The sequence below is a fragment of the Numenius arquata genome, chromosome 7 (assembly GCF_964106895.1).
Source record: "Numenius arquata chromosome 7, bNumArq3.hap1.1, whole genome shotgun sequence".
NCBI classification, from domain to species: domain Eukaryota; kingdom Metazoa; phylum Chordata; class Aves; order Charadriiformes; family Scolopacidae; genus Numenius; species Numenius arquata.
In genome coordinates, this window is record NC_133582.1 from 62,388,952 (window position 1) to 62,532,441 (window position 143,490).

Sequence of the window (143,490 nt, forward strand, 5' to 3'; positions counted from 1 at the left end):
ATTTACGTACATTCTCATCATAAAAGAACTTGCCTAACAACTGCACACACTGTTCTGCTTGTGTCTTGCCCGGTTAATTCTTTGTGTGACAACCCAGATGGCACCGAGCAGCTGCTGTGACCAGCCCCTTCAGCCACTCAAAGTCTCAGGGAAGGTGGGGTTCCACACGGCATTTTCCCATGATGGGGCTATTTGGAGAACAGCACCAGGAAGAACAGGCTGACAACAGCCTAGGCCTGGTGTTCTGTCAGCTTTCAGGGAGGCCACTCCTGAGAGATCTGACTGAGTTTGGCGGAAATGGAGCACTTTGAGGGCTCTGATTTGCTAAACAGCATCAGAATAAACCAGGGTATTGAGTGACAAGGACACTGATGAAAGATGCTGAGATTACTCTTTTCTGAAGATACCAAATCCTAATTAAAAATATTCTGTGATCTAGCTCCGCTTCTATGTGGTTAATGTATTACTTTTATTTAGAAATGTCTCATCAGCTCTTACTTAATTGCACAATGAATCAAGATTTAACCAGAAAATATTTTTTTTTAAATAATTGAAGCTTACTGCTTAACAAAACAGTGATTGAAGTATTTGAAACTCATGTAATACCATGCAATATCAGCTTTTCAACTCCCTAATGACGCCTGTGACTTGTTAGGCTGTTTTCACAGCCTGTAATTGTTGAAAGCAGCAAGTGAACCATGACGACTGTGAAAACCTGTTTATCAAACTTGTAAGAACGCTGACATTCTGGTTACCTATGTAATGATTCAATGATAATCATGTCACTATTATTAGCATGTTAATAAGATTCCTGGGATTTCAGTTGTGTATGGGAAGTTTGATCATACAGGATCTTTTCAGACAGCTTCCCTGGGCTTGTTATTGCTTTTGTGATGGAGCCATGGAGTAACCTACTGAGAAAATAGATGGGCTCTTTGCTACGTAAACGTATTCAGATCATTTAATTGGAGACAGTAAAGAGAAGCAAAAAATGGTGCAGTGGTTGGACAATTGGTAGGACATGTGGGACACCCCTTTTATAAAAGATCTCTTTGAAAAAAAAAAAAGGAACAAGTGTTCATTAATATTATGTAATATTAATATTATTGCTGACTACTCCTTGAGGCTTCCAGGCAGGAAAAAAGGCAAATGCCCAGGAAGAGCTGGAGCCAAACCTGGCGACCAGGCTCACAATGCCAGGCAGCCCAGGGCACGGGAGAGCCCCAGGGACCCGGCCAGAGAGCCAACGAGAGGACAATTAATCACATCAACAGAAAAACTGCATTAATTTCACAGATTCAGCCTGTGAATTGATAAATACGAGTAAAAACAATCAATGGACATATAACATAAACACAGTGAACGCTAGCGATACCCAGGTGCCCTCTGTGCCCAGCCTCTGCTGTGAGACGGAACCCCCATGTCGTTAGTGGAACGTCAGGAGAACTATAAAATTAAATTTTCTATGGGGCACTTTCAGTGGATGAAAAAAATATAAATTTAAAAAGGATTTGAAACATTAATCACGTCAGTATCATTTCCACACTTCGCTGTAAGAAACTGAAGAATTAAACATGTTCTTTATAAATTGCGTGTAGAATCAATGTTATTTCAAAACATCCTAAGCAGACTATGGACATAAACACTACGAGTTGTGAACGCCTCACCTGTGGCTAACTGGGATTTTATTTTTCAAAAATATTAAGTAAAAATGAAAAATGAGACCCTTAACAATGAATTATAACTGCAGTCCTAATGGGGAGATGTACTTTTTTTACCTAGTTATGACTAAATCCATATTTATTAAAAAATGGAACAAGAGTCACGGGGAGGGGAAAAGAAGGATGACAGGATATGCAAATATTGTAAAGAAAAATCTTTTCATATAGCAATGCCACCAAATGTAATCATTTTCCTGGATGATGTATGAAAATAAATGTAAATAAAATTATACATGAAAATGAGAGACTCGGCCCAGCTGTTACTGAAAGACATTTTTCTACTGCCTCAGTTTTTCTCTCTGGTTATTCAGTTACTGCACAGGCTGTCGGCCTGACCCGCCTTCAGAAATTGTGTTCGATGAGGGTATGACTCCTAACTGAGCCCTAGTTCCAATCTATAACACTCATGAAGAAGGTTCTCTCAGAATCTGTTCATCTTCTGTAAATTTTACACCACCTAAAATTTGCTGTTTTAAGCATATAATCCTTGAAGAGACGGCTTTGTCCCGGCCAGGTAAGGAATGGGCCTGTCTGCGGACTTCAGGTGGTTTTAGCACAAGGAGCACCTTTACTCTGGTGACAGTCCTTCTCCCTTCTTTGAGACTACTGACGGGTTTCCCTGGACTGCTGTAAATCGAGTCTCGAGTCACCAGCGATGGCAGCTTGCAAACTCCTGCAAGAATCCCCAAGTTCCCAACAAAATCCCCTGGAGGTGAGGTTCACGCCGCGCAGGACGGTGTCAGCGCTGCAACTCCTTTCCTCTCCTTGGCCTCCTCTTCTGCTTCGTATGTACAACTAATGCCTTGGTTGAAATTCTGGATAAACTGCTTCAATTATCAAATACTCCAAATCATAGAATGGTCTGGGTTGGAAGGGACCTTTCAGATCATCGAGTCCAACCATCAACCTAACTCTGATAAGAACCCATCACTAAACCGTGTCTCTAAGCACTATGTCAACCCGGCTGTTAAATCTCTCCAGGGATGGTGCCTCAACCACTGCCCTGGGCAGCCCATTCCAAGGTTTAATAACCCTTTCAGGGTAAAATGTTTGCTAATCTCCAATCTGAACCTCCCCTGGGGCAACTTGAGGCCGTTTCCTCTTGTCCCATCGCCTGTTCCTTGGGAGAAGAAACCGACCCGAGCAGTTTCTACATTATACTCATTTCAGGCCTGGTAATGTTGTTTGAGATCATAGAATCATAGAATGGTTAGAGTTGGAAGGGACCTTAAAGATCATCTAGTTCCAACCTCCCTGCCCTGGGCAGTGACACCTCCACTAGAGCGGGTTGCTCAAAGCCCCATCCAGCCTGGCCTTGAAACCCTCCAGGGATGGGGCAGGTATGTAGGTATCCAGATGGGACCGAGAAGGAAATACATCAACAGCTTTTCAACGTCTGTCCTAAATTTGGGCTGATGTGAGACTAATGTCTCCACTGAACTCTGACAAGTGGAGAGAAAAGGAAAGCTCCCATTATTTGTGGGTTTATGCCCCGCAAAAAGACCCATGGGCTGTCCTACAGCAATTACACGGGATGTCAGCAGGAGGCACAGGCCTTCTTACTGACAGAAGAGTTATTTTATTCTTCCTTCTACAACTTCACCTGCCTTGATGAAGACTCGTGAGACCGCAAGCTCACTGAAGAAGGAGCTGTGGTCTGCGTTTGTATGGCTTGTACAACAGCAGTGAGTCCTGGGCCAATACTGGGCGTCTTAGTTCCTCCTCCCACAACACAAATACCCAAGCAACTAATGATATGGCAGCGTGTTGGAATCGGAAAAGCCGATGCAGCTTCTTTTGTCCAGTGGAGGCCACACCTGAAATAGCAAACTCTGAATGGACTTTGTGGTTTTCTTTGCTTTACGCCACAGTACTGACTCTGGTATCATCCTGGGAAATAAATTCAACCCACTGGTGTACAGAGTGAGTCCCATCTTTAATAAAAGCCGGTAAAACGCATTTCTGGTAAAGCGTTGTATGGGGTTAAAGAATGAAGGGGAAACTACCTTTGCAAATGAAATTTAAATCATTCGGAGAACTGCAAATTCAGTAATAATGAAATCTGCAGGTTTCCGTTGGAGCTGCCGTGTGCTCAGTACCGCGCCTGCTACTTCTGAGTGAATGGGGGGAAGGTGGTAACGCTCCGCTCAGCACTGAATTTTAATTTTTTGACTGCCTGCTACAAGACACCCACCGAGAATCTTCCCTTTCCAAACAATAAAATGATAGTGTACGGATGGCCTCCTGATACGAAGGCTGAGATTTTTTTTTTTTTCCTTTCAGGATCAATTCTTAAAAAAGTCTAACGCAAGCTGAAACGGGCACTGGATTGACTAAATTCACGACGGGTCACACTTCATGGAGTTGCTCTCCCGAGGCCGTGGGGAGGTGGATGCACGGGGATGAAGCTGCTCCACCAGCACCCGCTCCAGCTGGTGGCCGGGCCCCCACCTCCTGCTGCTCCCCGAAACCACGGCCTCAGGGGCCAGCAGCAGGAAATGTGCATTTTGGGGTAAATCACGGCGGTTTTGGAGCCTGCTGGGCCCAGGGACAGCGCGTGGGCCGCATGCTCTGCCACCCTGTCCCCTGAGAAACGCCACGCTAGTTCAGTGCCCTGGGCTGCTGAGGGAGGCCCTGCAGGCACCGTGCTCCAGCTCGGGATGAACCGTGTCCCCCGGGGCTGGAGGCGGCCTCTGTCCGGGACCGTCCGGGACCCAGCCGCCGGGGCCGGGCCTCCCCTCAGCGCCGCCGGAGCGGCGCGGAACTACAGCTCCCATCAGCCCCCGCGGCCCGGCCCCGGCGCCGCCGTACCCAGCGTGCCGCGCGGCACGGAGCGCTGTCGTGGCGCTCGGCGGGTGAATGAGCCGGGCGGCCGAGCTGCAGCTGGGCCGCGGCCGCCCCGCACAGCCCCGCTTCCCTCAGGCGCTGCGGGTGCGGGGGTCGCTCACATCCTCCTCCTAATCCTCCTCCGTCTCCTCCCTCGGCAGCTCCGGGCACGGCCATGAGGCGCGCGGGGCTGGGTAAGCGCGGCGGCCCTCGGCGGCGGGGCCTGCAGCCGCCTCTGTCACCCGTCCGGCCTGGTCGGGCCCTCGGCTGGTGCTGGAGGGTTGAAGGGAGAGGGAGAGAAACGCTTCTTCGTCCGGGCCGGAGCAGGCCGTGCTCCCGTGTGGGAGCCGCTGCCGGGGGCGGCTGGGCAGGGCCCGGCCCCGGGTGGGGGCTCCGGGGGAGTCTCTGGGGGCGAGGGGCTGTGCCGGTGGGTGCCGGCCTGCCGCAGAGCTCGGGGGTTGGGCGGGAAAGGTATTGTGTCCGTTCCCCCTGCTTCTCTCGTCTCTCTCCAGCTCAGCTGGGCTTAGGGAGCAGCACTGGCATTTGTATTTAATTGTGTTTGTGAATGGTTCAAACACAGTGTTAATTTGAGCTGTGTTTCCATGGATGGACAGATTTGTCACTCTTCAGTCAAGTTCTTTCCAAATTCTCAGTTGTTTTTTAAATTTTAGTACTTCTGTGTGTTTTCCTGCTATGTTTGGTGAAAAAAAACCCACCCAGCTGTTGTCAGTTTATTACAATTATAATCTGATACAAAGGCAGAAATCTCTGCAGTTCCTGCGGAGTGTTCTGAGAAGCTCAGGCCCTGTTTGCCAACCAGCAGCCACCTTGGTGACTATGAACTTTGAACTCCCGTGTCATGTCCTAGAACTATGTGGGTGCTGTGACCTCACTGTAAAGCTTTGGTAATGTTTATACCTCGGAAATTTATGACTGAGTTCTGGTACTTCTTCCTAAACAGCGAATCAATGGGGCTGATCAATGCCATGTGGCTAATCCAGGTGTGTCTCTAACACCACCCTACATTTACTTCTACACTTTCCGTTTGTGCTGTGTAACAGTATTTTCACAAGATAAAACAAGTCTTGGATACACTTCTTACTAGATCAAGAGATGTGCTGGGATGTGTATCATACAAAGATGGGCATTTGATAACGCTTAGGTCTTCAGTCCTTTTCTTTGTTAGACTGAAGTCTTGCTCCGGGGTATGAACTAGAGGGGTTAGACCGAAGGCCACCCAGCTCAGTGTGCTGTTTCTGAAAAAGAGGGTGATGGATGTTTATGGAAGGAGTGCAGGGGAAAGAGCACACCTTCTCTTAGTATGTTGTTGGCAAACGTCCTGAAACGACTTCTTAAACAATCTGCTGGGAGGTCGAGCAGAAGACTTAAATGTCTGTTATGACTATTACCAGCTGCAGTAGTTTGCTGCTTTCCCTTGACATTTCATCTGTCAGTCTAGAATTCCTTTTATTTAGTAGGCTGGAGAAAGAAAGCACCAGTGCTTCTGCGGTGGGCACCAGCTACCTGGGAGCTCTTTTTTAGCCTGTGATGATGTGATGGCCGTGTCCACGTTACACGTGCTGTCAACGGACAGTGTTGCAGGAGAGCCCACAGAACTGCTGTGCTGAAGTTCCTGTCCTTCCTGTAAACAGCAGGAGCCGGGCTTCTCCCTAGTGCTTTCTGTTAAGTGCATAGAAGTGGCTCTGCCTGTTTAGAAGCATCCCCATCTGGTATGGATGACACAGCCTGTGTAATAATCAGAGTTATGGTATTTTGGCCTGAAGCTATATGGTATATTAACTTATAAACATACTCAAAACTGTGCGTCACTTTGTAGGAAGTACTGTACTGAGATGCGTTTGTAAAAATCCAAGGGAACAATCCTGACTCTCTAAATGATGTCATTTTAGCCACCTTTCTACACTTGGCATTGCTACTTTTGATTGGGGGGATAGTAGCTTATTGACTCTCGCTGTGATGAAATGGAAATACACATTTCACCCAGTCTCAATGAGAATTTGTTGTTATCTTAATTCCTAGAATAACATTTAAACAGTTTACAAGAACAAACTAAAAAATTCTCATTACTTACACTTAAAGAATAGCTTTATGGGTTAATATAAAATTACATCTGTTATGAGAGTAGCATCATAATTCCCTCTTTTAAAATCTTAATATTATGTGTGCCAAGCACACTGTGAAACTGTTCGAGACGGAGCTTTATCTGTGAATGCTGTTGGTGTCTCTCATCTCTCCATTTTTCCTCGGGGGGCGGGGGGGGGGGAAGGGTACCCAAGCACAAAAATCTTAAAATTGCATTGAAGAGGAATCAACCAAAGGCATTTAGACAATTTTAGTGTGGCATTCTGACTAGCTCTATAAATATTGATTAATGTAATAGGTGGATTGATAGTTGAATTAATCTAGTAGGATCTTTATCGTAAAGCTTATAATAGTTCCTTTCTGTTTGCTTTTCTCAGTCTTGGTCTCTCTTCTTTGGTTTCAAATCCTTGATTTGAGACCTAAGACTGAATTTTTGTCTAGACAGGACCTGGCTTTAATTCTCCTTTGCCCGGTCTGCTGTCCAGCTGTTGTCTATAAAGGCCTTTATTAGAGGTTGGAGCGAATATGTGGAGCTGAGGAGCTTTCATTCCCTTCTGCTCCGCTTCCTCTGCAGTCCTGAAGCTCCAGCACCTGAAAAGCAAAGGCAGGAGTGGGGATAGAACCGTGGAATGGTGACAGAAACGGGGCCTGGCTTCTCCTCTGAGGCTTGTTTGTAGAGAAATACACGTAAGGATCAGAGTATCCTCTCCCCTTCAAATGCGGGTGTGATCAAGTGTCTGTCTGTCTTAGAGAACCATCTCAACTTTCCTGCCTTGAGTTAGCTTTTACTGCTGGATGTGGTGGCCTCAGTGCTCCTGTCACATCTCCATGGGATGCCTGGGCTGATTTCTATAGAAGTCATCTGAAAACAGTGTGGGGCCAAATTTTATAGTATTTACTTAAAACCATTCCTTGGTTTTCTGCCTTTGATTTGCATATTGAAAGATAACTTACACATTTGAAAAAGGGTGAATTTCTGTCTCAGGAACAAGCGGTGCCTCTTCCTGACTGCTGAGGGTACTGTTAAGGAAATGCAACTTTAATGGAAAGTGTGTTTTTCCACGCATGAGAAGCACTTGGTCCAGTGGTGTTTTCTTTCTGGTTCCTGTGTTTATAGGCGATGGAGCATCTGCTGGCAACTATGGCTATACCAACAGCGGGTACAGTGTTTATGAAGAAGAAAATGAAAGGTTAACAGAAAGTCTGCGTACAAAAGTCAGCGCCATCAAATCAGTAAGTATTTCATTAGAGTGAAATGTATTGAATTAAATTATATGGACCAGTCAAGCAGTAGACTTGAGCTGACCCTCACTTGCCTACTTGATCTCCTTCCTTGTTCCGCTGTGCCCTCGCTGTCCCATGGCACAGAGCAGGGAAGGAAGAGACAGGTACACAAAAGCAATTCCCATTTTCATTGTAGCAGGAACTTGTCAGAAGAGATTTGTTACAGGTTATGGGGTCAGCTCTGCAGCACTGCGTTAGGAAGGGTGCTCGGGGGGCTCTGTGCTCGTAATTTGAACAGTTGTCCCAGGAAATGGATAACTGCTACTTACACTTGACAAGATCTTGAATTTTTGAAAGTCTATGGAATAATTCTAATAAGGAATTCCCTGTTGAAGGAGAAAAGGGGAGGAGGAGCATCGAGTACCTTCTGTGACTCTCCAGACTCATCTGGTCAAATGACAAATATTTACTTTCCTGATGGCTATTGACGGAATAATGTGCATGTTATTTTCGTGTTTGAAAACACCAGGTACGGTTCTCACGCTTTACCTGGGGAAAAGCTAGTCAAGTCATGGATTTTAGACTGATTTCTCTCATCTTTGTGATTGCTCACATTTAATACTTTTGGGTTTGTTTTTTTTTTTTATAGCTCTCCATTGAAATTGGAACAGAAGTTAAAAACCAAAATAAGATGTTATCAGAAATGGTAAGTGTTTAGTCACTAACTTTCTTTAAATACGGGGCAGGATTAGGAAGTCAGTAATGGAAAGCACAGGAACATTGCTATTAAAATGTTGACTCTAAAATGGGACTAATTCAGCAGCAATATTTCTGTTCAAAAACAGAAATACTGTCAAACGCATTACTTCTAAGGCACAACCAAGGTCTTTCTACTGCAGATATTACCGCTTGTTTCCAATTAGCAAAAGTATAGTAGTATTAAAAAGGCAGTTCTATATTTAAATGTATTTAAGAATAGAAGAGGGAAGCAAAAACCAAGGAAGTCAGAAATGTCTTCTTCACTTGCATTCACCTGGACAAACGGGTGAAAGTTCCTCCTGGTTAATTGTCAGAAGCTGCCTCTGACATAACTTTAGTTTTGGAAAAACAGGGAAAACTAAACTTGGCAAGCTTTAGGGGTGAACTTTTTTCCCTTAGGGTAATGTGGTTTTTTGTTGGTTTATTTCTCTGCTTGTCTTTAAACGTAGGATAACGACTTTGACTCTGCGGGTGGACTGCTGGGTGCGACCATGGGCAGACTGAGGACGCTGTCCCGGGGCAGCCAGACAAAGCTGCTCTGCTACATGATGCTCTTTGCATTGTTTGTTTTCTTTGTAATATACTGGATTATTAAACTGAGGTGATGCATGTTACCGGCAGTTTAAATTGTGTAATTTCAACTATAAAGCAGTCTTAATTAATGAAGACACTGATCTAAAGTGGCACATTCTGTTGATAAAACCCAGTGAAATTATTGTGAATTGCATTAACTATTAATGCAATGTTATATATAGTTTTCTTAATGTAGCAGAATTTTTTCCCATCATCCCCTGTTTTGGGGGGATTATTCGTAAATATGCAGGAACTGCTAGCATAGTAGGGTATTTTTTTTTTAGGGGAGAATAGTTTTTACAATTGATTTAAAAAAATGCAGAAAGCAGTGGTTGTTTGGATATGAAGTAATTGCAGAATTACAAGACTTTCTCTTTCATTCTGCTTTTCACTCCAGGCCATGCTCTAAATTAGAGCTCCAGTTTCAGGCATACAGTAATTCCAAGGTTGCAAAAGAACAAGGAATACTTGGATCTTTCTAAATTGGTTTTATCTGTGGGTTTTTAAAAGGCTGGCCTGAAGCTAACAAATGTGATAGTGGTACCCCCAAGAGTTATTTTTGTGGCTAGGTCTGATAGTGTACGTGTTTAAGTAGCTTAAACTGTAGCTTAAACTTAGGAGAAGTTACTTAAAAATGGATTTTATTTTTTTTTAAATGTGACAAATCATGCTTATGCATCTACTGTTTTAAGCAACTGCCTTTGATCATTGGGATCAACCAATATGGACCCAGTACAAATGTTTTCTTTATATTTAAAGTATCTAAAACTTAATGATTCCATTGAATCACTAGAACTTCTACCATTATTATGTTTACTTTTCAGTCTGTGATGATCCGTAGATGTACACCGCGTGATGTCTGAAATACGAGGTTAGGTATTTTGAATTTTATATTAAAGTATATTATGATGCACCTTTTGGGGGTGCTGTCATATTAAGGATTTTTATTTTGAAGACTTAGCTTTGCCTCACTGAATAGTTTCTACTAGTTGAAGCTATTACACTGCTGAGTTTAACCTTCAAAAATTTAAGCTTCCTGGATATTGAAATTGTATCTACAATTTTTGAAAAACTTTTCTAGAAATACTGTATAACGTTGCCATTAACAACTAATTACAAAGTGACAAATAAAGCGTCCTGTAGTATTCTAACTAGTGTTGTTTATCTACATTCTTTTCTACTGTAGAATACCAGTGTATCTTTTTGGAAATAGTGCAGCATTTAAGTAGAAAAAGGGGTGATGCAGCTGGTGATGTGGCCGGTAGGTTTCCTGTCTGTTTTGGGAAACATTTGGGGTGGTCCTTAGGTCTCAACAGAGCACACATTGGTCAGTGAGTTCTCCTAGTCCTTCAGAGCATGCATAAAACCAACAGGATTTTCTTCTTAAATGTCAAACCAGATGAAAAGGTAATTAATGCAGAACTGGGACTAGGTCTTCTCCCCCATTTTTTGTGTAACCAATCACAGCAATTTTGAAAGGACTTAATACACACTTTGACTTTGAGGTGATTGTGGCACAAAACATAAATTGCACCATCTCATTTAAGTAATAACACACAATTTTTATATTAGTATGGGGATGTTTTAATATTTTTCTTTAATAATTGCACATAAAACATGATACCTTGCTGCTGAACTTCAGGCCTCCAGAAGCTTCAGGTACAATTAAACAGTTATTTGTAGAATTGTACAAATAAAAACCAGCCCCGCACCCACCACTGAGCTTAGTACGAGTCCATGTGAACCTGGCAAAGGTGACAGAGCTCATTTTAATGATTACTTGCTAAAATTCAAGGATAGGGAAGGTACCTGTAATCAAGAGCCAAGTCACTGTTCCAGTCTTTGAACAGGGCAGGGAATAATCTGTGCCATAAGGACGGATCATGAAAGCAGTTACCCTGGAATTAGCTCAGGCTCCTGGTGAAATCACAGCTCTGTCCACATGGAAATTGTGTTTTGTAACTGGTGGCTTAGATGCTTTAAAATGTAGATACACCATGATTAAAGAAAACAATTTTTCTGGGTGCTTAGTGTGGATCACTAGACCCCCCCCAAAAACATAATCCACCAGGGAAAAAAGGAGAAAAAAAATCCTGCAGGAGGCCACAGGCATTCAGACTGTTCCATACCAACAGCATCAAAGACCCCGAGGAGCAGTTCATTGGCAGAATTGCTGTTACTTTTTCTGCTTATTTGCCCCATGAGCCAGGCGCTGGCTGTTCCCGTCCCTGTGCGGCACCAGCCGGGCTCGCACTTCGTTTCCGAGGAGGAGTGGAGAGGGGTCACTTGCTGGGAAGGATTTCCATGTACTTGCAAATGATGGACAGCATGGTTTCGTCCGTGCCACCTCCTATCGACATCAGCCTCAAGTCTCTGCAGAAACATAAAGAGTGGCTGTAAACATCTGGGTGCTACAACGGCTGGAACAAGTACAGGGCTGCGCGTACCCCCTTGTCCTGTGCATATTATTATTTATTCCCCTGACCCCCCCCATGTTTACAGAAGTACATACAGGGTGTGGACAAATGTGCTGTCGGTGCTGTAAATACCCTTTTGTGCACAGAGATGCTGCTTATTCAAAAATCAAAAGGCTTAAGGTATAATTTGACACATCCATCTTTCAGATTTTTTTTTCCAAAAAGTAACTTTAAACTTGGCATAGCTTTTCATCTTGAAACATCTTCTGTTCAGGTGTTACCACTTTGGGCTGGCATGTAAAGCGTCACAGGCTCTTCCCAGAGCCTGCTCAAATTACCTACATATACTAATGCCTACATAAACTAATTAAGAGTTAATGCCAGTTGCCTGCAGAACACCTCACCCACTGCCTCCTCCTGGTGAGAGGGTCTGATCCTGCCCCCAGCACCTGCCCTGGTCCTTCATCAGAGCTGGAGGTGCCTAAACCTGCAGCTGAATTTGAGGAGGGGAGGGAGCTTTTGGAGGGCCAGCAGCAAAAAAAGTGCTGCAGCACTTAAACTTTGCTTAACTGTGTGGTAAAAAGAATATTAGTGGGTCAGGACAGGAGCTGTTGGAGAACTGTTTGGAGAAGGTACAATTTTCATTCATGTTTTTTTAACTGACAAGCATCTTCCTGGTCTCCCCAATGGCTACGTGAGGTCAGGCACAATCCATATGGGTGTTATATAGTATTATAGTACAGTATTGTATAGTACTATATAGTATATACAGCCTCTCTGCTTTAAAAAGGAATGGCTGCCCCAAGCTTGCTTACTTTCATGATGCAGCAGGTAAAGAAACGACACTCCACAAGAGTAAAACTTGTGAGACCCGGCAGCAGTCAGACACAGTGTGTAGTACTTGGAAACAAGCTTAATTTAAAAAAAAAAACCAACCACCCCCAACTTTTTTAAGGCAGCAAGACCAGCTCTTCTTGTAAGAACTGAAGTGTACACCATTACTATCAAGATACATAGACCTGAAAATTTACCTGAAATTTTTTAAAACTCCTGTTACGAAGTCTGAAAAACTGCAATAAACTTGCTACATGAAGTTTTTCTCCCCCTGGTCTCTCACAACCTGGGGTTTTCATAAAGGCTGTGGATTTGTTCAGTAATTGATTTTTCTGAAGTCATGATTTCTTCAAGGCATTTCATCCAGGGGAGAGAAAACCAAACAAACCCGACTCCCGTCTGGCGCTCTCCTTCCCTGGAACCCTGCTACTAGGGGAAAGTCTGGAAAATCTTATTGTTTTTTTATATTGGCTTCTAGTTTTCTATTAAACCCTTTGATATCTTGGCTCAAAGCGGTTTTTTTCAAACCCCGTGTCCTTCTCAGAATCTCTGCAACTGAAAAGGAGACATTTAGGTGTATGGAGCCAGCCCACTACAGGCACCCGCATGGAGAAACAGGTCCTTTACGCCTCCCAGAGAGTACTGTGCTTCAGAGAAGTCTTATAAAGTTTAAAAGATGATTAAAACGACAGCTGTGAACAAAGCCACTTGGCAGATGGGGGTTTTTGGCCTCGTCTGTTTATTCTCTCCCAGCCACCACTAATAACTACAATTCAAGGGCTGCGTGCACTAATCACGCCTGACGCTGTGTGCTCTTTGAGGAGTTCCAGCCTGACGGGTATCAAAGACTGACATTTCCTTGGGAACTTGGTAAGGATTATGCTCCAGAGATCTCTGTCCGCAATGACGGGGTGTCACGCTGTGCAGTTCCGCTGCCTGCAAACACCACCCAGTGACGCCAGCGCTTACTCAGACTCTGGGACAAAAAATAATGGCTTTAGGAAAGTCGCTGCTTTGCTTATCGTTACAGATTAACGAGATTCTGACTTGAACCTGTAGTTGTTTATTTAGGTAATGCTCTACTTCTCCCTTCCTGGAGCTTACGGTTACTCAATAGTGGAATTTTACTGATTCACAGAAAATTTTAGGGCATAGATATCGCACCACCTCTAGCCTCATCTATAACAGTGTGCGTTTTAGAGGCAGAAAGGTTTCTTTAGCCAGCTGGCAGAGCTCACACCAATGGGAAATACTCTGGATTTCTTCTCAGGAAAAATGTGACTGTGCTGGTGTACTCGGAAACCGCTCTGGAATTCACACAGCAAAGCCTTGCCCAGAGTTAGCAGCGTTATACCGGGCTAGGAAATCTAAAGGCAAATCAGAGCTCTGTGAAAGCACACACACTCTGATCCGTACACATCCCTACACCGACACAAAGCGCCTCTCGCCACAGATTCATTTTGTTCAGTGTGCCCGCTGCAGTAGCGTTTAACACCTGTATCACCAGGGACCATTGGCTGCTAATACAGAGGCTGTGAAAAAAATAACTGATAAACCCCATGGTATGGTCAGCTGGCTGAAACCCACCGCACACCACAGCCTGCCCCTCTCCACAAAACTTTGGGAACCCACAAGTCAAAAAAGGTTGAGGATCTCTCTGACTTGCCACATTCTTATTCATACAGTGCTATTAGAACTAGAAAAAGTAACTGAACCTAGTGAAAAGAAATACACTTTTTACAGATTTTTTTTTTAAAGTGTTCTGCTCTCACTTTAGACAGATACATTTACCAAAACTTTCAACTAATTGACCCACTAACTAATTTTGCTAACTTTTGATTAGGTACCATATATATAAGGGCTGAACTGAAATCACAGACTCATATGGTTTCAGTTGGAAGGGACCTTAAAGCCCCCCCAGTGCCACCCCCTGCCCTGGGCAGGGACACCTCCCACCAGCCCAGGTTGCTCCAAGCCCCCTCCAACCTGGCCTTGAACCCCTCCAGGGATGGGGCAGCCACAGCTTCTCTGGGCAACCTGGGCCAGGCTCTCACCACCCTCAGTGTAAAAAACGTCTTCCTTAAACCTGGTCTAAATCCACCCTTATAGCTTAAAGCCATTAGCCCTTGTCCTGTCACAACAGGCCCTGCTAAAAAGTTTGTCCCCATCCCTCCTGTAGCCCCCTTTAAGTACTGGAAAGCCGCAATAAGGTCTCCCCGGAGCCTTCTCTTCTCCAGGCTGGAACCTGTTCCTGCAAGAAAACGCAAGTTCCACGTTGCTCCTTCTACAGAATACAAGACACCGGGGCCAGAATTTTCCTAACAGCTGCCAAGAAAACTGTTCGCTTAGAGAGAATTTTGCTCTCAGTAGATACAGGGTAAAATCTGAAGGGACTTTGAATTAGTTTGCAAAAAGGCCTCTGTGCTGTGTTAGCGCTGAACCAGCTTGCTGTGTGAGCCTCCACCTCCCGTGTGTCTCACACGGTGTCTGCCGTCACTAATCCCGGGGGGACTGCTATCGGAAAAGACCACTTCTGTTTCACACGTATCTTTGGGGGGAAAGATAAAGCTGATTTTCATTGGTTTGGGAAAAAAGCTTCTGTTTCATTTTAGTTCTGTTCTTGTAATCAAGACAACAAGCAAACAAAGAGCAAAGACCAAAAAACAAAATCACTTGTTGGTAGGCTTCCCCTTCGTCCCCTTGTGCTCCTGCCCGGCAGGTACCAGAGGGCCATGAGGGAAAACACGGAGTTCGCTTCTTTCACCTGCCATTCAGGGTGACCTGGGGGCGGTTCCAGCTACACGGCTGTAATGCAACACCAAGATTTGGCAAAGGAATAGGCAAATCACTCACCCGTCACCCCCACGTCGATGGGCCTGGGGATGCCGCTGCGTCCACAAGGTACACCAGGGACATTCCATTCAGTGGAGCAACACCATCCGCAGCGGCTCAGCGCCGGGCCCTTTTCCAGGGGGTGATCATTCAGTGGGGCATCTCAGAGGCCAAATTTCAGTACAGCCATTTCCTATTTTCACCGCTCGCTTGCTTACCTGTAAAACCTGCTCACCAGAACCTCGCTGGTGAAGCCCATTCCTCCCCAAAACTGGAGGCAGCTATCGGTCACTTCGCGGGCCAGCCGGCCGGCCTTTAGCTTAGCCATGGAGGCAAACTTTGTCACATCGTTGCCTCCCACATAGAGAGCTAAGGAAAAAGAATTAAAAAAAAAAGGAATTAAAAAAAGTAGTTATGCAGACAGAGTCACCGATCCCAGCCCGCCTCCCTGGCCATCACCCCGCCGTGTCCTGCAGCCGGACAATGTCCTTCGCAGGAGGAGAAGCTCACCCACGGTGCGGTAGAGCAGGGAGCGAAGGAGCTCCACTTCGGTGGCCAGCTCGGCCAGGCGGAAATGCACGGTTTGGTTGTGCAGGACGGACTGGTCAAACACTTTCCGCTGGCGGGTGTAGTCGATCGTTTCCCGAATTATCGTTTCCAGAGGGGTCAGGACTTGGAAGAAGCAAAGCACAAGAGAAGACGTCGTTTAGCCAGATCTGTTCTTTTTTTCTTCTTGTTGAAAAAGATCCTTTTTTTTTTCCACACTGCACAAACAAGACATTAAGTTTTCTAAAGTAAATTATTCCACAGGCTCGGTCTGGGGTGCAGTTTCAATTCTGAAGAAAAGTCTGGTATTTCCTTGTATCTTGAAAACCTCTTTATCCCTATTTCACCTGAGCCCCCAAACTGCCAAAACTGGGAGGAGAGTGAAGGGGATGGAGAAGAGGGAAGGAAAGTCACAGAGACCAATATGTAATAACAAGTGTGTAAAATTTATCCTTAATGCCTTAATCTGGGGCCCCAGCAAAAGCTTGTGGCAACTCCTGCTTTCCATAGTACCCGTGTCCTGGAGGTCTGTTACAGTCCCAGGAGAAAATGTCTCCCCGGGCGGCGCTGCAGAAATGGAAACGCAAGGAAGCTTCAGGGGAGAGAAGGCAGAAACCTGCTCAGAGATCAAGGATCACCACCGACTGCTTCCTACGTCTGCGTTCCGTGATCCGATCCCAGGACAGAAAGGAAGGGAAAAACATCGAGATCCACAGCAGGTTTTAGTAAATGCTGAACGGCGCTTCTGACAGAGAGGGAATCCAATCAGGAGGCTGCGGGAAGGCAGGAGGGAGACGGCACACATGGCTTTAGTGCAAGAGAACTAGTTCACTGCTACTTTTTGAGGAAACTCAGAGATACCCTGTTTGAAGCAAGAATAAAAGGGAAACCAGCCTTGAAGCGAAGGGCTACCGGTCTCTTGCAGCCTAACAGGACAATAATAATAATAAAGACAGCAGGTGCTGAATATGGGGAGAATTTTGTTTGGCAAATGTGAGACAGAGCTGGGGCTGTCCAGCCTGGGGAGGAGAAGGCTCCGGGCAGACCCTGTTGCAGCGTTTCAGTACCTAAAGGGGGTTATTAGAAACGGAGAGAGACTTTTTACCAGAACCTGCTGCGACAGGAAAAGGGCCACCAGTTTTAAAGTGAAAGAGGTGAGATTGAGACTGAGCACAAGGAAGAATGTTTTGGGGTTGGAACCAGATGATCCCTAAGGTACCTTCCAACCCAAGCCATTCTATGATTCTAAGAAATTCTTTGCTGTGAGGGTGGTGAGAGCCTGGCCCAGGTTGCCCAGAGAAGCTGTGGCTGCCCCATCCCTGGAGGGGTTCAAGGCCAGGTTGGAGGGGGCTTGGAGCAACCTGCTCTGGTGGGAGGTGTCCCTGCCCAGGGCAGGGGTGGCACTGGGGGGGCTTTAAAGGTCCCTTCCAACCTGAACCATTCTGTGATGGCATTTAGAGCTTAGCTCTAACATGGCAAAGCTTCCCTGTGCAGCAAACGGCAAGGAAAGGCAGCGTGTTGTGAATATCCTGACTGCCCACAGCCCCGTAACAGCACACAACGCCTTGCCAGCCATAGAAGTACAGAGAGTGCCGTTCCTAACAGAGAAACTCATTTTCTCTCGGCACTCTTTTTTTTTTTTTTTTCCCCTGCATATTTGTTTCCCCTTTTGTCATACGATGTTCTCCACATCCTCAGACAAGCTTGGTTCCAAGTGACAGCACACGCAGGCGAGGTGGCTGCGGGGCAGCCTGAGGGACACGGGCTCTGCCGCACAGCCCCCAGTTGTGAAAGTGCTGGGAGCTGCCAGATGCAGAACAATCTTTTCCTCCTACCTCCATCCAACTTAACATTTTTCCACTTGAAACTTCTGCCCACTGTAAACACATTTTGCCTTGCTACGTCCCCTCTCAAAACAAAAGGAAATCGATATGTTTTTTGTAGGCTGGGGCTGGTCGCTCTCCAGCGAGATGTGCAGGGAGGTCCAAGCTGAGCAATCTGTCCCTTACGGACGTGCGTTGCCCACACCAAGGGCTCTGTCATCCTCCTGGCCGTGACTCAGGGGTGCTCATAAAACAGAGACTACGGGAGCAGAGAGAAGTCATTAGAAAAGCGCCGTTCTGCCCCCTCACTCACACCGAACTCCCCCTTTGCCTCCCAGTTAAGCAATTCACAAAAAAACCTGTTTGCGTTCCTGCCACGGCAACGTCCTCTTCCTGTGCTCAGTGCAACAGGTCCACAAAGGGACAGGGCTCACCGAGTGTCACAACGAGTTTACGAGTGCCTTTTTCAGTGAGGCAAGAAACAGCCACTTCTACCAGTGTCTTTGGTAACGTGTCACTCGGAATGAAAGACCACACCTGTGACCAAATTTTGCAATTCCAGGAAATTAGTTTTCTGTTTATATTTTAAATCTCTTTGACTGAAAATTCATTTTAAAAGGGGGGAAAAAAAAAAAGGTGAAGAAGGAAGGAAATTCCCCACATGTTCTGAAATCTGGCCAAAAAGAAGATAATTAATAGAGAAAGCTGGAACGCATGATACTTGATGCTAAAAATACGTAAAAACCAACAAAACCCCCAAACACAGCAAAACAAAACAATGCCTGAAAAGGAAAGAAAGAAAAGAATGGCAGTCAACTGCTTCTGCCAAGTCTTAGGAAGCGGTGAAAGCGAGGATGCCAGGACCTGTCCCTGAAGTGTTTGAAAGCAGACTGATGATTTTCAATGTCACAGGAATAGTCATAGAATCATAGAATTGTCCAGGTTGGAGTCCAACCATCAACCCAACACTGACAAAAACCATCACTAAACCATGTCTCTAAGCTCTATGTCAACACATCTTTTAAATACCTCCAGGGATGGTGACTCCACCACTTCCCTGGGCAGCCCATTCCAATCCTTAATAACCCTTTCAGTGTGAAAATTTTTCCTAATATCCTTCCTAAATCTCCCCCGGCACAGCTTGAAGCCATCCTTCTGAGGACCAGAGGTGAGGACTAGGATCAGACATGCAGACCTCATCACAGAACTGCTGACGGTGTGTACAGAGCTCTGCACATCCGAGCCTTCAGCAAAACACTCGTGGTTGAACGTACGTAAAACCCTGCGCAGGACTGGGAGTTAACAGCCAGACGTGGCGGTGTAACAAACCCCATCCATCAAGCACCTGGATCCCTTCTGAACATCGGTTTCACAGAATCACAGAATGATATGGTGTTGGAAGGGACCTCTGGAGATCATCCAGTCCAACCCCCTGCCAGAGCAGGGTCACCCAGAGCAGGTCCCACAGGAACGTGTCCAGGGCGGGTCTGAATGTCTCCAGAGAAGGAGACTCCACCACCTCTCTGGGCAGCCTCTTCCAGGGCTCTGCCACCCTCACAGCAAAGAAGTTCCTCCTCATGTTCAGATGGAACTTCCCATGTTCCAGTTTGTGCCCGTTCCCTCTTGTCCTGTCACTGGGCACCACTGAAAAAAGACTGGCCCCATCCTCCTGACACCCACCCTTGAAGTATTTATAGGCCTTGATCAGATCCCCCCTCAGCCTTCTCTTCTCCAGACAAAAAAGACCCAAGTCCCTCAGCCTTTCCTCATCACAGAGATGCTCCGGTCCCCTCATCATCTCCGTAGCCCTCTGCTGTACCCTCTCCAGCAGTTCCCTGTCCTTCTTGAAATGGGGAGCTCAGAACTGGTCCCAGCACTCCAGATGCAGTCCCTCAAGCCTAAAATGACCCCAAGTCCTCATGCCCTTCCTGGACTGCTCATCCAGGGCAAGGGCTCCTGGCTCCCAGGGGTTGTTCTGGGCAAAAAGAAGAATTGAAACCTGGTGTCCCGTTTCCTGGCAGGGCAGAGTGACTGTGGGATGCTTGTGCAAGGCTGGAGAGTACCGAGCTGCCAGTGGTTTTACTGGGAGTGACCAAACCTGCCAGGCTTGATGCTTGGATGCTGTCAGCGCGCGTCACTTTTGCCTGGGGGCATGACTAATACCCTGGGCTGCTCTGCTGCCTGGGGAGCATTGCTGTGACCTGGCATTTTCTGACTTTTTTAAAGTTTTGACTTTTTTCTGACTTTTTTTAAAGTTTTGTTTAGCTTCGACTTCAAACTGAACACAAAAACACATGTCCTTGCCATCTGCCTACGCCTCGACTGAAGCAGGACCAGCAGCAGGACCACATCTCCTTGCTCGGCTCTGCAGTGGCATCACTTGCCTGTCCAGCCTCCCGTTCTTTGCTAAAACTACTCACACTGTTACTGTTTATCTCAGGCTGAACTAAGAATTTTAGCCAAAACCGAAGATTTTTTTTTTAAAGCATCTGAACTCTGAAATACTTGGTCTGGGATCAACCCACAACTGGGAGTGATTTTTTTCATTTGTTCATTGAATCAGAAAATCACTTCTGAGAGCTCCCCACTCCCCAGCCCCAGGCAGACAGCGACAGACGGGGTGTGCACAGGAGCACCAACGGGGTGACATAGTTTATACAACCCCATGATTTAGAGAGTACCAATCTCCTTTCAGTGAATCACATTATATTTAGGCTGAAAACGGACAATCCAGACTTGGATGTGGTTACCTGGAATATCCAGAATCCATAATATGCAGATAATATCCATAATATCCTGAACTCAAATATGCATATGCGAGCACAGCCCAAGTTCATAGGAACAGGAACTCCGTGACAAAATCATTTCAGGGACAGGGATTTGGTGCTGTACCACGTATGCCCAAAGGGCACAGAGGTAAAACATCAGCAAAACAGAGCTCTCACATCCTGTAAGAGCCACTTCCTTACACAGCCACTAAGTTAATTTGCTAAAATCCAGGATAAACATCAGAGGTGACTAAAGGAAAAGTCACTGTCCTTCTGTTTCTTGCCAGTATTTTGACAGCCTTTGTACCGCATTTGTAGCAGACATAACACAATGCCATATTTCCTTATCAGCAGAAAAGCACCAAGAAAAAGAAACAAGGCAAAACCAGCAGCCTCTGTGATGCCTCAACAAAATATTTTTCTATTTCAAGTTTTCCTGCAGAAAGGGAAGGTTGTCTGTACCCAGGTTACGACAGAAGGAGGTCATTGCAACTGACAACAAAAGGGAAGTGCTGTTAGTCCTGCCAGGGGTGACCCTGTGTCCCAGCCCCAGCGATGACTTACCAGTGGCTACTCCCCACAGCCGCTCTTCTTGGAACTGCAACATCTGGTAGGTAAAACCCTTCCCTTCCTCACCGATGAGGTTTTTCGTGGGCACCCGGACGTCTTCAAAGAAGATCTGAGCCGTGTCCGATGACCTCATGCCCAGTTTGTCTATCTTTTTAGCAACGTGGATGCCTGAAGAAAAAGGGGTATTAGAAAGCCACAAGAAACAGAAGTGCTACGTACAAGTACAGCGTTTTAAGAAAGCAAAGTTTGCAGATGTGACAAGACTACAGTGAAACCTACCTTTAGGAAAAACCTAACAGTATCCTGGAATTTAAGAGTAAAATGGCTCACATCCTATTTTTAAGAGTTTTTTCCATTGTATTTAATTAGCAAAGCAGGAACCGTAATTGTGAAGGTCCCCATTTTCATTATGTCCCCAAATAATAATTGTTTACTAGCAGTAATAGTCTAACTTCACGTCTTGAAACAATGCAATGTTTATTTGCTTATGTTTGATTTCTTGCACACTGTAGTAAAATTCTGGAATTGAGTTTAGGGGTATTTGCTGAGTGCCTGCACTGCTGTGAAACAGCAGAGAAATATTTAATAATGACAAAACCAGAGCTATGTTTTAAGCTGCAACTAGAGAATTTCTCCTCCTTGGAAATCCTCTTCCTTTCCTCTCTTCCACGTTTACCCTCCCCTTTCTAGCCTGTCCCGCAGAAGAGAGGGATTATAATCACACCACATTGCTGCAAACACACTGATTACACCAAGTCAATATATATAGAAAAACAGTCCTCTAAATCAGCATATATGTCTTTGCAGAAAACCAAACATTTTACTACCCACATACATGGTATTCCAACCAGTTTTGTGATGAGGAGGTATTCTGGTAATATTTTCCTCTTTATTCTACTTTTTTTCCCCAATCCTCTACTGCTCTCTAAGATGCCTGGGTAGGAGTTGGTCACCGCACAGATTGTTGTGGTCCCTCTCTGTACTTGTCTGTACCTTGCTGTCCTGCTCGGCTTTCGGTGAACATCTCCTTCTGAACTAATACCGACATCTCAGCTTCTACTGACAGGAGGCCATGTGAAAATTCCTTTGGTTTTGCAGGCAGAAGATGTTGGCATCCATCCCCTTCAAATTCACTCTCTGCATTGATCAAGGCTATGGAAAGTTTAATCTCTCCGCAGAGATGAAATACTGACACTATTTCCAAACGCCAAGACTGCTCTCAGAATAAGGTCCACATAGATTTCCACATCCTCCACTAACAAATTTTTCTCCACCAGCCAATCTATGAACAGATTATGTGGAAGGAATACTTGCTTTGGCGTGTGTTCAACGCAGGAAGAAAATCAGGACAGCTGGATAAAAATTTTTGATTCTTGGATTGAAAATCGTCCAGCAATTTGCACCCAGGCATTCCAAAAAAGCATTTGTGGTTTGTTGCTGTATTGAAATCAGAGCTAAACAAACACACACTGAACAATTTCCAGGCCCAAATGATTTCTGGAATACCTTTTTGCTGTTGGAATATTACCGCTTGGTTTCTTTGAGAGTCTCAGAGATCATGTCTTGGGTCTCCTTCCAGCTGGTTTTATGCAATCACTGCTCCTCACCCATGTGAGGATGCTTACTGCTCTTATGGACTCTGCTGGAAAAAGTATAACTCCTGCCAGTTCTTCATTATTGCTAAATCAGTCGTATCGGGTACTTCCACAGATGCACACACAACAACAACTATTCAAGAAAGCTCTCCCAGGTTTGGTTAGAGGAGCTGAATGTCTTAATGATTTCTATCTGTACTTCTTCCTTCTAGACGGGGCTGTGTGTTCAAGTTTCCCGAATCCAGCAGCGTCCCCTCTCTGTTGTGCCTTCCCAGTGTCACCTCCTCTCAGATTCTCACACTGAAGGAGGCCAAACTGCATAAGTCTCGTGCTGTTCCCCCCGTTGCTAGCACACACTTTACGTTTTCTGTTCTTTGAAGACAATGATATGTAATCATCTCATTGGCTACAATATGGGCATCAAAATCTTCCCTTACTTAAATTATCTTCATTCTCTTTGTAAGGGGTACTGTATACTAAAAATCACCAGCAGCAGTAGAAATCATCTGCCCAGGTAACTCCCGGAGTTTGTCTGTATTAAGTAAATCACAAGGCATCCCATAAAACACAAATCTCAATCTAGTAAGGCCAAGTGCCTCATTTACTAAAATCACTTTGACAGAGCCACCTGTGCTGCTCCACCGGTATCACCAAGATGGATTGCTCCATCTCTTCCTGGGCAGCTCTTCCCAGGCCTCTCTGAGTTTTCATTTTCTCCCTCTCCTCCAGCCTTCTGACAACCTCTTTTATTTCCTATATTCTGTCTTGAGAGAAAGGAAGGCAGCCGCTCCCTCCTGACACCACTTAGTGCCATTACAAATGGAAAGAGGCACATTTTAAATTGCAACCTGAGAAACACGCTCTTTCCCCTTTCCTGGATGCTCTTCTCCTGATCATCTCCTCCTTGCATCTTCCCTAGTGCTGCCCGAGGGCTCAGGAGACAAACCAGCACACAAACAGTTACCAGATCAGGGCTGCAAGCCATTTGTCTGTATGCCTTACACACAGACATTTCATGGCTTGTTAGATTCTCTTTAGTCATATGAGAAATTCAGCTTTTTTTGTTTTAAGACATCGTTAGTATGAGGAGTATTCTAGTCCAGCTATGGACTGTGAATCCACACTGCTGTTATCCAAAATCCCGTTATGAGAAACGCATTCAGCAGCGTTTGTCAAATCCAGACCATGATTTGCTTCACCCCAGAACAGACCCTCACACCTAAAATCAGAAGCAGCGAATCCTGCTTCACGTCTCAAATAAATCACCAGTTGTTGAAGTCAGCAATTTGCTTTCAGACTTGGAACCTTGTTTGGTTTTTATCTTATCACCAAGTTATATAAGTATGAAACAATTAGGATTCTTCTGAAAAAGGCTGGACTAGTCCCCATGTCCTTCCAGCTGCCAGCAACGGAGGAGTTGCTGTACCACAGATCCCCTCCTGACCCCACCATCCAGGCTGGTGGCCCCAGCACTCATCAGCCCTAACACACTCCTTCTCCAGCTCTGACACACACACATCCACAGGCGCTCGATGGTGGTGTCCTCCAGAAGCTTCCCATGCAGCCGCGACCTGCTGCCCTCCAAGGAGCATGGTCTTGGGCAGACAGATATCCTTCGGACGGACCAAAACAGATGGAGCTTCTTCCTCACATCTGTGTCAAATGGCAGCCTTTCTCATATTTTTCTTCTTTGTTATCTTGGAAAAAAAAAAATCTCATTTCTGGGATGACCCACCCACTAAGCACAATGAACCATCTTAATACTTCATTTCAGAAGGTCACCAATCTGGTACCGTGACCCTTCTGGAGGCCAATGGCTGTATCACACAGAAGAATGAAAGCATATACACTCTGAGGAGTGCAGGTTTTGTTTCTAGGAAGACTTCTGCGCTTCTGCAGATCAGCTTCAGGTGACTCAGGCAATTTTTCTACTCAAAATCTATTTACTGCAGGTATTTCCCATGCATTTCCCAAGTTTAAAATCTCTAAACTGTTTTATTTTTTATGTTTGGGAATCATTTTCAATATTTTCTGAAGAAATAGACAGCAAGCTTAAAAATACTCCTCCATTCATTGAAAAAAGAATATATATATATTCTCACCAGTCCTCATACAAAACAGAAAGGGGTTAAATGCTATTTTGGAAAGATAATTTAACAACATCTTACATATAGTTCATATGCAGCAAAGATCTGGGTAAATAGTGTAATACATTATTTATTTTGAGGACTGTTTGCATCTCACGCCTTTTGGGCACTGAACACCAAGATAAAAGTTTTGTGGAACTTCTCCAAAACTAAAAGGCACTGGATGTTATAACATTCCAAAAAAAAAAAAAGTTGGCTCTATTTTTAATGATTTCTTTGAGGCATTCATTTTGTCCTTGGCACTGACTTGTCTATTTGTTTTCACAGAGGGTTATGAAATATTCCCATGCCAATGTATTCTGAACAATTTTTCGAAATTTGTTTTTGGTGGAAAGGACTCTCTATATAAAATTGTTCGGGAGCCATAGGCTGAAGGCTGCACAATATTTAACTTCCTTCTCCCTTCCTCTTGACCCTTACTTTTTTTGTGGAAGTGTGCACATGCATTTCAGAACCAACTCTGTGCGATGGTGAAACCCCTGACTTAGAAGAGCATTCACGGTGCAGTGCTTTCTGTCAAACGCCCTTCCTTCTTGCATGAGGCATACACAAAAAGCCACAGCTAAAATCCAACGAGAAGAGGAAGAGTTCTGTGCTGTTACCGGGCAGATTCATCGGCAGACAGATGAGAGACTTGTTTCGGTGGGGAGGTCCCTCGCTGGTGTTGGCCAACAGGCACATCCAGTCCGCCTGGCACCCCGACGTCGTCCACATCTTACCCCCATTTATGACGTATTCGTCGCCTTTTTTCACAGCTGTCGTCTTGATATCTGTTCCAAAACATAGGAAACGAGGGGTCATTCTTGTTTTAAAGAGGGATAAGCTGGTCCCTGCGCGGCTGGCAGAGTCGCTCTCTTGCTCTCGGCCAGACAACTAATACTTGGTTCTCCCTTCATACGCCCCAGCTCCTCCAACAAGGCAGACCAGGGACAACCCTTGGGAGGTGACCCGGGGACACAGACCACTTCCCTCACCCTCCTTTAGGTGGAGTCTCCATCCCAGCGGATGAAAGCAGAAACCTTTCCCTGGGTAAATTTGGTGGTCAGAGGCTGAAACATTCCAGCCCGTGGAATGGTGACCCGTGAGGCGCTGCTGTTACGGGGCCCGTCGGCCACCGAGGAGGCTGCTGGTCTCAGAGCCCCGACCTAAACGAACACAAAGCTCGGTGTCCGTGTGTGCGCACAGATACACGCCTGTGTACACACGGATACACAACCACCCGCCGCCTGCCTCTCCTCGCTCAGCACGGCCTAGCAAATTCAGAGCTGGTAAACTTGCAAAAGGCCAACTCTAAACGCTCAGAATGTCTGTACGTGAAGGAGTTCTAAACACCTGCTATTTATACCCCCCTGGCAAAAAAACAATCTTATTTTCGACTGTGAGTGCTCCCATTACATCCCAGCAGAATTTCCAAAGGGCTGGCTTCCCTCCCCTGCAAGGGAACTTCTTCACCCAAAACCCCAGCTGAGGAAGACTCTTCAGCTACCTGTAAGTAGGTGATGGTATAGGAGAACCCCACCACTCCCCTAATAGCTCCTGTAAACCTAACGAGACTATAAAGTCCATAAGAGCCCACCTATGAGGGGGGCAGCAGAGTCAGACACCGAGCGGAGTGGGCAGGCAGGCTTCGGCCAGCTGGTTAGACCTTCATACGCACCCTCCCCACACGTGAACCTTCCTCCCACAGGCTCTAAACGCAAAACAACGCAAACCCAAGCATCGGATCTTCATTTGCAAGGTAAGCTGGGACTGAGGTCAGCACGGCTGCAAAGAGGTCTTGATAATGAAGAAACTGGGGGGGGAATGACGGGAGAGAATTGGGTAAAGTATAAGAGAAGGGAAAATCAGATACAGCTGTGGCTAAAGGAACTTACAGGCAGATAATGATGAACAGCAAGGGAAACAGACAGCACTAATGTAAAATGACAAAAAGTCATTAGTACTAATGCACTAATGACAAAACCAGTAGCCCTATAGCTATTCAGTCAATGAAAGGACTATGCCAAATCTGTCCAAGGAACTTGACATGAAATCTCTATACTAATGAAGGCCAACAAACTGAAGGAACCTAAAGTCCTGATGCTCTTAACACATGGAGACAGGCACTGGACAATCCTATACACGGAGACTAAATAATAAATGAAGGACACACAAGAGGTGGGATAAGAAATAGGAGCCTGTACTGAAGTATGGTGGAAGGGATGGGAGTACACACAGTGACTGACATCACACATCTCTCTGTTGTGGAACAGCTACTGAGGAGATTAGATAGAGGTCCCATGGAATGTCTGCAGAGGAACAAATAGCACTGTGATGTTATCACAAATGTAAACAGCTCTTGCAAGCAAGGGGTTAGTCACAGGGGACTAACCACCCAAATACAGATTAAAGAACAAATGCCTCACTAACGGGAACATTCAAGTACTCCCAGATATGACGGCTGACAGTTTGCTACGAACACTTGAGAAACGACTATTTAAAATCAACTCATGAAGAGTTGATGCTCTTTAACTCTAATTAGAAGAAAGATGACCAAGTCAGTAAGTAAGTTTTACGTTTAAAATACAACAGGCTTTGAAAACCTACTTAATTTACTGAAGTCAAGTGGACTCAGTCTCAGGGATATGGCTATGAAGATAATTTGAAATAATTGACTGTAACTATTCTCCCTGATAGAGCATAGTTCTGGGAAAATGCTACTTCAGTGGGTGCTCCATAACCCATTTTTGGCAGGTCCACACCACACCTCACCACCTTAGAAAGCATCTTCTGAGGGCCCCTTCTAGGAAAGGCCACAAGGCATCATCTAAAGGCACACGATAGAAATAACCCGGGCTGGTCACCATTCAAATCACAACATACTTGAGCCTCAAGTTTTCTTCTCCGCTGTGCTCTTGAGTCCAGTCACGCATCTCGATAGATTGGACAAAAGGCAAAGTTGGCTTCAACTTTTAAGGTCAATATTACAATAAAGACAGGCCCTGTTTTACCTCAAACCAGGACAAATGCATATCCTTAATGTAAAAAACAAAGAATACATATCTTGAATTTATATCATCAGCACAGGAAAAAAATCACAACAAAACTTGCAAGAAATAGCTTCAAGTCTAAATAAATTAATAATCACTTCAAAAAACAGGAGATGGCCTACAGGAAAGGAAAGAGATTCATCATCAAAGTACGTTACAGTTTGGAGGTCAGAAGGTAAGAACTGCCACACCGGTCAACCTAAGTTAAATCTTGCAGATGAAAACCAACAAAATCAAAGAAGATTGAGGCGGCAAACAAAAATGTTTCAGCCACAGAAATTAAAAGAGAATGAGAAAAACCACAAAGTATATAGAGGACACCTCAAAACTAAAGAAATATTTTACATGAGATTACAAGAAGATTCACAATATAGCTGACAAAGCAAGACATCTACAGGAAGGACTGTACAGAAATTAAAATCAGTGAAAACCCAGGTTGCCGGTTTTGGCAATCTGCACAGCCTCAGAATACATTTGGAAAGAAAAGAGAACTCAATTTACCAGTGGTATCTCATTTAAAAACCAACCTGATTTACTTATTATGAAAAAGGATTTTCTAGATGAAGAAAAAGAAAGCAAGCAGAACAGGAAAAATCCCGTTGGACCCAAGCAAACTAAAATTGATGCTACTAGATAACTGTGAGTTAAATTTTTGAAAAGATAAGAATTAGGATAGAAGTGGAAATGTGGGTAAAGGAACTTGGCAAAGAGGAAATTGCATCAGGTTGCATTAGAAGAGGAACTGCTGATGTGCAGGGAGGGTACTATTGGAGCTTCTCCTTGGATATCAGCTTCTGGACAAAACCTGTCGAATATTTACATTAATGATCATTAAAAGAAGGACAGGAATAAACTAATGAAACATGCTAGTGACATAAACCTGGGAGACATCACCAACACAGACAACTGTGTTATTATTCTTCTTCCATAGTATGTTCTTACATACCCACCAAAGAGTATCAGCAAAACATTACAGAATATTAGTGAGCAAGAACAAGACAAAATCATTAAAACTGACACAAATGTGTATGTTTTGTGTTACCAAGAATCCTGACATTAAAGACAGACACTTTCTACCAACTGTTCTGTCCTGTTCTGCTCCTCAAGCCATCCCTGTGGCAGTTTTGTCGTACGTGGCCAATACCATGTATAATACACAACAAGTACATGTTAGAGCAGAGAGCTGCTCCTTCAAATTGAAATCCTTGACATTTATATCAGATTAGTCTAATACACAGTCCTTTTTGTTCTGCTTAATTCTGAATAAATTATTTTCAGGCACCTTTTCATTTCTCATGTAGAGACACACTTTTTTTCCTACCTGTGTTCACATCACCTACAGTAATTTTGCAACTGGCAGAAGAAAAATGCTCGAGATACCAGTTTAAAATATACACATGGCAGAAGTACATCCCCAGCCTTCACACGTGAAGGGCTGCTGTGCTTTACCTCACTTAAATAAGGGAGAAAAACACCCCAATAGCATGAGGAACCGAAGCAAGTCTCACGCAGCTCATTCTACTTCAAACTTGGGCCACCAGAGATGTCACGTTTTCTCCACCTCGTGCAAACCACTGCCACTGAGAACATCAGTTGGTGCTGCTCATGCCCAAGTTGTCCATTTAATCACCCACTGTAAGCTCTTTTCTGGATTTATATCAGGGACCAGATCTTCCAAAAGTATCATCATTTCATCCTGCAGCCTGGGTTCAGACAATCCCAGCTCGTTCTAAATTTCTCTTTAACTGGATGAATCCAAGTGTATCATACCAATTAAACTGGATGATAAACAACATGCAGCTAAAAGAATATTTATGTTACTTATTACCTGGAACACTGCATCAAAAAATTAAAATCATATTTAGAAAGTTCTGATAATCATCTAATTAAACTAGAGAGGCATTAATTAAAATAAATGATGATGTATTTACTACATTAGCAAAATTCAAATTTCAAATTATTTTAATGAAAAACAAGTCTCTAAAAATTATGGATTTTTTCCTTACAAACAAAATCAATTAGCTATAAAGGAAAACAGCAATGGATCACGCAGGAAGATGTAGTCCCATAATTTCATAGAATCATAGAATTGTCTCCACTAACTCTCTTGAAAACTACCTGCTGCACCCTTGGTCTAACACTGAGTAATTAACTATTTGTCTTGAGAAAACAACATGAGTTTGGTCAAGAAGATGGACATAGGACTCTGCTGATTAAAAAACTGTCAAACTTGGTGATCTTTTTGCAGAAGACCTTGTCTCGGTAATTTCCAAGAGCACAACGTGTTCAACTTCGCCATCCTGTGTCCAACAGCAAAACCTCTAAAAGCCATTTCTTGTCATTTCCTTTTTCTTAAAATCATAGAATCACAGAATGGTTTGGGTGGGAAGGGACCTTAAAGCCCATCCAGTGCCACCCCCTGCCCTGGGCAGGGACACCTCCCACCACACCAGGTTGCTCCAAGCCCCCTCCAACCTGGCCTTGAACCCCTCCAGGGATGGGGCAGCCACAGCTTCTCTGGGCAAAAGTCCATGATTCACACCCAGATGAGACACCTTTTACTTTTCCTAGAGTATCTGTTCTAATTTAATTGTTCAAATTCTCTACTGCCTCGGGCATTTCAGAATAATAGTTTAATTTGCCCATGTTTTTAAACATATTCTTGCACTAAACCAAGAAAAATAATTGCACACAAAGTAACTAAATGACAAAGCTAGGAGATTTGACATGACTTCATTAGCTCTAAATAAAACAATCACCAGTTCAGAGCCATTGTTGCTGCACAGGGACGACAGAAAGGGCTGAGGTGAGGTAAGAACGAGCGAGAGGGACCCACGGTGACGCCATCGTTTTCAGGAGGGACTATCTCTGCCATTTGCCCGCGCTCAGTGGAGAGGTCTGTTGTAAGGCAGTGCAAGTTTCGGCATATTAATCTGCTGCGCTCAGCCCATACAGGGCTGTAGCTATTCATTCACTGGCAAACACATTCAATTTGATCGCTTTTGGATGTACCAGAGGCACGTGCTACTGCTCCTGGAATATTACTCTTTGCCCTTGCCACGCCAGATTCTCCCTCCTTTGCACTTCTTACAAATGACAGCAGCAAAGGAAAGGGTGAGGGAAACCAGATTCTTCCCATTAAAACACCAGGCTGTCTGAAATGGGCAATTTTCAAGGTTAACTTACTTGCCACGTCTGACCCAGCTCCAGCTTCACTGATTCCCAAGCAAGCCACAAAATCTCCAGCTATAGTTGGAACCAGGAACTGCTTTTTCAACTCATCGGAACCAAACCTGCAACAATAGAATGAGAAATATTAGAGGCTTTTGAAGGTAAACTTTATTTACAAGAGGGAACAAATTTTGTTCTACCCACACAGTGATCAGTTTTCTTAAAATCTGTCCCAGGGCCAAAAGGCAGAAGAGACACCCTCCAGAGCCGTGATTCAGAGCCTTCGCCAGAAGTGCAGTCACAGTCATTTTAAACAAGGTTTTCACACCTATTCATTCAGGCATCTTGCTCCCGCAGGAATGTGTGGTCTCGACGCCCCAAATCTGATCTTTATGACTGTTGTTTTGAGAGCTATCAGACCTAAATAAACGTAATGCCCAGGGTCTCCCCTCTGTGCTCCTGAGGGAGCCAGGACGGAGGACCCGCTCTCTGAGCATCTTCTGACTTCTGCACCAGCTTTGCCAGGTTTTAGTGGTCACTGAAAAGCGATGACACGTGATGGCCACCCCCTGCAAATACCTGTATTTACATTATTTCACATCTGCATAGATCACACAGGGAAATCTATTAGTGCTTCTCCCCAGCTGCTATTTTAGTCCCCACAAAAATAAAAAGGGAAACAGCAAACTCTTGATGGCATTTAAACACAAAAAAAATCACTTGGCCATCTTTCAATGCAGTTAAGAGACACCCTCTTTTTTTTCCCCAACATGTAGCTGCTTTCAGCAATCCAAAACATGGTTCACCTCATTTCACGGTTGATTTTGTCCTAATTAACATTCACTTGCAGCGTGAATGGTGAGCTCCTGGTCTAGTTCTTGAGCCTCCCTTGTGCTCGACTGAAAAATTCCTCAGGGTGTGAGATGCCTCTTCTGGGAGCAGAAACGCGTGAAAGTCAAGTTCCTCCTCAGCCTGTTTAACCCAAATAAATACAAGAAGCGAGCCTGGAGCGTGTACTCCTTCCTCCAGCACACTGGGAACAAAGCCCCCTGCTTTGTTATGCAGTGTACTTTTATTTTATTTTTTGTTATGCAACCTGGTCTGGTGTGAGGTGTCCCTGCCCAGGGCAGGGGGGTTGGAACTCAATGATCTTTAAGGTCCCTTCCAACTCTAACCATTCTATGATTCTATGGTATTTTTTTTTAGCTTTTCCTTGGGTCGGGATCAAATATGGCCAGCCAAATGTTCACTAGACAAAAAAACCCCCAACCAACAACATGAAAAAATCAGATTATGAGAGGAGCTAGGAGGGATTTTGGGCAATGCTTTCTGAGGCTTAAAGCTTTGCCAACCTTTAGTTATTTCATCAGAGGATTTCCATGACAAGACCCTTCCTCAGAATAATGTTTTTGGTTTAATATCTTTGGTTGGTTGGTTGAAGTTCCAGAACAGTTCAGCTCTTCCCAAAAATGAGGCTACAGAAGAAGTTATTTCGCAATTAAAAAAAAAAAAAGAAGAGTCTGGCAACTCTCTCCTCAGCAGATGATGGGTCTCTGCGCCCTGCAGAAGGACAGGCGGCTCAGCAAGCGGCTGGTTATTGTGCTAGAAATCTGTTGTTTCTGTAAAATGCCACCCATTTCCCCGGTGTGAGACTCTGACCCCTTAGAGTTGCGTGGAAGTGGTCCATCCTTGCCTCATCCCCACCTTCTCGGTAACATTGGTGGGACGTCATGAATACAAACACAAAAACAACAATGGTCGACAACCTTATGAACGGTGGGTAAAAGGAATATAAAGCCACGGCAAAATACAGATGTAAGAACACTTCTGTGATCCACATAGTTCAGCTTATGTGCTCTGCCAGTTATACATTTGAAGTCACCTTCATTCATCTCAAAAATATATAAAAACCTGGTTTCTGACAGGTTAGATTGCTACATTGAATGAAAATATGCCTATCGCGCATCACTATTCTGCCTTAATTGGGCTGATAATCACCTTGGTAGAACTGCAGATGTTACTCGCTTTTGTTTCTTCTGCTTCTGGGGGAAAAAAGCTGAGCTGAAGTGAATTAATTAAATTAGTAAGGAAAGTTCTGAGTATAACTGACAGATACACCGGTACGATACACGATTAAGTGCAGACTGAAATTCTGAGTATGAACAGCTGCAGGCAGCTCCAACATGGCTCTCGGCGACTGATCAACTCAAACTTTCCTGTGCTGGAGCTCACACACTCCCGCACTATTCATCACCAAAGCAAAAATACAGCAAAAAAGTGAAGTTTTCAGATGATCTATGCATTGTTCTATGGTATCTCAAGGACAATATAAATGTTTACTCAGGGACTCTCTAGGAATATAAAGATTTCCTTTGGGCAAAGGAGAGGGTAACTGACCTACTGCCACTTTCCTCCTCACACACCAGCCAGAGAGGAATTCCTCCCAGTTCTCTTTCTGTTCTGCTCCCAGACTCACGCTATTAATAATACAGTAGCCACGTGCCATGCTTTTGCTTCAGCGGAGCCCTGCACAGGCATCCCACCATCTGATGCCCAGGTGCAGCTTAGCAGTACTCCTTGGATCTTCAAGATACAGGAAAAGCAGGAGGAAAAAGCAAAAGGGGAGAGATGCTCTTTACAGGCACTGAACGGCATGGTGAAGAGCAGGGAACACCCCTGGGCCGCATGGCAGCCTCATTAAGTTCAGTCATTTACATAATCTGGATTTAAAGGAACCCACACTGCAACCAGCTCTCTCTCCTCAAGTCCCTGTTTCAGCCAAGATGAGACAACATGCGAGTTTAAAAAAACTGCATTTAGAAAACTTATTTATTTTTTGTGAAAGGCGGCATAAGGAAAAAAAAAGGAGTAAGAAAAGCGTTCTGGCTCCCAGTTTTTATCAAGCCTTTAAGCTTCAGTTATTTTATGAAGTAAATTACTCAGTTCGAGCTACTGCTGTGTTCTGGAAAGAATACAGCTGAGAAGCCTGCATGAGACTACCTGGTGGGTATGACCACTCATGCAGATGTGACTATAAGAGTGATTACATCAATCTTCTATTTATTTAGGAATGCATTTTAAATCCTTACTCTATATCTTTTAAGACTGTATTTTTCCAAAGCGAGAAAATTCAGCAAGCTCGGAGTCTGTGTGTGCATGTGCAGATATGTACCCATCTGTTCAAACTACTGTGCTGTCCATATATCTAACTGAGGGAACATCTCTCATTTACAGTGGCAGAGCATCCTCATGACTTACCGCGTTCACCGGGTTGGTTCCCAGGTGACTCCAGACGCGTTTGATGAACATTGAGTAAAGTCCAAAGTCAGGAAAGCCAACAAAGGGCTCCAGACTACTTTTTAAAAGTTTTTTAGGGGGTGATGGTTGAATACCATATTACTGTTCACTTTGTGCATCGCTGATGCATCATGTGTACCAAGGCCTCATTGAGATGCAAAATTTGGATTCTCTCTTCCAACTTGTTTAGGATCAACCACAGCACACAGGTCCCTTTACAGAAACCATCCAGGCTGTGAATACAATTTGGATCCAGGACAATACCTCACAATATTGCACAAAGCAAAGCTGCACCCTCATAAAACTTCCTGTAGCAACCAGCTTTCTCTTTTCATTAACAACTTCCACTTTTACATCTCATGAGTGGGACACTGTACTGTGTAACTGGTCAGTGGAATTGACCTAACAGCGGAAGAAACGTTCACTAATACAGACAGATTTCATCATGTTAATGACAGTTTCACATTTACTCTCCACGAACATCCACGTTAGGATTTCACTATCCCAAACGTACGTTGCTTCACTGCTTTCCTACAGCAGAACAGAGTAACAGAAGGCCAAAAAAATGCGATGTAGCAGGCTTCTTTTACCCACAGATTTTTTTAAACCCCTGCGAATAAAAGGCTATCATGGGGCAAGGTACTATTCTTTGAAGCCTTTTCAGAACATTAGTTTTATCCTCAGTTGGACTATAACTGAGCTACTGTTGCAACAGATGGACTGAACTCCACGCTCTCAGCAAGCTTTTGGTGTAATACACAGAGCAGGAGAAAACTTTTAGAAAGATTTCCCGTGGCTGGGACTCCAAAGTTGCAGAAGTATAAATGGACGTCAAGGGAACAGAGCCTACATTCCCAACTCTGCAGTGGGTTTACAGGCATTTTCATTCACAACTGGAAAAAAAAACCTAACCACCAACAAATAACCCAATCCTAAAATGCTCTTCTGTGCAAAAATTCCCCTCTCGTTTTGTGCAGAGAAATTCCAGATTCCATAATCATTATTTGAATTTAATCCCCACCATCATCTTCCAGAATTTAAGGTGCATCCACGTTCCAGGAACAAGCTGCTGGACCACCTTGTCGCCTCCCTCTAGCTTTGCAAGCTGCTGCTTTGATGGAGAACGTCTGTGAAACTACTACATGAAGAAGGAGTTAGTAACTGCCACTTTTATTGAGGGATGAAAAAGAAAACCCGAACAGATTCAGAAAGTGCAGGAGCCTGAAAGACAGCAAGCGGTGAAAGGGGAACACTGACACAAGCGGAGGAGAAAAAGAAAAATGAGTAATTGCCCGGAATGGGCGTATTTAGGAAGCATGACACAAGTGCTACAACTGTAGGACTGACACCAGTATTTATCATTATTTCTGAAAAGTCACAATCAGTGATAAGCACCTTGTAAAGCTGAAAAAAAGCAAGTACATTATGAAATAGATTCAATAGAATCAGAAATAGAATTAGAATATTAGAATTAGAAATAGAAATAGAATATTCAATAGAAATAGAATGAGATTGATCTTAATCATTGCAACTAAATGCATCCTTAGTAACTGCACTGGGGTATCTGGCTCAGAAAAAACACAAACATGAACAGGGGGATTCTGGAATTAAAATTGTTTTATTGGTTGTGGCACCAAGGTTCTGTGTTTATAAGCATATCATCTACTGTTAAACAAGGCCTACGTTTTAATATATGATATTCTAACATTAAAAAAAGATGTCTTTTCTCCCCTAAAGTGTCTGAGAGAGGTAGAGAGTAGGTTCCTTCCTCAAGCATCACTGAAGGGCAACTAGACAATGAATCTGCACGGTAATGTAGGTTTTTTTTCTAGTCTTATATAGATTGGGTTTTAGGCTTAAACACACGCAGATTTGGGTTTTAGGCTAAACCAGACTTTCTGAAAATTACCTCGTAAGAGCCGGAGTAGCCATGCCGGCTTGCACACCGATAGCCATGGGAATGCCTCCGCAGCGGATATTTCCCAGCTCCTCTGCCACTGCAATGTTGTAAGAGAAGTCCAAGCCCATGCCGCCGTATTCTGAGGAAAAACAAATCCGTGACACTCATGTTCTAGACTGGCATAAGCAACGAGAAACAAAATAAAATATTGCTACTGCAAGGACTCGCCAACTGCAATTTCACTGCTAATTTTATATACTTGACAATTATCAGCTTCCCTTTCAGAAAAGCAGTGCCATGGTGTTCTTTACAAAACCTAAATTTAAAATTACACCTGCTCTAATTACCCGTGTGCACCTCAGGCCACCTCTGAAGATCCTCAGTAGCATCATTACTCTTATTGGAAACAGCAGGAAAGAGAGGTGTGCTGCTGAAAACAACATCAGAAGGTGGAATTATTCCTTCTAACAGCAAGGTCGTATGATGAAACCACCAAAAAGTAAGATATTCTCTGTGACAAGGCTTGGCACCCGCTCTCATCCCTCAGTGTACTCAGGCAGAGGTCATCCTTCTCGCTCACAGCCATCAAGTCATAGAATCATAGAATTGTCTGGGTTGGAAGGGACCTTCAGATCATCAAGTCCAACCATCAACCCAACACTGACAAAAACCATCACTAAACCATACCTCTGAGCACCACGTCTGCCCGGCTTTTAAATACCTCGAGGGATGCTGACTCCACCACTGCCCTGGTCAGCCCATTCCAAGGCTTAATAACCCTTTCAGTGTAAAAATTTTTCCCAATATCTATCCTAAACCTCCCCTGGTGCAACTTGAGGCCATTTCCTCTTGTCCCATCGCCTGTTCCTTGGGAGAAGAGACCAACCCCCCCTGGCTACACCCTCCTTTCAGGGAGTTGTAGAGGGTGAGAAGGTCTCCCCTCAGCCTCCTTTTCTCCAGGCTGAACACCCCCAGCTCCCTCAGCCGCTCCTCATAAGGCTTGTGCTCCAGACCCCTCACCAGCTCCGTTGCCCTTCTCTGGACACGCTCCAGCCCCTCAATGACTTTCTTGTCGTAAGGGGCCCAAAACTGGACACAGCAAGACCATGTGCAGGCTGTGTCCCTATGATAAGGTCCCTCAAACCCACATTAGACACAAGGACAACACCGAACACATGTATTTCACATCCTGGCACCTGGTAGGTGCTGTCATTAAGGCATTTTTCATTAGCAGAAGGCAGACGACCCCGGGTGCTGGCCAAACGCCAGTCGGGCTGCTCCTCCTCCCCACATTCCAATCTGCAAATTCAATTAAAGAGGATATTATTTTTCACCTCCTTCCCATGCCCACAGCTGATAAGCCCACCACGCAGCAAAACACAGAGAAGTGCTATGTTGCTATGATGGATAAGGTAACTCCTGAGGTATTAATTTATAGTCCAAAGGAAACATGGTGAGAAAGAGAAGGTTACTGTTTGACGTCATTAGATGAGTGAGAAGCTTTGATTAGATAACAGTTTCCTCCTTTTTTTTAAACTTTTTTTATCCATTTGAAGACCAACTAAGAAAATTTCAAATACAATCCCCCACCCCTCAACACACCCAATAAGGGGTGGACGACCCTCTTCCATTTTCTCTTGCTGACCTCTATCTGAGCTCACCCCTCTACTGACCTGCTTTGAAGTTTTCAAAAAACACCATTAATTAAAATCAAAACACCCCGCTCCATATAAACACAGGGCTTTGTACGCTGTCATCTGCTTTCTAAACCCACAGAAAATCTCTTTGTGCATCCTCTTTCTGCAGAAATAAAGGAAAACACAAGTGGAAAAGGCTAAGCGTGAAGTTCAGTTTTCAAATACCGTTTCTCCTCAGGTCCTCCTGAATAGTCTGGATTGTCAGAATTAAAAAAATTATTTATTACTGATTTTGTCTTTAGTTCCGTCTACTGAGCAGTTATATCCATGTCTTTTACTTAATTTCACAAATCAAAAACCTTAGTTTCTTGATTTACCCAAAGCAACACCCCAGGTGGGGTGCCATGCACAAAACTGACCCCAAGGAGGCCCGTTTCCAGCAAGAGTAGGGTTTACACGTGCTCTTTGTTCATACCACGATTCCTTACTTATGAGTCACTAAGCGGTACATTTTAAGAACAAAATGCTGTGAGAGGCCAGCTCTGAAAGGGATGCCACTGAAGGAACTTCCTACCAAAGGCAGGAAGGGATCCGAAGGAAGCCCCGGGAGCTAGGACGGGGGACGGGGGGAAGCACCACCACATGGAGAGATAGTGCAGCCTCCCAAGATTTTATAATCTGAGGGCAGATAATGGAAAGGACAACCACAGATACAGACAGGTGGGAGGGCTGGAAGCAAATAGCAAAAAAATTAATCAAACACCACCTAACTTTTCACCAGTTCTGTTTCAGGAGCCAAGGAGAAAATAATTTCATGGAGAAAACTTTAAATTTAACTCTCTAACTCAGACAAAACCACCAGGCCCTTCTCATTCCCACCTGCTGCAGCAATGATGGTGAATGTTTTACAGAATTAATGCTTAATTTTTATTTGGAATACGCCTTATTCTTTTGTGGAATGACTCTTATTTGCAATAAGGGAATAAACGGATCAGGATCGCCCGTCCCAGCAACAACCACCGCCTCCTGGGAGCACCTGTACAAGGAGGTGCTGCTAACAGGTCGATTTAGTTTTCATTCAGAAAAGCAAACACCATGCCTAAAATAATTTTCAGTGAAAAATCCATAATGAAAGGAACCAAATCAATTTCAGATGTGATTGTTTGGTTGTTTTTTTAAAAGAATAACAAGCTATGTGTAAATATTCACATGTAAAACATTTCTAGAGTAAATATTTGATTTAACTTTAAAATGAGATGAGTGACCTTTAGAGAATCGTTCGGTTACATTTCCATTTTTAATCTGCAAGAAATATTAAAGGAACAATGCAAAATAAAACTTGGCAGAAAGTCTAATGCACTAATGTTTTTATAATTCAGAACAGGTAGAAAAAGGCAAATCTTCTGTATTCAAATTGTTACTCTTTTGCCGACAACAGCACAACTTCCAGCTGTTCAGTGACTTAATTAGATATCTGAAAGGCACCAGGATATAGAGTCAATATTCGAAAGATCCAAAGCTCATTCTGGCTCTTCTGAATTCCACATAAATAAAGAATTAAACGGAAAAGCAATACTACATGATTCAGAGATTAAACAGATTTATTATATTTGCTACTTATTAAAATTTCTATGCTCAGATTTAATACAAAGGCTATTTTTCAGCTGAAAGCTGTGTTTAACCTTCTTCCCTACAAGATCTTTTCTTCCAGCCCAAGCTGACACGCAGCTTGTTGGAAACCCAGATCTGTCTGACGTGAGAGACTGAAGCCACTTAACTCAAGATGCCTCAGCCAAAGACACACTTCTTATTACATCATAAATTCCAAATCTTCCAATGTCCAAATGGAGTTATAAACTGAGAATTGAAATTGCGGGCATGGGGTGAGGGGGAAAACTTGACAAACATTGGTTTTGAATAAACTCTTAGCACAGTGAATTTAATATTAGAGAGACATCTATCAACTACCGCCGCAGCCAGGAGCACACCCCTCCCTCACCAGGGAATTTCCTTCCTTGTAAGTATTAACAGAGCACGGTTACCTCTTTAAGACAAACCCCAATTTTTCAGTTTTTCCAGGAAAGATTGTGACCTTGACCTCAGACTGGGAGCAAAAGTAAAAATAAAAATGCAAAATTAAAAAAAAAAAAAAAAAAAACAAGCAAAAAACTTCAAAATGCAAAAAAAAAAGTAAAAATAAATGCAAAATGCAGAAATGCAAAAATCTGAATATTTTTTATAACATGGAATTGTATTCTTTTGTCAGGTTTTGTTTGGGGTTTGTTTTGTTTTTTTTTCCATAAGACATACAAAGGTGATTTTACAATAAAAACCCATTCTGGAATGAAAAGGGAAGATTTTATGCAGTGTCAAAACAAAGCATCTCCCCTTCTTTTTCTCCAACAAACTGACACATTCCCATGCCTTCTCTATTCTTGATAATTTTAATGGAAAAAACATTTCATAGACAGCTTTTCTTTGGTGTAAGGAGCGTGGACAAACACTTTGAGCACTCTTCTAGAGCTGGAAATACCTGGTTTAGTTCTCACTTTTGCCCATCATTCTGTGTGCATCCTTCCCTCAGGATTTGTCAACACACTGTATCATAGACCACATTACCCCTCTCTGCTTGTAAAAAAGCTTCCACAACAGGATTCTGACCTGAACTGCAATCTGCGATGTGAAACAGGCCACACCGCTGGTTTTATTTATGTTGAAATTGGAGGGTGTGCCTTATACGGGGCGCTGGCCACAAATGAAAGGATTTTCAGTACAGTGCAAAGCACACCAGAAATCAAATTCTCAAGAATTTTTTCTTCAAAAGAGACTACTATTCAAAATAGTATATATAATTCCTATGAGCATTTCATCACCCGCCGTGTTACACACCAAGAAATTACCATCCATCCGGATTATCTGTTTTTTCTTACTGATTTGGTTCTGAAACCAGCGACAAATCAGCACCCAGAAGCGCGAAAAGCAGGTTATTCCAAGGGGGCATGGCAGCACCCAGCCGCAGAGCGGATAAAATTTTCATAGAATTTACTACTAAAACCTGTCACGGACACAGAGAATGATCCAGGGCAAAAGGGAACAACGCCGTGATTAAAGGCAGCCATAGAAGAGTGAGATAAGACAAAAAGCCCCAGAAAATCCTTTCCGCCCTCCCTGACTCCCAGTCCTACCTGAGCTATAACTAACGACCCAAAGCGTTTATGCACCCAATAGTGCAAATACCCTTTTACTATACAGTTTAATTTTTTTATACTATACAGTTTTATTTTTTTACAACAGAATCCTTCTTCCCAGAAATTAGAAAATTATTCCAGGAGATGTTTGAAAAATAATCTTAGAAATACTGCCAAGTTCCTGAGTTACTATCGTCATGGCTCAATAATCTGGCCAGTAACACACCTTCCCTTCAAATCAGAAGAAAAATGCCCGTGAGGCTGGAGTCCTTTCCACCTCCCGAGGAGACAAATGCCCAGAGCCATGGCGCTTCCCCCGTCCCTCGCACACGCCTACGGGTAGATGGAAACTGGGGAGGATGGGTGAGGGAAAGGCAGATTTTCCATGAAGGAAAAAGCACTTGTCAAGAATACATATTATTACTTTTTTTTTTTTTATTTTTTTAAAGTTGGTCTTGTACTCTGCACTTTCATTAGAGCCATCTAATTGCAAACAGTTTTAAAAGCGCGACTGGCTTGGCAACCATCTATCAGACACCAGGGATTTATCGCAGTGTTGTGTTTATTGCAGTTTGCTATTTCTAAATGAGTAACTGAAACATCTGAAATAAAAAAAGGAAAATCACAGTCAATTCACTGGTCCGTAGGTGTAAGAGTCTCCAGAAACAGAACACACAATTATAAAACTATGTGTTCATATAGTGAGGCTTTTTGGCATGTGTTTTGAGAGTTCCGTTCCTTCCCATCTCGCAAAAGGCACTGTTTTAGAAACACATCCAAGAGCCACAGGAATATTTGCCTGATGTTCACCAGCCCCATCCCCCGGCTGTAAGGCGACGGGCTCTTGTTGCCCCACGGCCCCACGGAGTAGCCCAGGGGTGTGAAAGGGAACCGAAGGGGATTTCATTACTGCAGGCACCTTCTGTCACGGTGGGATGGCCCACGGTGCAGCCCCTGCTACGGCCGCTGCTGCCTCTGCTGCCGTCCCACAGCCCCATGGACACTCCTCCTGTTCAGAGAGATCTGTATTTCCCACCGCCTCCCCGCTGCTCTTCAGCCACGTCTCCACAGAGCTTTCTGGCCTTTCAGAAGAACCCTAAGGAGATGCTGGGCTGAACTGGTCTCCTCATCTGTGGGCAGAGCGTGACAGGGGAGGTGGCTGGGCGTTCAGGGACCATCCCTCCAAACCACACGAGGAGCCCATCGCTGCCGGACCTGCAGCTGCGGTGGTGTGGGTGTCCCACGCTGCTCGGCAGAGCTGGCAGACACATCACAGAATCACAGAATGATGCCAGAGCGGGGTCACCCAGAGCAGGTCCCACAGGAACGTGTCCAGGGGGGCCTGAATGTCTCCAGAGAAGGAGACTCCACCACCTCTCTGGGCAGCCTCTGCCAGGGCTCTGCCACCCTCACAGCAAAGAAGTTCCTCCTCATGTTCAGATGGAACTTCCCATGTTCCAGTTTGTGCCCGTTCCCTCTTGTCCTGTCCCTGGGCACCACTGAAAAAAGACTGGCCCCATCCTCCTGACACCCACCCTTGAAGTATTTATAGGCCTTGATCAGATCCCCCCTCAGCCTTCTCTTCTCCAGACAAAAAAGACCCAAGTCCCTCAGCCTTTCCTCATCACAGAGCTGTTCCAGTCCCCTCACCACCTCCGTAGCCCTTTGCTGGACCCTCGCCAGCAGTCTGCCCTGGAACCGCTCCGGCTTAACGATGCGTTCCCAGCACAAAGCTCGTACCTCACACCTGCGGGAAAATGCAGCAAGTTCAGCATCTCCACACACACTTCTCCTGGTGGAGACCCCAATCCCACACCGAGTCCAGACCGTCTCCACAAACCACCTGAGAGCCAGAGCAGTTGTTCAAGTTTGGGAAACCCCTTTTCCACCAATGTTGGCAAGGTCAAAGTCCAGAGCCAGATGCAGAAGCAGCAAAGCAATATATAAGCAATCACAGATTTTTAATCAGTGACCAATTCCGAAGCTTCTGCAATGTCTCCCACCAAATTATAATAAATGCATTAAAACTCATAAGGTTCTTAATATTGAGCACGCTGCGTGTCCTTTCAGTGCTGCACCGTTATCATGTTTTCTCTTCCTCTTTTAAGGACTACAACTATTTGCTAACTCATTACGCCCAACAAAAAGCCAGTTTATAGCAACTCTCAGCATTAGCTAGTCCCCCATTGAGCGATTCTGGCAACTCTAAATTGAGAGTGATCAAAACAGCGGTGACTGTGCTTCCTTCCTCCCAACTACATCATTACCCTGAAGCACGAAGAACGAGAAAGCCCACACCAGAGACATCACCTGATGCTCAGCTCTTGCTCTGCGTTTAAAATAGTTGAGGAAAGAACAAAAACACTGTTCACGGAATAACGAATGGCCTCAAAATTAGCAATAAGGTTTAAGACCACACCATACTTCACTGAAACAATGAAAAGTTACACAAACTATTCCCCAAATTTAAAGCCGAAATTGTCTTTCCACTAAAAAAAAAAAGGGGGGGGGGGGGGGGGGTGTGGAGGAGAAGGAGGGAAAAAGGGAAAAAGGGAGATAAGTTTTTCTATCTGGAAAAGATCAGAGCATCTCCCAGGCTACAGCCTCACCACTTCAAGTCCAGGGACATAAGACAAGTCAAACATGAACTAATGCTTACCTGCTTCCTCCAAAAAAATCCCCCAGAAACAAAGGAAAAAACCGAGTCATGCATTTTGCTCACATTTATGCAAACGCAGTCGCTGTAATGCCGAGCTACAGGTCTTCTGTCTTTCTCACATCACCAAGTGTGGGTGAAGAGTCTTGTCTGGAACCCTTCTTGCACTGTGAGCGTGGCTAATGCTGTTTGCTGAATTTTAGAGAAGCACTGATAAAGCAGGGACTAAACAGTGATTAATTAAAGCCAGACATGAAAAATGCACCAAACACAAACTCTCCTAAATAGCCCCCAGACCTTGGCAATTGCACCTTCAAACCAAACCCAGCCCCTGTTCTCTGCATTTTAAGGAGGTTTACACAAAAGAATCAAATACATTTCCTTATTTCACAGATTCTTTGTATGTGTCAGAACTATTGCCATGAAGAGGAAAAAAAAAAAAACCCCACAAAAGAACACCCAACCTATTTCCATTTTCAGGAAATCCCTGTGTTTGGGAGCTCTGCTGCTGCAGACTGAGGTTACCCCGGCCCACGTTTTACCACCAGAAAACTTGCAATTTAACTGCAATTCCCTCCGCAAGATTTGGCTCCATCCTCCTTTTGTGCTGGAGGGGTTCGTGCTGCAGGAGGCCTGTTCAATGCAGCCCTGCAAGTGGAGAAGACGTGCAGGCTGCCAGCTTCCAGAAAACTTACTCTTAAGCCTAAATAACTTTAAGCAAAATAGAGAAAAAAAAAAAACAACAACCTACCAAACTTTATTATATTGGAATGAAGAGCTTTAAGAGATTGATTAATCTTATTCCAAGATAAGTACGGATTAACACATCTTGATATGATTTTTATTTTTCTTCCAGCTGTTTTCCATCTCTCAGTACATCCTTCCACGCTGACCTCCCAGCGCTAGGACACATCTGCAAACAAATCCCATTCTCTGCTCCCTGTTTTCCATCCTGGCCTGGGGTGAAACGTCTTCTTAATTTCTCCCTCATTAAAGGTCCCCATCAGCACAAACCCAGCGTTGGGGGCCGTGCACCACCCACCCTCTGCCCTGCGCTGGTGAGGAGTTACCTGCTTTTTGTGCCACACTCAGGATGCTTTTGGAGCATCCCAGCAAGATGAACAGGTGTTGCTGATACGATTGTTTTGTTGATTACAAACACAGAAAAGATGGAAAAACCCCCAAACCAAGTTCGTAGAGATGTTACAGCTGTGTTCAGCCTGCCAGCGACGGGGAACGTGTGGCAACAAGGTTATGTAAAAACAAATCAGACTGGAACTTCATTATCCCTAACGTTTCCCTGTTGAGTCACTTTTTTTTAATCTGACCTCTAGGGAAGTTTTTTGACTATGGCCAAAACCAGCAAAAGTCCTTGCCCCCCCCGCCTCACTGCCACCCCCGTTCCTCCGTGGTCACATCTCACTCTGGGGACACGGGGTATCCCCTGCCATGGGGTCCTTCCTGCTGGGAAAAAGCCCTGCCAAAGAGAGGGGCCAAACCCCCGCATCTCTTACCCCTCATTTACCCACTCATCTGCCTTCATTTTTTCATCTCCTTGCACAAACACAGAAGCATTTTGTACACCTTTAAAATAAATAAAAATATATTTTTGTTTTATTTATTTATTTCTATTTTTTATTATTTCTAATACCACAAGCAATAAAGCTGTGGTATTATACCATGGACTTTCTTTTAAATTGCCTTACTATTTAGTAAAAAGACAAAAAAATCCTTTGCCCTTGATGATGACAGCAGGATCCATGAAAGTGGTAAAAGGCAGGGAAGAGGATGGCGTGGAAGGACAAAGTAATTTAGAAACAGATGCATTGCCCACAATTTAATATTCTGTTGTTTATGGTCTCTATGGCAAAGTAGATGCTGCAAGATACCCAACAGAGGTCTAACGAGCACGTCTCTCGATACACAAATTACAGGATTTTGCCACAATCCTGAAGAAGTCAAAGGAGCAAAAAAAACCCTGAAGCTGGGAAGAGTGTAATTAATTAAGGAACACAATAGAGGGGTGATTTCAGGGAAGCACATGGGGAAGGAAGGCAGACAGATGGGGAGAGGGATGCTCTCCATTGCATGAAACAAAGGAGAAGGAAGTTTAAGAATAAAAGTATTTTATTTTTAAATCAAATTCAATGAAGCAAAGGGTGGAAGGAAATATGAACCCTCACAACCAACTCGGTACGTGCTCTAACTGGAGATTCCTCCTGGCAAAGGCAAGAGGGTGGAGAGAAGCTGCCGGTGTCCGCTCTCCAGGGCGGTGATACGGACACCACCGAGATCTTCCTGCTGAGTTAAATCCAGAATTCAAAAACAATTAAGAAAACTTTTCTGGCTTTCCAATTCGCAGCCAGGCATCTCGTTGCATGCTTTAATGGATTAAGCTTTTCTACTGCCGTGCCACAACCTTGTCTGGTGTAAGAGAGACCTTCGTGGAGATGGGCAGACGCGGGACAAACCTCACCACAGGGTGAGGGCACGCGGCCCTGCAGGGACTGTCACCCCAAACACACATCGGGGACATCAGCTGGGACCACAATATTTCCATCAGCTTTCCAAGAAGCTCTGTGGCAGGAAGGTACTCTTCCGCTTAAAACCTCCCTTCTTCTGCTGCTACGAGCAACACCACACACTCTTTAACGAGCGTCACCACCCGCAACAGATGAACTGTCTGAATAATGCAAAATCAAACTAGATGGATATGAAAAACACCCATCCAAATGCTCTGAAAAGTTTCAGACTTGTCTGTTTAATGGCCTACTTGGGTCTTTCAGGTGCCAGAATAGCAAAAGATGAAAAAAATCACACTGATTTTGGTGGTTTGTTCCATAAAATCTACTTTAAAAGTTTTCACATCGCATATATTCTCTAAATTCAATGTGACTTAACAAGCTGTCTAGAGGCAGTAACAACAAAACTAAAGATACGTTTTTCTTGTTTATCTTTTTCTGTTTACAGCTGAGACGATTTTCTCATCAGTTTCATGATAAATGACTTCGCATTTTTCACTACTTTCAATGATGCCATAAGCTGGGCTTCTTTTGCACAGAAACAGCAAAATGTTAAAAAAAAATCACAGAAGAATCCCCTACTGATAATTTATACTTGAAGTTATACATTGTGATTGAAATGTCCACGGCAAGCAATTTGCAGCCAGAAATGGATGGTCTTTCTGCCTGTCGCTAATAGAGAACAAACTTACAGAGATGTGTTTGAAATTGTTTAGTAAACACTTTCTCTGAATAAGTTTATGAAGATTCTGAAGACAAACGGTCTGTTGTCAAAACCAACCCGATTCCTGTTTCATTATTTGTGCTGTGACACTGTTCACTGAAAAGAGACTTATTTATATCTGTATCTCTATAAAGATGCTTCACTGATGATTAAACAGTAAAGATTTGAGGGCATGAGAAATAACGACAAGTAACTCTACGGTTATATTAAATTTAAAAGTAGTCTGTATATAAATTAAAGAATATTAATTTCATTTCTTTAATTCCTACTTATATACTTCATATATAAGGATTAATACTGGCCATAGGACCTCCTCTGTTTTTACCTTTACTTACTGCCATTCCTCCACTAAGTTATGGAAACTGGATTTGAAATGACTCATTGCACTGTTATTTCATTGTTATTTTAAAGACATTTCCTGAGTTTAATGAAAAAAATACAGAGAGAGATAATTAATTTAAGAGGGTGATTTTTTAAAAAAATCTAAAAAAAAAAAAAATTATAAAAAATTAGATCACATCACAGCACAGAAAGTACCACAGATGGCTGCACCACTGGAGCTGAGTAGAAGCCAGGGCTCCCCAGTCACTGACATAAGGAAGGTCTTTACCAGCTCCATCACGGCAAAAAGCCAGCCTGGCCCAGGCACAAGCCCGTTTCTGCCACGTTAGCCCATGGTACGAGGCTACCTGCTCTGCTCACTCCAAAAATGAAAGATGGCAGCTGATCTGGCCTGAAATCTGCTGGAGATGTTAACCCCTTCAAATATTTGTTAACGAACTCATATTGATACACTGCTTTTTGATAGCTCTGTGGTAGGCTTTGGTCTCCCTGCTGTCACCGTAACCCCAGGGCCAAAGTAATAACCAAAGGAGAAGGCGGGTAACGCATGATCCAAAACCCCCAAAATAGCAAAATTGAGTCTTTTGTGAAAGAAGACACAGATTTCTGTCAGTGAGCGTAACAAACCGCTATCACATTGTGCCAAACAGTGCCCTGACTATTCCTCTGCAAAAATCACTGACGCCTTTTAAAGCACACACAGACACACACAATAACTTTACTGCTGTCCTTTATTTTGTTGGAGTTTTCCCCGCCCCCCTTCCTTCAGGGACATAATTTTTTACACTAAATATTAGAGCCTCCTGAGAAGAAGTTTGCTGCCCTCGTTAACTTTTTGCATTCATTTTGGTAATAATCTACAGAGATCCACAGGCTGAAGCCTACTTCTCTAATTTATCCCCAAATACTGGATTGGATCAGTTGATTACTGCGCGGAACCGAATTACCCACATTAAACCCGAAATCAGATGACACGCTCGAGCAGTCCCTAGTTTGCCACTAAATCTCAATAAAAGAACCAAAGAAATTAAATAATAATCCCAGGAGTTCCAGAGGAGCGAGGCCCAGCTGCGTATCTTCTCCTGCCCATCTGACACAACTGCTCCGTGCCCAGCAGTAAAGTTTCCAGCTTTTGGTGAGAAGTGATAATCTCACCATTTTATTTGCTGGTAGTTTTTTCGGGCTGTATTTCTGCTTTTCTTCCACTGTCCCAAGCAGCTCCACCTTTCCTCGTTTTTGCCTCACACGTACATTGCAATCACACGCCTTTAATCACTCCCAGGCTCAACTACGGAGCTCTTTAATTGCTCCTACAAATCAGTCCTTTGAGCTTTCTTTGTTTCTTCCCTGAACTCATTACTTTGCCAAAAACTTTCAAGCCAAGGCATGCCCAGCTAAGAGCTCCCGTTCCAAACCCGCCCCCGGTCTCAGTGAAATATGCATTAAATTTCAGGTTTGGGCAAAGAGCTGTAGATGAGAATTTCCTGGAAGACAGGAGAGGTCGATTCCCTCTTTTCCCAGCTTTCACTGGTGATTACAGCGACGGCCCTTGCAACACGTGCAGTAAACATCCAGAAAGCAGCCTCGCAGCAAAACCAAAAAAGAAAACAACTTCTTAAAACAAAGAAGGGATAAAATTCTGCTCACACTGACGTAGGGGATTAACTGCAAGTTTCTGACAGCGGAACATGGTTGGTGGCCACTCACTGAACCCGGGTCCTTGACTGGCAGCAACAGTCCAGCACCACAACAAATTCATTCCAACAGTCAAACGTGAACAGCTGTCAAAAATGTCTCTTTTGCTGATGGAAAGATGGTTTATTCAAAAGAGGCTGAAATCAAGATCACAGTCCAAGTAAGTCTATATATATATATATATATATATAAAAAAAATAAATAAATGTATGATTCTATATGTATCTGTTAACTTGTCTCTGGCAGCATGTAAAAAATAACGGTCATTTTTCAATATTTTTTATTTGGGAATAAAAGAATTTGGGACCCAAGTCCCTCAGCCTTTCTTCATTCGTAACCCAGAACCACGCTCAGTATCTTCACACGGACCCACCTCCTACCACTCCTACATCCACAGGGCTGGGTAATTAACAGCCAATGCATTAGTCCAATTAGTTTCAAATTAAATGTTTTAAAAACTCACTGAGAATTACAGCAACTAAGCCGTGCTAATTAAATATTGAAGCAGTAAGTGGAAATAAGACTTGGGAGAGGCTTTTTGGTGCCCTGCTCCCAATGCACAAAGGATTTAAGGGCATTTACTGGAACTCATTAACTGGATCTGTGAGCTTCTGCTTGACCCCTAATTTTCCTTTAACATATTTAGGCTGTGTAAAATACGCATAAATGCATGAATATGTAAAGCACAGCTACTGAGAATGGCTTTATAAAGACTTCCGTAGAAAAAGCAAACCACTGAAATTTTTCTAAAATAGCGGAAAAGTCTTCATTCTGTGTAATTAATGCAGAAAAAAACCCAACCGCATTTGACAGCGGTAACATTCCATCTCAGAGCAATACGGAAACGCTCTATTACCACTCTGCAAAATACACAGTGAAAAAGCACTCCTCCGAAAATAGCACAGTAATTCTTCTCCCAATAACCTGAATATATGCAATATTTCAGTAGCCCACAAGCGCAGAGTGAAGAGTATCTGTGATGAAAAATGAATCAGACGGGTAATCTGACAACAAGCAGCGAAACAGTGAGGATAAAAAACATCAGCGAGAGCAGAAGATGGGATGGAATTTTTTTTTCTATAAATATTTATGGCATCAGCGATGATCATTACTCTGCCTGGCGACCCGGCAGAGGAAAAAGAATTAGATTGTGGTACCTTTTGCCATCACGCCAAGGGAAATCCTGTCCAAAAAGCAGAGCTCCAGGAGCCGGTGGTGCTCCCCAGGGCTCTGCACCACCAGCTCCTGCCCCCAGGCAGCCCAGGGGCAAGTGCCTCCAACCAAGCTGGTACCAAGGGAGCAGATGGCTCCAGCTCACACCACTGTGTTCCTCTTCTTGGTGGCACTTGTTCTTCTCTCTCCCGTTGATGACTTCCTCAGACACGGAGGAACCCATTACCTCTGGGACCTCGAATTAACCTGGCCACGCCTGGTAACACCCAGAAGTATTAAACCATCCCTGGATGAGTTTAAGAGCCGTTTAGATGTGGTGTTGGAGGATATGGCATAGGGGAGAACTTTGTAGAGTAGGGTAGATGGTTGGACTCGATGGTCCCAAGGGTCTCTTCCAACCTAGACGATTCTATGATTCTAAGGGAAACCGAGCACTTAATAACACAAGAGCTGTTTTTTTAGAAAGCCAACTTAAAACATATCAGAGTTTCATAACAGTTCTCAGTGCCCCCCTTGCTTCCACCGCTGCAGCCCAGGTAGAAAATGTGCTATTTTTATCACACTAAAAACCTCTGGCTAAACATTAAAAGCTGCTCTAGAGAGAAAAAAAAGAAAGGGGATGCAGGGACACCCACCCATTCCTGGAGCTCGGGGAGCTTCCCTCGGCTACAGGGAAATTGCAGGGGACCTTTCCTGAAAAAAAAAAAAAAAAAAAAAAATTTTTTAAAAAGAAAAAGAGGCAATAACCAACACTCAGGCCTGACGTGGCACAGAGGTTATTTAGAGAAAGGTGATTATTTGCCCTTACGCAGCTAAAAAGGCGCAGGTATTGCACTACTCCAGAGCGTCGGGCAGCAGCCCGGGCGTTTAAAGCCCTCCTCCAACAACAAGATCTCAGGTTGACACACGGTCCTCACAGAGCATCGCTGTGAAAACAGGCTCAGTTATAACCCCTCGAGTTCGGTCCCTTGAGCAGCAGGTTGTGACACGCATCCCCCACGAGAAATAACAAAGCAGTGTTTTGATTCTGCTTTTTTATTGCTCATCTTCACAAACACGAGTTCAAAGCTCACGTTGAATGTGGATATTTCATCTGGCCCCACGCTTTAGAGTGACTTCATATCGCTGAGCTGTTTTTCACCCTAAACGATGCTCTGATTGCTTGCAATTTATTACTTAGGAGTAAAATTGCTGGCTGACCGTTAAAAATACATTTGTGGTATCCTTCAGGTCCTTCGGGGTCAGCTGAAATGAAAGCACCCCTGCCAAGTGATTTCACAGCCTGGTGTCTGAGCAGCAAGAACATTTTTTTTAAAAAAAAAAAAAAAGCTTTAAAAACATTCCCCATATTTCTGAAATTAACCACTCTCACAACAAAAATAACTTGGCTGAAAAACATGGCAAACAGAAACGAAGAGGGAGAGGGGGAGCTGAGAAACCACCTTTTAAAATTAACCAGTATTTCTCTGGCATAAACCGAGCTAAAAAGGGATGAGGCACAGGCTGGTGCAGCCCCCAGCCAGCGGTAACTGCCCCCACCAGCTCCTTTCCCAGCTCTGGCCACAGACAAATCCGTGCCTGCCATCTACATGAAGCTTTGATCTCTCCTCTTATTTGCTATATTAATTTTCCTCTTTCTTTTTAAACAATGCATCGACTAACTGTCAACACATTATATACACTTTTTTTTTTTTTTAAATGAACCTCTATGTTTATATTCGTACGTTTGTGACATTACCTACCTCACAGCTGGTAGATATTGGGGACTCTGAGAATTTGGGTATTCTTCCATTTCATCTTTTCTCCCCAAGCCATGTTACGACTAAAAATTACTGATTGCAACTAAGCCCTTCATTATTATTCAGCAGAACTTATATTTCAATTCCTTTTCCCCCAAAAGCTGGTAGTATGCTCCAATAACTAACTTTAAGGATATTCCCTTGCCAGGAATTCAACTGCAGAGCTTTGTGGTTATTTCTGAGTGTTGCCAGATTAAACTTAATATTAAATTAAAAGCTGTTTCACAATGTCAAAAAGAATGTTCTGTGTAATAATCTGCCTTCTGATGGTAATTTTGTATAATTAATGCCACCTTTTCATGCAATCTTTTGTGTTCTGAAGTGTGTTCTGTACTCCCACATGGAAAATGAGATCATTCAGCATGTGGAGGCACTTACAGAAGACAGCTCACTACTACCCATCGAATCAATAAAATCCTGGAAGGAAGGGGAAATTATTTTAAAATATTAACTAATTTTTTTTTTTCCTTTAGGCACTATCAGCGTCTTCATTCAAGAGACAGCAGAGAGGGTGACAGCAGCCAGCTTTGGAGATCACCCCTCTCCCCTGGTGCTGCTCTGTCTCCACATCAGGACACTGAACATTTCTGCTGGAGGTTTTCTCCATTTTTCATTAGAGATGAGCGTGTTATGGTGCTCACTGGAGGGGCAGCTTCGCCCCCCAAAACTACCCAAAATTGGCAGCCACGTCAACAGGGAAGGGAGCTTGAGATGAGATCTGGGGAAGAAATTCTCTGCTGTGAGGGTGGTGAGAGCCTGGCCCAGGTTGCCCAGAGAAGCTGTGGCTGCCCCATCCCTGGAGGGGTTCAAGCCCAGGTTGGACGGGGCTTGGAGCAACCTGGTCTGGTGGGAGGTGTCCCTGCCCAGGGCAGGAGGTGGCACTGGGTGGTCTTTAAGGTCCCTTCCAACCCAAACCATTCCACGATTCTATGAACATACCCACTCTCTACTCAGTTCCTCCTCACCAAGCCCACCGGTGGAAAACGATCCACACCACACCGGAGGATAAACATAAGTCTACCCAAATCCAGGCAAAACGCTTAGCGCCGTGCAGGACAGCCACATCCACAGCCGTCAGCAGGAGCCCCAGATGACCTGGAAGCAGGAGAGATGATCTGGTGCTGTCTCCTGGTCCCCCACCGTGCTGGCACCAGGTACGACACAGCACGTTCCCCATCACCACCCTCCCGCTTTGCTCCTGCTCTTCCTCACAGAAACCACGTTACGCTGTAGATCTACGTAACACTCCCTGTGACGGTAAAAATACCCAGTGTTAATAAATCTCTTTTTTGTTGTTGTTTTGGAATCTTAGATTGTTTTAAAGTCAGTTGCCTTAAGCCTGGGAACAATTAAAGCCCGTTGAAGCTTTAGCAAGATCAGAGGTGGAAGATTTTGGAATTGCCTACATTTACATGTTTTGTGTTTCAGATGCAGGGCTAAACTGCTTGAAAAACACCCTCAGAGAAAGTCCAACTCATTTTGTTCCACCCTTCCTCTTGTTTCCAAACAGAAAACGGGCACTTTCCCTCCTTTCTCTGATTTAGCAACAGCACCGCAGAAGCCACCCAAAGGCCAGATTGTGGTCCCTCACAGGCAGGAGCAGCTCTGGAAGCCCTGGAGATGCCTTCAGGGGTTACAGGGCGCAGGGAGTCCATGGGCCAGCTCAGCTCTTTGCACGAGCACCTTCCCTGGGCACCTCCAAAACCCAACATTCCTCCAGTTTTAAAAGCACCACCCAGCAGAACTCACACCACCTCTTTTGTGCATTAAAGACCTGCCGGTGACTCAAAGTTGATGATCAGTAATAGCAGCCAAAATTTTTCAAACCCAAAATGCACACCTCTCTTCGAGAAGAAACTGGATTCTCAGTTGCAAGAAATAAATGCAAAACTGGAATAAAATGAGATTAGCATCTTGAAAATAGTTACAAAGCAAGTTTGCCGAAAGGAGCAGAACGTTTCCTGTCGAAATGATTCCTACTTCAAGAATTTTCCTCCTGGTATTTGCTTCCTCTTGTATTTTCCTCTCTCCACATCCTCCTCTGGGACTACGGGACTCAATGGCATCCAGCCACAACCTGGGCAGAGACAGAGGACAGGATTCCCAGCACCGTGTTTGGAAGAAGATAAGGAAAAAGCAGAGGAAACTGTTTTTACTCGAGAGAATCTGGTTTATCCAGAGGCCTCATTAGCCTGGGAGCCCAGGAGAGACCTGGCCAAAGGCAGCAAATCCATCACACTTTCTCCTGCAGGTCCACCAGCCAACGGGTTGTACCAGCACAAGCCAGGATGTAGTGTTCGCGCAACTTTGCCCACGCAGAGGCATGTAAAGAGGACAAGGGGCTCTACAAAGGGATGAGGGGATGTATCGTGGTCAGCTCAAACCCCCCACAAAGCACCAAGGTGCCAATGTATTCTCCCCCGGCTCTGAAACGCAGCATCTCCATAGGCATCAGCAGTCATAAGTGGCTTTTTAGCAGTGCAGAATCTGACACGTACAAAATAATTAGTCTATCACTTCAAGGAGGACACGGGCAGCATAGAGAAGTAAGCCAAAGGAGACTTTCCAACAGCTGAGAAAAAAAAAAATAAAATTACATTTTCCACGGTTCCTTTTTGTTCTTCCACACAAGCCGCACCACAAGTGACACCTTCCAGCCAGCAAGGCTGTCCCCCCTCCATGGGGCCAAGGGACCTGGCTAAACACCAAAAAAAAAAAAGCAGTCAGGGTGATTTTATGTTTTTTTTCATCACGTGCCAAGCATGACACCAGCCTCGTGCGCAGGAAGCATCTGGACACACTGGAAAGAATTTCCTGACTTGCTCTCACAGTGCCTTTCCATCAGCCACAGAAGAGCAAATTGCTCCCCTGCTGCTTCCCTGAGAAGGAAAGTGGGGGAAGAAACCTCAGTATTCTACCTAAAACAAACCCCGAAAAGCCAGTAAAATGGATTCAGAGGGTTTGTTTTTTGCACTTGGTTTGTAAACATGGATTTCCACGATACCAGGACTCAGCCTGAAGTACTCAGCTATGAGAAGAAACGTTAAGAAAGCAAATCCCTATTAGAACGCCGAAGGAGTAGGATATTCTATTTATCTTCCAAAATAAAACCTCCTAAAAAGGTTATTGAGCAAGAACAAACAAAAGACCAGGTAAAGGAAACACAGCATGTTACTAGGTTGAGGAAAAAAAATACACAATTTAATGTTTAATAAGCTTACCCCACACAACAAAGTCCATCTGTCTAAATTTCTCTTAAATAGCACTGGCTTTGAAGAATAAATCCACAGCAAGTAGATGATGTAAAGAGCCTCAATCTTCTCAGTCTTCAGGATCTTAAGGTCTTTAGTAATGCCAAAAATATCTCATTATAAAAGATTATTTCTTCCCCCCTTAAACCCAGAATTTCATTATTTTTTTGCAAAATATTTTTATTACCCTCAGTCCTTCCAAAGTTAGTTAAAAAAGAAGAAACAGCAAATAGCAGTTAGAGAAGCAACATGAGGACCCACCTGAGTCCTTTAAAGATGGTAAAAAATGTAAGAAGAAAGAGATAAGAGGCTCAGTGGGAAAACACAATTAGACAGAGGTGGCTGAAAACAACTGGTGAGGTTCAGAAAACAAATACAGGCGGTAATGACCTGTAAAAAAACATGACCATAACCATTCCAACACATGAAGAGGGAGTGAAGTGCAAAAATGAAAAGCTTTCTCTCTTGTGCTGGGGGAGGATCACGAAAAGCTGAGACATCCATTGTGGTATTTTGTGGTTTGGGTTTTTTTGTTTGTTTTTTTAATTACTTGAGCTTTTCATTCCTGGCAAAACTGAGCCTGGAGCAAATCTTTTCCCGCTAGAAGTAGCTCTCCAGGAGAAGATTTTGTTTCCACATGAGCCCTGGCTCTGCCACACTCCACCCGAAGCCCAGGCAGCTCTAGACCAGCAGCCTGATGGCATCTCCCCTTTGGTGCTCCACCAGCTCATGGAGAGGGCTCTGATGGGGTGTCCACGTGAGCCCAGCCTCGGATGGGGCTCACCACATACCTCTCAAGTGTGGAAGAGCCCTCAACTCAACTTTCATAGTCCTGCAGCTGCAAAGCTCCCTATGGTCAGCAGGTAGAGAGAAGTGTTCCAGCTGAGAAAACTGGACCTTCACCCAGAGCTCTTCAGAGCCAGGTGCCATCCTTCCTGACCCACGCTCTCCACCCACAGCACCAGGGCTGCCCCTTCCATCTCGGTGAAGCACCACGCTCCATCCAGAGGAGCACAAACCACCCTTGAGCAGCACCTGCAACAACCCAAGGCTGAGCTCTGAACCAAAGGCAGATTGACGAGACCAACATCCCATACCATATCTCAGCCCAGAGGGCTACTAACATCACGAGGTAAGAGTCCAGATTCCTTGCATAAAACCACAATCTCCTGCTGGGACTAAAGCTCTGATCCACCTACTTGCTCCTGTCCACCTACACGCTACTTTTTCCATGCCAGACTTGGACCCAGCAGACATTGAGCAGTGCTAGATGGGCTACTTGGGGGGATATTCATGAGCCAGCAGAGGCCACAGAGTACAAGAAGTGTGAAACGGTGAATCCACCAGCCCCATGAGTGAGTAGCTGATGATCAGAAATACAATTGCTCTCCCTGAAGTAACTGGGGAGGGTCCCACAACGTAATAGCTTCTGGATTCCTATTGAACTTTGCTCCTTGTGGTTTCTGTGGGACGAGTTTCACAGGTTTATACATAATGTTAAGAGAAAAAAAAAGAAAAAAAAAAAAGCATTCCTTTCAGCAGGCTTATTACTCACTGATCTTCCACTCTGCCCAGAGACCTCACTTCTTGAATAATAAAGCGAGGGTGAGCGTAAGAGTCTCATTCATTTCCTCTCACGTACAGAATAGGAGGCAGAAGAAACGCTGACTGAAATCACCTTCAGAGATTTTTAAACCATTTAACGATGCCATAAAAAGCTCAGATACCTGCCCCTGTGACTGTCATTCAAGGAAATTTTCCATTAATCCCACCCTTTGTTTCCCCGTTCATCCATACGAGTGAAGCTGACTGGAAAATGCCTGAGGTTCTGGGCAAGGGCACATTTTCCACCAGCTTCCCAGGCTGGAGGGCGGCACAGAGACATGTGCTTTGGAAGCATGGTGCTTCCAAAGGTCCTATGCCCAAAAAAAGTCTCTGCCCTCCTCTAGAGCCATGCTCTGCTCCTGGCTCCGGCTTCCCAGCGCCAAAGACGTTTCCCAGAGCAGATGAGGCCACGGAGCAGGTCTGTGGTCCGGCGGGAAACAACAGTTACCGCACTGGAGGTGAGCGAGAAACCAGCTCTTCTGGGCTACCCCAGGAAAGGCAGAATGGTAACACACAGCCGTGCTCGTCAGACAACACCACTGTCCTGCAAGAAATGCTTCCTCTGTCCCAAATAGCCTCCCGTGCATCTCTCTGGGAAACAAAAAATAAATAAAAAAAAAGAAAAATCTGACACTGATTTCAAAACCATTCTGTAAAACAGAAAAGTGGTATTAAGTTTCAGTGCAGGTACAATTCTGATGTTTAGAAGAACATTTTCCTTATCGCACTGTCCTTCACAGTTGGCCAACATTTCAAATACTTAAACAGACACTTACCAACAACTCTCTGCATTCCAGAAAGCCTCCAAGCTCTCTATGTTACTGAAAAAAACCTTGGAGATTAAGGTATTTTAAGGGTTTCTTGAGTAAACAGAAAGAAAATAATTTAAAAAATGAAGTTTTAATTCAGACTTCTTTTTCCACAATTTGTTTTAACAGACACGCACTTTTCCTATTTTTTGTTTTCTTCTCCTCAAACTGGGTGAAGCTGTATTGCCTCCAGAGGATCACAACTTTGAAAGGACAGCACAAAACAAACCACATCTGGAATAAAAGTTAAATCTTCACGCCATCTTGCTGCGTCTCCTCCCTGTTTCCTCCCAAAACCCTTATCCAGGGGTCCCCAACCTCTGCCCCAAGGAACTCCTGACAGGTCTCCTCCCCAGGTCTCCCCCAACAAGGTTCTGGTATTTTCCCATTCTCTGTTTTCACACCGCATCGTGCCCCTGTTCCCGCAGAGGTTGCAGGGACACCTGGTCTGCTTTTGCCCCAAATGCAAACTCTGAGCATTTCCACTCAAACCACGATCCCTGCACCCTGCTTTTAGAACCTGCAGGAGACCAGAAAAACAAACCCCACCCAGACCACGACATTAAACTTCCAGCAGGTTGATGCTGGTCTGCAGAGAGAGCAACTTACCCAAGCAGGACTTAAAAAAACTCAAACAACAACAACAAAATCACAAAAAAAAAAAACCCACCAAACAAACCGGTCCCTCAGCAGCTTCAAAAAGGCACATTTGTTTATGTTCTTTTTTGGTCCTGTGTGGTGCACAAAAAAGGAAAATCTGAAAAACTCGAGCACGAATCAAATAATTTCCTTTGCTTTCATTGAAAATTCTAAGAAAAACAGCTATCAACTCATCGTACCTTATCACTGCCCACCCTGTATTGCGCTACAGTGCACAGGAAACACCCCCGGGGCTCTTCTCCCTGGACATTACGGACCATGATGGAAAAACCAGCTGAACTCCGAGTACCCGATACCAAGGGGCAACCAGTGCACAGCCATGTCCCTTGGGAACCAAAGGGGTAAGACCAGACATTTAATGCATTTAAGCATATATTTAAATAAAAAATATCTTGTGGTGCATGATCAAAGGTTTGAGGAGCAGCCGACTGGCCAAGGAGCACCAGCTCTTCTGGTGAAGTCTGTCAACTGCCAGGAATATACTGTCCATGAGAAAAAGTCCAAACATTTATATTACGATAGATTTAAAAAGACTGGATAAACTTGCATTCCAGATTTATTTCTTCTTTTAGCAAAGAGCACTCTCAAATCGTATTTCCTTAAAGCACAATGTTTAAGCAGATGTCTTGCTGAGAAGTTGTCTCTTGGCAGAGCGTTCATGGTTTCTAGGAACAGGGCAACAAACCTAATTGTGAAAATTCTCCGACCCATGAATAATCCTTATTCATGTGAAAATAAGCCACAATAAGGATTACTCATGTAACAGCGTACAGAAGACTCCAGATGAAAAAATTTTATGCGTCAGGCAAGAAGCCTGAGCACTGGCCGGGACAGAAGACTTACAGGTCAGACAGATGGACAGCTTCCTTCTGGGAGGTCCAAGCTCAAGGCACGGCTCCGCCTGGCCACCCCTGGGCCACTGCCAGTCCCGAGGCACCACCAAGCCCTTCGCCTCCTGGGAAAATTGTTAAATTTCAGAGTGATGCTGGGGAAGGGGACACGGCAGCGGCACAGGAGAAGCAGAGCCCATGCTTCTTCTCTGTTGTACCCATGTATGGCTGTCAGGGGGTGCGGGGAGATGGTATGGGTAACAACCATATCTTTTTAAACACAGATCTACAGCTCCTTTTTCATCCAACAGAGGCATAATGTGGCACAATTCCTCTGGAGAGAATAAAAAATTATGAAAAAAAAAATAATAGTGTCTTGGAAAGAATAAGAAATGTCGATCAGAACCGGTGAGTATTTGTGAATGCTCAGCCCATGCATTCCTGAGCACTTTAAAATATTACATTTACCACTTTATTTAAGCCTGTGAACGAAGCAGCGAGAGTCCCAAAGGAAGTCTGGTCAGCTGAAAGAGCGAAGTGCCCAGAAAGACGACCAGGACAAGCAGCCTGTGACCATCAAAGCTTTGGGGAGAGGGAGATGCACCGAGGCAGCCTTCCCACCAGGAACCCCCCCAGCAGGGGCAATTATTAGACAGAAAAAGAAGTAAAAGTCTTCACAGCAGAAAGACACCTCATCACAGCAAGCCTCCTCAGTAGTGCTCGTGATGTCTCAGCACCGGGCTACAGCAATGTTGTTTTAAACAGCAAGATTTGAAATACGGACTTTGCACAGAAAATGGGGACAAGCCTTTTGAAATAGGTTAAAGCCAAGACACCAGGCAGCACTGGGCCAAACTGCCCAGATGGATACCCCTGTCTATAAAGTTTTATGAAGGTTTAAAAAAAAAAAAATAAAAAAAAAAAAATCAAAGATTCCTTCTCTTCATATAAAAATATGTATAAAATGAAACATTCACTGCAATACATATATAAATGTCTAATGTATATATATATATATAATCTTACAGTCACTACAAAGTACTATGCAGGACAGAATATTACTTTTCCATATGGGATTTCTCAGACCAGTTTAACAGACTTTAGAAATACTTCAGAATAAAACCTTTTTTTTTATTTCCATTTCCTGCTTCACCAGAGGATATCATGCAGTCTCTGACCTATCGATATTACATGAGGGGAACAAACGAAACCAAAGTAGAGCTAAAAGCAGCATGAACACAGGCCCCATGTCACATAAGTAGATAAGTTAACTTCCAGTTAACTTAAGGTTTTCTTGTGAAACGCTGATATCTGTTCCACACAATGCAGAATGAGTAAAAATACTGCAGTCTCACTTCTCTGCACCTTTACCTCAAAACTGCCTTGTTCCAGACCATCAAATGAGAGCGCCACAAAGTGCCAGCTCCAACCTTGTCTACGTACGAAGCCCCAAGGAGCTGAATTCCTTATATTGCTGTCCTGCCCTGACATCCCTTTCATTACTGCGCAGCACAGGGTGTTATTAAGCGTTGTGTGCATTACTTCTCCTGTGAGCAGGTCACACAGGGTCACACACAGGGTCACACACAGGGTCACACACAGGGTCACACACGCTGAGTCCATGCCTCCTTTCTGGGATAAATGCCCCAAGAGATCAGCGCTGTCCCCAGGGGTCCAGTTTAGGGCAGGGGAGACCCTACGTTTGTGTCACAAGGGCAACGGCCAGATCCACAAAGGTGGCTGCAACGTCAGAAAAGGAGAAAGGTATTGCCAAGAGCTGCTTTTCACTTGTGCAAAAAGGCACTTTGCTGGTACGGAGACATCCGCGCTGCCCTACAGATGCTGGAGTGGCTCAGGGCTTACTCAGGATCTCCAGGGATTAAGTTATTAATGATGCTTATCATTGGGCATGAACTAGGTCACTAGGGATGAGAAACCTTAGATCAGAATAGGAGAACCAAAACCAAACACATTTCTTGTATTTTAATTTCCTCATTTCTTCTTCAGCTACAGATGTTCTGGTTTGGGCAGGCTGGACACCAGCGTCTCACCTTGCCCCAGTGTTAGGGACAGAAACACTTTCCTGGGAAAAACACGGTCCCACTGCAATCTTGTTAATCCTCTCTTCAAGTCACACGTCATTCAAAGTTTGTGATTTGTTTATTGACCCATGGGATCTGCGAGCACCAACAAGTCAGCAGCTCTTCAGAGGTTTTCCATGTCAGCCTCAGAATGACTGTTTCACAGTATTTTTCCCCATTTTAGCCCCAGGAAAGAAATCAGTCTTCACTCCTGGCAGTTATTAATGCAAAAGCGAGTGGGTAAAAGCAAATCAAGCCTACATTTTACAGAGATGATTTTCCCAGGCTCCGCACGGGCTGTACTGACGTGTCTCAAAGTGTAAAAGGTGCATTTATACCTTTCGGAAAGCTTTCTGCTTATACCATATGACAGATGTCAAGAATCAAACTTTTAAGACTGGGAAAAGACAGTTATGTGTAAATTAGAAAGACTTACAATGCCAAAGGTATTTTAGTGTAAGTTCATTCATTGGCCCATGCTTTGTCAAGAGACAGTCTCACCATCCGATCCACAGCAGTGAAAGACAAACTCAACTCCTCCAATGGGAACTCCCAAACAGTATCTTACTTGATAACGTCTCAACCCCTATATTCTCTTCAGGTGTTATAATATTTCATATTTCTTTAATCTATTCAGCTGCTCTCTCTAGTGTGCTCTCTTTTCCTATTCACAATTATAAAATTAAGAACACCAGATTTTTAGCACATTTGCCCCTTCAAAAATCCCCAAACCCAACACTTCTCTACAAAACTGAAGGAAGTTCAAACCAAAGCTACATCCAGAGACCTTCAGAAGCAGGGGAACAGGAGGAAAACATAAGGAAGGACACCCCACGCAAGGATAAAACAAAGTAGTCACAAAAGTTAACTGAAGCATTCAATCCCATCTAACTGCGTTTAGTGAGCAGCTCCTGAACCAGGTGGACCCCCAAATAAACGATCACAAGACACTGCCGAGAGTCTTGATTGCTTCTTCCAGTGTTTTATCATGACGTTATGTTGAGAAATACCACCTGGCTTTTAGTCCAGTTCAGTGCTAAGTACTCAAATCCGTTCTCTCCCCGAAGAGAGATGTGGCTCCTGAGTCAGCACCTGGACCTCGGAGCAGTGTGCAGGTCCTCTTCTCAGGGTTCTAGTGAGGTGAGAAAACTGTTACTGTTGAAACTTCAGCGTTAGGGAGAGGAGAAGACTCTAGCTACTGATTATATTCGTCTCTCCTGAAGCTGGAGGCACGAGTACATAAAAAAGACAAAACCAGACAGGCAGCAGGTAAGAGCACGGTTTGGATTCTGGAAACTGAGGTTCTCGTGCTGACACTCCATTTCAGAGTAACCTTCCAACAACACCTGTACCACCAACATCCATACCTTTACTTTCCCCCCCAGCTTTTCCACCTGCACTTCTGGACTGCATTCCCCTGAAGACACACACTTGGTATGGGAGTCCATAGAGTTTCATGCAACCTTGAAGCCTCAACAAGCCTCATACAAAGCACTCGAGTTGGTGCACACTCAACCTAAAGCCAAGGACAGGAAGGAAGCATGGACCCTCCTGCTCCACCCCAAGCACAACCCAAGGGGGACAGGACAGTGACGGCCGCTTGTGACTGTCTCTGATCTACAAAGGAAGACTCAGTGCCCCTGGTGATCTTCAAGACACCGCCTGGATCTGCCAGTTTGTGCAAAGCCTGTGACACCAGAAGTGAATTTGGGACGGCAGGTAGGTCATGGGAGATCAGCGGCAGGAGCTCAAGCACTTAATTGCACATACACAGTCCAGCACTTGTTCCCCGTGAGATACTTCCAACTTCTTCCAGGAAAGAGGCACTTTTTAAATGTCATTCTCAACCCCATTTCAACATAACCTGTAACTACCAGTGGTAGTTCTGAGACTTCAGAAACCCCCACCCTGCCCCATAGGTGCTGGAATACGCACATCCCAGCTGGTCGGGGTACGGCCGTGTCCTGCACTACAGGTCTCAAGTGGGAGGATTTGCCTTCTCTCAAGTACAAAAACAGAATCCCAGGAACTAATCCGATCCCTCATCCAACACCACATCCAAAGGAAGATTATCTCTGCCGCAAACACTCGCCATCCTTCAGGACGTCTGTTCTCCGCTGGGTGTTTCTGCGGAACGGCTGTTGTTGGCTGGACAAGCTGTTCCCGGAGGAACGGCCACGCTTCCCAGCCAGCCACGGAGAGACGAGCGCTCGCCTCTGCAAGTCACGTGCAGGGTCAAGAAAAGCCACAGACAAACACTCGAGCGCCCATTTCCTTGGTCTGATCAAGAATAGCTGATGATCTGTGAAACGCAGCAAAAATCCCTGTCTGCTCCTCACCATTTTCTGTTGCATTTCATCCTGCCCTCATCAGACAGGACTGGAACTGTCAGTGTTCCACAAGAGGGGAGGGGGGAAAAAAGAAGTCTCACTCACACAAACCTTATACACACAAACAAAAACTTGTTTCCTAAGATTTCAATCCACTCCACCAAATTAAGGCGAGATAAGCACCTGGAATTTCTTACACTTATCTGATCAAGGTTTCCAAACCACTGCCATCCATCACTAGCTTTGTCATTAATTTGATTCAAATAAAACAGCGACTGATTTTGGTCCATTGTGGCTTTTTTAGAGGCTTATCTAAATTATTCCTTGATTGCAAACCAGGTATGCCTCCCAGCCAGCAAACACTTCAGAATGCTGATTTTACCCCTTCATTGGTGGCTGAAAACACGGTACAACGGCTTCTCTCTCAAACTCTTACAGGACAACTATTATTAATTACCTACTGCTGCACTCCTTTAAGTCAAAAAGAGATCAAGCAATTAGCCCTGTGCTTAAATCTACTAAACCAACCACAACATTGCAGCTAGGCCACTCCTGCCAGACAGAACTGGTTTGGGGCAAATTCATTCTCTTCTGACAAATGTATCCCTTTTAGTTCCTATCCATATGTATCCTTTTCCAAACCTGGAAAAGTTTGTTTCAGTTACTCTCTTAGAGGCCATAAAAACCCTGTTTCACCTGAACTAATACATCCCTTTTTAGTCACAGAGTTCACTGCTCCTCCCAGGCCTTTCTTTTGCTCGTTCCATGTAATAATAAAGCCTAGAGTTACAGGAAGGGAAAAAGAAAAAAAGATAAATAACAACATACACTCTTTCCAAGTGACCCTCCACTACCAAGCTCTCATAAAGTCTCATCGTATGGGAGGAATGTATACTTGTGAAGAAAACAATAAAGTTACCCTTAGAGGATAGTCTAGATCTGTGTTCCCACGCCCAACGGGCAGACACATGCACCAAAGAGGCTGACTGAAGGAAAGGTATTGCGTCATTTTCCAGTTGCAGTGCAATCAATCATTTGACAGATTTGTTTAGTTCCACCAGATGCTTATCTGTCTCCAGTGACAAGAACGTACTGCTCGCTGCGGTCTCCAGCCCCGTACCCACCATGTGTCCCAGCAGCGGGGGAAGGAGACGGCGTATAACCACACTTTCCCATCCCCATGCAGGTCTTACCACAAAGTTTCCTGCTTTTCCTGATCTGTTTAAGAGCATATTTCTGCTAAGTGCAGAAACAGTGCACTGCCAAGTGTTTGACAGGGACAAATGCCAGCAGGAGTAGGGCAGTGATGGTGCCCCTGTACTGGGCACTGGTGGGGCCTCACCTCGAGGGCTGTGTTCAGTTCTGGGCCCCTCACTACAGGAAGGACATTGAGCTGCTGGAGCGTGTCCAGAGGAGAGCCACCAAGCTGGTGAGGGGTCTGGAGAACAAGTCACACAAGGAGAGGCTGAGGGAACTGGGTATGTTTAGTTTGGAGAAGAGGAGGCTGAGGGGAGACCTCATTGCCCTCTACAACTACCTGAAAGGAGGGTGCAGAGAGGTGGGTGTTGGCCTCTTCTCCCAAGGGAATAACGACAGGACCAGAGGAAATGGTCTGAAGTTGGGGCAGGGGAGGTTTAGATTAGATATTAGGAAGAAGGACTTTACTGAGAGAGTGGTCAGGCACTGGAACAGCCTGCCCAGGGAGGTGGTGGAGTCGCCATCCCTGGAGGTGTTTAAGAAACATATGGACATGGCACTTCAGGGCATGCTCTAGTGCCCGAGACTGTTGCATTGGGTGTTTTGGTTTGTGTTTGGTTTTTTTTTCCCCCCCGTTTTTTTTTTTTTGTGTGTGTATGGTTGGACTCGATGATCTCAAAGGTCCCTTCCAACCATGAAGATTCTGTGATTCTGGGAAATGAAGGTCACTATTTGGACATGCTGTTGTAATTATTTATAGGCATAATTGCATCTGCTAAACATTCCCGTGGGACTGCCAGTGAAGATGCCAGTGACGTACCCACAGTGGGCATCCTGGTGGCTGCTGTCTCACAGCGATGCCAGGTGAATACACAGGACAGTGTAGTTTGAGGAAGTTTGGAACTGTTTAGTTTGAGGCAGAGGAGGCTGAGGGGAGACCTCATCACTCTCTACAACTACTTGAAAGGACACTGTAGAGAGGCTGGTGCTGGTCTCTTCTCACAGGTAATTAGCGATAGAAGGAGAGGGAACGGCTTCAAGCTGCAACAGGGTGGGTTTAGACTGAACATTAGGAAACAGTTCTTCACAGAAAGAGTGGTCAGACACTGGAACAGGCTGCCCAGGGAGGGGGTTGAGTCACCATCCCTGGATGTGTTTAAGAGTCGTTTAGATGCGGTGTTGGGGGATATGGTGTAGGGGAGAACTTTGTAGAGTGGGGTTGATGGTTGGACTCGATGATCCCAAGGGTCTTTTCCAACCTGAATGATTCTATGATCCCATGACAGCAGCCCCTGCGCTCCTGCCAACCTCCCTCCCCTTTGCCCTCCCCGAGCCTTTGCAGGGCTCCTGCACTCGCGCACCACCTGATAAACACAGCTTTTCGTCACCCGCGTCGGCATAACGCAGCCACATCACAGGACATTTTGAGCCTGTGTCTTTGGCAGCACATCCCAAAATTCAGCAACAGCCGAGGCTTTGAGTCATAAACCATCAGATCACTAACGACCGCATAGATCTTTTCAGCTTTTACTCCAATATCTTATCTTCTAATCTGCACATAAAACACTCCAAAGCCTACGTCTTGCCCGCTTCCCTCAGCACAACAGACAACAGCCAACAACCAAGACTCTTTAAAATATTTTTGCTGCCTACTCTAGTATTTTCTGCCCTTAGTTTTGGGCCTGTCAGTACCTCAATATCTCAGAAACCTTATAATTTGAGGAGAAGCACACAGTAAACATAAATGGAGAATAATAAGTATATAGATATGGTGGGGTTTCTTTCCCCTCAAACTAAACACTCCAGGCTGAACTGAGCCATCCTGCAGAACACACTTTGCATAGAGCAAAAAGACACTTTTTATGCATAAATAAGATTCAGTTCTTCAGCAAGTTTTACAAGTAGGAAGACTTTCCTGATATAACAGAACACCACACGCTTTTTCCCAAGGAGAGCCACGGCACGTGCTATTTTTGAGTGGTGTCAAGAACACCAGAGCAGAGCAACGCTTCAAAAAGAAAAATCCTTCTCTGGCTGGGGGCTGCCGGGGTGGTGCAGTACGTTAAACCCATTGATCACCCCCAGGGTTCCCCCGTTGTGGGCGCAAGGCTGGGCCAGCGTTTACGCGACGCCTCCAACTAACATCCCCCACCACTGCCCGACAGCCAATACTCACTACAAGCACAAAAAACTGTAGAAAAAAACATACAGGAAAAACCCTGACCAGTTTGTAGCCCACAGCTGCGCGTGGTGGGAATTGATGGAGCCTTTGCACCACAAATAGTGCCCCAAATCCTTTCCCCACACAGAGAAAGATCCCAGTGACAGGAGACACACATAAGGCACGTTCTTTTTAAAACCTGATTCCCATTAAGCAGCTCATTGTTCGTAAAGGGAATGGCGTTTATACAGGAAAAAGTCCAGTTTCAACAAATCTGAAATCCAACAGATGTTTCCTTGTATCTCAGCAAAACAAGTTTATGACCTGTTTCTGCCCGGTCAGAAATCTTCAAAATTAATTTTACAGGGAAAAAAAAAATCCTGTACTTGACAGAATGACCCCGGAACACAAAAATCAGAAAAACTTGTATTTCAAAATCACAGCTGCTATTAAAGTGAATTCACTTGAAAAAATTAGTCATCTTTAAGCAGAAAGCTTTATGATCTGGGTTTGAAGGGACACAACATGATAATTATAATTTTGGTTTGTGCTGGGGAGAGAAAGCGGGGAGGGTCGTTACTCACACGGCTCCATCTCATGAATCCTCTCCTCAAACTCATTAACCTCCCTTCTCCAGACCTCTGCCCTCAAAACCCCCAGCCTCTCTTGGCTTCCTCAGATGTCCTCAGAGCTCTCTCCCTCTGCACACAGCTGGAGGTGGCTGAGCAGAGTATAAAAGGTACATCTCTTAATTTTACTTTTAATTACTACTATCAATACACAGCAAGAATAAGCACTCTGTAGAAGTGTAAAAGACAAAGAACTGCAGGCTTTGCCAAAGTCCTGCTGCTGAGGCTGTGCTGTCACTCACCTGACTCCCTCACCTCCCATCACGAGAGTGTTTCAGGACTTTCAGGACGTACCTGATGGTAATTATGCCATTACAGAGCAAAGCTCGATCTGGTGACACTCTCTTGCACAACCCAGTGCTGCAAAGGCAGCATCTTCCAGGGAGTTGCTGCAATTTCTGTACCCAACAATACCTCACTCTGGAAAACTTTAGGTGTTTTCTCCTAGAGAAAAGGAGGCTGAGGGGAGACCTTCTCACCCTCTACAACTCCCTGAAAGGAGGGTGTAGCCGGGGGAGGTCGGTCTCTTCTCCCAAGGAACAGGCGATGGGACAAGAGGAAACGGCCTCAAGTTGCTCCAGGGGAGGCTCAGATTGAAGATTAGGAAAAATTTTTACACTGAAAGGGTTATTAAGCCTTGGAATGGGCTGCCCAGGGAAGTGTTTGAGGCACCATCCCTGGTGCCAAAGTTGACATAGTGCTTAGAGACATGGTTTAGTGATGGTTTTTATCAGAGTTGGATTGATGGTTGGACTCAATGATCTTAAAGGTCCCTCCCAACCCAGACAATTCTATGATTCTATGATTCTAAGATGAACCCTGCATTGCTGAGAATTTTATCCTGTTTTTTTTATAGCTTTTATAAAATGCAGCTGCAGAGGCCCAACAAGTTAGACTAATAGCAGATACCAGTGTCAAAGCCAAGGCTAAAATATTCTTAATCATGAGCATAACAATGTAGTCCCTGCACACGACCTCCTGTGCCCGTCTCTGCCTCCCTGGGTCCCTTCGTCCCTGGATTTCACTCCAGTTATTTCTCATCCCAGCTGTTTTGTGAGCGTTATAGTAAAGTTCCCACCTCCCCAGTGTTTTACGGGCAGGATGCTCAGCACGGAGGTTCCTCACCCCAGCCGAGGTCTCCGCGTGCCCCGAGATGAACATAACGAGACAGGGCTGTAATGGGGCAGCAGTTATATTAACCCACCATTATCACAACCAAAAGGAGTATCGGCAGTGTGGAGGAGACCTCACAGAGACAGGTTTCAAATCTGCCTCTCAAACAATTACAGCAGAAGATAGAGGTGGTTTTCTCCCTCCTCCAGTAATCCTGTTTGCCCTTTAAATAGAGTTTAAGTATAATTTCAAGCCATCAGCATTTTTGTAAAGAAATACCAGCTCAGACCTAATTGGATTTGTCAGAAAACGACAGCTAAACAGTTCTGTGAGCTCCAACGGCTGAGCAGCTAGAGAAAAAAAAAAACCTTCCGTGCTGGAATGTGTAAGAATATGAAAGTTCATTTCAAGAGGAAAAAATTTCCTCTGAAAGTAAGTGGTAAAAAGACATAAATTTGTTTCGCAGTTCAAACCCTGTCCCTTAGCAACCAAGGGGTGAGGAGTGGCACGGCCAGGGCTGGGGGACCCGCTCCACACAGACCATTATCTGCAGTTAACGCCTCAAACCCTGTCCCTTCTGAACGCATCCCCATTGCTAAAGCTTTGCCTATGTCAACTTGCTTTTGTTTTAAACTTTTTAACCACAAAGAAGAAAATGGGTGTGTGTGTGCATGTGTGTAAAAAACCCCCAGAGAATTCTGACAGGAACACGTAACAGTAATATCTGAAAAGAAATCAAGCACGTATCACATCGCATACAAGCAAAAGAACTAGGGGATACCATATTTTAACTGAAGAGTAGAAATATCTCCTACTCCTCTGGACTTCTTGATTTTTTTCCTCACAAATATATAGATGTAAACATGAAGCTTGCTCTGTCCTCGCTACGCGTATCATTAGCTTCTTGCTCTGTGCATGCCCCTGGGGGCTGAAGTACTGCATCTTAAAGAAATAACGGCCTAGAACCCACACAAGGCTCATCCTCTGAATGGCCAGACAGAATATATTAGAATGATGTAGAGGTTATAGGTTAAGGAAGTATAACAGGTCCAATCTTACAACACTTTCAATGCCTTCAAATTGCAGTTCCTCTAACAAAGACTGGGATTATTCAACATGTGTATGGATCCAGAAGAAAGAAAAGTCATTATATAGATTTTTGTACATTGAAAATTGATGTTCATTTCACTGACTTTAAAATAACAATCGCTCAGGTTTTTAGCACTTCTATTTAGGAGCATGTCAACTTGAGCACCCGGCGACACCACTTTCTGTATTTGCACAGTTGGTACCCGGCACTATGCCAATTCTGCACTGAATTCTGAACCGTGCTTTGACCTGGGGCAAAAGCAGCGTGAGATAACGTGACGTGATGAGTCTATCGCTGTCCATACTGGGCAGCTGGACGCTCTCCTACCTGTTGGCTTATCCACACCAAGGAATCCAGCCTGTCCCAGGGCTTTAAATACTTTATGTGCTGGGAACTGTCCTTCTTCTTCCCACTTGTCCACGAAGGGGTTAATCTCCCTGTCGATGAGCTAGATTTGAAAAATAAAATTTAAAAGTTATTAATGCAGACATTCCTACAGAAGCACCTTTGGCTACTTTTGTCTAAAAACTTTTAATTTAAAAAGGAGAATTCTGAAAGCACATTAATTTTCTTACTTCCTGCTGGATGTCCTTATTCCCCACCCACCCACAACTACTACAACTGAAGCAAGGAGACAAATGCAAATCATTCTTTTAGAAATTACAACTACTGCAACAGGAAGTCATCAGGGCTGGTTTGAGCCTCTCCAAGACCTACGAAAGTGGCAGTTCCCCCTCACCGTTTGTTACCTTTTTTGGGGACGGTTTCTAGAAAGATGGGAAACCTGGACTGGCCTCAGAGGGACCTTGCCAAAGAAGGCTGATGACGTGTTCACCATGACTACGCAAGACAGGCCAGGGGGAGAGACCTCGTTTCCCCGGAACGCTCCCACGGAGGTCAGCCTTGTTGAGGGCACTTGTGTCCAGTCTGCATTTGGACTTCCCTCGAATCTGACAAAACACATGCTGGAAAAATATGGTCATCTTCCAGATTTCATAGCATTTCCAAGTCTAGTCCCTGGGCAACTCTCCACTGGGCTATTGCTGCACACACCTTCCAAAAGTCCATGTCCTGAGCCATCTGGCTACTGCCCTTGCTCTATTAGGGTTGTTCTTTTCCCCTTTCAGCTGCTGTGGGCAAAACACATCTGGAGTACAGCCACCACGCTCAGTAACACTGACAGGCTGCAGAGAACAAAGGCTGGACATGGACCTTTTGGAGCAGGGCCAGAGGAGGCCACGGAGATGCTGGGAGGGCTGGAGCCCCTCTGCTGGGAGGACAGGCTGAGAGAGTTGGGGGATTCAGCCTGGAGAAGAGAAGGCTCCGGGGAGAGACCTTAGAGCCCCTTCCAGTCCCTAAAGGGGCTCCAGGAGAGATGGGGAGGGACTCTGGATCAGGGAGGGGAGCCATAGGAGGAGGGGGAATGATTTTAAACTGAAAGAGGGGAGATTGAGGTGAGATCTGGGGAAGAAATTCTCTGCTGTGAGGGTGGTGAGAGCCTGGCCCAGGTTGCCCAGAGAAGCTGTGGCTGCCCCATCCCTGGAGGGGTTCAAGGCCAGGTTGGAGGGGGCTTGGAGCAACCTGGTCTGGTGGGAGGTGTCCCTGCCCAGGGCAGGGGGTGGCACTGGGAGGGCTTTAAGGTCCCTTCCAACCTAAACCATTCTATGATTCTACAATATCTCACCCCACAGTGTCCCAGATTCCCCTGGCCATGGGAAGGGAGCAAAGTTGGGCAACCTGCAGTTGTGCAGCCAACCTCTAAGCCAGGCAGAAACACCCAAACGAGCCAGCTCCCAGCCAAAGGGCTCTACGCCACGGGGTCACCGAGCTCTTGAGCTTCTGCCAACTTGTACCAGCTCCTCATTCCCACCAACCTGTGGTCTCCTTAGGTCTCAAAAGGACCCACTCCTTCCTCCAAACAAACCTTACCAAAACAAACACCCATTCTCAGTAGAAAGTAAATGTCTTTAATCTGTTTTTCTGTGGCCAACGACACTGTCTTACAAAGAGAGAATTTATTATTTTAAGAACTCGCTCCTCTTAGTTTTTTCTCCACAGTAAATAACCAAGTCCTGCGGTGCTCACTGTTTCTTGAGCTGGAAATAGACTCCTCTCCCTCCCAAACTGCTGGGCTCGGGAGACCCTGTGGAGCCTTCTTCTGAGCTGTCTATTTATTGCATATTCTTCAGAGAATTTCAGCCCATATATGGCTGCTTTCTGCTTCCCACTTGGCCACAGAAATAAGGACACTTCACCGGTGGTAGCAGAAAAATCACTTTTTCACTTCCCTCATCAAATTCTGAGAAACGTATATACTGAATGTTCGACTCATTCAGTGATTATCATCTCTCTCCCTCTCCTATACTGAATAATGTAGATCTGATGGTTAATAGTAACACACTGCTCACCAGGACGCTCTCTAGGAGAGCCCACACCTAACTTCTACACCATCATATCTCACGTGCTGAGATTCTAGGATGTGGACCCTTAACGTTGAGTCGTTATTGTTTGCAGTAACATCTGGCACCGCTCATGGGATTACATCCAGGAAAGTGCCCAGGAGAGGTTATGGAGCAGGGACAGAAAGTTATCCCAGGGTTTTGATGGATCTCGGCAAAAGCACAAAGTGAAGGTACTAAGAGAGTTTGGCGGTTCTTATGGCTGGTGCTGGGCCAAACGCTTCCCAGCCGACACACAGAGCTACCTGCGGAGTTAAAGAGAGTCAGGAGAGTGACTAAGGCGTTGCAGAAGTGGTTTGTTTGCTCTTTGAGTAAAACTCAAACTGTTTAAGAGAGCCAAAGTTTAATTATTACTAGATGAAGTTTGCCACGGGGAGTAACACAAGATCTCCCTTGCATGACATAACAAAAAAACAGAAAAAAAAAAAGACAGCCTCACTGCACAAACCAGTGCATGCCTCTGCGTTGAGGGAAAAAAAAAAAAAAGAATATCAGAGCCCAGACAGTGATATGCACTGCCATTTCTTTGCCACTGACCAGCCGCTTTAAACCGTGTTTTTGCAAAGAAGTGAAATAAGTTTAAAAAGCTCTTGACATAACCTTAGACACAAATTGTTTGCAAAACACACAGATTTACAATCGCGAATGAGACTCTAAACAAACCGACCCACTTGCAGGCATGCAATGATAATTCCTTTACAAGAATCATTCCTCAAAACAAACCCTCACAAAACACAGATCCTTGGATAATTTGCAGGGAGCAGAGGGGAGGAGGAGGCTGTGGGGACACCAGGGTGCCTGGGGGGGAGAGGGGATCTGGGGAAACACCTCCCCTGGTTCCATCCCATACAGACCCAGCCCACGCTGCGGAGAACTGCTCCGGCTGCTGTTTAAAACACTGCTACGGAGAGGTTTACCTGGGCGCAGGGCAAATAACGCTGCAAACCTAGCCATTTCGTTTGCCCCTCCCCTTGGCTTTGGCCAGTTTCTCACACGTGTTCCCTCCGAGAAATATTTCACACTTGAACTGATTTAAATCTTGACTAATTAACTTTGAATTAATTTGATTTTTTTCTTTGAATGCACTCAGCTTTAAGCAGCAAACGCCAAGAGCTGCAGAAATAAATTACACAGACACCTTAACCTAAACCGTAAGGTAAACATGCAGTGTTTGACAAATACTTAAATCTATAATTTTTGGAAGTAGGTGAGCACCCGGACTGTTTATTTTTATATGCTTTATCAAAATAAATGTGGAAATCATGGGTGGTAGCATTTAGACTCGCATCACGAGAACACTGACTGTACCAAGACCTAAAACTCCTCTCCTTAGCCATATTTTCACACGATGCACTAGGGGTGCCATCCGACAGACACAAAGAAAATCCCTTTCCCTGCTCTAGCCGCCCAAATCTCAGTGGCATTTGGGGTATAAAGACAATTTAGGAGCCATGTATCTCTCCCACCTGCTCTTCAAGTACCAGTAAAGCACAACAGAAACCCTGCTGTTTTCCTGATGGGGAGGACACAGTAAGTCTCATGTTTGGGACCCGTATTTTTCTCAGAATACTTCATCCGAAGCATGAAGTCAGGCTCCCAGGGGACTCGGCTCCAAATCCCAGCACGTGTCCCAGCGCCATCCCCGGCTGCTCCCCAGGGACCCCCCGAAAGAACAGCTTCAGGGCCGGTATCGGCTGCAAATTATTTCAAAAACCACCATGGATATTTGCCCGGTCGGAAACTGATTGAGCCAACAAACTCGCTTCACATGATTGAGCCAACAAACTCGCTTCACACTGAGTGATGGTAAGAAAAATAAAAGTGTTTTCATTTAAAACAGTCCTGACAAAGTTTTGTGGAAACAGCACCTGTAACTTCCTGCCCAGGACGGGGAAACGCGGTGGCAGGGCTGGGAGGGGACAAAAACAGAAATTCAGATTATTTTTTGGTTATAGATTATTCTAATGTCTCTGTAAAACAGAGCAATGAAAATATTGTTCCCAAAACACTGCCAGATAGTTGCCCATTTTGATTATTCTCCACTGCAAGTTTGTACATCGTTTAAATGAGAAAAGAAACAGAAATGCCCATTCGGAGATTTTCCCTGACATGATGCCGAGCATTGGGTGCTGGTATCGTACCAGCCCCTGCCCAGGAACGTTAGCAATTGCCATTCAATTCTCACTGGGCTCTAAAACAAATACACTATTTCTACAACAGTAGAAACTGTAATTGAATTAATTTGGGTAATGAGAGTGTGTACAGATCTCCTTTACAGCAATTAAAGATTTCTTTCCATTATTCACCAGTAAGTTTACTTTCTACCAAGCAATTCAATTTAGAAATTAAAGGCCATACCACTTCTACACACAACACCTCTTATACCTACCCATTATAACACTGCACGGGGATACTACATTGCAGCACACAATTAGCAAGATGATGAATCTTGAAAAGAAAACAATGAACTGAATTCTTACAAAATGATGGAAATTTTTACTAAAGCTTCCTGTGAGTTACACCTAAGCTGAGATGAGACTGACTAGAAAAGCAAGAGAAAACGTCTGAGAAAAACATATTTTGTGTTAAGAAGATTAAATGGATTTAACGGTGCCACCTAACTGTACTGTATTATGCTATGAGGAGCCTTTCTTTTCCTTTAAATCAAGTTACAGCAACGGAACTTAGCTCCATTAATATCATAAACAGAGATGACAAAATTAATTGGATCTTTAACGTAACAAAACAACAAATCAATAAGCGACAAACCACTAATGACAGTTCTCAGCAGTTCCACCTCGATGCCAGCGCAACAGTCCCTTCCGAGGGAGGCGCTGCCAGCCCAGAGAGCCCTTCGCCTTTGACACCAGAAAAAACTACGTTTTGCAGGACCTTTTTCTGGGGATTGGAGGGGTTTTTTTGTTTGTTTTGATGGGGGTTTTTTGGTTGTTGTTAGTTTTGTTTGTTTGGGTTTTTGGGGGTTTTGTTTGTTTGTTTTTTTAAAACTAACTGAAACAAGGGAGACAGCCCTCGCTCCTTCTCTTACTAAACACATGCATTCTCCCTTAGGACTCCAGCATGAGACCTATGTAAAAAAATAAGTCACTGCCACACCAGGGCTCCTGTCAAGGCAACCCCAAAACACCTCCCCCCTTCGCACAAGGAAGACAAGCGTCCCTTTTGCCCACAACATGGAAGATTTGGCATTGGGATACAACCTGCTCCTCTTATTCCATATTCGCCCCCGACCGCCCAGCGACACACACGATTCCTGGGCAAATGACTGTCTGCAAGAGCTGCCAGGGAAGAATTTGCCCTGTTTAGTACAGGATTTGGGACTGGGCCTCGGTGATGATATGGAAACTTCCGTGCTCTGAGCTGCCATCAGACCGCTGCTGGGAACAAGCCAAGTGTTTTTCACAAGGATACAGGGTTGAACTGAAAAAGTTTGATTTAAGCACAGGTATCTGTTTCGTGACCCTGTGAAAAAACACTTGGCAGGGAAAAAAAAAAAAAAAAAAAAAAAAAAAGAGTAGTCCTAAAAGCAGAACATCCAGATAATTACACTCAGATAGCTGTGGGATTACCAGGAGATAAGGTTAGGACCACACTGAAGTGCCCGGCTGAGCTCCACAGCAGGCACTTACACTCATCTCCCCCTGTTTCCATGGGCTGAGTTGCTGATCTTTTATTTCGATGTAAATGTACTAAGCACTTGAGAGAATAAAGAAAAAGACATGTTACGTATAACCCCTCCTGAATCTACTCTGCACGTGTGTAAATAGACACAGATGTCGGGTTGTTCAGCTTTCCCCTTTTCCCAATGGGTGGTGCATAAGCTCGAGACATTAAGAAATAAGGGAAAACAGCCATTCCAGCTTGGCGCTATAAAGCTGGCCCGAAGGGGCACGTAACAAGGTATTGCCAGTGCCTCGGGCATCTTTAGGATGCTTCTACTTCTCTGTTCCTTGCTTCAAAGCAAAGGGTGAAGAGGTCTGAACCACATCTGGGTCTCTCCGCTGCACACAGCCGTGGCCACAGCCAAGTTTCCAGGGGATTTAAAACCAATACTCAGTAAGCTTACCTAAGAGAAAACCAGAAAAAACTTCCCAAGTGTCGGAAAATACATGGCTGAAAGGGGAAGACATGTATTACATTATAAAAGGGGAAGATGTATTACTATCGATTCATTAGAGCATCACAACTCCTTTTTGTCCCTTCGATTAAGCCGTGCCACAGGCAGCAGAGGAATCGCACAATCTGCTCCAGCTCTGGGCACTGAAGACTGCAGCGATCAGCAAAAACAGGAACAAACTGCTACTAAATTAATTTTTCCCTTTCTCAAAGGGAAAAAGAAAATCAGTGGAGGGAAAAACCCCGTAATATAGAGTTGGCAGCGTCTCATTATATAATAAAACATACCTGCCCTAATCTATTTTTACAGAATCTGATTTTCAGAAAAAAAAAAAGCATGGACTATATGCCTATTGTGCAATTTTGCCTGATCTATTCCTTTGGCAGTAACCGGACTCACTTCTGCTTAAATCATTGCGTTTCTTCCCTTTCACTCGCAACACACAAAATACATAAAGCAAAGCTGATCATTGGTTCAGAAATGTGAACGTTGAAAATCTTTTGGGCCCTTACATCTGGCTACAGTTTTTACGGCAGGAGACACAAAAAACCCCCACCCAAACCCCGAATCAATCACAAAGTTTTTGCCAATGCACGCCTAAATCTTAAAAACCTACAAGTTTTAGGTTGTAAAGCTTTAGGTGCACTGCCCCTCCACCCTGTGCATCTGGGAGCCCCACCGCTGGGACGGAGGGCACGCATCATCACTATACCAAGAAAATAAAGTAAAAAGGACCTGGGAGCTGAGCCCGGCTTAAGCTTTTCCTGAGGAACGAGAAGCTGGTCAGACTTTGGTGGAGTCTGACTGTCACAGGGGAAACCCCCCTTCTCCTACAGGGATGTACCTCGGGGTCACCAGACCCAGTCACCACCGGATAGAAAATGAAATCTCATTCCTGTTACCTGCAACTCAGGCAAAACGTGTGCCAATCCTTCTCAAGCCTATTTCCCAAAGCTCCTTACCGCTAATGCCGGAGGAAAAGAAGAACAGGCAGCACGTATATACCCTGTATGTACATACTCTCATGCACACACACATACACAGAGCAGGGTAAAGCTTTTCCCTTCAAGGCAGCTCTACTGTAATCTGGTGATGGCAGCAGCAATACCTCTGCGCCACGAGCATTCTTCAACAAGCGGGGTCACGTTTGCTGTTTCCAAGAGGAAGGGTGGTGACCTGCAAAGTTGTAAAGGAAACCACTCGCGAGATCATTTCAATACCCTTGCTAAAAACAGCCCCCTGGAACTAGAGGAGTCTCTTCCTCATCCTGCTCAGAACAATTGGAAAATTACAGGCCATTTAAAATGCATTAATTTCTTAGATTAAAAAATAAAGTGAATGGAGATTAAAAAAAAAAAAAAAAACCAACCAGCTCTCCCCCATGGAATTGCACTGCTTATTTTTCCCATTTCTCTGGTAACTGAGTCTGGATTTTGCTAGAGGAAAGAGTGCCCCAAATTCCAAACCAGGCACACTTAAAACGCATCACAGATCCTGAGCAGCCATTCTCTCTCAAAGACTTCACTCTTCAGTTTATCCTAAACTCACTGAGGACAGGCTGAACTTAAGCCAAAATAAACATTGTTTGCTAGGAGCTTTGGGGTGAACATCAGACTGGATTTGACATCAACTGGAGATTTTGATTTTTTTTCCTATATGATGAGATAAAATCTAAAATAAACGCTGTATAAGCATTTTGTAAAATACAGGACAATGATAAAATTGGGTTTATGTTGCTTACTGTAATTTCTTCCACAATATACTCACTACAGGGATTTATGTGATAAATGGCATCACGTTCCCTCTTAGCCCATGATGCAGTCACCTGCACTAAGCCCAGCGAGGCAGGGCACGCCGTCAGCTGCGCTTCCACAGGCATGGGAGGAATAAAAACAAGGGATGGGGAGGGGGGAAGTATTCGTTTGTGAAAAAAAAAAAAAAAAAAAAGCATTGTGTCACACAGCAAAGCAGCAAACACTGCACCCGCAGCCACCGATACAGCCACCTTCCCCCCATCTCTCAGCAAATACCCGGCTGCAAACAGCTGAGATACACAACAACCTGTGCCTTCACCTCTCCCCGGCAAAGCAGGGCTTTGAAAACCTTCCAGACCCAGACCCCTGCCTTCACAAGGCCTGGCCTTTCCTCTGCGCTTAAGAAGGACACTGATTTTTCACTAACACGGTTGCAGTGCCCAGGCAGGTCACCAAGTCACCGGGGGTGAAGTTCAGGAGCAGAAGACTCTGCAGATCCACGGAGCGAAGGCTCGTTCCAGGCAGGATCAGCACAAACTCGACACTGTGGCATTAGCTGCAAAACCCTGCGCTGTTAATCCAGGGGAGAGGAGAGGATTCATTTCCAGCTTCTTCTACTGATCCTTTCTCTCACCTTACTTCTGCCATGCAGCAGGTCCAAGAATTTAGACTAATGAACTAATTTCTTAAGAAACAGACAGGCCATGCATCGCTTTTCCTTACTGCTCAGGTTTCTTAACACAGAAGATGAACCCACAACAGCTAATGCCCATGGATAACCGGCCTCATCTTAGTGACAGAAAACTTGATTCATTAAATGGCCTTTGGGATATCCTGTTTTAAAAATGGAAAGTTAACTCCTAAAGAAAAGTAAAAACCACGTGACTCAGAAGTAGTTCCACTACCCGTTGCCCACGGTGAACTGGGAAAGCACTGGAAATTTGGAAAAGGTGAAATTTATCCAGATACGTAAGATTCCTCAAGTAATCTGAAAAAGCATCTACCAAAGAGGTGCCAGCGCAGCTCCAAGTCACGTGGAGGAGCTGGTACTTGGCAGCGCCGAGCATACTGGTTATAAAAAGCTCCAGCAGGACTCGTAAACTGGGCTGTGGGTAAACAAGGGACCAGTCCTTACGCTCCATAACGCTCACCTCTGAATATATATTCTGCTTTTTCCTACGTGGGAAAAGGAGCTAAGGCTGTGTGCTCCCCGTGTGTCGCCCGTACTGACCTTCAACTTGTCTCACCAGTTTAGAGGCAGGCTTCTCCCACACGCAGCCCCCGCACCCGGGCCCTCTGCCCCCAAAGCAGCTAATTAGCTATCTCTGACGGGTGTGCTTGATTACACCGCAGCCTCCTGCAGGTGTGACAGCGCCGGGAGCGCACACAGCTCCCCAGCACCCCCAGTTACCTGCAGGCTGCCGCCTGCCATTTAATTTACACGTTACCTTACCAGAAGCGCCTCCTTTCCTCTTGATTTACGGTTCAGCTTCAGTGACCTCCCCCCTCCCCGCCCCCCCCCGCGGACAGACGGGCTCCGTTCCGCCTTTTCCTGCGCCCCGCGTCCACCAACGGACCTTGCCCTGCCGTTTGCCGTCACACCCGGGGGACACACGGCTTCCTTTTGACACTGCCCGGGGGGGGGGAGGAGGAGGAGGAGGGAAGTTCACTTATTTAAACACAGCCCGAGCCGTTCCGGGACGGCTGGGTGACCTTGTCCCGCCGGCTGTCCCGCCGCGGGGAACCGCGTCCCCGTCGTTTCCCCCCCCCCCCCCCGACCCCCACCCTCGGTACCTTTCTGAGGGCCGCCCGCAAGTCGCGATGCTGCGGCGTGTCGCCGACAGCCCCTCCGTCCCGCCGCCCCGACCTGCAGCCGCGCCGCGGGGCCGCCCCTCCGCGCAGCGCCGCGGCCCAACGCGCCCAGCGCCCGCCGCCGCGCAGCGCCATGCCCGCCGCCTCCCCGCTCCGCTCCGCGCCCCTCCGCTCCGCCCCGTCCCGGGCCACGGCGAGCTTTAACGGCTGCACCGGGTCGCCCCGGTGGCCCCCGCCCCGCCCCGCCCCGTCCCGTCCCGCGGCCAGCCAGGGCAGGCTCTCGCGTTACAATTAAAGCAATTAAAAGTCGCTTTTAATGCCAGCGAACAGCCGGGAAGCCACCGGGAACGCGGGGTGGCGAAAGCGGGCGCCGCGCAGCCGAAGGAGCCGTCCCCGCCGCCGGAGGAGGGACGGGGCGGGGGGTCGCGGGGGGGGCAGCCGTCCCTGGCGAGGGTCTGGGCTGCTGTCGGGTTGGTTTCTTTATTTTTGTAAGAAAAGGGAAAAAAAAAAAAAAAAGACAATAAATCCGCTCCTCGACAGGGACGGGCGGCGGGGGGGGAACAGGCGGGTGACTCCCTACAGGTGGAAGAGGAGTGTCTGCCCCGGTGGCGGGCGGTGGGGTGCTTTTCCTAAGCGATGATGCAGCCCCCCTTCTCCTTGAAGGGGTTCTTGTCCTCGGGAACCCCCTTCACCAGCGGGTCCTCGCCCGAGCGCTCCTCGATGTAGTTCTTGATCTCCTCGGAGCACTTGGACACCTGGAGCGAGAGGAGGGAGAAGGGGCCGCGTTACGGCGGGGGCTCACCCTGCGCGTCACCAGAGCAAAACAGCCAATTCACCTCCTCCCCTCTCTTATTTTCCGTCCCATCGAGTACAAAGGATCTGAGCTCAGAGCCAGGCGTGTGCAGACTCTGCTTCCTGCCGCTTTTTCCCAGCCCGACGTTCGCAGGAGATGGTAGTCCCCCGGGGAGGTACACCCCACTCCCGACAGCAGCTGCTCCAGAGTTAAACCTGCATTTTTATATTTTTTTTATCTAGCCAATATAGTTTCATTAAGCTGCAGATCACACTCTCCCCCGACATCAGCATGAGTTACGCTCAATGGGTTCACGATCAGTAACTTTCACTTCAATTTCAAAGTATTTATGACCTTAGGTGTCCTTCCCAAACAAAACACTGAGTAATGATTTTTGACTGGTAATACAAACCCTCACCTCGCCCTTCCGAACGGGAGCGCAGACCTGGCTTGGGAAGACAACTCACCCACGGGTTACCTGGGGTTATTTCTAACAATGGTTAATAAAGCAGCCTCTCCTGTCGTGAGAGAGCACCACCTGCACGACGCTCTGCATGACACTCACAGCACAGAACCCGCCTGGGAAGGCAAAATGGGTAGGAACAATGTCTGCCGAGCCTGAGGGTGCACAAATAAATCCCACCAGCTCCAGAAGACCTCCTTTCCCTTCCCTGTGTCAGCAGAAACCGTCCGTGGGTGCTGGAGCGCCTGCCGTGCCCGAGGACACGCTCCCGGCTCCGTCCCTTCCTGCCTGCAGCCCCTGGGGAGACACAGCAGGACCCAGCTGCTGGCCAGGCCACCAGATGACCGGTATCTCTAATTTAAGGCCCCTTGCCTTCTTTATTAATTATATTTTACTCCATAGGTGAAGTTATGGGAAGAGATACAATGAGTCCACCTGCCGTATGGCAGACCAGCAGGGCACGGCCTGTGCAAAACTCAGCTTTAAGCCATCAGAAAGAGCTGGGAGGTAATTCCCAATTAAGCCGTGCATAAAATAAGGTCTAACTGCTTCTAGGTGCCTTACAGACCTGCAGATCCCTTGCAAACCTGCTCGCTCAAACTCACACCTGAGCTCCCAAGCGCATGCAGGGACAGGGTTTGTTTCACTTCAGTCAGCACAATCAGCATCTTTGTCACACATAAGGAAAAAACGTCTGCTTGAACACACATTCAGACATTTTTATTAATTTTAAAAAAAATATTCAAAAGGATATTTCCGCGTTGTGCTGTGAAGGTATAGGAAGGGGTCAAGAAAACTTTGGCTAAACGTTTTTACTTCTGGTGACCCTAGAAGTGTGACTTCTGCATTTCCCTGTCCCTGTGACACCCACACAGGTACCAGGTGACTGTGACAACTGCAACACAGGTTTCATTCTTGCAGTGACACTTCTCTTACAACGCACTGGTAAAACCCAGGATGTCGCCTGTGCTTTACTACGGGTGATTTGAAAATACCCATTTCCCTAAAGCGATCAGGCTTTTGGTTTATTCCAAATATTTAGGCAATAATTTTAAATTATGATGATTATTATTGTTACGAAAATCAAAATCTGTCCATCCTACAGAGTGTATTTCGGTTGCTTGGGAACTCTCAGAGAGATGATAGGGATACCTACGGTAGCTGGATGTGGAGTCTTCAGTAGCGCTGGGGCTTTAGGCTGTACCGTAACGTCTACAGCCGCTGTCACCGAACCGACAGCTCAACCGAACTCCGGTCTCCTTATTCTCCGGGCTGAACACCCGGACCCGCGATGTACTTCACGGGACTGATGCCACCCACTCCCACGCACAAACGCACTTTTAGCCCTAACTAGAAGCGTTTATTTAGATGTAGTTCGCTTCTGCTGGCGTGCAGAATAAGAAAGAAAATAAAAGGAATATTGGCCTGGCCCCGCGGCCCGGCCGGCTGCGGCTGGGGTCCCGGGCGGGCCGGGCCGGGGAGCGGGGGCCGCCGCAGGGTCTGCCGCCCCCTCCCCTGGCACCACGCCTTTTAGAGAGGAGGGGACCCGAGCTCGACGGGCTCCTCCCTCGCCAGTCGGGGCTGCCGGGTGCCGGCACTGGGCTCCGGGGACTCGCCAGGGAGGGGATGCCAAGTGTGGGGGGGGTCAAGTGCAAGGGCAACGGCCGCAGCCGGCGGGCCCGCACCGGCCCCTCGGGGCGCCTCATCCCGGGGGCGGTTCGCCTCAAACCGCAGCCCCCCCGGCGCTCCCGCACGGCGCTGGCGCCGGTATGTCGCCGGCCCCGTCCCGGTCCCTGCCCCAAAGCCTGTGGCTGGACCCGTCGGTGCAGACTCCGGTCCGCCCAAACCGGCCGGGGCTCTCCCGGAGAGCGGCCCCCGAGCCTCCGCCGTCCCCGGCGTCGCCGGGCCCGCCGCGGCGCCCCCGCTCCGCTCCGCGCTGCGCCGCCGCCCCCCGGCCCCGCCGACCGCCCGACGTGGCCCCGGGCCCCGCATGAGCCCCCGCAGCCCGGCCCGGGGAGTAACGGGCTCCTGCCGGCCCCGCCGGGCCTCTTCTCCGCGGACACTCACCGGCTGCCTCTCCAGCTTCACTTCTTTCCGGAGCTGCTCCACTTCCATTTTCAGTTTGTCCTTCTCGCTCAGGTCCTCGATGTTGATGGCCGGCATCGTCTACACAGCCACGGCGCGGAGGGAGAGAGGGAGGGAGGGAGGACAAAAGGTTACCTCTGGGCAGCCAGGCCGCCGGGGCCGCAGCCCCCGGACGGGCAGCGGGGCGGCGGGGCGGTGGGACGGCCGCCCCCGGCCCGCCCCCGGGGCTCACTCACACGGTGCCGTCCGGGCTGCCCCGCTGCTCGGCGGCGGCCGCTTCCTCTCCGGCGCTCCTGGCACCCCTTCCCCCGCGCCGCTCCGGCCTTTAAACCCCCCCGCTAATCCCCCCCCCCCCCTATAACCGGATTAAATCCCGAGCGGCCCCGCTGCCGGGGCGCCGGGGCGTTGACACGGGCCCTGCCCGCACAGGGAGGGTCCGGCCGTCCCGGTGCAGCCCCCGGGCAGGACGCTCGGCCCCGCCGCCCCGGTCACCCCGCGGTGGGCTGCAGCGGCCCTCCTGTGCTGGTCGCCCCCTCCTCTCCCTCTCCGCCGCCGCTGTGGGGCAAACGCAGCGAGGTGGGGCGGGTGTTCTGGCCCAGCCGTGGGGTCTTTCCTCCCCTGCCACCTCCTTCTGCTCCCCCTGGCCATGCTTCTTGTCCTGTGCCACCAGCATCCCTGCGCTCTGGGCTCCTCTGCTCAGCACCTGAGGCAGCAGAAGGTGGTTTCTGTGGGCACACTACTCTATACTTTGTTGGGACTATTAATGGACTGGAGTAAAGGTAGGGGAAGGAACCGCTCTGGGGGCAAGCGTCCCAGCAGGCGGCCAGGCTGTCAGCGGCAGATACAGCAAGTTTTGTGGTGGGTATGTCTGCAAAGCAGAGTTGCAGCTCTGTCTGAGAGGGGTGTTGTGCCCCCCCGACCTGCACAGAGCATCTCTGCAATCACGGAGTTACGGCGGGTGTTGAGGACGGGGCACTGTCTGTAAGAGAAATTACTGGTTAAAAGAAGGAACCGGGCCATTCTTCTCCTGTGGCTGTGTATGCTTTCGAGGTCTAGATTCCAAACGGGGCTGTGCTCTTTGGGAGAGGGTGGTCCCTCAGTACGTGTTCGTACAGCACCTAGGATCTCTGACCCCAGCGGCTGCTTTCCTACCAAGCCGGTGGAGGCAGAATCCACCACACCTTACACTGAGCAAAGCTGCAGGCCATTAAAACGGGCCTCGACGAGTCCTTCTGTTATCTGGCACTTCAAAGGTCCCTACAGGCAGTGGGTAGTCTCTCTTTCCATCTCTGGCTTTTCTCCTTAAAGGCACTCTTTCTCCTCCTCTCCCTGCTCGGCAGATGTGAGCAGCTGCCAGCAGTGTGTAGGATTTACATCTTTCTTCTCCAGTCCTGCTCCTCTAGCGCTTTTGGGGTTTGCATTTGCTTTATTTTAGCCAGTTCCCTAGGATCAGTTCCTCTTCCCCTCCCTCTGGCTGTTACCCCCCCACTTCCCAGCTGCCGCTGTGCAATTTCCACACCCCCATAATGTGCAGTGGCAGCTGCGCCCCCAAACCCCACCAGCTGCTGGTTGATGGGTAGGTGGGTTTGGCTCAAACTTTGGTTTGAATGTGTGCGTGCACACAGGGAGTGGAAAATATGGAAAATGCTATTTGCATGACAGCATTCATTTTGCTGCTATTGTTTAAAGTGGTATTTCAATGACTTTCTTTGCAATTCCAACAAAATCTGATGAAAACTAAAGGAGTTCAGTCTAGTCATATTAAAATAATTTGAGACTTTCCTAATATTAGAAAGATGGTCTTTTGATATTTTTTTCTGGAAATATAAAAATGTATCTTGGTTTGCTTTCCTACTCCCCCCTTTCCCCCCCGGAGGGACCTAAGCTTTATTAGAGCTGCTGTGCTTAATAAGCTTAAAAATTTACAAAGGAGGAGAGGAGGCCACCTGTTACCAACAGTTGTCGTTACAAGATTTCAAAACATGGCAGACGTGTCCCATGGTGATGTCTCAAACTGTATCAGGGTTTATGGGCTTTTTTTGTCACTAAAGCACCCACTTGTCCTTTGGCAACTGGAGATTCTGAAAAAAAAGGAACAGTGCTGAAAAAGGAGGGAGAGGGGTGCCATTCATATCCCCCCAGAAGCCGGCCAGGTGGGGTGGGGGTTGAATTTGCTCCTCTTTTTTGCCTTTATGAAAAAAAAAATTATGAAAAAATAAAATTATATCGGAAAACTAGGTTGTAATCCTCCATGAGGTTAGAAAAGCAGGGAAGCCGTGGAGAGAAAGTCAGTTCCTGAAATAATCAGGGTTATGAAGTTCCTCCTCCTTCCAGCCCGTACGGACTGTGGCTTCTTTCCTGCAGGACACGCATTTCCAGGGCCCTGTATCGCACCGTGGCTGCAAAGGGAGTGGAGAACCATAGGAGATCAGATTAGTTCATTGTTATCTATAGAAAGCATGCCTAATTCGCAGCCTCTCTTATCTCTCTCGCTGTATTGAGTCGGGAGTAAACACTAATTAATGTAACGGCTCTAACAGACTAGAGAGGGAAAGTATGGTGCTCACCCCCTCCTCCCCCAGATCACGCCGGATTGCCCGGTGGGGTTAAAATCTACAGAATGAGACAAATCATGGTATTTTCTGGAATCCAGCTCTCTGAACTAGCCAGAGCTCCCAGCCACTCAGCCCCTCGGGTTTCCCTGCAGTCCAAGCCCGCTGTCGGTGCCTCGGCTTTATAAAGTTCTTTACAACGGTGTTAAACAAGTGACCCGGGTTTAGGGGGGATACCCCCAGCGGCGCTCGCTGAGCGGGTTGTGCTCCTCCCGCCTGGATCGGGACCCGACGGGGGCTCCCCGCTCCGATGTCCCCCCGCCCTCCCCCCGGAGGCTCCAAACGGCGAGCGGCCCCTGGGGGGTGAGGGGGGAGAGCACTTTCGCTGAAGCGACCCGTCCCGGATTTCGCCGTGATTAACAGGAAACGGTCTCTGAGCATCATCCCGTAACGTGCGGGAAGGGAGCGGGGGGGAGCGAACGGGACAGCCGTGGACCCCCGCCAGCTCCGCGCAGCCCAGCGACGGGGGGGGCCTTCGCCGAAGGCGGCGCAGCCCGACGGCGAGCCAGCCCCGGCGGCGACCCCCAGCCGGCCCCGGGTGGGACCCCCGACGGCGGCGGGGCGGGGGTCGGCCCGCTCCCCCCGGCGCTGGGGCTCGGGCAGGGGGGGGCAGCGCGCCGCGGCCGGCCGGGTCAGCCGGGACCTGCCGCCCCGCTGAATCAGCCCTTCCCCTCCCACCACACGCGCAAGGAGGGAGGCGCCCGGGGAAGCCGTCTCGGTGCATATAAAGCGCTGCCGTCGGGCCGGGCAGCGCCGCCGGCTCCCGGGACCCCGCCGCCATCGCCCGTCCTCCCCTTCCTCGCCTCCGCCGCGACATGGCCACCGGCCGCCGCCTCCCGTTGCCCGCCCTGCTGCTGCCGCTGGCCTGCGCGGCCCTGGCCCCCCGCAGCCTGACAGGTAGGGACCCCGCGGGCGGCGAGCCGGGGCCGGGGTCGCCTCCTTCCCCGAGGTGGCTTCAGCCCCGGTGGCCGCTGTCTCCCGCAGAGAAGCAGCGCTCCTGCCTGCTGCCCCCCGACGACGGGCCCTGCCGCGCCATGGTGCCGCGCTGGTACTACGACCGCTACACGCAGAGCTGCAAGGAGTTCACCTACGGGGGCTGCCACGGCAACGCCAACAACTTCCTCACCTTCGACGACTGCGAGAAGAACTGCTGGACCATCAAAAGTGAGTGGCGGCGACCGGCCCCGCCGCCCCCCCGGGGGTGGCAGGGGGCTGGAGGGAGCACCGGGGAGGCTGCGCTGCTCGGGGGATCCTTCCCACCCCGTCTGTCCCCCCGGCTCGTAGCCACTGTCTCGCTGGTGGCAATTTTATGCGGAGACACCCTAGCGAGTTGTCTCAGAGGCGACATGGGGGATTTAACTATTAATATTTAGAATGCAATTTAGCATTATAACTAGTTGCCAATTAGTGCGTCCGATTCCTCCTGTAAAGCTTATCCCAATTCATTAAACCCTGCAGGTGGTGGGACAAGCTGGGACTTGCCTGTGACCAGGGCGATGGTGTTTTGTCTGCACCACCCTGGTGCTGGGTACGGGGAGCGCAAAGGGCTGGCTTCACAGAGGAGGAAATTGTTTTCGTTGCAGAAGTGCCCAAGTTATGCCGGATGGAGGCTGATGGGGGACCTTGCAGGAGTCACCTAAAAAGATACGCCTTTAACTTGAGCTCGATGAGGTGTGAGGAGTTCATCTACGGCGGCTGTTACGGAAACGGCAACAACTTCAGAGATTTGCAGTCTTGTGTGGACCACTGTCTCCCAGAGAAAAGTAATGGTTGTTCCAACTTTTTAATAAAATAGATGGTTTGAAAGCGATACGAAGATGATATTTTGTTTGACATTTTCCTCTGGATTACCCGTACAGTGGTATTTTTGAAGACTTCTGTGAAGCAGATCTTTATATTGTCTCCAGCCTTTCACCGTCACTTGTCTCAGCTGTTGCTGGAAGAGCAGAACGCTGTGTCGGTTTAATATTGTGACCCTAACTGTGCCCACAGCGACGCTCTGCCGATGTCTTGGCTTCCAGAGGGCTGTACCTGTGTGCTCTGACGGGAAATACGGCTGGAGGCAGATGTGGGAGCCGTGTGGCGGTCACCTCCAGGCAGCGATATCCTCTGACAGAGCAGGAGGGACTGTCTAAAATTCAGGGCTGAGAGATGGCACGAGGTGCCTTGGGTTTTTCGCACTTGCCAACTCAACTGGTAAAAGTTTTTTTGCCTGACGTGTCTCTTCACTGTCTCTCTACGAGCTCTGAAGAAGAGAGCTTGTAATTACAGGCAGGTGACTGTACCAGAGTGTTGTCACAAGCGCCAGGTTAATACCCAGTGCGAGATAGCATCTTGAGAATGAATAAAACCTGTCACTGCCTAAGCTTTATGAGTGCTTGATGAGACAGTTATTTTTGGCTGGTGTCAGGTTGTCAGCGTTTTCTTAGGTGAACGCCGAACCATTTTTAATTTCTCTGTTGTGCATCCAATAAATCGGTAAAAGGTCTCCAGGGAGAAAAGTAAACTTTTCCTGAGGCAAAATGGAACATGATTCTTGTGAGGTAAGTGGTGGGGTTTGAACTCTTTGCTGCAAGCAGGCAGGATTTGCTGGCAAAATCATAGCAAGGATAAATAAAATAGTGCCTTTTTCCTCTACAGAGGTAGTGCCACTGGAATTATTGCTATATTCCTGTGTCCGTGGAATATGACTCGTGGCCAGACTAAATATCTCTGTTGTGTGCACGGTGCCTCGAATGGGGAAAGCGGATGGATTTCACTTGTGGGACAGTAATCCTATTTTCTGGGACTGTCTGTCGCTTTCTCAAATTCATAACTCACAGGAATAAGAGGCAGTAAGTCTCTGAAGCTGTCAGTAACAGGTCCTGTCAGTCCAATGGGAACGAGAGCTGTTTAGCCACAAAATTTATTGCAGGGTAAACTTTAAGAAGCCAGGCACAGAGATTACATTTATGTAATTTGTCTTTCCTTTTTATTTTTTTTTTTTCCCAAGCTGGTCCCTCGCTGTGCTACAGCCCCAAGGATGAAGGATTGTGCTCTTCTTCTGTACCTCGCTATTACTACGACTCCACGAGTAAATCCTGCAAGGAGTTCAAATACACCGGCTGCGGTGGAAATGCCAATAACTTCGTTACCGAAACCGATTGCTACAACGTCTGCAGAAAAGGTAATATTTCCTGCGTTTTGTCAGTCACGAGCAGATAAAGGCGTCCAAGTCACAAGTGCTCACGCTGTTCTCTTGCTCACCCTGGCTTGCTGCACGGGAATGCTTCTTGCACTTTGGACGGGTGTTTTCAAAGGCAGGAGAGCTGAGATCAACGGGAAGTCCTTCTGATGAGAGCGGTGTGATGCCAGGTGGTTGCACCATTTTTGGATGAAGTGTAGAGAAGGGTACACAAAAAGACCAATTAGCTTACTAGAGCCCACAAGGAATCAGTCTTTAAACTGTTCAGCGCCAGCGTGAACACTAATTAATGTATCATTTTATTTTAGATATTTTTAAGTAGGATTAAAGTGAGTTGTGAAATCAATTTACTTTTTTCCTTTCCACTTTCAGCAGTTATCATCCTCGCCTGGTTCCCCACTGCCTGTTCCCATTTCCCATTCCCATTCCTAAAGATTTCTGCCTCATCAGTTGTGCTGAGTCGGCTGCTTCTGTGGCCGTGGGGCGGGGGGAGGCTTGGGAATGAGAACTGATTTTTCATAGTGGTTTTATTCAAATCAGCTCCCGGCTGTGCTTGTAGGTCAGAGCAGTTGTAGTCTACTTCTAGACTACTTTTACCTGCAGTCCGGTGTTCATACCAACTATTGCAAGTTATAGTACTCCAGTTTAATTCATCTGATACATAAATCAATAAGGGAGAGAAAAGCGTAATGAATGTTGGCCCCCAGAGCACTCGGGGAACAGTCACAGGACAGTATTTTAAAAAGCGATGCTAGGGCTGTATCTAGCTTGTACATTGGGGAAAAAAAAAAGCCAAAAAGTAACTGTGTTAAACCTGAGCCATGCACCAGGCCCCAGCACTTCAGGATTTCAGGTGTGGGGTCGGAGTGCTTAGGTCAGGGAACGGGTCTTCATTTCTGGGCTAGAAACCCAGGGCTGGGCAGGGGTTGCACCCCAAGCACGGGGATCAGAAGTAAAAATGCTGCCTGCCAGTTAGTCATGGCAGGAGTATGTCTGTGGGTGCCACGTCTGAGGGTGTCTCTGCCGTTCTGGTATCGCGAGCGAGTCTTTAATCACACGCTGAGTCTATCTGAGGTGCTTGTGGTGATTATCTAATTTGCATCCATTGCTCCCTGGGAAGCGGCAGGGCCAGGCTCCAGCCCAAGGGAGCCTCTGGGGGGTCTCACCCCCACGCTCTGTCCCTGCCCACCCAGGGCTTCCCCCTTCCCCACTCTCCTCCTGGGAGGAAGAAGGGAGGAAACGCTGTCTGTCTCCTGAGGAGAGCTCCGGGCAGCCAGGCAAAAACCATCGCTTAGAAGCTTTTTCACTAACGTGCATTTCACAACTCAGTAAGGCTTGGTACAACCAAAGCCCATAGTTAAGGGCATAATTAGTGCTAATTGATGTTGTACTATACATATTAATTTCTGTAGCTTGGGAGTGTACAGCAACATTAAGCAAATCTTCAGGGCGACTTAAGCCACTCCTCTCCCGCTCCCTGTAATTCCCTCCCCGGCATCTTCCCTGTTGCCTTTTGGCGTCTCAGGTTGAATTCAGCTGACCTTCCCTGTGCAAATATGCAGCTGCTGTTTGAACTGATCTAGAGCTTTTGGAGTGAAAAGGTTTCTGATTCATCTAATTTAAAAAAAAAAAAAACCTAAAAAAATTCATGTTGGAAAAGAAAATAAATACATTGGGGTGATGTTGAGCGAGAGGATTGGGAACTGGCCGCAGGGCCCCTGCCTGCAGGCAAACAGGTGGCATAAAGACGTAAGATTTTCAGTCAGGTTGGCAAAGTGCTTGTTTTCTGACCTTCGTTCACACCTTTCACACGGTCTTTGTGAGCATTCCTGGAGATCACCCCCGCTGTCCTCGGCAGCTTCTGCGTGAAACACGGTCCTGTGCAGGAACCCAAACCATTCCACCTTTTCATCTCCTGCAGGCACCGGTTATATCTGGGACTTTGCCCCAGTGTTGTTCAGAGAAATGTAGTAATGGGGTTTTTGGGTATTTTTTTTGCAGCTAGAGCAGTGTGTTTAGTTCCACTCTGCTGTCACTGCAGGACGCCTAGAAAAGGCTTTGGTGCTTGCTCAGGGAAAGAGCAGCAAAGCAGGACTCCAGTGCCAAAGGTGGCCACGTTGGAGACCTTGCGGAATGTGAACAGGGCGTCCAGAACACATTTTGCACTTTATGAGATGTTTGTTATTACTGGCTCAACTGCTCAAACAGCGTAACATGAAAAAGAAAACCCCAACAATAAAGGGTAGTAACAGCTTTGTTGTGCTGTTTCCCTCACGGCTTCCTTTGTTTTCTTAGCAGGGACTCAGAAACCAAAAATCAACAAGCCGACGAGCGTATTCCGCAGAAGAATGATGAGAAAACTGATTAAAAAATCTCAGACATATAACCCGAAGTCTTAAAGCTGATGTGCACTTGGATGTTTGAAACACCTTCTTTTGATCCCACTTTCTTCTTTTGTAAGATAGTTTCCACACAGTTTTATACACCGACATAGTTCTGTCTTGCAGAACTGCCTTTTATTTCCAACTTACGTTTTATAAAGAACTGCATTTAATAGAAGAAGAATGAACCTAAGTCTGGTTCTTCTGCTCTGTTGTCTTTGCAGCAATACTTTGGCCAAGCCAGGTATTTAGATGTCCATGTTTTTATGGGGGAATGTTACTCCTGCCTGGAGAGAATATTTCAGCTGTTACAAATCAATTAAGATTTGGAAAATCGATCGTCTCATAGTATAACTAAGGAGAGTACGAAGCTAAATCTCTACCATGGGTATTTTTTTTGGCATCCTCTGCTTGCTGAAGATAAGAAACCTTTCAAAAATGTGCTCAGAGGTTTATGGCCCTGCCATTCCACACGCTTTGGCACTGTCACTTCTGTAGACTGTCCGTTACAGTTATGTTCATGGTCAAGGCTTTTGGAAGCTTTCATGACAGTGAAAGAAATACAAACTTAAATCTGGCTCATCCCACAAGAGAAAACTGGGAATAGGGGGACTTTGATAAACACTCTGACAAAGGCAATGAATAAGCTACTTGAGTATTAAAATGTAGCCATTGCTTTCCCGTGACATTTGAAATTTCTGCTGAGTTACACTCCAGATCCTCATATGGCACAAATCAGCACCTTTTTTTTTATTTTAATGGACCTACACTGATTACATCTGCTGAGGATCTTGGTATTTGTGTTGATGCAGTGGCTGTTAAAGCAGAAAAGCAGAAACTTCTGCAAATCTCATGTAATCCCTCTTTTGAGGCGCAATTGTATTTCTTATGGTAGATTATGCCTATGGTGATATTGCTGCACCTTCTTTTATGTTTTGTATTTGAGCCATGTCTGAATTTCAATTAGTTTCACCTACAATATTTTCTAAATATGAATTCATAGGTAATGTCAATAAAATGTTTTTTGGAAAAAAGAGAGAGCTTGTTCTGTCATATGCTTCTGGTAATTATCCCCAATTAGCTGTGTACACCAATACATGTAGTGGAACCTATTATTTACTCATTATGACTCTGGCAGAGTTTAGTTGTCTCTTAAATCGTTTCCTTCACGCCGAGGCCTTTCTTTGAAGAAAGCCAGTAAATGGCACTGATGTCATTCATCCCCGGCAGTCCTTAAGGCTCTCCCTGAGGAGCTGCTCTCCACGGGGTGCCCGGTGAAGCCGATTCTCTCCTGCGGGGTCTCCTCTTTGATGTGCCACCGTCTGAAGAGCTTTCGTGGGGGCGGTGGGCTGTTGGCTGGAAATGGCGTTGCCTTTCAGTTAGAAAATGTCAGGTGTGTGCTTCGGCCCCATTGCGGAGACAGAACACGATGGGAAAACTGGCCAAGATTTGTTTTTCTTACAGACTTTTCTCTCACCACTGGATTTTCGACTGAAGCAGTCAGCCGTGCTCACCTTCCTCTTTCTACCACTCCATTTCTGTTCTCGATCTCAAAACCCCTTCTTATTTCAGTTAATCTATCACTTAGTGCGGATGCAGGAGCACGCTATGTGACAGAAGATTTTAGGTAACACAGTTTTGAGTGTTTGTCCCAGACCAAGCCTCTCCTCTGGGAACTGGCCCTCGGACAGAGGTGGGGACAGTCTGACCTCTTTCGGGGGGGACAGGGGACACCCCCACCGGTGCTGCCCAGTCCAGTCCCTGGGGCTGTGAATTTTGGCCCAGAGTGTCCCTCTGAATATTTTTTCATACCTGGCGCTATCATTTGGGGGGCCCCAGCTGCATTTGCTGCGGCTTTCTGGCCATGGCTTACAAAAACAGGCCCGTTTCGGACGTGAAAGTTCAATTAAAAGACTGTTTTTAACCGTAGAGGATAGCCATCTTTTAACAGCACCCCTGTGGGGCGTAATCTCTGGTAACACACTTGAGAAATGGGCTATTGCTCCTTACCTCTCCGGGTCTCTGACTTTTATAGGAGTGTCTCAGGGTGGGACACAGAAGTGGGATTTAAAGGGAGCCCAAAATCCATCTCACTTTGTGTTTTGGTCTCAGGACTGGGTGCCTGCTCACACACCACAAGGTAACCTGGGCAATGTGGTACCCAAGCTAGTGTCCTGGAGGGGATCCGAGAGTTTGATAATCCTCTGCTCCTGCCCCCTCAGGGACTCAGCGAGAGCTCTCTTGGTGGTCCGGGCTCCCTCCAGGATGCTGCAGTGGCCACCGCAGACCTTTACAACGTGGCTGCTCCACACATTCTTTCTTTTCTTGCATAAAAACATAGCTCAAAGTCTGAGGGCTTACTGCTTGGGTACTCAGTGAAGTATCAGAAGCTTGGGTTTTAATCTCTCATCTACCCAATATCAGACTAAACCGCCCATAACTCTTGCAGGGTTTCCTAAGGAGCAGGTGGGGCTGGGAGGGGAGGAGGAAGGGAAAAGGCCACGGAAGTTTCCTTCAGTCCCTTAGTGAAGCTATTCCATTTTGTATGAATTGTACCTTCTGGCCAGGTAAATGCCCTAATCTCTATTCTTTTTTTAGCTACAAAGAATTCCAGCTGCCAGTGTGGTGCTTTGTTCAGGTTCTTGCGTTACTCTGCTATCATCGCTCCAGACTCCTGCGGCTCTGACTCATCTGGAAAGTTGTCTGTCGTCTGCAGAATTTATATGACTCACACCTGACTTCCTTTTCCAGTTTGCTGATGAAACAACGCTTGGGTCAAGTGCTAGTGTTTTGCCACCTTGAAAATTAGCACAGCCCATACCATCCTGCAAACTAACTTTTATTACCGCGGCCGGTGTCCAGCAGCCGGCAGCGTGTGTCACAGCCCGGATCGCTGAGGAGGAGGAGGAGGGGAGCAGGGATTGTCACCAGTGGGGTTCCTCTTGTCCTGCACAGGCAAACAGCCACTGAGACTCGTGGCTAGTGGTTTGCGGGGGACAGTCGTACCTGCTGCTGAACGGGGGGGCTGCTGAAATAAGCAGATTTGGCTGAACTGCCTCTCAAATAACATCACTGCCCTTAACTTTCCATTGCAACCCATCTTTCCGGTTCTTTTCTTAGTCTTATCTTGTGAAGAACTGTATCAAAGATGCTATAAAAATGAAAGTCTGTGCTGATTCTTCGTTCTTAGTCTGTGGCCACACTCAGGGAATTGCTTTGTAAAGTATTTCTAGAGCAGGAGAGTGCCTTCACCTTTACATTTCAGTGGAATTTTAAGTGTCAAAAAGAGAAAAGGAAAAAAAAATCCATGTAGAAACACATAATTTTTTTAATTTACAAGCTAAATGATGGCAAGCAAAATGTCACCACACCTCATTTTAGGAGCGATTTGTCCCAATAAGTGGCTTTCTCACAATTCCATACTTTAGGAGCAAAACGGCAATGAGTTCAGCTTGTGTCCCTGGAGCAGGTTTCTGACCCCAGCAGTGTCCCTGCTCCTCTGCCACTTCTAATCGGCTAAGGGGGTAGAAAACATGGAACATTTATTTAAAAAAAAAAAAAAATTAGACACAATGGGCCACATGAAGATAAAAATCCCTGATCTTGTGTGTCAGGTGAGGGGTTGTGTCCCTGAGCCCGAGGCCAGCCGAGGGCAGCTCTTCTGGGTCCAGGCGGTGACAAGAAATCTGTTCTGCGGGGTAACCACAGCCCAGCTACAGTTGTGTGTACCTGGAAGAGCCACTCTGGGGATGTGCCAGAATGATTATGCGTTTACATTAGTGTTATTGAGAGTAAAATCTGCCTCATTATCTTTCTAGAAAGCTTTTTATTAGTATGCATAACTATCACTGGTGATAATTAGCGCAGAGGTACTTGCTTCTGTTGAAGTGAGCACAATTTTTCAGTGCATGGTGGTCCTGTACAGTAATGTCTATCACCTGATAAATTACTTAATTGCTAAGGAGAGGAGGTGTTAATCATTGTATATAAAGTCTAATGAACAGCAACGGTATAAAAAAACCCCATGTAAACACGATGCGTAAAATCATGCTGTTTGAGTTATTAGCAACCGGTGTGATCGTGAGCTGTGATTTCCAAATAAACGCCAGAGAAAGGACCATTCCCAGCTGGTGTCTGAACTAGTCATAAAAGAGAGAGAGAGCTCAGAAAAGTTAGAGACTAATTTATTAAATGTAAAACATTGCATCTATTGTGGGAATAAACCAAGTCCTTTTTAATGAAGGTTCCCTTTGTAATGGGCAGCGCTGGCCGTCATTTCAGATGAATCCGGACAAAACAGATGTTCTTCCAGACGCAGATGGTGTGGTTGGATGCCCCACAGCAGGCTGGGTGCCCCACAGCAGGTTGGGTGCCCAACTGCTTTTGTGTGAAGGGTTTTAAGTGCAGTTTGAACTCAAAGCACCTCACATTCTCTCCCTTGGTGGGGCCGAATCTGAGGCTGGTGAGCATACAGTAAAATTAAGCCTTATTTATTCTCATGCTAGATCCTCATTAAAGGCCTTACTGTACTAACAACAGGTTAAATTCCTTCATATAGCTACCAGCTGAATTACAGTGGTTTTGCTCAGTGAGCTCTCTTGGGGGCTTGCTACTCACTAAGCAAGCATGCGGCATCTTCTCTAATGATTAAAATCTTTAAAGCTCAGTATGAAATGCAGTAATAAAACTCCTAGTAACTAATAAATGCATATGAACACTGTTCTCTATGGGGTATTTTTCTCTGTGTGTGGGAAGCAAGATAAAGATGATAGATTATGCTAATAGAAGGTATTTAAAGAGTCAAGAGAGTAAAGGGTGAAAAATATACCTCATTATCCAACATGAAAACAAGTTTTCAGTATCACAGTAGTTTTCAACAAGGAGAAATCCCGACTTTTACTGACGTCAAAAAAGAATACTTTATAAAAATGACTCCAGCAGGAAGCAGTGAGACCAGCAAGACTTCTTTTTCCCTTTTTTTTTTTTCTCTCTCTAAAAGTGGGAGGGAAGTCTGATGATAAAACCAGTGATGACAAATGGTATTTACTGCTCTCTCATGGCTCCAGGAGGCTGTAAAGTTCCTGCTGTGCCGGCCAGAGGGACTCTACCATGATTTCCCCAAGACCTGGATGGAGCCCAAAGGCTTCGATAACATCCTTTTAAGTGCAGAAGCATGACCTTGCGCAGAGCAGCCTGTATCTGCTTTACCTGGGTTCCTCTTTGTCCGTGTACATCAGTAGGAGCAAGCAAATAAACAGGGGCTAAGCAAAAAATCCCCGACCGTCATTTCAGTGCCCACACAGCTGCTGGATGTGTGCTGTCAACGTTTCCTGCTCTGGAGGGGCAACAGGTTTCTTCCAGGTGGGAAAGGAAATCAACTTCTTTCTTCACTCCTTTACATCTTCAAATAGGGTTAGGACCAAAACTGCTCCGGAGCCAATTATATACAATGCTGGGAAATACCTGTTTTAACATTAAAGGCATTTCCTTGATTAGGTTTTATCACAGTTTGTTCTTTCCAACTTTTTCAAGACTGTTCTTTTGAAATCTAAAGCAATAAATAGGGGTCAGTTTATATTGAAGGGGAAATTTTTAAATCTCCTTAGTTTGGTTTAAAGTCCTCGGATAGTTTGGATATTCTTCCTTCTGATACATTATACTTTCGCAGATGATACCTATTCTAAGTGTCACTTTTCTACTGGCAATTAAATAGAGTTCTTTAACTGATCTCCTAATAGCAATTTTGCATCCTTCTAGTGTGAATTAATCTAAGCTGTACTAAAATAAAACTGTACAGTATGAATCATAATAAGTTCTAATTCTCATAGAACTATTTAAAGCTACAAACAGCCTTAAAAAGTAAATCTGTCACTGAAGTAGAGCTCACCCCATTTTGTTTTTCAGTTTTGTATTTTCTTTTTAAAACTGAGACCAAAAATGATTACAGACTGTGCTCTGCAGTTATGCTGAGGGGAAGCTGCTCTTGATCTCCAGTCACACAGTAAAGAAGCTCTTTCCAAAGCTATTGCAATGGAGCTGACAGAGAATCATCCAACTCCATTGCCTCATTTTTGGACACACCTATACTTAACATTTCTGTCCCCAACAGACAGAATTATGCCTTTGAATGCTATAGTGAGCACTCGGTAGCATTTAGGACTGAGGTTTTCCTCCTTAAAAGCCTCATCTTATTTTATTTTTTTCTCAGTTTGTGGCTTTCTCATTTCAGCCCGAAAGGCGTTCGGGAGGAGCACACGGAGTCTCAGCAGCAGGGGGTGGGGATCCAGACCTCGAAGCCAAAAACCACCCTCCAACTATTTATTGCCAAAACCCTTAACCCCGTGAAGAAACCACTGAGAAACAGCTCCAATGGCTCTGTGGGGAGAAAGGAGGTAGGACGTATCTTGAGAAAGGTGAATCAAAGGAAAATGAAGTGGTCACAGCTCTTGCAGGCTCTGTCCTGTTGACAAAAGATGTTTTTGCAAGCTGGGCAGCGATTTTGGTTCCCTGGCCAGGGAATCCTGGGCTGGAAGGAGGAGGGGACATCCTTCTCTGACTCACTGCTCTCCTCACTGTTCACCCAACCGAGTCCATCCTTCTGGGAACCCAGGGTACTTCCCATCCCCAGTTCCCCGGGGAAATCCCAGTTCCCAGTGCGAGTCATGACCCGTGCTGGGAGCTGCACTTTGGTTCAGGGAGGACGCTCATCCCAGCACTGGCCAGTGGGGTGTCTGTGGGGAGGAGAAGAGCAGGAGTGAGCAGGGGAGGGGTCCCACCATGCGACCTGGCCCTTCAGGGTGCCGAGGGCAGCGACGGAGCCCTCCTTCCTTGCCCCTCCCAGCAAATCCATCCCACTGCCTTCTCCATACAATACTCTCTATAGAATCATAGAATCACAGAAGGGTTCAGGTTGGAAGGACCTTAAAGCCCATCCAGTGCCACCCCCTGCCCTGGGCAGGGACACCTCCCACCAGAGCAGGTTGCTCCAAGCCCCCTCCAACCTGGCCTTGAACCCCTCCAGGGATGGGGCAGCCACAGCTTCTTGGGGCAACCTGGGCCAGGCTCTCACCACCCTCACAGCAAAGAACTTCTTCCTGAGATCTCATCTCAATCTCCCCTCTTTCAGTGTCAAACCCTTCCCCCTCCTCCTATGGCTCCCCTCCCTGATCCAGAGTCCCTCCCCAGCTTTCCTGGAGTCCCTTGAGGGACTGGAAGGGGCTCTAAGGTCTCCCCCCGGAGCCTTCTCTTCTCCAGGCTGAACCCCCCAACTCTCTCAGCCTGTCCTCCCAGCAGAGGGGCTCCAGCCCTCCCAGCATCTCCGTGGCCTCCTCCGGCCCTGCTCCAACATGTCCATGTCCTTCCTGTGCTGAGGACTCCAGAGCTGTACGCAGTGCTCCAGGTGGGGTCTCTCTATGGTCAAAGCAGCATCTTTTATTCAAAGGAACAATATCAGTTTACATCCTTTGAGGGCTATGTGATAAACTAGTTGGCCACATTGTATTACACACTGTCATACACCAGCCAATGTACAAAAAGCAAGAGAAATAAAATGTTCATCTATCTGGCCTCTCAAATGAGAACATACAGTATTATTAGAGCTTTGAAATGCATCACTGTACTCATCAAAAGCCTAAAAGTAATATTTTTCTCCTTCAGACATCCAAAACCATAAAATAATGACTATTTTGTTTTCCAGCTGATGCCGTAAGTCTCAGCAGCACCGGGGTGAGTGCTCCATAAAGCACACCAAAGCATGACTGCAGGATTTATGCAACTGCTCCGTGACTGGGACAGCTCTTCCTCTCTTTTGTTGCATTCAAACTAAGCAGATAAGAAGAGAAATTCTATACATAACTAAATGGGTACCTAGCAATGGTATGCACTGTTGGTAGTGTTCATTCACCACTGTGAAACCCGTTCCTGTTCTCTTACAGACACTTGTTTAGTCATGCTCCAAAACATGATTAGGGCTCAGTCTTTCTGTGTGTTTTGTCTGCTAAATTTCATTTAACAGTCAGTCAGTTTTCAATAAAAATGGTTATTATCCTCATCAACAGGTATGGAAACTCTGCCTTGTCTCGAGATATCTTATTGGGTGTATTTGGTCTCTGCAACCTCCCCTTCACCAGTAATGCAGATTTTGCAGCCTGTACTTTGGTCTCTGCCATTTTCTCAGTTTTAGTAAGGAAGGAGAACCCAAAGGAGGCTGTTGGGGAAGGAGCTGCACATCCTGTGTCTGTACAGAGAGTGTTTGTACAGCTGAAGGCGGAAACAGAAAGGATCAGGAAACAAAGACCACATTTACAAAGGTGTTTGATTTGTGGGATTTTAATAAATGTCTCGCTGCCTCGCTCCTATCGGTAGAGTGGGAATTTCCCAGGCACTTTCTAAAAGTGTCTCGGGCACCTTATCTCTGTCCTTGGACATTTATCTCTTTCTTTATTTATTGAGGTAAGGATCTTGCAAAATCTGGCTCCACCTCTCATTTTCAAAATGATTGAAGACCAGATGGTTCATGGTTCGTGCAAATTGTCCTGCTCAGAATGGCACACGTTGGCATTGCCCAGCACCGAGACTCTTTCCCTTCTCGTGTGCCAAGGGCCAGGGTCCCACCACATGGCACCTGGTGGGCTTGGTGACCAAGGAAAGGATGTGCAGAACGTGGCTCATTCAGTGGGCAGCTAGAACAGGAAAACTGAAAAACAGGAAAATAAATGAAAAGGCACTGGCACATCTAGATGACCGACTTGGGGCAGCTGCTGAATTGGCCAGAAATGAGTGTCTCCCTCTGTGCAGAATCCAGGGCTAGATCCCAGTCCATGCTGCCTTTGAGGCAACACATTTGTGTCAGTGCATTTTGTAACGTTAGGAGTTGCACAAAATTTAATTAATTTGAATAAAGAAAAAAAAAGGTTGCAGAATTTCCATATATGCTGCAGGATGAGAAGATATCAAGATGTGAACAACCCCTGGTTTCAGTTTTGCAAACCAGAAACCTGCCTGGCATTTGGCGCAATCAAAACCCCACCCTTTTCCATTCAGCTCTGATTTATTAACTAGAAAGTTCTCATATCATTCCCTCCTTCCACTGTTGCTGGTACTATCTACAGTTTCAGATAACATGAAAGAGAGCTTGCTGTGCCAAAGATGGCAGCGATTCTAATTTTCATTTTTTAACACAGTTAACACTTTCACATTTCTATTTTTTCTGTTTTCATTTCAGTTCTGAAATGAATCATACATATAAAAAATAAAAGCCTTCACATTAAATTGGCCTCAGAACACTAAGAAAAAACATCCACCGCACCCTGTGATTAACTCATTAATCCATCTTTCAAAACAAGTAATCTAATTAGCTTGCAAACAAGAACATGACGCACACGTGGCCCTTCAAAGAGTGTTGACACACTGAATAGTTCAGATTCTTGCAATACGCAGCCTTTCACTTGCCGCTTCCAGTTCCAGTAAGACTCAAGACCAGAATGTTTTTGCTCTCGAAGATTACTTGATGCACAGCAGGGAATGAGCTCATGGGCCAAGGATGGAGTGCAGAGAACAGTTCCCTTTGAAGAAAGTTGAAATTTCAGGTGCCTCTAACTGGCAGCCCTAAGTACTAAAAGACCTGGATGCTGTCATTTAGCCTCTTTATGAGCCCTAAAACTCAAAAGTTCCATAGCTCGTGCCATATATATGTGTTTATAGACATGGAAGAGAAGGAGAAGCAGCAGAGGGCCTGGAGAGGAACATGAGGAGAGGCAGATCTGTCAGCTCAGGCAAGAGCAGCACCGTCCCCAGAGGCCATAAAGCAGGGTAAAGAAAGGGGGGTAGCCCTGGGAGGGGAGAGCTGAAGCTGAGTTTCTTATCCACCTATCATCCAACTGCAAGGCAAACCAGAAAAAAGTACACAATAAAAACATTACCACTCTATTCATAGTGATACAGTTAGTTATAAATACTTCAGAAAGATCAACCAGGATAAACAGGCTCGTTTTGATCTCTTATTTTAATAATTTTTGTCCTTAGGTAGTGGTTTGGGTTTCTTTCCCCTGTTTGTGTCCGATTCATGTCATGTCACAAAATCTCCAACATGGGACTGAGGTGACCGTGTGGCAACCATCAAGGTCTTTGTCATGGCACCCACATTCCCAGTCCCTTCAGCTAACGGGTGATGCTGCTGCACCGAATCAGTCCTTGTCATCACCCAACAGGGAGGACTTCTATTTTCCAGTACTGACCTCTTGACTTCTTGCTAACATTTTTGGGCACAGGCTATGACATAACTGGAAATTATTTCCCAACTTTTGTTTTAAAGTTCAACCCAAAAGAGGCTTTAGGTGCTGGTCATGTTGTTCATTACCTGCTTTATTTTGGAAATCTGTAAGGAGCACAATCAGTTTCTGAGAATTAAATTATCCCATTGACTGCTGAAAAAAAGAGAAAAGATATAAATGCTACAGCAAGGACAAGGAAGTTGAATGATCTCTCACATTTGCCCGTGTAAATGTCTGACAAGGTGTCTTCTGTCACATCTAATACCCAGTTAGTGGCGGGGATGGGTGGAGAGTAGCATGGGAAAATACATGTACACCTTGTGTGTTGTGCAATGGGTCTTGCATTGGTTTCCTGCACGAACTCAATCAGAAAGCTCTTGTGGGGTGTCCTCAGACCAGGTAATGGGAAAGGCCTGAGATTTGGGTTCCTGTGGATCCAGTCACACCAATAAAAAAACAGCGAGGTTCACGAGTGCATTGGTGGTTGAGAATGACTAACGTAAGAGCAAATCACAAACATGGAATTTTTCCTGCAGAAGCTGCCCAGTGAGGAACTTCCTGAAGTTCCAAGAGCACGGTCTGGAAGCCACCGGAGCGCTCAGTACCTGTGAAATACAAGCCAACTAAGCAGCGCTGCTTGTCAAAACCCAGAAATTCCTGTCCTTTGGGTAATGCTGAATTTCCAAATATTTTCTTCCCCTTCTGGGCTGGAACAAAAATAAAAGTAGAAATATCAGATTTTTAATGAAAGACTAGTTTTGTAAAGTTAAATTCCACTTCAAATGTATCATTTTTACTAAAAGAAGTACAAGAGTAACCAAGTCCAACCAAAAATTATTGAATGTAAGGCAGCAAAATACTTTGTTCTCTTCTCCCCTGTGAAGTGTGGGGAGAAGTATCTTCTCCCCAGTCAGTCAGTCTCACTCAGGATGATTTTCTCAACAGAAATTTTGTTCCCTTTGTAACGCTGCAACAAAGCCTGGTCAGAGATTTCATCTACGCCCTGTTCACATGCACTTGTCATATTAATGAGAAATATTGTAAGCCTGGCAGTTGAAAAATCAGTACGACCATTTGACTGAGGAGATCACAAAGAAATACAGTTAAAACCCCAGTGTTACACCATTTGAAGATCTGCGAGGCCTGGGAGTCCCTTCAGGGTGCTTATACGTCCACCATAGTTACTAGTGATGGTTAATCTACAGATGGATGCCCTTTATCTGGGGCATTTGGGCTGAGGTTGAGTGGATCATCCGTCTCTGTGTGGTGTCCCCAAGGCTCTGAGTTTATTCAGCTCTGAGTTTATTCAGCCAAGTGTTTCTATTTCAAACTTCTATGTCAATGCAATTTTATGTTAGATATTTAGTCTTCTTACGTATTCATTTCTGCTTTACATTGAATATTTGGATTCTTTTCCTTTAAACACACAGGTTTGGAATCTGGTATAATGGAAAGAGTAGATATTGCAGCAATATTTGACATAGGCAGACACAGGTGGGTGTCTCCCCATGTATCTTTGGCCCATTCCCATACCTCAGAAGTGTTTCAAAAAATAAAATCTCACCAATTTTTACCAGCTGCAGAAATAGCCATACTATTTTTCCAAAGTTAAATCTGCTCAGCAGTTCCTCTTGCTGCACAAGACTACCCTTTTTTACTTAGACGAAAAACTTATTTGATGTTTGGCAAAAGATCTGCTCCCTAAAGGTCTGTCATCTAAAGGACAGATGTCTAGAACACAAATTATACTCAGAAAGGGATAAGCACAGTGAGGCCGCTTGGATGGCTTTTTCTAATCATATAAAGTGGGCCGAGAAAACTAAATGTGAATAATAGGCTATTCCTGTAAAGTCATGGTCTTAGGAGCAAGCATTTATTCTTGGGAATTTCAGTGGAGTAAAGACTAACTTCATACTACAGGATTTGGCCTTAGAACCTTCTTAGCTAATTTGACTTTTCCATTTGCTTCAGCAGATTTAATTTCAGGCATGCCCTACCGCAACCAAATATGATGACAGCATCTCTCAGAAAATCATCCCCGCTTTGCTCCATTAGTTTGCTTCCCCCAAAGCCTTGCTCTGCGCTGTTGTACCCCGTGTAACTCAGCTCGTACTTTACTGCCTTTTACTACGGACAGACACTGCGCAATGACTCTTCCCGCACAGGTCTGGTAAAAAGTGAAAACAAGTCAGCAATGCCAGCTAAACCGGGAAACTTTCCTAAAAAAATAACAACCAGGAAAAATTCTAAAATAACACTTTCGGTATTGTAACAGAGATTTCTTTCCAAGTTCAAAAAGCCCTTTGAATTTTCCTGAGGATTGCCCATTTTCTTTTTTTCTTTTGATTTTTATAACTCAAAAAGATGTAATGTACGGTCTCTGAAGTTCAACTTTTACTTCTGTAAAATCATTCTTTTTCATTAATGTTTTGGAGAAACCATTTTTATGGCTCAGGAGGGGGATAAATTCACTTTTGGAAACAGATCTCCATGAGATTTCCCAGGCCCTGCTGTCACAGCGCTGTGAAGCTCAGCCCTCGTGGTGCCATTTCCCTTCCACTGGGGTTTGGCAGCAAACGGGGCTGAGGGAGCGATCACCTTATGTGTTATTAGAAACACGGTTTGGATCATGCTGGGCTGGATTTGGACAGTCCAGTCACATGGAACCATAGAATCATTTAGGTTGGAGAAGACCTTTAAAATCATCAAGTCCGACTGCCCGTGGCACTGTGGGACAACCGCACAGTCTGAATTTTTCCACTACGGAGCAGACCGTATCCCCTCCCTGATATGATTCCTCCTGTTATTTCCTTCCAGTTCCAATGCCACACACAATGAAATGAACCACTATTTCACTAATTACCGGAAAACAGAATGAGAAATTAGGCTCAATAAGCTTGACTGAGAAGTTTTTAAAAAACACAAAATTGAAACCAACTTGAAAATCATTAAAAAAAGCAGGTTTATCTCATTGCTCGTTACAGTCAGAGGTGATTCTTGGTAAATGCTGAACTACTGCAAAGCACAAATTCCCTCACCTCCTGCGAAAGCCGGTTTTCTGAGACCCAACCTGTACATTATAATCCAGCAAGAACAGACAAAGGAAATCCCTCTTTTCATGAGAGGGATATTGGGCTCATATGCAGGTAATCTGAAGAAATTAATATTTTATACCCATGAAAATTTACGATAAGCCTGTGATCATGGCCAGTTAATGCCGTGTGGGGGGTGACTAATTTTGCCTGTCAGTTAGGGAGGCAGAGGGAGCACTGTCGGGCTGTAACAAAGGTGCCCAACAAGGCTGAGTTGCTCAACGTGTTTGTGTGAAGCGCTGGGGACATCCCGCATCGACCACTGCCACGTCACTGCTGCGAAAATGCCCTTCCTTACCTGCTACAGACCGGCCCCGATCAGCCGGATGGGTGGGCTGCAGACCTGTACCACGTCCTTGGGGAAACACTGCTCCCGATCGGTCTTTCAGCAAATCTCCCCATTTCATTGCCAATATCATTTTCCACAGGAGCTGTTTTCCCGCTGACAGGGAAATTAGTGACTTAGCGGCTTAATAATGCAAGGAACTGCTTAATAAGGCCAGGAACTGTTTTAAGCCATTTTGATCTCTTCCGAATTGGATGGATTAAATATTTGGAATAGTACTTGAGCTTCTGTCTGAGTCTTTTTCCAGGCTTATAAATACTTCAAGGGAAGGTGTCAGGAGGATGGGGCCAGTCTTTTTTCAGTGGTGCCCAGGGACAGGACAAGAGGAGCCGGGCACAAAGTGGAACATGGGAAGTTCCATCTAAACAAGAGGAGGAACTTCTTTCCTGTGAAAGAGCCCTGGAAGAGGCTGCCCAGAGAGGTGGTGGAGTCTCCTTCTCTGGAGACATTCAAACCTGGCTGGACTCATCCCTGTGGGACCTGCTCTGGGTGGACCTGCTCTGGCAGGGGGTTGGACTGGATGGTCTCCAGAGGTCCCTTCCAAACCGATGTCATTCTGTGATTCTGTGGTTCTGTGTAAGCTACATTTTCTTTGTTTCATGAACTGTCAATTTTCTGAGTAACTGCATCTAGCGTCTCAAGAAATCCCCAAGGATGGAGAGGTACCAGAGCATTCCCTTGCTCCCCCTTCACATCAACCTCCTGCATGCTTGTTTCAGATCAACTACAAGGAAAGGGAGGGAAATGCCTCAGTGAGTTAGGCTAAAATCGTTCTTTTATCTAATTTCACCTGTAAATAGCTCACCTGAAGAAATCCTGCCGAGGATATGCCCGTACAATGAAAAGCCTCTGCTCAGTTACCGACAGCGAGACTGAGAGGACGGGGACAATATCAGGTTAGAAAGGAACGGTGGATGATTGGGAGGACACAAGAGAAATGACACTCTGGTGTCGTTAATGCCATTTCACCAGAGCCCCCCGAGGGTGGCATTTACTCAGAGGTGTCAGCTGCGTCTCTGCGCATGGTGGGTCAGTCCCCTTCCCACCTGTAGCATTTAACCCCGGAGCTCGTTGTCGCACTGAACAGATAAACAGACATTTAGAAGGATGTTCTACCTGGACTGGTAGAAAACATTACTTCAAGCTGAGGAAAGCCCACATAAGGCCTGAAGACAAACAATCAATAAGTATTTCTGGCTGAAGGGCGCCGTGGCAGGCTGGCACACAGCGGCCTGGGGGAGGCCTGCCTTTCCGAGCCGCTCCCAGAGCTCTGCTCCCCAGGCAGAGGAATTTGGGAACGTTTAGAGTCTGTTTGAGATGATAGTTTCTAGAGAGACAACACAAACACATTCCAGCCGGTGGCCAAGCAAGCGATGGAGCGCTCCGACTGTTGCCTTTGGGGGAGTCCGCGTGTCCCAGCCCCCGGCCGGGGGGGCAGGTACCACTGGGTGCCAGCAGAAGCTTTGACGTGCACAGGAAAGCTTCAGCTGGGCTCAAAATCCTCCTTGTTACTTAAAAGATGATTCACCAAACGAAAGAAAAAATTAGTTCAGCACACTTATTCAGCTTCCTCACAGTCCGAATGCAGGAAATCATAAACCTCCAGCGACACTGCTAAATGTCCCTAAACTGCACACGGGGAGGGTTCACTGCCACCAAATAGGATCCATCAAAGCTAATATCTAAGGTAGACAGTAAAAAGTGGGCTGCAGGTGGGGCAGTGGGACTCAATCCGGTCTCACCAGGGTTCTGGCCTATCATTCCAGTGAGGAACTACTACCCCAAGTCCTTCCTTGGAGGGAAGTTTGCACTAAATGGTGTCACTCCTATTTCATCCACCAGCCCACTGGTTACAGCCCTTTCCCACGTGTGAATACCCCCAGTCAGTTCTTTCCTCTCTGGAGAGATTATGAATCCACACATCCTTCATAAATCCTCTGGCCTCACAATACAACCAATTTTTAGTTGGCCCTCTCCCAATCTCTCTTGTTGAAATTATTCCATAATGCAGTGTTCATTGAAAGAGAAAGATGTCATTAAACACAACTACATTCCAATGGAATATATCAAAAAAAGGGAGACCTGGATCCCAGACAGCTGCTTCAGGGAACATTTTGTATGAAAAACGTTAAGTATCTGAATCTCTGCCTCTCCAGAAAAGAAAACAGCTTTACAGGCAGATTCCAGTGCCTGGTTCATCTCCCGTCTCCCACGGGCCCTGTGTGTGCGTGGCTTTTCTCAGGTATGTGCTCTAAGAACACCAACATCCAGGTGATCACAAGACACCAAAGAACGACGACTTGGTAAATCTCCCCAGGGTGGTCATGAGGGAGATGCTGCTTTACTGCCGACCACAGCTTTATTCACTTGATGTCTCTGGAGAAAAAAAATGTGGGTATCTACAGAATTTAGAACCTTCAAAGTTAGCTGGAAATCTGAGGATGTAAATTTTGAGGGCAGGCAGCTGTAGAGCAGCCACTGGCAAATACACAAAGTTTCTTGTCCGTCTTAATTACAGTTTCCTGGGCTGTTCCTCCGCTCTGCTGCTCTGCTGCTGTTATACCAGCACAGTGTCAGCACGGTCCGTACAGGGTCTGTCACATCTGCTCCAGATGTGCTTCTGCACCCAACGCCTTCAGCACCAGCCTCTTCTTAACATTTTCAGGGGTTTTATTCTATATTGCTAATCAAATAAAATAGTCCCTAAAATCGGCTGTGAAACAAAATGCAGTTACAGACCAAGGACTAAATCACAGCGATGAAATGTTCACTGTGCCAGACCAATGACTTCACCCCAGACATTTCACATGTATGTCTAACTAACTGCACGTTCCCTCCAGAGAGTATCATCAGACTGACTTGGGTTGTCAGATGAAATAAATCCTGTCGGTTAACTAATTGCAATTGCTAATCAGTCCCGTTTCATCCATTCTAACTGAAGGCTGCACAGTGCAGAGGAGCAGCCAGGGAAGTTGTCCAGCTGATCAGCTCCCAGTGGTAAGGACGCCTCGGGCAACGCCAGCACTCCTCCGCAGGCTTTAAAGATCTGTTTTTAGGGCAAAATGTCCAGAGCAATCGCCTGACCGACTCCCCATTCCATGGAAAGTAAAGCCTCAGCTTGTGATTTCAATTGCCTTATGATCTCACAGCGAGCTCCCCCTCAGGCTGAGCCTCTGCCCCCCGAGAGAAGGGGGAGAGGTTCAAAGGAATCGGTTTAGAAGACAGTGAGGTTAGATAAGTGCAGATCCTTTCATGGAGGTACTTATTTTAACCATTGAGCACAATACCTTTGTAAAAAAAGCTTCTGGTTTTGTGGGGGTAAAATAATTTGATTGCATGTAAAATGCTGCTTTCTCAGTGATTTCTTAAATTACACTTAAGTCCCAGCTGTATTCCCTGGATAAGTCATCTTTGAGCTAGGAGAGAAATTACAAAATGCCCAAGAAAAGAATTCTGGCAAACAAAATACTGCTGTGATGAATTCATTCCTTACTACCTCCATAGAAATCGCACAAATAATGTTCCAGTTAATTTTCTCTCAGATGACTTTTTAAATAAAGCTTAGTAAAGTAATGAATGCATTTACTGCCTCAGAAATAAGGTCATGGGTGGAAATGTTGCTCCTGCTGAAATCAGTGGATGGATATAATCTACCCGGTCTGGGTCTAGTGTTTCACCTTGTTTCTTCACGCTTTAGGGAAGCCGACCACCTCCCTGCCCACGTAGGCCCCAGATACCTTCTTCTAAACTAAATCAATGTTCTTGTTGAAATGGTTAACCAACACAACACGAATAAAATCCCCAGTGATAATTGATCTACATTAAAATACCGATTGATTTCTACATTTAGTCTCAAAAGCAAATGATTGTAAATATACATAAAATGGTTGTGAATTTGATAGACAAAAGGTGGTTCAGTGCTTATCTCAGAAGCTGAAGAGTGTCAGGAATTGAAATATCTTGCCAATCACAGCCATAGTGATTTTTTTGCACCTCCAAATCCTGCTGTTTTGCTCCCTACCAAAAGAACCACCAGTTGCCTGGAACGGAGTCCCAGTGACACCCTGCCATTGCTGAGTACATTATCATGGACGGCCCTGAGAGGCAAAGGGAATAAAAGGGTAGGGAACCCTTTCCTTCTTGTTTTATACACATTTATGCTCTTGTGTTTTTACGCCAGCTGAGGCATCAGTCAAAGACCGAGGAGACAGAAATGGAAGAGGAAGGAAGAGGAAATGGCTGAGTAACTCTAGATTTGTGTCTGCCAAGTGGCCAGGCTCAAACCTGTGGATATGACAGTTGATGTGTGGTTGCAGACTTTTTTGTGAAGTTTGCTCCTTCAAGAAAACTTGCACTCAGCTGCTAATAGACTTGTGCATATAGAAAACCTTCCCAAATTTTCTTCTTTGGAGGAAAAAACTAATTAGAGTAGAGCATCCTCACTTACACAAACAGGTAAAAAAACCCAGGGTATAAGAAAGGTTAAGAAAGATGTTGTTTCTACTGAAAACTTCCTCTAACTCTACATAGAGAGGATCTTCTCTCTCCTGCTGGACAGGAAAGCTCTTCACATCCACTTCTGGCTCTGGGTCTCAAGGAAATAAGTGGCAACCGACACCAAACCAGACAGAGCTGTTTAAATACTCGGTACCCATAACCTCTGATATTGTCTGCCCACTCTAAGTGGCATTCATTTCCCACCGTTATTGCTGCTGGGCAGATGGGACACCACAGCCTCCAATGGCTGTAGCTGCTGGCCAGGGTGTCACATCTGTCCTGTCAGGAGACTGGTCCCTGGGGGCGATGTCCACATCTAAGCAGAGTTAGTTTTTATTGTCATTCTTGTGTTCATCTCCACAGCAGTGCTGCCCTTCCATCCTTCTTACTTTCCCGCAGGTTTTGGTGTTGGTTGGGTTGGGTGTTTTTGAATGCCATCTTGATATCAATTGTGAAAATGCAAACAGAAGTCGTTCGATTTCACAGTTCAGGCCACGAGGAGCCAGATATTTTGTCTAATGAGCTCATGGCCAGTACTATGAGGGATGGTGCCCCTCTGGTGTGGGGCCTCTGTATCCACATTTTGACAAAAACAGACAAAACACCGAGTGTTGTTAACTCCAGCAGTTATATCTATGCAGATTGCAAGTGGTTTATTGTGCAACTTGGCTCTCTCTTTTGTTGTTTTTCTCTTTGCCCTTGGCTTGCACGATGCCTCCCGCAGCAGGGCCCTGCTCTGGCAAGAGCTCCCAGGCGCTCCACAGCCTTGGCAATCAGAACCCGTCCCAGTCACGTTGAATATTGAATTAATTCCTATTCAGTAGCAAATGGCAACGCATCCTTAGGCAGCTCTCCCTTACACTTACTTTTCTACTTCAGTTTTATAGGTCTCCTGAAAAAATGCTTCCAGCAAACGGAGTCAAATGTGGAGGATGTGCGAAGTGTTGTTTGATGGTGTCCTAACAGTGTAAGGAATGAATGGGGAAAATAATAATATGAAATTAAAACACTCTGCAAAAGAAAAAAGAAATGAATTGTTAATATCAACAGAACAAGCGCAAAAAAAAATTGTTTCTTTCTGTTTTAAACCGAATAAAGTTCATGGCCCCTACTGAAATAGTAGGGAATTACTCAACATTTTACAGACTGGTTGGGTATTATAGCAATGGAGAGCACGGGAAGGAGCTTTAGTACGAGCCCAGTAGTTTTGCAGAAGCACGCTTATCAGTCAAATCACCTGGAGAGCACCCAAAGAAGCCAGAAGAGCAACACGGTTTGTTAAGCACAGCAAGAATTGCTATTTGGAGAGCACACACTCCACCAGGAGCCAGCAAGCAGAGGAGTTACAGGGGGGGAATTGCATGTTTCAATGTGGGGAACGGCCAGCAGAGATAAGAGAAATACCAGCTCTGGAGGAAGCCAGGAGGGGGAGGAAGCAGTTGGCAAAGGAAGAAGAGGAGGAGAGGGAGTGGGAGCCACTACAGCAACACTGACCCGGAGGATACTGACATTATTCCCAGCAAGGTTAAGGGTGAAGACGACCATATTTTGATGCCTTTTCTCAGAGGAAATTTCAGAAGTTTGGTTTTAGTTTTTCCCTTTTATTCTGCAACTATAAAAACGTTTTCTGACATACCAAACTTTATTGCATAGTTTCATTTTAACTTTCATTGTATGCTTATTTCAGTATCACATTTACATCATACGTCTAAATACTTAATACTGTGTTAGGTAGGATGTTTGAAATTTGAAAAAAAGGGAAGCTTAACTTTCAAAAATGGCATTTTAGCTTTCACAAGGGCATTTCAGTAGGAATTCCCTTCAGGTTCCTTAAAAAGATTTGAACTGATACAAGTAAAATGGAACCCAAAGTGGGAATTTTATACAAAGATTAGCCAGTTGAATGTCTATCACCACTGCCAGGTTATAGAGACAGTGAATTATGCTAAATAGAGATAAATGATTTTCAACATTAAATGAGATTAAATGAGGCAGAAGTAAAGCTTTGGGCAACCTCTGAAAATCAGCGAGAGGAGCAGGAGAGCTACTGAGTTCCAATGGGATCGTACCTGCTCCTGCCAGCAAAGCCTTGGCAGCGATGTCTCCTCTGGGCAGCGCTTACCTTCCAGATCCACACTCCGTTCCTGTAACCAAAGAGCAGGGAAAGCTACTCTCCTGCTTTAACCCCATAAAATCGAGGAGAATTTCACCAAGTGACCCAAGACAGAGGTGTCGGGAGTCCACGCTCGGCTTTCTCTTTAAAAGAAAAAAAAAAAAAAAGAAAGAATCAAAAAGCTTTAAACCTCTGAACTTGCAGGATAATATAACTAGTCCTGCTCACTGTTTCACCCCTCTGAAGGGATTGTATCCCAGAACACAGGCTTTGCAGGTGTGACAGAAACCTGGAAAAGAATACCACAAATGAAATTGTAACCAGTGCAAGGAAAACACGGGAAGAAACTCACCGCAAGACTTTTTAATAAGAAAAAGTAGGTCATTTTAAAAGCACACAATTTCTAGAAAGTTCTGAATTCCAGCCTTTTTGGAAACCAAGCCTTTTTATTGTGCAGCACATATTCAAAACCAGAGAAAATGGTTCTTTAACCTCAGCCTGTCTGGATGCTGCAGCAAACTGAGCAAAAGCAGAATTTATGAAGCAACTTGACTTTTTCTGCATAGTTATGGAGGAAACGCGTATCTGCCTAGCTTCCCTCATGCTTCACCAGGCTAAGATGGGGCTTACCAATGATAATTTCAATTTGTTCTTGAAACGACAGGCTAGAGATTAAGAGATTTCTTCCCATTGCACAAGCGTGATTCTTAACAGCCTCCTGCTGGGAAATGGCAGGTCAACAACAGGCTGAGAAGCCTTAGCAGTTTCAAAATAAAACAAAAACAAGTTAATGAAGCGAGTGATATGATGCAGTTGACTGGAACAGCTGGGGTGCAGGACGTGGGTTATTCTCTCGAGTTTCAACTGCCAGATGTAATGGTGTCATCACTGCTCCTCTCACCATAGCGTTTTAGGTTTTCAGAGAAGGGCTCAGGGTGAGAAAAGACTCATCACTTAAACCACTCATGTGACAACAAGTGGGGTGTCACCTTCAGGAATGAAAAGTCCAGTGTTGGAGGAAAGCACTGCTGCTACAAAATGCAGCTGTCTGGGGAGCCACGAGAGCTGAACTCAGCCCTGCTGCGTGGGAGAACGGGCAGGGAAGGAAAGAAATCATAGCCTTGTTATGATGAGTCACTATTTCTCCAGCTCTGACCCTCCTTAGGGCATCTTCTGGTGATTTGGTGATTCTTCTCCCTCCCATGATTCTTCCCACACAAGACTTTCTGAAATATCGCATCAAACGGTTTATAGCATCAATACCAATAGAGCTGTCATGTTTGACAGCTCCTCAGTCTTCTCCATTAACTGGGGCCTGTAAGGAACCACTGGTTCATATTGAGTTAAGAGAGAAACATCTGGGCTGCAGGAGCTCTTTCCACCAGCAGCTTGAACTACACCATCAGTCCCACTAGCTATTTAGGAAAGGTTCTTCTAATGAGCTAAGCTATCTTCGCTTGTTGTCAAATTCTCTCTTAGGTGCAGAACAAAAGATTTGCGATCAGGGAGTGACAAGCCCCATGGAAGAAGCAATCTGAAAACAGAAATAGACTTTTAACCTTAACAAAAATGTAAAGCTGGAGCAATTCTGCCATCTAACAAAAAAGCCATGACAAGACTAGGGCTCAAGGGGTGATCAGGAAGCTTCATTCACCTGCTTAGATGCAGTTAAACCTACCGACAGTATAGTAGGTCTGCTGAAGATGGTGCATGGACAATACATAGAGGAAACAGAAGAACATAGTGCAATTCTTTTACATGACGGAATAAGTGCATTAAAAAAATAATATCTTTAATAAAGAAGAAAATATTAGGACAAAAGCAGTGACATACCCTGGTATTTACTAGCTATACCAGCGGGAGCTGCTTCTGGCCAGGTGGACCACACTGTGGTGGAATCCCTGAACTTCTGCCCGTCATGGTCAGTCGACCCCCCGTGAGGTGCTGCAGTGCCTGGGGAGATCTGGAAGAAAGGACTGACTTATCTGGCGGGGGACAATCATGAGTCCAATGGTTGGGAGGAAACACAGAGCTGGAAATCTCACAGGGGTGTTTTAGACTCTCTTCCTTGTGCCTGTGAGGTTTATGTACTTAAGCTTAGCAGATATTGGTCAGCACCCGAGAATGCATAAATAAAATATAACCTGTTCTTCACCCCCACCTCAAAACTTAATTTTTCATTCTGTGCACAGTATTATCCGTGCTCACGGGTCTGTGGGGCTTTGCCTGCTCAGCAGATGACTGACAGCACATGGTTTTTTCCCTACACATATATTTTTCGTGCCATTTCAGCTGCAGAAAAGTCACTTTCTGCTGCAAACATAGAGGATTATGCTGTTAACTTGAAAGATTGCCCTGGATAGCTTTTCGTCTGTAAAACAAAAAATGATTTCAAGAATCCAGTCAATCCATGACAGAAAACCAGGTCCAAATGTTGTCTAAATGGAGATCGAATGTCTTATTTTAATTATAATAGAAGCAGAAAGGAAATGAGAAATACAGAGCTGTTCCACTGGGCGCACGATATTCACGTGAGGGGGTTTTCATTACGTTAGTGATTTCAGCAGAAGACAAGGACAACTTTTCAGTTTGCTAAAGAAAATATTGCAAAAGAAAGCAATTTTACTGGGCCAGGCCTATACTATGCTACTCAAAAACCAGGAGTCAAGGGCTCTGAGAAAGATCTACTTCATTCCCCCACAGCAAGGTATTTAAGCTGTGCCCACGCAGCCGGAGAAGCCACAGCATGGCCCAGCACCCCGACTGTCCCGGTGCCTGGGGTGCACCACAGCTCCCAACCACACAGTAACGTTTGTACTCCATGAAAACAAGGGATGGAGAAGGAAAGAGGATGAAGGTGAAGACACAGGGAGCTTGTGTCCCCAGATCTAGAAGACGAGACATATCACACCCCAAGTAAAGTCTAGCGAAATCTCCCCTGATTCCTGCTAGAGACTGGACCTCTACATTTTGAGTTAAATCCTATTGCTGAGGAACCTTTTGTGGATGAGGAAGATGACGCTGAGAAGTGACTTATGATTAATCTGATCTACCCTTCATATGAGAAAAGATCTTGCTTTTATGCTCTTCTTTCTAGGCCCAATTATAGAAACCAGTCTGCTTTGCTGTTCTGATGCATCTGTGTGGGTCTCACCGTCCACTGCCTGCACTAAAGTGACGTTAGAAGGGTAATGTCACCATCCACTCGGTGATGCTGAGCAGCTCTGCGACAAAGCCTGAGGAGCCAAGAGCTACCGTTTCTGGAGAACAGCCCTTGGCCACTGTGCCCAATATGCAAATAGGGACCAAGCAGTTAACCCAGTGAGCATTTGCATTTCACACTGCAGCTGGCTTGAAGCAGCAGAATCTGGAAATGTTAAAGACATTCAAACTGTTGTCTGTGCTGACACCAGGGTAAAAACCTCTAGAAGTGATCGATACACAAGAAGGTATTCCATGTTAACCACGGGAACTCAGAGCAAGGGCAGCGTTGCCACACTGTTGGCTGGGTCCATTAGTGCTCTGAGGGTCTGAGAAGGGCTGCAGCACGTCGTGCACAAGAATATACACTTTAGCAGCCCAGTGCCTACAAAACATAGGGTTCCTGGCAGGAGGTGGTGCCAGACACTTTGACTCAGCTACCTGAAAGAGTTTCTGCCTGAGCATCTTTATTTGTTGAAGGATGGAATGATTTTCAAGTTCTGCTTCCCATGGGGATGCAGTGCTTGGCCAATATCCAGCCCTGTGAGCTGGAGTCCAGCATCCAAGCAAGGCAGGTCTATGACTGAGGGACAGACAGGTCCTTGCCTTGACTCATCAAGCAGTTATCCCAATGTTTAAGTGCTTCCCTGGAAGTCCTCATTCTCCAGCTGCCGGTCTACAAACTGCATCTCACAGTAATTGCTTGGCTGCTTTTTTATCTTGGAGGCATTATTAGATGTTACCATTACGGTAGGTGGACCCAGTTCTCTTCTCTGCCTTTTCAGCTTGCCAAATGGTTCTGTTGAAAACAAATAGCTCCAAACCTTCACTTAAAGATATATTTCCTGGTGAAATAAGTTCTGTAGCAATGGACATGTATTATTTTGTGAGAAACAGTAAATAAAGAAAAAAATGCTGTATTTTGTACTTTCTCACACCAGTAAGAGTATGGCTTTGCAATTTTAACTCAGTTTAACACGAGTTACTTAAGAATTATTGTATTCCCTTCTCATTCACGAGGAACTGGAAGCACACACGAAGGGCAAGAACAAGCAGTAAGGAACCGGAATTTGAGCTTCCTGACTTCCCACCCTGGACCTGAGTGGCTTGGGGTCCTGGTCCTCAGCCCCTGGAGATGCTCTGAAGGCTCCCTGCCCATCACCAGAGTCACGCAGGCTCTGCGTGTGACAGCTCCTGAATAAAGATTTGAGAAACGAGCCAAAGCCGATTGCACAAACCTCCTCGTCTTTCACACAGGCAGCTGCCAGTCTCACAGTGGTTGCTGTTGTTTGTCATTTGTGTCTTCTGTCACCTAGATGAGACATCACCAAAAATAAATAGCCAAATCCATAGAACAGAAAAAAATGTGATGGCTCTGCAAAGCTTGCTGTGCTTTTTTTTTGTCTGCAAAGCTTGCTGTGTTTTTCTTCTCCATGTATACGTATATATATTGTCTTACTCTTTTCCTAGGCTCTAAAGGCAAAGAACAAAACCACAGATGTACTCTCCTTTAAAGCAGCCTACAAGAAAAATATCATTAGGTACTCTTAGTTCAAACACACAAAGTCACTTTTTAAAGTTAAAGGTTAAGTTTCGGTTTGGACAGAGGTTTTAAAAATCCAGGATCTGTAGCATTTATCCTGTGCCTTTTGAATAATATTTTCCCTGCATTAGCATCACCTTACGACTGTCGGGCACTGTGTTCGGAGGAGCCAGGCTGCTCTCCGTGGGGCTCACTGCGAAGCGACGGCGGGCTGCTCTCCTCAGCCATCGCCCGCCTGCAGCCCTCCCTGAAGAAGCCAGAGCTCCGTCTCTGAGCCTGTATTTATCTGGGTATCTGTATCTAGACTGAGGGACGCATTTCTAGCAGCCAAAAGTGAACATTTTGGAAATGTAAAAATTGCTGCTGACAAGAGGTAGAGATGAGGAGAGAAACCTGAGTTTTACTGTAGTCACCAGTGAGATGTAATTGACAGACTGACCTTATTATTTCATGGAAAATCATGTAGTGGGGGAGTGATTCTGCCTGGATCTTGTCGCGATGCAGAAGTGTGAGACAGAAAAGCCCCATCCAGGGGATAAGGCCAAGGGTCGCTGGAGAATGCAGCATTTCTTCCCGGCTGATTTCTCCTGGGTCCAAGGGAGAATACGAGGCAGAGCTGGAGGCAGGACAGAACTGCATTTTTTTCCTCTGTCCTAATTTGTCTTTGTCAAGAATGATGGCCACTCTCTAACAGGGAGCCATGGTGCATCCTTCCCAAGAAGTACAGAGCTACGGCTCTGGACACGTGTATTGGATCGAGTTCCTGCCAACAAGAAGTCATTTTCTGGATTCGAGCCACAGCACAGGGACCACTGCTGGCTCCCCTCATCCCAGCGTCTCATGGAAGCTCAAACTCAGTCTAAATTGGTTATTTATCCCATAATATCCTCCAGAAAGAACTGAATGACCCCAGAAGTGCTATCATCCTTCTACTGCTTGGCAGGGCTCTTCAGCTCAGTGACATGGCTGCTTCAGCCCTGTTTTGTCAAGCCAGCTCCTTCAAGCATCAGCACAGGGACCATTCCACCACGCACAGCTCTGGAAGCGTGAGAGACACTTGTCTTCTTCTGGCAAAGAGCAAAACAAAGCCTGAGATGGGATACGGCTCCTCCCTGGCCACGGTAATTGAACGACAATGTTGGCACAAGAACAAATGGAATAAAAAAATAGCGGCCAGTTTAGATAGGAGCAACTGCCCAGAAGAAAAGGGAGCAAAGAGTCCTGGTTAGTTTTAAGAGGGATTTTAGCCTTTTTTTTTTTTTTTTTTTTTAAGAGGTTCTAAGATGTGGTTTTCTGAGCAGGCAAAGCCTTTGTCCCTTCCTGTGCTGTGTTGGGGTATCTCCCTTCCCTCCTGGTCCCAACATTTATGCGTTCCTCCTCCAGATGCAAGTTTGCCTGGTGTCCCAGCAAAGCCTGTTTCCACGCACAACTGACACATCCTCCAGACAGCCAAGGCTGGCACGGGCCTGACCACTGTATGTACGTGCCAGGCTGCTACTCTCCTCCTGCCCAGCTGCAGCACCCCTTGGAGGAGCTCTACTGCCTAATTACACGTTAGGCTTAGCAAGGCTTAGCAATAGCTAAGCAAGGCTTAGCTATTACTTTGTGTTTGCATCTCTGCTACCTCTTTTATCTGGGTCAAAGTAAATCCACCACCCTGTATATTCTGTACCTGGTAGGAATATTTACCTAACAGACTCTGTAACTCTGTAATGTTTTTTAAATGATGCATTGATTTGCCTGCCCTCGGGGTCAGTCTCATTTCATAGAATCATGGAATCCTTTAGATTGGAGAAGACCTTGGAGATTAGATGAACCCTGTAACATTTCTTGTCTATTTAGATAGCAGCGTTTCAAGGTCAAAAGCGGGATGCTCTCTTGTGCCAAACCTGTCCTTGGGACTTTCTCTGAGTTGAAGATGTGCTCAGCAGGGCTCTGTGGATATCGGGCTGCTCTGCCCGGCTGATGGAGATGGGCAAGGGCTGCTTCTCCGAGCAGATTCAGAAACCTTCACAGTCCAGACTCTTCCTGACGGGCGTTTGTACAAGACTCAGTCTTGCTGACTCAAATCTAAGAGAGATTCTCTACAAAATATCTATTCCCATTTCAAAGAGGAGCAGAGGCAGCCCCTCGAGGCTGGTCGTGCCCAGTCAGTCTGTGGGGACCCGCTCACGCGGCGAAGTTCACTGCTGGGAGTTGTGAAATTAAACTTTATGTAGGAAAAGGCAGTTGGTTTGCTCCTCGGGGACCTGGCAACTGCAATTCTACAGACTATTTCGCAAATTATACTACTTAGATATGTTTATAATTTGCAAGTTTGTTCTAATATCTAAAATGAGTCTTCTCCGCTTCTATTAGAACTGATTTTTTGTTTTGCTCTGCCCCCACAGACCGCCTAGAAAACCACCCCAAACTCTTTTCACATTGTTCAATTATGTCCTCATTTAAATGTCTATAGGAAAATAATCTAATTTTCTCATTTTTTAGCTTTATATTTTCTAAACCTTAAACAATTTCTACTGCTCTTTGAAGACAATTTCTTCTAGATTCTTTCTGGGTACAAAACTGCAGCTGTCTAAGCTGTAATTCTCTAGATCACAATTTCTTCCACTTTGATAAAATTTCTTTCTCTTTATAATATTTGTCCTTTTCCAGTCTTCTGGGACTTAGCTATTATTGTAAATATATATATTTTTGGTTAAAAATCATAACTATTCAAGCAGACACAGTTTGACCAGTTCCATATGTAATCAAGGTAGTATTAATCTTGTGCTGTCAGCCTGAACATATTCCGCTCACCTAAACAGTCTTTAATCCACACGTTCCCTCTCTGGGCGTGGAGTCGCCTCCTCAATATTCTCCAGCTGTTTAAACAACAATCGCTATTAATATTTTTGTGAAAGCTACACCAAATAGGTCCTAAGCAGTTTAATCTTCTTCCTGATGATTATTTTCTCTCCCTTCCTCATAAGATATGTCTGGGTGAAAATACAGCTTATTACTTAACTCCTTGTGCATTTAGCCAACATTGGTTTTACATGCAATTTTTGCTCCTTTCTCTTTGAAATCAATTTCACCTCCCTGCTTGTGGCAATAAACTATAGATATCCAAAGTTACTAGCACTGTTTTCACTTTTTTCCCCTCTCATTTTGTGGTTCTTCAGGTGTGCCTCATCCAGCCTGGTTTGCCACTACGGCATCTCCCCACCTGCCCACAGCCTGAAGCGCTCGGAAACTCTGCATTTCTCTCTTTTTTTTTTTTTTACTGGCAATACATACTGAATAATTTTACACTCTTAATACAGCTATAGAAAACTACGACTTTTCTGTGTGAGACAAGCAGCTTGTCCTGAAGAAACCTGCTCTTGCCACGCTGTTCCTCAATGCGAGTACAACCCAGGTATTTTTGTTTGGTTGAATAACCAATTTGTATGAGCCCCTATGTGTGTAGGCCTATGATATATTTACTGAAGTGGTTGCTGCTGGTGTTTGTTCAGTTAAATACTACTTATACTTTGGCATAAGACATCATTTAATGCCCATTACACTTTCCAGCTCCAAACCTATTAGAATAAGCATCCTGACATTTAGAAGAAGAAAAAGCGTGTCTGTGAATACAAGATCACCATAGACATTAGAGAAAGTGGAAAATGGTTTAAAGGAAGATGAACAACTGCTTTAAACTGGAGAGGTGGGAATTAGTTCTTTTTTACATGATTTTTTTTACAGAATAGTTTCTGACTTTGTGTCTGCATTGTCTCTGCATGAGATTATAGGTTTTAACACTCAGTTAACACCAGTCTCTGATATACCCATCACAAAAGCACCAACGTTCTCAGTGTCAATATTTGCACAGGACCCCTTGCATTTTTCCAACTCTCCTGCTTTTCCCCTTCAGCAGTGCCTTTCATGGGCATTTTTTTTTTCATTTCACATCCTCTACTGAGGACTTCTGCCCAACTCTGTTCTACAAAGGCAAATTCCTGGCAATGATAACCTTTTACACCTGAGTGTGTATTCTGACTATTGAACATACATTGAATCTTAGGGAAAAAAAAACAAATAATCTCACATCTTTACTGTCTACATCAATTTGTGCAAAGCACAGATAACACCGTTATTTATCCATGCGTTTGGCAGGACAAAGGATTCCTATTTTTGAAGCATGGGCGAGATTGGAAAACATGCTGCTTCCTTCATTTTATGAACTATGTGCTGGTAACACATTGTCTGCCACTTCCTCCCCGGGACTCTGCCCGGGGACCAGCCCCACAGAGCCTAAAGAATCGACTCAGGAGGCCTCGTTCCTGCAGGTTATGGCTGAGCTTTTGGTCCCAGGAGACAGACTCAGTCATGTTGGAAGGGAAAAAAAAGCCAACCCAGAAAGCAATTACTATTGCTGCGTATCAAAAATGAAAAGCCTGATGCATTTCAGTGGTGGACTTGGCCGTAGCAGGTTAACAGATGGATTTGATGATATTAAAGGTCTTTTCCAACCTAAATGATTCTATGATTACTGCAGAAGATGTAGACTGCGGGATGAGATGCTCCATCTTCAGCACAGGTCCTTCATTCACTTGTGTGACCACCTGTAGAAGGAGAAAGTTTACATGAGAGGTATAAATTCAGCCCACAGAAGTAGCAGACTTGAGACCAGGAGTCAAAAAAGGTTCTTTACTGGACATGCAGCAGAGTCTAGATTCCACATTCGGGATTTATTTTGGTCTTCTCACGTATAGCTGATGATTTAACTAACTTGCATGCTTTACCAGATACATGACTCCTGCAAGATAGATTTATTTATAAGACATTACCTTAAAAATACATTGTTCTTTTTCTTGATTATTCATTTTGTAAGCTGTTTGGAGAGGAACATAGAGTAAGGGCCATTTTTTTCCTCCCGACATCACACACATAAGAAAGGATGGGGTTTTTTCTTTACTCAAATAGCAGAACAAACACTGAGAGACTCAACACCTAAGGTTTTATAACAAATCTGGCATTTTGCCCAATTGCTCTGCAAATTTTCCCCAGTCTGCAGAATTCTTAAATATACTCACACCAAAGCTGAGAATGTCAACTAATCACGTATCCAATAATCTGCACCTTGGACACTTTTTATGGAGTCCTTTTACTTCACGAGGAGGTGGTAGAGGTGGTCCTGGGTTGCCTGTTTTGCAGTGTGTTGCTTTGGTTGGGCTGTTGGACATCTCTGTGGCTCTGTGGTCACTCCCATAGTCTTCTGCACAACACGTACAGCTACCAAAACAGTCCTCATAGCCTCGGGCTGGCCCCTTCTCTCTCCCTCTCTCCCTCCCTCGCTCTCTCCCTTCCTCCTTCCCTCCCTCCCTACTTTTGTCGGATACCCATAGCCTGACCCAACCTCTGTGTTTTCACAGGGCTTTCAAGGGCAGCCTGGGGCAAACTGGGAGAAGCAGAGGAAGGAAGGGAGTAGACCAGGAAGCCAATAAGCCAATTTCCCATTAACCAAGTGAGCAGAAAGTCTTGTAAATTTTCCACCTTCTCTGCAGCCTGTTTGAGGTGAGGAAGACCGAGATGTGAAAGTCTCCCATGGCCTCCTGTAGGTCACCCAGCAGGTCAGGGCTTATTGCAGCTTCCAGAGTGTCCAACACCGATTTCTGCTGGCAGGGCTGTGTCTCAACCTGCTAATGTTCAGTCCCGTGCCCAGCAGAAGACAGAGGCACGGCGTGGTCCCAGCCTGAGGTCCACCGCACTCTGCTTTCTTCCCTTCGCCCATTCATGTGATCCATGTCTGGTTGAACCTTGGGGTCCCTGTGACCCCACCCTGTGTCCCATTAAAAGCCTTCTGTGTACCCCAGCACATACCCATCTCCACTGGAGATGTCATGAAATTAATGGCGTTGTGAGTTGACTCCAATGTCCATTCTTTTTCCACATTGCCCTGCGAGTTTGTGCGGAGGAGAGTGTCTCCCGTAGAAACATTGGACGACTTCTTCCTGCCTGTAATTCAAAGTTTTCCTTTCTCACTGTATCAACGGTTGGACTTGAGGATCCTAAAGGTCTCTTCCAACCTAAATGATTCTATGATTCTAACTTGCATTTACCCTAGGTCTCTTATTTTTGAACTCACGTGCTTCCTTTTTCTTCTTTAATTAGACCTTGTTTTTAAATAGGCCACATATATACCAGGCTCTCATCAGGTAAAATGAAAAAATTGCCTCTTTAAAAGGAAGATGATCCCCAGGATAAAGGAAACAGAGAGCTAATGAAAACAAGCTACAACTGTGATAAAGACAGACTGATATCTACTGCCTTGTTCCAGTAATATCATGATGGACAGGCTTATAAAAAATTAGTTTTCCTTTGTAAAGTCAGCTGTCAATCTCCAGCCTCCAGCCATGTTGCTCTAAGCAATGTGGTGGTGTTGGTTTTTTTAGGAAAAGGAAACTAAAAGGAACACCCTGCCTCTCTGTAAAATAAAAGGCATCCATTTCAGTTTAGAATTCATGCAGGATTTGAGAGTTGGCCCTATTTCATGAGCAGATTAAATTTATTTTAGTATATTTTTTTCTGGACTTAAGCATAGATTTGCACTTTTTTTGCAGAGAACAGGAAAGTAACAGAACAAAGATATCGCTCGGTCCTCAAGTTAATTTTTGCCATGTTTTGAATTTTGCACTTCACAGGTGAAAACAACAAGATTTTCATAGGGAATTGGCACCAACTGTCAAAATCTAAATCGGATTTACTGTTCAGGAAGAACACAAAGGATTTCTGTGGAACTCCCCGGTAGTCAGAGTTGCTCAGTAGTTTCATGTCACATAACACGTGTGTGTGTATATACACACATACGTATGATTCATCCCCATTTCCTAGAAAGATGAAGTGACACAGTAAATCCGCATTGCGGGATGAAAGGTTATACTTTTCATTAGCATGTAGTGCAACCTCATAGACAATTATCACCATTAAAAGAAAGTCATTCTAAGAAAATCTATATAAAATACTGTTTTTCTTGGACATATAGAAACTATTCCTTGCTAGAAGCTCTGGAAACCTTTCTGGGGAAAAATGGTCACCTTATTCCCTCATCCTGAGCAAGACTTCCTAAAAACTAACCCAAAATGTCTTTCTTAATCTCTCCTCCAGATCAGAAATATTTGCCTGTGGGTTATACATCCTCTGGAATTCAGCAGTTCATTCATTATATCCACAGCTCCAGAACCTTGTGTTCCTGAAAGCAAAACCTAACTGTTCTCCGTCAGTCCACTCGCACAACCCAGGTTTTTCCTCTTCAGCTTTTGTGCGTGGTGGCAAAGCCAAGTTAAGAAGTTCTGGGCCCCTTTCTTGGTTGCTCCCATTTCCTTCGTCCCTGCCGCTGCATGGCACGGCCCCTTCATCTGCACCGGTACCACCTCTGGAGGGGTGTGTGCTGGGAACCAAGGCAGGCACGCAAGCTAGCGTTTAAAAAATAAAAATAATGCGATATTTTAACGCCTATCATTCCCTGATCGGTTTCCCAATGGGGCCTCTGGCAAATAAACAAACAAAAAAGCAGCACTATAAACATCACACCCTGCCATGGGAAGGCAGGAATGAGGGGCTAACGTGGAAAGAACTCCTGTCAGTGGCCAAGAAGCTGAATGCCCGAGTGCTGGGTTGTCCCTGCAGAAGGTGGAAGGACACAGCAGGGAATCAAGACAAAAGACAGTTGTGTTTTTAAAAGTAGAGTCCCAAAATAATACTCAATGAACCAGATGTTGTTAACTGCTATCATTTTTTTGCTGTGCTTCATCATTAATAGACTGTGGGAACTATTTTTGATACCTGCCTTGTTAAGAGAACACACTCATTAAACAGGAAGGTGGGAAAGTGGAGAATTCCTAAAATAATAGCATGATGTCATTTGTATCCCAGGGGCTATAAATTATGGCTGAATTTCCATGGTGATCTTTCAAGTCAAACTTACCTGCAATGTTCAGATTTCAGGTCAAAGGGAAAATTCTTCCTCCCATCCCCTGGGCACAAGGATGATCATGCCCTGCATAACGAGTTTCAGAGCTTTGTAAGAATTTCACTATATAAATTGACTTTGCTGGCGGGTCTGCTCGGCTGTATCTGCTTGGGAGATGCATCAGATGTCTTGAAATTGATTTAGGAGGGAGAGCAAAAAGCATTTGCTGAACATACTGACTCGGCTTAGGGAGGCGAAAGAAACTCTAGAGGGAGGGAGGTAAATTAGACCTCACACGTATTACAGTAAAAGCTCAGCACATGCAACGGACTAGATGGGAGAAACATTCCAAGTACAGCTTTATGTGAGTCATTATATTTTACTAGGGGACTGATCGGCACATCCCCAAGGTTTTTCTGTGCCTTCAATATGTCCTACTTGTGATTAGCTATAGCATCATTCAAATAGAGCATAATTGGGCTCTTATTCTCTTCCCACTTACATCAATGCACACCGGGAGCCAGTGGAGTTACGGGGGTGTAAGGGCATTAGCTCTGATTCCCAGGCTTTCATGTGAGTAGCCTGTTATTGAACCTTTACAGCAAAATAGATTATTTTCAAGTTTTATCGCCGGGATTTTTTCCTCAGCTGCCCTCCTGTCCCTCAAAGAAACAGCAGTACCAGCAGAGGTTCAGGCAGGGAAGGGTAGGCTGAGGCAGCCGCCTGATGCTCCCTGAAGAGATCTCTGCCTGGATAGGTATAGAAAATCCATTGGTTTTTTCAAACTGCAGTCAATAATTTTTAGCCAATTGAAGATTAATCTCTAGGTGCATAGTAAAACTGGAGGCTGTTACAGAGTCTGCTTATAAGCAGGAGTCAAAGGCTAATAGCTTTCTTCCCACTGGGGAGGACTTTCTGCTGCAGGAGCAGACTGAGCTCTGCCTGTAGACTCTGTTTGGTTTGTGAGTGCTCCTGTTCCTCCAGTTCCACTTCACGCCTGTTGAGTGTGTCCAGCCACCCAGCTGCCACCATGAACGACTGTTTGTAATGATTGTTTGAACGATTGCCATGATTGTTTGTCAACAATCTTCTCCTGAATGCTCAAAAACACCACCCAAGGAACACCCTCACAAGGAGCGAGAGAGCGAGTGAGAGCAGGAGCTGTGAAAGGAGAAGCAGTTACAGAAGAGCTCACAACGGTCCCTGATGGAGGAGACGCTGCCAGACACACGGAGGTGCACATGGAGCTTCAGCACGGTGGGGCTGGTCCGGGGCAGAGGAAGGACATTCATCCCCCTGGAGCAGGCTGCAGGCGCCCGCACTGAGCACAAAGCTGTGCTGGGGGACCCTGTCCTCAGCAGGAGAAGGCGTCTCACCCACCTGCGAGGCAGTGTCCGCGGTCCCCCGAGACCCCAGCCTTGGGGTGACGGCATTTCTGCCACGGGTGGTGGGTCTGGGTTTTTCAGCAAAGCACAGCCGTGTGCCCAGAACAGACCCATCAGGAGATGTGTGCAGGAGGTGCTGGCTGAGCCGTGAGAGCACTTCCTGAGAGTGAGGAAACCCACATCCCATCCCTGCTTCTGCCCAAGGGGGACCCAAAGTCTGCTTTTCTGAGGAAATCTGGGAAAATGTCTCAAACCCCACAGAAGAGTGACATGCCGGATTTTAACTCTTCTGCCTGAGCTTTCTTTGTGGACAACTTCAGATGCCATCCTCAGGACCATCACCCCAGCACTCCGTGTGGCCCGGGGGCTGCTGGCCATCCATCACTTCCCACTCAGTAGCCCCTTGGCTGCTGTTGAAGGCATTGCCCAAGCAACGGGCCAAATGTTCTTCTTGTACTTGGATTTACTCAACAGATTCAATGCCTGCACACACAGAGCCCTGTCTCATCTGTTTCAGTGATCCACACAGTTACAAAGGGAATTAGAAAGCCTTCTCTTTTGGCCTAGGATTACCTGACTCATCTGCAGCTTGGGTGTGTTAAAACACAGATTCTTTGAGGAAAGAGAGATGTTTGCAGCCAATTCAATAAGAATTTTCCATCAGCATCATTTCCCTGTCAGAGTGAGCCCTGAGGGCTCATTTCAGATGCATTCTTGACACCAAGAATCTCCTGAGATTCTGGGGACACCAGGTTTATCCTCCAGGAGACGGGGACATCTCTCAGCTGGACTCATCGTTTTGCTCCCAGTGACAGAGAAACCAGTAGCAACTGAGAAGTGCCTTTTTTTTTTTTTCTCTCAGCTCATGAGATGCAGATACAGGAATGTGAAGTACAATCCCACAAAATGTGCCAACCAGCTCTGCTTCGGAGCCATGGATCTCATACAAAGGTTCTCTTTGTGCCAAAGGGGGTCTCCCTGAAGCACACTTCATTCTCAATTTTAATAACTTGTAAGTATTGTGGTATTAGCCTCGCTTTGTTAGAAAAAGCACTGAGACACTAAGCCAGAGGGTAGATCAGGAGATTGTCTGTATAAGAAAAATACCTACTCTAGTTCTCTGGTAGTGTCTAGGGAGTTGTTTTTTTTAAATGACCTTGTGGATTTTTCTCTCAGCTTCTGTTATGTTGTCTTAATGTGTTCAGAATTATTTCTGGAATTCAAAAAGGCAAGCAAAATCCCTCATTTTCTTATAAAACCAGACAATTTCTGAATCATTACCAGTAACGAGGTGCTGATAGAAACATTGATACTGCAGCCCTCCTGATAACACCAGTGAAACTGACTGAATTTTGGGTACTTAAAGACTCATGAAGAACTTATGTATTACATATATATACACTCACATGGATGATACATTTTAAAATAGAAAATGCTTTGAAATCTACAGCCATGAGTGTTGCTACTGTCCATAATAAATAGAAATGTAAAGAGGAGCCAAGACAGACGCTCCTGTACCAGCAGCTCTGTGAAGGGCACAGGGGCACGGAGCTGTGGAGGAGCCTCCTCACGGGTGCGTGATGCTGAAAGATGCAGAGCACAGGAAAGAAAGAGTTAAACACACAAAGTCTGTGTTTAAGGCCTTGTGTTGTAATAATAATGAAAAAAAAAGGATAACCAGATAACGATTTTTTTAATACACTTCTGCTAAATGAGCAAACGACCCCTTAGGACAGGAACAATGTTTGCCATATCAAGTGAATCAAAATTAGGTAGCCAAAAGTCTCCAGTCTTGGCTCTAACAAAACTTTTTAACTTGATGCTGGGAACAACCCTCTCAATGGGTTAAACTCGATGCTGGAAACAACACTCAATGGGTTAAAAGCCTGGGCCTCTTAGAGTCCTATTGCCCCGGGACTTGTCTAGACAAACCCACCACTTCCCTTCCTGAAGGATGTTCACACCACAACAGGAAAAGCCACGGGGCCTCGATCATCTCCTCTTGTGCAAGATCCCACAGCAGGAGAGGGGCTGGGGGGTGGGGGAGAGCCCCCGCAGTTCTCCCCACCACCAGGTCAATGCTAATAAATACTAATGCTGGAGCTTTGCTGGGAGGGCCAGCCGTGGGGTTCTGCTCCCTGTATAGCAATCAATCAGTCAGGACCATAATTACAGCTCTCTACCAGCCACAGTCCTCAAAAAACCATGTAAAAAAAAAATCCATGAGCTACATTAAGTCAACATTTTCTATAGCATAGGCCCCAGGGAAATCTTAATAAAGCTTCAGGTTTTGTAAGGTTTTCTCCATAAAAGGCGAGTGTGGGGTTTATGGCTCCTGCCACCCTTCTCACTTTCCAGCTCCTCTTTCCCTTATATGCTCTGCACCATTTGCTCCTTTAGGTGAAGAGTTTATCTGAACTTTAATAGTCTTCTGCATTCATTCGCTGCCTCTTCTTCCATGCCCTCTTAAGATTAAGGCATTTTTTTTTAGTATATAAGAAATTAATATCCATAGTTTTGAGTGTTGGCACTACCCTCTATTAGCTAAATCACTTTACAGTCAATGGAGACCTGAGCTGCAGAAGTAGGTGAATTATACAAGACACAAAGCGCATCACGTAGCAAGGGTTGAGTATGATGGCAAATAAGCAAGTAGGTTTAGCCGTGAGAAGCAATGTCATGAAACAGCGTTGCTGTTATGAGTGTTGTTATGAGTGGTTTTGCACTCATTGCCTCTCATAGAAAAACCTCTTCCTCCCTCCCCAGGACTCAATAAAGCCCCGTTTCACACCCCGTGCCTCTGTAGAGGCTCTTAGCACTGCAGGCACCGAGGTGAGACCTCTCCACAGTTGCAGCACCTCCTCTGGGGCTTCAGAGCCTGGTACTGCTCCAGCTGCAGCATCCCTCGTTCCTGCAAATATCACCAGTGGCGGAAAGGCACTGGGGTTTGTAAACAGGAGTGAAAGAGGGAGCTGGAAACCACCGGGAAGCACAGATGCAACTGGGCTTGGTGATTCCTAGTGACCAGGAGACATGTCACTAAATGGAGAAAAGACAGAACATCAGAGCCTCAGGTAATCTGCTAAAAGAACCCAAACCGGAAACAAAAGAGCACCTTCATTGGCATGGCCCTAATAGGACAGGTCCCCTTTCACTCAAGTTTTCTACTTACACATTCTTCTCTTCCAAGAAGTACATGGTCTCCACCTTCAACTAATTCAAGTGACTGTGGCCTCAGCAAATCTGAGGTATCAGCTCCTGCTCTGCTCGGTGCTTCAACACTTCCAGAGCTTCTGCTTCCCTGTGCCCTTCCTCTCCCACACGGACTCTCCTTGGATATCTGCTGGTTTTCTCCTGTATCACAACATGTGTAGCATTAAAAAATAAATAGGTGGTATGGACGCTACATAAAATTTGCAGCTACTTAAAGCACGATGTCATGGGAGGAAATGCCTTGCAGCAGAGCTGAGCCGGACTAACAATTTCCCAATTATAACGTTGAGAGTGCACGAGGTCTAAAAGATGCCACATGTGCATATTGTAAGCAAGGGCAGAATCAGTGCTGGAGACGTTTGGCCGACCTCATCTCATTAGGACTTAATGGCTGGTTTGTGTATCACACTCTGCTCTTGCGAGGTCACCGCTCGGCGCTCTTGCTGACACCAATAAGAAGACAAACTCTTGCCAAGCTGACGGAAATAACCTTTTTCCCCCTCAGATATTAAGTTCAAGGGAACCTGCCGGTCTCAGAGAAATGGGAATAGGTACGAGGAGAGGCCATATTTTGGGCAAAATTCTTGATACGCGAGTCTAAAAGGGGCATGTACCATATACCTGCCATGACTCTGTGGGATCAAACATGGGCTGTAAGTCCTGGGGCAGACAGACCCTCCTCCTGCCCCAGACCAGGTGGCCCCACTGGTGGGACGTGGCATGGGTCAGACACCAGCCCTGCAGCATCAGAACTACCATCAACCAAAACAGTGGCATTTCTGCCCATTTCTCCCAGAGGAGCCGCAGGCACCGGGCAGAGTCCTGGTACCGATTTAATATCTGGGAAAATAGTTTTAACGGCGTTTATTATTATTGGTGTTACAGCAGCACCTACAGACCCATCCCGGGACTGGGGATCCTTCGCCCTGGCAAGAAGCAAAGAGGGGATGAAGGAGAGTCCTGGCAGTGACAACGTGACAGTCTAAATGGAAAAGAGAGATAAAAGCTGGAGGTGGAAGGAGGTGAGGAGCAAAACAGGGGGTTTACACCCACCAGCACAGCCTGGGCTTCACCCGGATCTAATGTCACCTCAACACAAGGGGACACACAGCCTCCTGGTGAGCTGGCTGTGTTTTAGTGTTTTAGCAGAGTTTCAGCCCAAAGTTTCATGCACAGGGTTACATTTGGGCTTTATTTGTCAGGAAAGGCATTGTGAGAATTTGCCCCTACTCAGAAGTGCTGCCAGTAGAGGGAAAAACCCCTAATGTTACTACCAATTGTTTAGTTTCTATGCACCAAAACAACACATTTCTTCTTCATTGAGATAATTCCATCACTGAAAGAACTACAGAGGAGGCTTCATGGAAAATAGACAATTAGATACCAGTGTTTATCAAAATCAGCTGGACTTTCTGAGTGTTGTTACAGTGAGCTGGAAACCTGCCATTCTGGATTTTATCCAGGCTACTGTAAGAATTAATCACTTTTTCTGCCTCTTGCCTATTCATCAGAATATTTCATTGTTGCTTAAATCAGGAAATGGATAGAAAACCCAAACAATGCTAATTTTCTAATACTGAGGTATTTTGGTTCATGATAAAGACACAGACAGTGTTTTGTTTAATGTATTTCAAATGTTAGGATCCTAAAGTCTCATGTCAGGAAAACTAAACACAGAATTAGAAGCTTAATTACAGATATGCATGAAAATATTAGCCTTATTTCCCTTCTAATTTTATGATGTGTTCTTGAAAATTAAGTTGTGTATCCCACCTCTAACAACAAAGTTTTCAGAGTGTTTACAGAAAAGAGGGAAAGAGCATTTGGCCTAGTGTTCATCATTTCTCATAGAAAGAATATTTTCCAGTTTTCACAAGTCTGGCTTTATATGAGTTAGGAATCTAATGGGACTTAATGGAAAGTGAGTATTTCCTGTACCTTGCAGATAATGCTTTCAGGAATCAGCATTTCTAGAGAAAAAATTTTTTAAAATCTTTTTTTTTGACCTTTTTTATTTGTAATTAATGCAGCTTTAAGGAAAGTGTTTACTCTTCAGTGCCTCTGCCTGGGTAGCAGTGATACACAGCAAAACATAAGCCTTACTAAAAATAAATACATCCAGGGAAAGCTCTGTTTATTTTCCAGTGGCTTTCCCGAACTATTGTAAAATCAGATAAATACGCAGCCTTCTCTGATGCTGTAGAGTGAAGGATTCCTCTGCTCTGCAAGAGGGAGTCTCTCCAGAAACCAACCTCTTTGGTACAGTCCTCTAAAATAGCTATATGAGCACAAATTCTCAAAATCTGGTTCCCATTTTAGATGATTTCACCAGGAGAGAAAAAAAGGAAGAATATTTTGTAACTTTTCATTTCCTAAACACGAACTTTGCAATCCTCAACTTGAAGCATCACCCCCAAAGCCCACTAGAAACAAATAACTGTATGGTTTAAGCAAATGAACAACCAAATGGCATTCCCAGGATGTCGCATCTGCTAAACTTCACACTCAGACCATTGAGAAAAGTGTTCTGCAAAGAAATGGCCTCAACTGGTCCACAAACTGGTTTTGAGAGAGTATATCCCTCTTCTAAGTACTGTTTCTTTAGTCACACGAGTTGGTTCTAGTTAGAAAAAATAGGAAGGGCCTTCCAGGGGGAAATAAGTGCTGTTTTGATGGATTTTCTCTTGTCCATGCGGTATCCATGCTGGACACAACCAGAGTGGCAGCTCTGCAGGCTGGAAGAGCCTGTGGCCACCACCAGGGGTCAGCCAGAAGAGACCTCTGAGGGTGATGTGCCTCCAGAGCCCACCCACCCTGCCTAAACACCTTCTCCCTCACCTTCTCAGCTTGGTTTCCCTGCTCTTCCCTGAGCTGAAAGCTTAGCTGAAGATGGTTTGAATATTTCAAAGATCCTGCAGCCAAGCTGCGGCAATGATTCCCAATGGAAGCTCAGAAAACTTGTGTGGCTCCCAGGACTTGGTCTATGATGCTTCAATGCAAGGGTAGAACAATCTGTTAGGCTGGTCCCTTTGCAAGTGAGTACCTCATCCTGTGCTGCTCTCTGGCCAGAAATGTGTCTGGCCTTTGGGTTTTGTTGAACAGATTTCAAATGGGACCCTTTTTTTTTTTATTTTATTGGCTTTATTTACTGTCACACCTTACACACTTAGAGAGCTGCTCAGAAGACCTCTCAAAGACATCATGGAGCCTCTCTCCCTGTGGCATCCCACCACCAGGGCACCAAATGAGGCAGGTGAGGCAACATGCCCATCTTTCTGCAATGCTGGAGAGCTGTGGAGGCATCACCAGGACCACCCAATGGCAGTCAAAAACAACCACATGCTCCCAGGTACGGAGGTCACTGACTCTGCTCTGCCATGGTCCACTGAACTCCCCTTCCTCAGGAGGCTTCCACCGAAGCCCCGCTCTGAGCAACCGTGCAGGATACGTGCTCAGAGCACCACTCTGTTAGCATTAGACATAATGGTTAATAAACTCAGTACAGAAGCTTCCATTACCTTCGCGACATCTAAGCTCTCAGTCCAGCTTCCCAGGTGGACATAGTTCTTTCAGCCAATGTGAACCAGTCGTGGAGGTACCTCATACTCTTTACACCAAGTCTGGCTTTAAATATGGTCCTAAGTGATGAGGTTTCAATTAAATTTTATTTTCACAGATTTAATAAATGTCAAGTTTCCTTATTATTTGCTTTAAATTTGCCTGCCCTTTCTCTTTCAGCTGTCTTAGTTGTTTTCCTATTTACATTTTGCTGACTTGTGTATGTTTAGAAATTTAACACTTACTATGTTACAGAGTGAATTAGTTCTGCAGTTAGTAAATAGCCCAAAGTAATACGCAGAAGCATGTGCTGGCCTATGTTTGAAAGAATCCTTAGATTTTTGGTTATCAATACCTACTCCCCATTTTGCATTGCAGCAGATATACCCAAAGTCAGCCAGATAAGAAAAGTGGAAAAATAATGATTAGTCTAAGGAAATCGTTCCTGCAAACTGGCTGTTATACATGTTGTTGATCCCTTCACAGTAAAAACTGAAATTGGAAAAAATTGAGAGCTTCAGATATTCACATTATCTTTTGCACGGAGTAAGAGGAGCTGTGGAGACAATACAAGAAACGGGAGCATCTAGCGTTTTGACCCTGCGTAACCCAGGAACCCTCATAACTCTTTGATTATCAGAATCATGAAATAACCAAGAGGACTAGGAAACAAATCTCTTGAAATTGGGAGTTTGGCGCTGTTTTGGGATGGGGGAGTAACAGCAGAGCCCCAAATGGGACCTGGCTCATGGCGATGCTGTGCCTTCAGCAGCCGCAGGGCTCGCAGCCCTCCCTGCTCTGCTCCCTGTGGCTTAGAGAGAGCCACCAGGAGAAGACTTTTCTCATTCTGATGGAGCTCACTGATCATAAAATAAAAGATAGGTTCTCTGAGGAAATAGAGAGAAGATGATTTCGGTTGCCAGTATTTTCGAGGATGACTGATATCCCAAGGAAGAGAAGGAAGGTGCACGGGATCCAGCTGGGAGCATTAAAGACAGAATTAATAGCACTCAAATGCCTCTTGACCAGTTCAAAGATGTGAAGGTCACACTGTTCACTCATGAGAACATTCAAAAGCATATGGGAGTACCTTAAAATAGTTTGGTATCAATCAGATTGCACCACGTGTTAGTTTATTCAAGGGGTAGAAGTGCTGCCCAGGACAGTGGAAAGCGAAGGAGAGCTGGCTGCAGCTGAGCTCTCTGGTTTGTAAGAAAATAATTTGCTCCAACCAAGAGCTGAGCACAATGAAATAAAGCAGATGAGACAGAGACACAATACGGAATCTTTGGGGAATCCAGAATATGGGCAGGAATACTTGTGAGCACTTAAACGGGCTTGGGGTCTTCAAAGGATTTTGTGATGTTTATAAGAAAAAGTGATACCAGGTGGAACATCTGCAGGGAGATGGCAAAGAAAGCATTAGAATGGAATGTAGGAATAAATCCGAAAAGAATGGAAAAAGAACAGTTTGATAAAGATTGCGGGAAAGCAGCTGAGATTGACATACAGTAGGGCTGTACCCTTTGGAATCAGAACTGAAGTCTGGATGAGAAAGACACTAAAGCCAGAGGGGAAGTGGTGAGGCCAGCAGTACAAGGAGAAAGGCAATACTTTCATGGCTTGGGGAAAGACATGATACAGGATAGCAAGATTAGCAAAATAAAAACATTTTATAAAGGTATCGATGCATGGAAGAGAGGAAATTAACCACATCTATGTCTGATAAAGAACAAATAAGGAAACCTTTTCATTATAAAAACTCAATTACAGAAGAGCAAGGAGGAGCATTTTATGTGTCCACTACAGGGAGATGGTTAATCATGAATAAAAAGCTGTCTCCCAGAGACACGAGCTATTTGTGGAAGAATTAAATTTTGAAGTGATTCGAGAGGCAATCAGAAGCTCAGCAACAACAAAACACCAGGTGCCGATAATGTTGCCGCTGAATTATTAGAAATGGGAAAGAATATGGCAATTATTTTTCATGATTTAGAGGTTTGAAAAAGAATTCCAAGAGAATGAAAGCAGGCAGGCAGGTTGCTAATTGGAAAAAACAAATCAGAAAGCACAACACCCTCATTTTCTCACTTATTATGGCCAATAGTATCCTGTTGCTGGTCTTCTTTCATTATCACACTGCTTTTACTGAGGATACGTATGAAATATATGTTCTGGAAAAGTATATCTTCTATGAATCAGCTGTTTTCATTTTGTCATTACTGGAGAAGAAAAAATGGTAAGATGATTAGAATTTCTGTATAATTTTCTTATATTTTTAAGATGGTGCCTGAGCTAAAATGGAAGCATGGGAAAACCCGGTGCAGTTATCAGAATGGTGTAATTACCTGTTTGGAGGGCAAAATAAGTTGTAGAAAATATGGAATTGCATCTTATGGCACTGCACTAACACTGCTGCTGGGTTACGTCTTTCTGGAAGGGGCAGTGCTGTTACAGCACAACCCCCAAAATACCTGGTTTTTGCAAACATAGGTGCTGGTTTGGTAATCCTGAGAACGGGAAGTGAAGACTTGAAGAACGCTATGAGAAAACTGGGACTGAAATGGGATGAAGATAAAAGCAAATGCCGAGTTGCATTGGGTTCAAATAAACAGGACAGGGAGAAATACACCTTTAACAGGAAAGAAAGCACAAAATTTGTGGGCAATGCAAAGAACCCCCACAGCCTTTAGTACTACAATTTTATAGTAGAAGTAGTTTTCAAAATTTAAACCACGATACAACTTTAAATCATGCCATTCACTGAAGAGAATCATAGAACGTCTGTATATACCAAAAGAAGGTTTCTTCAGACTTAATTTCATTTACCCATATTAAAATGTTACAAATGTAAGGAATTACACTCTATTTCCAGCCATGTGTTATTCCAAGAATAAATGACTTTTTGAGCCATTACTCCTTGCTCTCCTGTTGAGTTTCGAGTCAATGCAGAGATATCTTTCTACAATATTCAAGTAGCATCAGAAAACGCCAGTTATTTAAAACTCACCCTGCAGCCAGCCTTAGAGCTGACTTTAAGGATGTGAAGTTTCCCTTTTCTGTTCATATTCCTGATGGTAATCCAGTGTCCCAGTGTAATGGTGCAGGACAAGATTGGCAGATCTGTCTTAGAAGAATAATTAAGTCAGTATTATGAGGAGCGCAAATACATTTATTTTTCCAGGCTATGGGGTCGATCCCACAAACTGCACCGGGGATTATTATCCTGCCATTTTCTATCTGATTACCATACACACAGCACAAAACTATCAGCAAATACCATGTGCTGGAGCACTGAGCTCCACCTGCACCTATGAACGGGATGATCACTGGGATGTACTCAATATCCCCAGCTTGTCTGAGGGTTCAGAGCATCATTCCATGAGAGGGGAGACAACAACAGCTGTGGAAGGGACTCTTTGATGAGCAACTGCCTAGGAAAAAAGCCCATAAAGATGGAAAACATTATGGGCACTTACTTTTTCTAAGAAAATACAATTCAATTTCACAAAAAAATGCTGTGAAATGGGATTTCGTATGTCTTCTTCCGTCCTGAGGAAGCGGCTGTGTTGTTCTCACAACACGCACCCAGGTCTATGGGGAGGCGCTTTGGTTCCCGCGACAAACCCGGCCCCTCTGCAGGACACAGCTCTGCCCGACGCTGACCTGGCAAGGATGGGAGAAATGGCCACCAGCCCCAGTCATGGCCTGAGATGCCACTTCCTGCTCTCCAGCAGCCTGAAGATACTGTGGACATCTACTTCTTTTTTTTTTTTTCCTCATACTCTCCTGGTGTTGGGTAACACAGCAGCTGGAGGGCAGGAGATGAAAATGGGAAGGGACCATAACTACCAGTGAAAATTTCCCAGCAGAGGTGGCAGAGCAGAGTTTCAGTGAGATGCAAGGCCTCCAGGCTGGAGTGAATTTATATCACCAGCCCCCAGAGAACGTGTTCCTGCGGAGGGAGCAGCCCTGCCAAAGGCTGTCTCCTGGGGCTGATGCTGGTGTGAGCTGCACCGCAAGGGAAGCCTGGCCAAAGCACACAATGTGCCCTTGCTGCGCCAGAGAGGAAAAGCCAGTTCCCGGGGTCTCGCTTGTCCTGCAGGAACTGCCCAGTGTGAGGACCCTTTCTTTCCATCAAAGGGCTGTTTGTCAGCGTATTTTGTTTATGCCACATTTGTGGCATTTTTCATTAATACGCTGGATTTTTTATTTTTTTTTTTTTTAATCCTCTCCAGACTGCTGCATCAGAGGCAGTGTGGGGTTCCTGCTTTCACCACATCATTTCTGTTTTCTCAGAGGGTATAATTACAAAATACAGAAACACAGCAAAGCGTGTCACACTGCTTTGCCGCCCCCAGATAGGAAGCCAGAGAATATAAGCCTCTTCGCTAGAAAGGCCTGTTTCTGCTGGCTTTTTCCCCAAAGACAATTCCAGGTTGGGATCTGAGGGGTGTCTTGTGGAAGGTGAGGCTGCTAGCACAGACAGGAGGATTTTGGAGCTATCAAAAGATGCTTCACAGGGCAGTGATGGAGTGGGAAGGGAGGAAGGTAAGAAAAAATGCAGTAAGTATGGAAAAAGTGGGTGAAATGCTTCTAAAGTATGGAAGAGCTGATCTTGGCTGATCTCCCCAAAACTCTGTTGAAGATCAAAACTGGTGGAGCACTCCCAGAGTGCTGTAAGCCTTGAAAACACACAGGCAAGGGCCTGGCCAGCAGCATCTCTACACCTTGCTGTCCATGAAAATCCACTCTTGATAGCAAAAAAGTCACAAATTTAAAAATAATGTATATTTAGACAGGGAGGGAAAATAGACCAGAATATGATGGGTTCATTTTCTCTATATGGAAAAGTTTATGACAGAAAACTGCAGCCATTCTATCCAGCAACTAAATAACTTCTAGAAAAGAAAAGACACGGCATAATCCAGTTGTCTAAAGGTTACGGGAAAATGTGAATTACCAAGAAAAGTGATCCAAACTTTTAGTGGCAACATGCTGGCTGGCAATATCAATGCATTTAACAGAATCCAAGGAAGAGCTTTTTCTTGCAGAATTACTGCCTTATAAATAAGTAAGGTAAAGTCTACTTCTCCTGTTTTGCATTGTTTTTAATTTTGCTTATAGACATCTTGAAAAGCAAAAAAAAAAGTACTTTTTTTTCTTGTATAAAGTAGAATACAAGTAGACAGCAGAAAAAAAAAGTAGAAAATGGTGGGGTTTTTTCCTAGTGGAAAATCCATTTTTTTCAGTGAAAAAGAGAAAACAGAAAGTTGGATTCTTGGCATATTTTTGGCTGAAAACAGAAACATCTACGTTTTCTGTTTGTTGAGGTGGGTGTTTTTTTGAGGAATAAAGAAATGAAAGTTGCCTGCAGAACAAGGGCAATACAAAAATACTGTTTTTCTGAAAATTTAATTTCACATCAAAATCAATTTTGAGAGAGAGCTTCTCATCAGCCAAAGTACCCACCAGGCTGTTTGATATCCCAGTTAGGTCCTGCAGGGTCCTTGTTGCTGCTCCTGGATTTGGAGTCATTTCCCAATTACTCTCCCCAACTTTTCCTCCAACTTTCATCAAATAACCCACAGTGCTGCAGATCAATACCCAGGGTGTAGAGAAGAGGTCTGCCTCAGGACTATTTACTAGAGCGGATGGTATTTGGGGAAGGATGTTCCCAGAGCGTACCTCTTCTGAAGACAGCTGTGGATAAATTATACTCTCAATCCTCCCCGGCACAAGGGTCACAGATGGTTGAGCACCTCACGTTCCTCAAGAGCTCTCCACCACTTTTTCAGCTGATTATTGTTCAAGCACCAGCTGGAACCGCCACAAGTCTCAGCTGTTCAGCACTTCTCTCATCACCCGGCACTGGGAGGAATCAGTCCTGGACCTTGTCTTCTCCATCCTTTAGTCACTTCACTCTATTTTGGTCTTCCAGCATCTGTATCCTGTAGACAAAAGTCAATATAATGGCTTAAAAGCTGCTTTAAATTCACGTGAGATGATTAAGCAGTACATCTTAGACTGGAAAAGTGACAGAGTTTGACACGGGATAGTCATGTTGCACCGTCCTTCTGGTGATGAGAAGGTTTGCTGGCAGGTAAGGGGGCTCCCATTGCTGTGGGACCCATGGATGCAGCAGAGGAGATGGCTGGGTAAAGCCAGGTCTGGTCCTCTGCCACATCTGACTTCATCTCCCTGTTGGCACAGAGATTTTACTACAGGATCACCGGCAGGCATTAGTCACCCTGATGTGAGAAAAATAGAAAAGAAAAAACCCAAAAGCACAAATAAAAGGCCAGATCCATTTTTTCCCTCTCAGGAGGAATGGGCTCCCTGCAGTCACTTACAGCACAGAAAAAATGTCTCCAAGATCTATGTCTATACATAATCCTTGACAGATTTTCAGCAGTCTCCTTTGAAAATGTTATGTCAGTGTTTCTCAGACATCACCTCTGTATGGCAGATCCATCTGCGTCCCTCACCTTCTGGCAGGGCTTCTGAGGAGGCTCGAGTTTGTCCGAAACCCTCTGCTTCCTTCTGAGTTCTCAGTGTTGGTCAGCAATCGCTTTTGGGTAGGTCTAAAGCTGAGAGAAAGGATTGCTCTGCATGTGGTGCAACGAATTTTGAATAAACAACCACCAAAAAAAAATATAAAAAAACAGACCACTGCAGTGTGCTCCTCAGGCTCAGCTCCATGAAGGAGGAAGATTCCATCCTGCTCTTCAGAGAAGCGTGCTGCAGAATTGCTGCATAAACGTGGGGCTGTACCTTGGCAGAGCAATAAATGTTTTGGTAGACCCAATGATTTCAGAAACGGACCGCTGAGACCACCTTTATCAAGAACTAACAAAAATATTATTTTAAAGTTGCTTTTAAAGTTAGAAATGACAGCGTACATGGAGAATACGGAGTGCAGACTGAAGCATGTTGAAGGTAAGGCAAATCATAAAAAAAAAATTATTATCAGATGGTTAATAGAATATGGAAGAGCTTCTGTAATTTCCTTTTCCCTTGACCTTTCTCCCCCTGATGCACCATCCAATTATGCATTTATCGCATTGAGTTATTGAAGAGGATCAGTTCTGAAAAGTCTTCTTATTGATGTTTGAGTACAAGAAACTTCTTGTTTCTTCTGCAACAACAACAAAAACTCTTTTGGGCAAAATCACAGCCAAACGCACCTGCATTTCAGCCAGTGGTTCGAGAGCATATTCTTGGGAGTGTGTTGGAAAGTCAGTTGTCAGCTCACTCCAGAAAAAAGCAGAAACAAATTAGTCATTAAAGTTAAAGGCAATGTGACTGTTTAGAAGAATCAGAGACTTCTGAAACTCCTCTGCTTGGTTGGTTTAGTGCTATACCACGTACCTTAATTTAAAAAAATAATGGCTGAGCTGCTTTGAGAGGGGCCACTGGGGGCTCCTTCCAGACTCAGTTATCTCTCAGAGCAACTGATGCTTTATTAGATCACAGGTTATTTGTGCCAGATGGCTTCTCTACCTGCTGTAAAGTTTGAAATGAAGGGGAAAAAAAAAGGTATGATCCACAAAATTGGCAGTTCTGCTGGCAGCGCAGATTAACAGTGCTGAAGCAGAAACGCTCTGAATTTTGAGATTCAGATCTAAGGTTCCCAAAACAGACGATACCCAGGCAGGTCACAAACGTAAAAATGCTGCCGATTGGAAAGCAGATCCCAAGACTGGACTGAGGAGGTTCCTCCCGCTGCTGGACTCACCCTGTGCACCGCCACAGCGCTGCCGAGCTCGAGAAATATGCCCATGCTAAGGTAAATACAGCTTGCTATTTCACAAAAAGCACTGGATTATATTCTCCTACCGTGGTTATTCATAACAGTTGCTGAGGCGTTGCATGGCGTTACAGTACTGTTGGAACGGGCTCACCCGCGTGCCAGCAGCAGGGAGAGCGTTGCCGTGCCAAGTGCTCCATAAAGGGTCATGGATGGGAAGGACTGACAGCGCTACTTGGCCACCCCTCTTAACCCCTGTGTGGTAAGGGATGAAAAAAGTAGTCCTCAAAATAAATAAAAAAATAAGTAAAAACCACCCCTAACCCTGTGGCATGCTAAAAGGCTGATTTACTAGCTTGGGTACCTGTTTCTGAATAAGAGCTAGATTTAATAAGATGATTCTTGGTCTCCAAGCATTTATCCAAGTTTGCGAAGCCTGCCAGATGTTGGTCTTTTGGATCTTGTGTATGCAGAAACATGGAACAACCCTCTGCTCCTGGACAGCTTGAGTTTTTAAGCTTTTCCTAAATAAGGAACAAATTAGACACATTACCAGTGATGTGACTGTGCAATTTTTTTGTTCACAAACCCGTTCACACAATCTAAAGCAAGTTTCCATGGCTGGTCTTTGTAACCTACTCATTGTGAGGTTTTCAAAGCTTAAAATAAGTGCTATAAAGATACGGTCTGAGTGCTGTGCAGTGAGCAAAGCCGCGTTTGAGCCTGGGAAGGTCTGGTGGTGTCGGTACCTGTCCCAGCTGCTGGGTGGTGGGAAGCACAACACGCGCACACGTACCACTGCACAACGACACTCAAACCCTCATTCTCTCTTTTACCTTGTTCCCCCACTGCCTTCATTCCCACTCCAGCTTTGATCACAGAAAGCATAACCTTGGTACATTTTCTTGATGGACAGGGAGGATTTTCCCCGCAGGAACCCGGCTGCAGTACAAAATGCAGACGGGCAGCCCAGGGAGCACCATGGTGTCTGTGTGGTTTGAGGGAAGCGAGGGGCCACACAGCAGCTATCGCCAGCTTCAAAGTGGTGTTTTAGGAGGTTGGAGGCTCCACGGGAAGATTTTTGCATGTTTCTAAAACAGATGGGAAAGGTTAGAGAGGAATGGAGTCTGAAAACTCCTCCTCGTCACGATGCTCTGTAAATACACACACAGGCGATGAAGCCGTGAGCTGAGCTAAGGAGTCAGGGTCACTACGTAACGTAAGGCATTGTTAACAAATATTGTCATTGCCTTTGCTCAAAATTCATCTACTTTTTTAGAGAGGAGTACAAAGAAGGTAAAAGAGAAATGTTTCTCACAGCGGTCTCCATAAAGAATTCAGCTCTGGATGGATAAATGTCCTTTGGCAGTTGGTGGGATTATGGACCTTCACGGCAGGAATACAGCTGAGCAGGAGCCATGGGATCTCTGCGGGACAAACAGAACAGGCAAACAGGCATGAAAATTAACTGGGGTTACTTTTCCTCAATTAATTTCTTGATATTCTATTTGTGCTGGGGAAGGAGGGGGTAGGACTATATTTAAGAGTAGCAAGATGTTCTAAGTCCACTCATTTAAAAAAAAAAATATTTGACTTTAAGAAGGGATAACATGTTATGCCTACAAACTATGTAACCTATCCCTGACTTTGAGTCTCTTCCCTTCTGCTTGGACAGCAGCGTTGTATGGTCCTTCACTTATTTCTTGGGCAGGTGGGTCAATATGAATGAGGAATAACAGGGTCTCCAGCCTGGGTGAGGATAGCCAAATGTGGGCAATGGTCCTCTCCTCATAGTGGTGATGTTTGATGGCAGGTGAGATTAGTGTGAATGAGTAAATCAAAACTGCTTCCAGCCCACAGAAACAGCTCTTATTGGTATTTTAAAAACATGAGACCTCTATTGGATATAGCTGAACTTATCAAGCCTGTTGGGCAGATCTTCCACACCAGACACGTTGCTGCCTACTTTTTACTGCTGTCTGCCACTTTCTGAAGCTCAAAGCGTGGTATGACAACAGCGCTGGGGCAGGGGATGGAGGTACACACATCAGGCAATTACGAGGAACAGAAGTATTCTCCTCTTAGTCCTATGTGCCAGAAGTCTGTTCCAAATTAGATTTTGTGGAATCCTAAGATAAACGAGACAGATGGAGATGTAACTTCATTCTTCTGTATTATCCTGGGTACACATAAGCCTAAATGGCAACTATTGAGTTTAGTCTCTTGGAACATATGCAGCACATCTTTAAGTTTTTCTGGTTTATATTTATAAATATTCTTATCTTGTTAATGATTTTTTTTTCTAAATAAACTCATATGTTGTTTGAGTGAAGCCCACACCTGTGTAGCAGGAAGTTGGCAGTCTGAAACCCTCTGTGAGGAAGTAAAATGACACAAATCCAGCTCTCTATTCAAAGAGACATTACGATTTCATTATAAGCTGTAATTCCTGATGAGAATTCACTGCACACTTAAAAGGAGTTTCTTATATGAAACTATCACTTTAGTTGACCCCATAGATGAAGATCTTTGTGCAAAACCAGCAGAGGTTATGACCGATCATCAGCTGAAGGACTCTCGTTTATCAAAGGATTGTGGAAAAGGTCCAAGAACTGCTCCAGCTGAAGTACCAAATCCGCTTGCTAATAACGGTGTTTCAGTGAAATCACACCCGTTAAACTGCATTGCCTTTTTGTTACCAAAAAAACAGCTGGGATTGTACCTTCGGGAGCCTCAGATAGGTTCTGGCATGTTCTGTGGCATGCCAGAACAGCATGGAGAGGAGAGCGAGGACACCTGGAGTCTCCACCTCCATCCCAGGTGACCAGGGCTTGGGGCTACCAAAGCATATAGACATTTTCTTTTTCCTTGGAGAGAGTGCTCTGGGGGTGCTGGGGGCCTCGTGGTGCCCACCTGAGTACAGCTCTGGGGCTGTGTGTCACACCTAAACTGAGTAACACGTAAGCACGACAACAGCATCTAAACCTTCCACGAAATGGTAATTATGGAGCAATTTACAGACAAAAATATACAGGTTCATCTCCTCCAGGGAAGCTCAGGGTGTCCCTCATCAGCAGGAGAGTGCTGAGAAATAAGGAGTGTTTGCAGTCTGCCAGGGTGACTATCCATAGTCTTTACTTCAGCCAGCCCCACCACCAGGGACAGCCAGCAGCCTGGAGAACCGGCAAGTGGAGATAATGGGAAAAATGAAACCCATCCATGGCATTTTACTCATCCGTTAGTAAAAGTTACACACATGAGGTGAAGAGCACGTCACACA

At 45.3% G+C, this 143,490-nt stretch overlaps 4 protein-coding genes across 4 annotated transcripts; 2 read left to right on the top strand and 2 right to left on the bottom strand.

Moving 5' to 3' along the window:
* Nucleotides 1–4,551: 4,551 nt before the first annotated feature.
* On the top strand, nt 4,552–10,355 carry BET1 (Bet1 golgi vesicular membrane trafficking protein). The gene is made up of 4 exons (XM_074150121.1): nt 4,552–4,741; nt 7,768–7,883; nt 8,524–8,580; nt 9,083–10,355. The coding sequence occupies exons 1-4, from the start codon at nt 4,723–4,725 to the stop codon at nt 9,236–9,238; spliced, it is 348 nt and encodes a 115-aa protein (XP_074006222.1). The 5' UTR covers nt 4,552–4,722; the 3' UTR covers nt 9,239–10,355.
* Nucleotides 9,830–79,956, bottom strand: LOC141466291 (probable acyl-CoA dehydrogenase 6). The gene is made up of 9 exons (XM_074150120.1): nt 79,770–79,956; nt 69,955–70,075; nt 36,145–36,274; nt 30,954–31,060; nt 25,341–25,508; nt 20,991–21,164; nt 15,800–15,961; nt 15,508–15,658; nt 9,830–11,579 (listed from the first exon to the last, which is right to left on the bottom strand). Exons 1-9 carry the CDS (start codon nt 79,920–79,922, stop codon nt 11,489–11,491), a joined length of 1,257 nt encoding a protein of 418 aa, XP_074006221.1. The 5' UTR covers nt 79,923–79,956; the 3' UTR covers nt 9,830–11,488.
* Nucleotides 79,957–80,081: 125 nt separating this feature from the next.
* LOC141466293 (guanine nucleotide-binding protein G(I)/G(S)/G(O) subunit gamma-11) lies at nt 80,082–83,551 on the bottom strand. Its single transcript, XM_074150122.1, has 3 exons — nt 83,365–83,551; nt 83,111–83,209; nt 80,082–80,542 (listed from the first exon to the last, which is right to left on the bottom strand). The coding sequence occupies exons 2-3, from the start codon at nt 83,204–83,206 to the stop codon at nt 80,417–80,419; spliced, it is 222 nt and encodes a 73-aa protein (XP_074006223.1). The 5' UTR covers nt 83,207–83,209; nt 83,365–83,551; the 3' UTR covers nt 80,082–80,416.
* Nucleotides 83,552–86,498: 2,947 nt separating this feature from the next.
* On the top strand, nt 86,499–92,333 carry TFPI2 (tissue factor pathway inhibitor 2). Its single transcript, XM_074150881.1, has 5 exons — nt 86,499–86,637; nt 86,725–86,904; nt 87,324–87,503; nt 88,733–88,906; nt 91,220–92,333. The coding sequence occupies exons 1-5, from the start codon at nt 86,556–86,558 to the stop codon at nt 91,321–91,323; spliced, it is 720 nt and encodes a 239-aa protein (XP_074006982.1). The 5' UTR covers nt 86,499–86,555; the 3' UTR covers nt 91,324–92,333.
* Nucleotides 92,334–143,490: the final 51,157 nt, after the last annotated feature.

What these genes read in the sequence shown, in the direction of transcription:
- TFPI2 (XM_074150881.1), top strand. Translation starts at nt 86,556, where the DNA reads ATGGCCACCGGCCGCCGCCTCCCGTTGCCCGCCCTGCTGCTGCCGCTG. An exon ending in GGCCCCCCGCAGCCTGACAG is followed by an intron (nt 86,638 to 86,724) that starts GTAGGGACCCCG and finishes TGTCTCCCGCAG; the next exon opens with AGAAGCAGCGCTCCTGCCTG. An exon ending in GAACTGCTGGACCATCAAAA is followed by an intron (nt 86,905 to 87,323) that starts GTGAGTGGCGGC and finishes TTTTCGTTGCAG; the next exon opens with AAGTGCCCAAGTTATGCCGG.
- LOC141466291 (XM_074150120.1), bottom strand. Translation starts at nt 79,922, where the DNA reads ATGGCGCTGCGCGGCGGCGGGCGCTGGGCGCGTTGGGCCGCGGCGCTG. An exon ending in TGCGGGCGGCCCTCAGAAAG is followed by an intron (nt 70,076 to 79,769) that starts GTACCGAGGGTG and finishes TTTCAAATCTAG; the next exon opens with CTCATCGACAGGGAGATTAA. An exon ending in AGCTGGGTCAGACGTGGCAA is followed by an intron (nt 25,509 to 30,953) that starts GTAAGTTAACCT and finishes GTTTTGGAACAG; the next exon opens with ATATCAAGACGACAGCTGTG.
- BET1 (XM_074150121.1), top strand. An exon ending in AAGTCAGCGCCATCAAATCA is followed by an intron (nt 7,884 to 8,523) that starts GTAAGTATTTCA and finishes TTTTTTTTATAG; the next exon opens with CTCTCCATTGAAATTGGAAC. An exon ending in ATAAGATGTTATCAGAAATG is followed by an intron (nt 8,581 to 9,082) that starts GTAAGTGTTTAG and finishes CTTTAAACGTAG; the next exon opens with GATAACGACTTTGACTCTGC.
- LOC141466293 (XM_074150122.1), bottom strand. Translation starts at nt 83,206, where the DNA reads ATGCCGGCCATCAACATCGAGGACCTGAGCGAGAAGGACAAACTGAAA. An exon ending in TGAAGCTGGAGAGGCAGCCG is followed by an intron (nt 80,543 to 83,110) that starts GTGAGTGTCCGC and finishes CTCTCGCTCCAG; the next exon opens with GTGTCCAAGTGCTCCGAGGA.